Below are 144179 nucleotides of genomic sequence, written 5' to 3'. Positions count from 1 at the left end.
TACTGAGCACAGAGAATAAAAACACAGGCAATAACTGAGAACCAAGGGAAGAACAAAGTGAGTATACAGAGGACTCAGAGAAGCTAACTAGTTACAGATGAAGCTGGTTAAATTAATGGAAGGAAAATAAGGGTTTGTGGATACACAAGGGGAGGAGAATGTACACATAAAACACATTTTTGGCCTGATGACAGAAATAAAAGAGAAACAAAAACATGGGTTCATGTGATGAACACCACCACGTGGTGGAGGACACCGGCAAGGGTGTTACGGCCAAGAAGCTTGACCTGCTCATTCTACTTCATTTGAAAGTAAGTACTAATGCATGGTTTTTAAGACATTATGAGATAGCCTTTGATTATACCTCCTGGGGAAGTTTGTATTGCTACAGCAGCAAAATGTAGGAGCAAGCATTACAAAGAAAGCTGCAAAATATAAAATGACCTGTAAAAAAAACATATAAATTATCTTTGATAAAAGTAAATAGAAGAAAATTTACACATTTACAAGTGTTACTGCACAATTTAAGGTATAGCATAGAGAAAAGATATTGCACAGATATTGCATACGTATTACACAGGAAATGTTCTTTTGCAGCATTTATATAAATATTGATATTGTCAGTACAATTGTAAGTTCTGTACATGCCATAAGGTATAATGGCAAAATCACACATTAGAATGAGATGCGTTGAGGAGAGGTGTGGGTCTTTACTGTGTTATTTATAATGTAGAGTGTCTGATGCTCTGCTTGGGGTTTTGCTGGTTGTAGAGCCTAACAGCAGTAGGGAGGAAGGAGCTGCAATATCTCTCCTTTACACAACTCAGGTGGAGGAGCCTGTCACTGAAGGAACTGCCCAGTGCTGCAATGTCTCCTGTAGTGGGTGGGAGATGTTCTCCATTAAGGATGCCAGCTTGGCCAACATCCTCCTCTCCCCTAGTGCCTCCACTGAATCTAATGCACAGCATAGGACAGAACTCACCTTCCTGAAAAGTTTGTATGTAAGATTATTTATATAATCATATTATTTGCCATTTACAACTATTCTTAAAACTACCTTGGATCATTATTTTTGTAATGGAAAATATTTATTCAGTAGGTCTGATATGATATGTGTTGAAACGATAATATAAAATCTTTACATCTTCATACACATGTATATGATTGAACATATAGGAACTTTTGTAAACATATTAGTATTTACATCAATATTAATAATAATAGGTTTAAAAGCAGCCTTTCTCTCATAGAGTGTAGTAGGTCTTTTTTATCAATTATAATTTTATCAATTATATTTTAATTTTAACTTTACTTAAAGAAACCATTAACTCTCAAACTCCCTCCTTATGTGCACCCTACCTCAGTGTCACTGGCCTAACCACCATCACTTGTTTCAAAATCATGCCATAGTTTTAATTAACTTACATTTCTAAGCATTTGTAATTTCTTGATTGATTATAACATTATCAATCTCTGTTACTGTTCATTACAGATTACAAGTTTTCTTTCCCTTTTTATTTTCTGGGAGTCTATTATTACACAATTTTTCCTAAATGTTTGAACTTCTTATAAATTAACCCCTGCAACCTATATGCATCCTAACTGAAAACAATGAATAAGAGTGTTTTTTTTTCCATCTTAAGGCTTGATATTCTCTAATTCAAACCTTAGTGGTTATACAGTGGTTGGCTGTAGGATACTTTTCTGTTTCATAGTATAGTGGCAGGGCTGTTGTTTGCCAGGTTCAGTGAGAGCTTATCAGCCCAGGGGGATGGACCTGGTTAAGAGCTTTTTTAGGAGCTTTCTACTCCCACCAGGTTTCATTGTCATATACTTCGAGTCCTGCCAGGATGTACAAACTTTTGTGTTTTAAGAGCACTAAAAATGAGTCACTGCCTCTTCCCTTGCCAGCCTAGCTCCACCCATGTCAGAAGCTAGAGAGAAGACCCCCACTGTGATTTAGCAAAGAAGAAGAAAGCTTAGCAAAGATGGCCGGCAACCTTAGCAAGGTGTGACACAATCTCTGGCCGAACCACTGAGGTAGTTATTGGTAGTGAGAAAGACCCAGCATAGTGCTGTGGAAGAGCTGACAGCAGCGGGAAGGAGCCAGAGCAACCAGCACGGTAGCGCACTCCACCAGAGAACAGAGTAGCTACACAAACCACAAGGGCATGACAGTGACAGCAGTGAGAGAGTGCAGTCAGCCTCCCACAGGAAACTAAGCAGACAAACAGCCGAAAAGAGTCTGTTGCACAAGCCTCTGTGAAGCTGAGATGCTACTATAGCAGTGAAAGACAAGGTAGACATCGCTAATGACAATGGCTTGCTTTCCCAGGTACAATAATGAGAAGATGTTCAAGACACCATAAGAACTACTGGTACAGTTCAATGTCTGGCCAGATGAAAGCACTGCATTTCAGTTGGAAGGAAAAGTGTTAGTTCTTTGATTTACTTTGATGTATGCTATGAATCAAAGGGGCATCTCTCAGTGCTGAAGAAGGCACTACAGCTCCAATTCAGGTAGAAAAAAGCCAGTTAACTGCCACTGTTGATGGAAATGGATGTTAAGGCACAGTGTATTTTGATAATCAGCAGCCCACACCTTAGCTTAACATAAAGCATAGCAGGCAAGATTTTAATGAAAGGTAACATGCCTGTCTGCCTGTCTGTCTATCCACATTACTGTCTTCTCTGCATTGTGTTCATGAATGAAGAGGTCGGACACACTGGTTTCAGTTCACTCATATATTGTACCCTGCCTCTGAATGTAGAAAATTAAAACAAGGCAAAATCAATGAAAATGCTCCTCAAACTGCTTTCCCAGTTAGCTCCTCCTCAACTCCTCCCCAAGTATGTGTGATGGTGTGTGTGTGTGTGTGCGTGTGTGTGTGTCTGTGTGTGTGTGTGTGTTTGTGAGACGCCCCTCCCTTGTTAGCCCATTATGTCTCACACCTATCTTTTGTTGTCGTCCTTGTTAGTACATGTATTTAAGGTCCTGTTTTGTGTTTGTCTTTCGTCAGTGTTGGACTCTATGTATGTTGTGTCTTCAGCTGCCACTGTGTGCATAAACTGTTTATCACTTGTGTTTTTGTCTCGTTATTACTCAGTGTAGCTCTTTGTGTTTTTGGTTTCATTTTTGTTGTCTTCATTAAGCGTCTGTGTTTATACAATGACTCTCCTCCTCATCCTGTCTCTGCCTCCCAATGTTACAGAAACACAGACCTGCTGAGGGATGCCATGAGTCCCGTCAAAAAACGAAGAAGGGAAAGAGACGACGAAGCTGCTCAAACTCAGCCTGTGTAGAGGAACCCTTCATTCTGGTCGGTATGCTCCATGCTGTCGCAGAGGTAGAAATTTTGGGGGGCCTGGTGGTCCAGGGTTGGACTCTGCAGGGTCCTACCTGCTCTTCCTGGATTACTGGAACGGATATGAGGACTATGGCTATGGAGAGGACTATTATCATCAGGTGTGTGAGTGTGTAAAAAAAAAATGTGTTTCCAACAGAGAGGCTCCTTTGTCAGCGCCCCAGTCATTAAGGGACACTTCCTCACCTGGTGTACATGACCCCAGAGTCCATATCCTTGCCTGTCAGCTCCAACTGGGAGAGGTAGAAGCACCACCAACACCTGATCACCTCATCTGGTGTGTATATGAGCTCATCTGCCATCACTACCCAAGCTGGTGGCAAACACCTGAGGTGGCGGGCCTCACCTCATTCAGCAACAGAAGGACTGGCTGGTCTTCCTTCCAGCATAACCAGACTCCTTCCTATTCCTCAATGTGGACCTCTCCTGCATGTACCTATATCTGTCACTGTCCTTTTGTCTCCTTTCAGATCCACTGAGCGCTCTGGCCTTAGCATTTGATATTAGGCTAGGGGCTACTGTCTGGGCACCCCCCCCCCCCCCTTTATGGCATTTAGCTGATGCTTTTATCCAGAGCAACTTACAATTATGACTGAGTACAGCTTGAGGGCCTTGCTCAGGGGCCCAACAGTGGCAACTTGGTGGGGGTGGGGCTTGAACCAGCAATTCTGATTACTAGTCAAATATGTTAACCTCTGAGGTACCACTGCCCATCATATATACACATGATGGAATGAAGAAAAAAAACATTAACATAACCATTGCTTTGCCCTTAAAACTATTTTCACAACTCATCAATGACATGTGGGTAGATTATTATACTATTTTCACAATGGTGAATTGTGATGATGTACCCCTCCATCAATCCTCAAAATACATTTAACAAAACAGCTGGAATGAAGCGCTATGTAAAATGTACCTTTTCCAGTTGGCTTGGCTGCAGACTTGGAAAGGTTTGTACTACAGGATAATGATGCAATAAACTATGGATACATAGTAAGGATAAAATACACCTATAGTTATGGCCATGAAAACAACTGAGAAACAGTATAAAATAATATGAAATGAAGGATTTCCCATGAAATATATATATATATATATATATATATATATATATATATATATATATATATATATATATATATATATATAGGTATATAGGTTTTTTAGAAAAGCTATGGTAGAGCAAGCTAGCAGTATGAAAGACTTTATTAAGACTTATATATATATATATATATATATATATATATATATATATATATATATATATATATATATAATCTTAATAAAGTCTTTATAGTCTTTATATATAAATATAAATTTATATATAAATATATAATTTATAAATATATAATTTATAAATATATTATTTATAAATAAATATATATAAAGACTTTAAAGTCTTTATATATATATATATATAGATAGATAGATATGTAGTGGCAGAGCTTATATATATATATATATATATATATATATATATATATATATATATATAGTCTTTCATACTGCTAGCTTGCTCTACCATAGCTTTTCTAAAAAACCTATGTGAAAGGACAACAATCTGCCACCTACTATAAGCAATATAACACAAAACAAATAGAAATGTTTGCATGAATCTAAACAAGGATGATGCAAAATGGTAATAAGAAAAAAGGTGATGGAGTGCAGCCAAGGGGGGGATGATATGTTGTGTACTGCTTTTATAAGATGCGATAAACCAGTTCCCAAGACTATGCCCTTGGTACTTGTAAAGGAACCACACATGAGCTTGCAACCCTGAAGAAATTCTAGAGAACCTTATGCTGCAAGCTTTTCTGTGAGGTCATCCACCAGTCAAGCTGCAACAGCAAGTTAGCAAAGTGGCTGCCACCACATTGAACCAGGCAATTATAACCAGCACAACCAGATATGCTAACAGCTTTTTCCCCAAGAACTGTACTACAGCTCATCAACCACAGTGGACACTTTGCACTTTAAAACTTTAAACCTTGAACTTAAACTAACCAAGCAACTTCCCTTACAGTATTACAGAAACTTCTCTTAACTAGCTTAACAACTGTACATATGTAACATGTTGTTCATTTTATTCTGTAATATGTTTTATGTAATAGTTTCAATAGACATCAATAGACAAAAACTATAATATACAAAATATCTGACCTGCATATGTATAGATATCCATATGCATAGGTATTGATATTCATACATCTCTTAGCTCCCTTTCATGGCTCTTTCCTATTCCTATTATTTGTTCTTTACTCTGGTTATTGTAGTTTTATTTTATTTTTCCCTTAAGTAAATATTTGTTGACAGTCTGTATGCTTGTCAGGTTTGCTTAGTATGTTATATACATGTGTGCACTCACGAAAACTAATCCTTTCTATGGGTAATATACTTGGTGAAATAAAGTGATTCTGTTTCTGATAAACGAAGCAGAGCAGGCAAGACAAAGATAGAGCACCTACAAACAGTGTTTGTGTACTGACAAAAATAGGCACAAAAAGCATGCTGCTTTTACAGACCCAGGATGCCTGGGAAAATTGCACAGGTGCCACCTTGTTTATTATATCAAAGGGGCTCATTGTAAAGGACACCTAACCACTAGATCCACTGTCTCTGTCATCAGAGTGGGGATGAGCTCCTGCATTCAGTTATAAATGAAGCTGTCAAGATGTAGGACTGGTGGCATTTAAACTTTACCATGGGGTCTCTCCATCTCAAGTATGAGTTCTGGATAGCTAGCAAAGAAGCCTCCTGTTTTGTGGCAACCTTCTCTTGGGGAGATTGATAGTTTCCTTTTTTAGGAAAATGAAGGAAGCTATAGGATGAATAGAACAAAGGTTATGTGAAGAAATGCAAGCAGGAAACCTTTAATAGGCTACATGAATTAGATTGAGGTAATGCATGTCCTGGAAATAATGCGAAAGTTTGGCCACAAAAGACATTTGAGTTTACAATGGGTGAGGAGCTTGTGGGTGAGACTCCTCAACCATTGTAAATTTAACTTCTCCCTCAGATAAACATTTATCCCTTTATTACATTTACCTAACACTTTTATCAAAAGTGACTGAGTGCAACTTGGGGTTAAGGGTGTTGCTCAGGAGCTCAACAGTGGCAACTTGGTAGGGGTGGGGCTTGCACCCACAACCTTCCGATTACAAATCAAGTACCTTAACCACTGAGCTACCACTGCCCCTTCACATACCAATACTCCTTTCCTGTGGACAGACTTTTAGCCACGCTTGCACAGTTTCACTTTCCTGAAAACAAATTTTCAGTATCCAATATCTCAGTCCCTTTTGCATATTAAAGGTTTGTTCTGTCTTGTATCTTCTTGCACAGCTTTTGTCCTGTGAAAGCAATGAGCATGATATGTGAAGGCATATGCAGTGGCAGATAACCTCTGACCCGAATGATAGCTGACCCCAATTCTGGTGGTGAAACCAACCCTGCAGTATAGTCAAACAGATAGTAAGAGCTCAACTGCCCACAACCACCACTGAAAAAGCTCAGAAAAAGTGCAGGCAGTGGGTGTACTAATATTGATGGAGGAAGACTGATCATGTAGTAGGGAAATGCAGGGCAGTCACCACAGTGGAGCCCAGCGGCCTGTACATTTTAGAATAGCCAAGATATGGAAGCACCAATGACAGTGCTTCCCCCTGGGCTGTGTACGGCCAGAATGTTCACTGTTGCGATGCCAACACCATAAGGAAAGGACTTTCCTGTAAGTTCAAGGACTGTAACAGACTGTAGGGCTGTGCAGTGGTGTGGGTTTACCTGGTGGGCTGAATCTTGGGTGGGTGAGTGATGTAGTGGCAGAGCTATTTTACACCAGTAAATTGGTCTAGAGGGGCAGGCCTGATTTAGGTCTGTACAGGGAGCTTCCCACTCCTGGCAATCAGTAGTTTATTATTCACCTCCTTACAGTCCTGCCAGCCTGTGCTACCTTTTGCTTTTCTTTCAATAAAGATAAAAAACAAAAAAGAAGACCAAAATTGAATGGTTTTTTTTCCTTATATCTTTAACCTTGTTAATTTTAATGCATAATAAAATAACTTGTCCAATTACTGTTTCTTAAAGTGAAGCAAAATGGTATGAAAAAACTACCAAAAACCCACAAGGCTGCACCATTTTGCATCCTAAAATGAAACATTTTCCCAAAACAACATTTCCCTAACCCCTCAGAAACAATACATCTGAGCTCCTACAGAACAACTGGCAACAGCCACCACAGTCTAGTCCAAGGTAATGTTCACAGTAGACTTAGTGGTTGTTTGCACAGATAGCCAGGATAAGGTTCAGTATTATCTTTGGAAGGACACCACAAACTGTCTAAACATTTTCTGAAATATAGTACATACTGGGAGTAATGAGCTCACGCACTCCTCTTCTGAGAGCTCTTTGACACCCCCAAACCCAGAGTCCTCGTTTTAGAGGAGGAGCTTTATTGTTGGTGACATACTGGTGGTAACGTCACATGATGCTGACAGCTGCTGCAGGCAGCCTTCCTCCTCACTGGCTGTTCACACAGGAGTTCTTGTCAGGCTTGCACATCAGACTCCACTTTCCGCCATTTGTGTTTGCAAGACAGTTGAAGGGTATACACCAGGGACAGTAAACTGCAAAATGTTACCTTAGATGTTTAAGGCAGTGTTTAATAAAACAATGTAATAACTATGTATTAGCATAGCTTTCTGTGATTGGAAGTTTGAGATCTTAAAAATGTGTTCCTCCACTTGATGTTTAGTACAATAAATGATATGTCAGTAGGCAACCACACAAGGAAAATAATTTAAACTCCTGTTTATCTAAAATGCAACTGCTGTTCATTACATTCTATAGTATTCCAAGGCAGAAGTGATATGACAAGGTCTTCCAAAAAATATCTATCACCAGATATAGTGCAGCCCATGAATAATTGCATTGACGTTTTTTATTTGTCCATTTTTTGACTCTATATTCGACACACTGGATATAAAATAAAATCTAGAACATTCCATGAAAAACTATACATATATAATTTATATTATTTATTTATTTATTTTTACTAAGATTGTATATATGCATCTGTTGATTTTGTGCTGGTGACTATTTTAACATCAGAGGACTGATAGTGTTTAATTTGTTTCAGTAACCTGTTCATCTGCCATAAAATGAAATATTAAAACATACCATAGCCTTAACAGAGCTTATACACAAAGCCATCCGAGCTGTTATGAGACCCTGCAGATGCAGTAGGTGATACTTTGCATAACAGCAAGTGAAAGAGTTCAAGCTACATATTCTGCCATAGCACAAATGCCATTTTAACTTAGTCCCAGTGTCTGATTAAACACTGCAATTCTAAGAACTGCTGTTACCAAAAGCAACCTCAACGGTAAATGTTTCCCTCTATATTAGCTGTTTTCATGCTAATCTTTCATAAGAACATTCCAGTTCATTAAAGTGTCATGGAAATTCTACAACCTTCTGTACTCCATTTATTCTATACATTTAAAAACTAAATGAGGATTTCAATATAAGGATTTTTTATTTAACCAACACTTTTCAGCTGTGTACTTATGGCATTAATTTATGCCCCAGGTTTCTTACAGCTGAAGTATAGAGTATATTACTGTATGATAATGTACCTTTCATTTCCATAGTAGCAACTGACAGTTTGATGTGAAACATCTGTGCAAAAAAAATCAGCAGTTGAAAAGATTGGTAATAGGTCACTGACATATTGTGACTAATTTGTAATAATTTTCCTGGCTGAAATATTTGTGAGGGATCCTTGACCTTCCTGGAGTTCAGTATGGTGCGTCAAAAATGAAGTTTAATCATTTTTGACTGGATAACTCAGAAATTGGTTTGCTCAGCCCATTGTAACTATAAACCTCTTCAAAACTATTATTTGCCATGGTCAAAATATTTGCTGTCATGCAGTTTTCGGAATGAACCTTGGTTTTCAGTAGCCTGTGACAGAATTCAGATCTTCATGCATATTAGTTGAGTTTCTGTATGAATAATGGGTCTAGGTTGTGTGCAGATGACATTAATTAGGCTGCTTTGGTTTTTCAAACATTTCCAGGTGCATTACAGCAGTTAGTACAACAGTAAAGCAGTTATGTAGTTATGAATTTATGTCACCAACATTATGATGTGAAGACAAGCCCTGTACCTCAGACATTACTTCACTTGTAATTTATTTACTGACACTTTGCTGACATTTAGCCTCTGATCACACTGGACTATGTGAATGCTTTGCAACTTAAGAAACCCTAATATACAATAATTGGCTTTTTGAGGTATATTTAAAAAATATAATAAAACAACTGTCATAGAGTGCTACATAAAATTAGTTACAAACTTTTTTTAAATGACATAAGTTAGCAGACATAAGTCATATACATACGTGGCCCTGCAATGTTTCTATTTTTATTTTTATTATTTTATTGCTACTGGTGTTTCTGTGAGCTAACAAAACACATTTCAATGTACAATTACAATGTCAGTAAAGTCTTATCTATTGTATCTTATAAATAGCCTTCTGAAGCATCTGATAGCATTCTGATACTGAATGTTGCATTGCCACAAATGACAAACTACACACAGGTACAATCCAACGAGCTTTCTTCATGGCGTAACACCTCCCATCTTCTCAATGCTAGCTAATCGTAATGCAATACTTTTGACAGCAGGGTGTGGTGCGATGCTATTTCTAGTTAATTGGCATTTAGGCTTATAAAGGGATTTGAATTGCATTTGGCACTGGTACTGATTCAGTGTTAGGTCTGATTAAATATCCCAGCCTCCTGTCAGTCACAGACGGGTTGGCACCAGTTGTCTACACAATATGTGTCTCCTGAGCTCCACTCCTTGCCACCATCTGCCATTTCCATTATTGCTAGCATGATTATTCAGGCAGAATACTGTAATCATTAAGGCTTTTTATTCATCTTCTTCATCTTCTTGCCTTTCTTCTTGTTTTATATGGATTCCTATGACATCCCATGCAACTCCATTTGAAATCTCACAGTTTGCCTGTAGAAAACCACTGTGACCAAAAAAAAAGAAAAAATTATGGTTAATACCTTTTATATGGGAATGTAAACATATTGTACCATTTAGAGTAGCATACAAACTAAGAATAAATCAGTACAATTTACCATATAATTTTCTACATAACCTGCATTAATCAGTGCACTCAAAATTACTGTCCGTTGTATAGCCTACAAAATGCTAAAACTCATGGAAGTGCTCATTATTTCCACAATCTATGGAATTTATAAAATATCTAATTAAATAAGATTTTACATACAAAAGTCCCTTTAATTATGTAAAGTGACAAATTCTGTTTACTTTGAATATAAATTCTCTATAATCGTGTTAAGCAAAACAAATGTATTGTATGTGTTACCATTTTTACTTTAACCTCTACTAACTTAGAATTCATACTTTTCTAAAGTTTTTCACATTTCCTTACTGTTCCTTACTACTTATTAACAAGCAGTCCCTGCTTGTTTTGGGTCTCATTATCATTCAGCATTTAAAATGCCCAGTCTGTTGAATTTTAAAAGGCTGTCTGATTTAGCTGGTAATCATCTTAAACGTTCTAAGCTACAAAAAGCTTCTTGCCAGGTCTAGCTGTTTGTGTTTTGGGTCAGTGTCCTGTGGCAATGTGAAGAGACATCCAGATTTGAGTTTTGAGACATTTGGTTGTGCATGAGGAAACTAAATTATAAATTATCTCTGTATTTGTGTGATCCAACTATTCACACATGATGTGATGATATTCACACATATCATCACATTTTACAGATAAAACGGTATGCTGTGGATCATGGATTCTTTTTCTATTTTGCATTATCCTGGACTCTCTTGCAGAACTTGGACAACTGGGACCAAGCTGTTATGTTCTTGAAACTTACTAGTAGTGTGCATTTGTGGTGTACCATCTTAGGTTCTGCAGGTGCAGTTTGTCACATAGTGATCTTTTCACATATCTGTTTATACTCTGCGAGTACTCCACTCTGGAGATCAGATGAGCTGTCACTCAAGGGCTGTTATCCAGGTCTGAATGAGTTTTTTGGTAACACATTTTAAAATGTTACTTTATCATGCCAACTATAGTTCAGACTAATTAAGTGAGTAACTAGGGGCATGCATAATCTTGCTTTTCTGTGTTCATTACTCAAGCGCAAAAGCAAAGTCTATAAATAAAAGTAAATTAACACTTTTGGTCACACCTGTCTAACAAGACACTGCTTCAGAGCTAACTGTTTATTTTTGGTGATGTAACATGAGGTGAATATGTACAAAATGTTCTGAAAGCTCTAAGTAGTTAATCTAATATGAGTGGTAATACCTTTTAATGCAATAGTTGAAACTTTACTGCCAGTACACTGTTGTGTACAAAACCAAAATATAGTTGGAGTCTACCACTTTCCTTGCTGTAAGGTTTTTCAATTATTATGCATTTCCTTTTTCTTATCTTTAGATATAGTTCTTTAAATATATAGTAAATCATGACATGATGTTAGTTTGAAGCAGTGTTATGGAAATGAGCATTACACTGACACTAGTTTGAATTAGCTTGTAGTATTGACTTTTAATATGAGAGTATTGCATTTTAAGTTGCAGTGGATTTCACAAATATTTAGATCCTGAGAACAATATTTTGAGAATAATATTTTTAAGTATGCTAAACTGGATGAATAATTTATTTGACCTGTTAAAGTAGCATGGGCTTGTATTGAAAAATTACTTTAAAAACATACAATAGCTCTTAGAATATTTATTTACAAAAATAATGTCTAAAATTTCACATTAACATAAGAATGAGGGGACCATATTTATCTTGTTACCATAGCAGCATATGTGACTTTTGTTCAAAAATACTTTTCAGCACAATTTTGTTTAATGGATACCTGGAATGAAAAGGGTAAAATGAATACTGTAAGACATGCTTTAATGCATGTAATAGTAAAAGCTAGTTTTGAAGGTTAAACAAGGCTATTCTGTATGCTTCTTATGATTTCTTTTCAAGACTGTGCACCTACACCATTTCTCCCTGACCCAACACAGTAAATCATCTCTATCTGTAACTAAATGGCAAAATTCACTCCCCACACAGTTGTAAAGTATGAAAGCAATCAGAGCCTGAAATGTATGTCAATCATGTCAACATTTTCCATCTGGTGGAAAATAACCAGCACTTGCTAAACTGTGTCCTATAAAAATGATGGTCAGTATGGCTGAGGATAATGACATTGGATTGTGAAACAAATTGTGGATATCAAAGATATAAAATCTTGATCTCTTTAAGATCTCTTCCTTTTTTTGAAAACAATGCATTGCAATCAACTACTGAGTTTGTAAAATGCATGACATAAAGAAATTTAAAAAACTGAATTTATTAATTATGAACAGTTATGAATGGTAATCCTTTTAGCTACGCATGTAGTTAGCTGATGAGCCTGACTGATTATCTCAATGCTTTGTTGAGTGTGCAGTACATTAAGCCCTTTCTATCACATAAAAATGATACATGGAAGTATGAAATTATAGAAAAATAATTATGCAGGGAATTCAATATTGAAATAGAATACACAGAGAGAGAGAGAGAGAGAGAGAGAGAGAGAGAGAGAGAGAGAGAGAGAGGAGATATTCAAATTTGCAGTGAAGTACACAGTTTGCAGAAAAACAGGACATTTCATACAGGAGGTCCTTCATATATACTTGAAGTCTTAAGTCATTTTGACAGACTGCTTTGTTTGTTAGATGATCAAAATAACAAATCCAACCACATATGAAAAGGACTTTGAGGTGACTAAATCATAATTCCAAAGGCAACAAGAAGATGAGTCCTATTGAATGTCAATCACTGGCATTTAACTTTTTTTTTAATGTTAGTCACTAGCATATTTCAACAGTACAAGGGGACTACCGGCTGGTCCTTCGATATGGCAGGGCCCTTGCAGTTGTTTTTTTTTTACCTTATTAATCCAGGTTTCCTGTTATCAATAAACTGAAGAGATAATGAGAAATGAATAAAGGATATGTATACTGTATGCATTTGCTGAAAGTCTGGTAACAAATATTTACCAAACAAGCTCTAAGCGTTTCTTTGTAGAGTTTACCCCAGCCCAAGTAGGGCAAACCTCCTCTCCAGCATCAGTCTGGCAAAAGTCCATAGTCAATCAACTGTAAGACTGGATATTATTTCTACAAATTGATCAGTGCACACAACAGAGTAAATAGGCACCAGTTCTGATTCACTGAAAATAATGGAGAATTGAAAGAAGCCTAAACAATTTTGAAAAGGAAAGGTTTTGTTTTGGGAGGTAAAATAAAATATAGAAAAATCGGGATGACATTGTGCAAAAATTAACTGTATGCAGCACATTCACTTAATAGACCATGTAAAGCTCTGCTATAATATTGCAGGATCTCTCCAGTTAGAAAGGATAAGAGTTTACTGGGGAAAACAGTCTAGTACTCAGCCTCTTCCCTAGAAGAAAAGACAGCACTAGCAATACTAGTTTCAAGCAGCATCACTTGTCATAAGATTGGGAATTGATGTCTGTGGAGAAGACTTTATGTCTGTATCCCATCAGCCTGTGTCCACAGTCTGCATCCCCTCAGCCTGTCTCTTCACCCTAATATTGACCTGATGAATCTGTAGGGCCTTCTAAGGCAGGACCCAGCTGAAAAGCTCCACCTGAGCCTGAGAGAGCGAAACTTTTTGGGTGCAGCTGGGATTTTAATAGAAAAAGAGAAGTTCCTCCACAATTTCAAAAAGTTAGAATTTAAAAGAGAGATGATAGAAATGCCAGTGATGCATCATAATAACAAATGAACATTAAATTAAAGCTAATTGCCAAATGTGTGATGCTGGCAGCATAGAGGGAGCCAGAGGCGAGAGTAAGGCAACAGAGTCTTTATTCTCCATCGTAAAGTGTGCAGCACACACTTGTTCTTCAGTATAAGTGAAGAAACTTACCCAACTCCTGGTTGGGTCTCTTTGCCTGGGGGTGATATCAGTACATTAGGCTTACCTTGATGATTTAGCTTTCCCTGTAGTTCTCTACATGCGATGTGAACTGAACCCCCCTTTCAGACATGATGTCCGCAGGAAGCCCGAACTGTCTGAAGACATGGAGAAACAGCAGATCGGCTGTCTCCAGAGCATTGGTGCTTTCAGGGGAATAAACTGGACCATTTTCAAAAATTGTTCCACTGCAACAAGGATGACAGTGTTTTCCTCAGCGACAGGAAGGTCAGTCACAAATTTGACGGCCATGTGAGACCAGGGACATTGTGGAGTGTGTAAGGGGAGCAGCTTACCCGTGAGCAGAGTACATGACATTTTGCTGTTGGCACAGTCTGCACAGGAGGCAATGTATCTGATTATGTCCTTGTGCCTTGCCAGCCACCAATAGCATGCACTCAATAGTTGGGCAGTGTTTGTTGAACCGGGATGTCCTTTGCACAATTACTGGGACATAGAGCTGATGCGGTGGGCATGAGAATTAGCCGCCTCAGCCTGACTGGAGTTCAAATGTTTTGCTGTCTGGATGTCTCCAAGTTTTTGTGGTCGGTGATCACCGTGAAGGGGTGCCACACTCTGTCTAGCCATTGCTGCCACTCCTCAAAAGTGAGCTTCATGGCGAGTAGCTCCTGAACATTGACTCTGTAACTGCTTTCCAAAAGGCTCAGCTTATGGAAGAAATAGGTTACCGGTCTTACCTTGCCCTTCTTACCTATGCATTGATATAGCACAGTGCCATATCCCACATCCGAAGCATCTACCTCAATGATGAAGGGCTTAGTGGGCTCTGGCTGCTGTAGTATGGGAGCATTGGAAAACCTTTTCAGCCTTGGAATTCTATTTTTGCCACTTCACTTGTTCAAGAAGCAGGTCAGTGAAAGGCCTGGCCAGGGTAATAAAGGACCGAATGAACCATCCGTAGAAGTTGGGGAACCCCAGGAATTGTTGGCGTTCACAGCGCGTCTAGGGTCTCTGCCATCTGGTCACCACCTCCACCTTACATGGTTGCATGCGTACAGAGCCCTCCCAAATGTTGTACCCCAGGAAACTCACCTCTCTGTTGGGGAACTCACTTCTCCAACTTATAGTAGAGCTGGTTAAGCAGGAGGATGCAGAGGACTGTGCACATGTGTGTCATGCACAAGTTGGTCAAAGGAGGGTGAGTAAATCAGGATGTTGTCAATGTAAGTGACGATGGACATACCCTAAAACTCCCTTAAGTACTTGTTGATGTATGCTTGGGAAATGGAGGGGTCCATGGCTAGACTATAAGTCAGAGCCAAGTATTCATAATGTCCAGAGGACTTACTGAAGGGTGTTTTTCATTCGTCACCCTTTTTTATCTGTATCAGATTAAAGGCACTGTCTAGGTCTTGCATGGTGAGGTACCAAGCTCTTCTCAGCTGTTCTGAAAGCATCTGGGGCCAATGGGAGCGCATATCGGTATTTCACCAAGAGCTCATTCAGACCTCTATAATCCACACATGGCCTCAGTCCACCGTCTTTACAAAAAAGACACTAGTTGAGGAGGGTGAGGTGGCAGGTTGGATGTAACCCTGGGCCAAAGCCTCCATGATGTATGGTTCCATAGCCTGCTCCTCCTCTTGGGAGTGTGGGATTTGGCACTGAGGCAGAATAGCTCCCTCCTTCAGGTTGATAGAACAGTCCCATTCACGATGAGGATGGAGATGAGTGGCCTTGATGGGACTGAATACCTCTGCTAGGTCTCGATACTCCACCAGGATTGTACAGAAGTGGGCATGTCCCTCCTGCTGGATGACCAGCCTACCGTGACAATATTGTTTAGGGGGCCAATATGAAAGCCCTTCTATATCACTGCCAATAATCTTACCCACTGAACAAGGGTGATAAAATATAATAAAATATTCATGTCATGACCTGTCATTTACTGTGTACACATGTTTGATTACTTCTTACTGTTGTTAGGTACACTGCCTGGCCAAAAAAAAGGGTCACCACCTGGATTTAACTAAGCAAAAAGGTAAGAGCCTACTATTAGATAATTACTACCTGGGTGATTATGTTTCAACTGGCAACAATTTATTTAACCCTATTTAACCCTAACTGATGCATTGAGTAGCTTCTCATTGGTTAAACAACCATGTTGAAAGACACATCTTGTGGTCATGGAAAAGATGTTAATCTATTTCAGAAGGGTCAAATTATTGGAATGCATCAAGCAGAGAAAACATCCAAGGAGATTGCTGAAACTACTAAAATCAGGTTAAGAAATGCCCAACACATTATTAAAAAGTGGAAGGACAGTGGGGAAACATCATCTTCAAGGAAGGAATGTGGTTTGAAAAAAATCTTGAATGATCGTGATTGGCAATCACTTAAACGTGTGGTGAAATCAAATCGTAGAAAAACAACAGTAGAACTCAGGGATATGTTTAATAGTAAAAGTAAGAGCATTTCCACATGCACAATGTGAAGGGAACTCAAGGGATTGGGACTAAACAGCTGTGTAGCTTTAAGAAAACCACTTGTCAGTGAGGCTAACCAGCAAAAACGGCTTTAGTTTGCTAGGGAACATAAAGATTGGACTCTGAAGCAATGGAAGAAGGTCATATGGTCTCATGAGTCTAGATTTACCCTGTTCCACAGTGATAGGTGCATCAGGGTAAGAAGAGAGGTGGCTGAAGTTATGCCTAGAGCCTACCGTACAAGCCTGTGGGGGCAGTGCTATGATCTGGGGTTGCTGCAGTTGGTAAGGTCTAGGTTCAGCAACATTATGTGCCCAAAGAATGAAGTCAGCTGACTACCTGAATATACTGAACGACCATGTTATTCCATCAATGGATTTTTTCTTCCCTGTTGGCATGGACATATTCCAAGATGACAATGCCCGGATTTATTGGGCTCAAATTGTGAAAGAGGGGTTCAAGGAGCATGAGACATCATTTTCACACATGGATTGGCCACCACAGAGTCCAGACCTAAACCCCATTGAGAATCTTTGGGATGCGCTGGGGAAGACTTTGTACAGTGGTCTAAATCTCCCATAATCAATACAAGATCTTGGGGAAAAATTAATGCAACTCTGGACAGAAATAAATGTTGTGACATTGCAGAAGCTTGTGGAAATGATGCCATATGAATGCATGCTGTAATCAAAGCTAAAGGCAGTCCAATGAAATATTAGAGTGTGTGACCTTTTTTTTGGCCAGGCAGTGTATTTTGTTCATGGGGATCTGTTGTCAAGTCTGACATCATACCTCTGGATATTAGTTTGTTTTTATTGCTTTATTTGGTTCATAAAATTAATACTACTTCATGATACTATTTTTACAGAGTTTATTAATGAAAATTTGGGGGACATCTGCAATAAAATAACACAGAAATAAATATATGCTTAAGGAACAAACCAATCATTGCAAAAAATCCTTTTTATTTCCCCACTCCAGCCTCAATTGCAATTTCCTCTGTCCATCTCCATATCTTCTTGGCTTTCGACATTACGGAATGTCTGTCAGATTGTATAGTATTGTTGGACAGAATTACAGCTGTTATTGTACAACCTTTTTCCACTGGTGTTCTGAACCCTTCTGATGACTTGTGAAGGCACCTAAATCTCAATTCTATGTGCCTATTGTTTTTTCCATCATGCTACCTGACCTCTAGTGTGCACTCTTATAGTAATTTTCAGCTGCGATCTGTGGGTAAGTAGCAAAAAATTGTCATATACCTATCACCCAGAAGCCAACCTCCTCAGAGTCCTCATTCTTGCCCTCTGGCAGAGTGTAGAGTTTGCCCAGATGGAGGCATGATAAGAACTCTGAGGCCATTTGGCCACAATGTCATATAGAGTCCCTAGTGATGACAAATTAACTGCATTTTAAATGCTAAGTACCCTTTATAAGTGAATCTGGGGCTAAGAGTATGGAACACAATTAGTGGTCCACCTATTCCAACTACAACATTCATACCATATAATTCAAGTAGTCCTATACAAGAGGCCAGGGAGCTTGAGGGTCTTGTATAGTATCTTAGCTCTTCCCAGGACTGCACTCTTCTGGACAGAGATCTCAGATGTTGTTCCTGGGAACTGCTGGAGCCATTCTCCCAGACTGGGGCTCTGTTTAGTATGGGAACCACTGTTGCTTTCACCTTCCACATCAGTTCTAGCTCTTCTCTCAGCCCTTGGGATTTCTTGAGCTTTTTGTGTTCTTTGTTCATGATGTTGCTATTGCTTGGGATTGCTAAATCTACTTGTCACGATTAGTCCCTCCCAGCTTCTGTGTTCTGTGTTTTCCCTGTCTTGTGTAGTTCCATGCCATAGTTTCATTTTTTCTCTGCCCCTCATTTGATTTTCTACACCTGTCCCTCGTTTAGTTCAGGTATTTTAAACCCTGTCTTGAGTCCTGTGTCTTTTGCTGTTCGTTGCATTTGTGGTTGTTTACTTCATTCCTTGTTTATTTGAATGGTTGCGTTTCTGTGTTTGGTGGATGTATGAAAGCCCGTCTGCATTTCAAAGCCTTTGTTTATTTTAGCCTGTTTTGTTATTCTAGCCTTCCCGCCAAGATGTCTCCCTTGTATTGGGTGCGTACCGGACATTGCCGTGCTGTGATTGTATGTGTGCACGGTGGCTTGGGGTTCAATGTCATGGAATTGGACGTGTCGGGAGCAGCGCCCCTTGGGAGGGGGTTATGTCATGGAATGCTTCCCCCCCCCCACAAGTCACATGGTATAGCCTTCTGCATACTGGGGAATTTATGTTTGTTGCCACACCCTCCATGATGGCACACACCTGCATGGGGTTAACGTTGAATGTATGTCTGTTTATTTAAACCCCTGTCAGTGTGGGCTTCATGGTTGGTCATTGTTAGTGTCAGTGTAGAATGTTAGTGTAACCCAGCGTTTGTGTCATTTTATGTTGTCATTGTTACTGTTTATAATTTTTGTGTATTTCTGCCCATTAATGTTATTATGTGTGAGTGCCACAAGTGTCTTTTGTGTTTTGTCATCAAATGTTTCACATCATCAAGGGAGTCTCTGCGTCCTGCTCAACACCCTGTGGCACTTGGGCCATTACAACAGGGAGAACATGGAAACTCCACCCATATAGGGACTCAAAATCATACAGTTAGCAGATACATTCGAAGAATCCATTAGATTTAATGAAGAAATAAATCATATTTAAATTCAAGATTAAATACACACAGAATTCTGTCCCCAAGATGCTTTTTAAATGGCGGGGTTTACTTCACCAACTAAATTCTGATATCTTTCAATTCATGGCTCGTACTAAAAACAATATGTTGGTTTTGCTTAGGGAAATGAATGAAAATAATATTACTACTAGACCGATTGCTCCTCCTGCCTGTTTAAACTGCAAGAAAGTTGTTACTATTCCCAGCGATTTAGAATTAACTTCTCTGGAACAATCTGTCTTATCAAAAGGTCTACAATTTGTACTTACAAGGCCAATCACTAATGAATCCATTACAGACCATCCGTTATCCATGAAGTCCATTACAGACAGTAAAAAAATCTTTCTACCATTTAAGACTACATGCTTATTTTAATTAAAATGGCCAGAATAATCTATACACACATCATGATATCAGTGGAAACCTTGACTTATTTAAATATAATGCAGACAAGTCTTACTGGATACCTCCTGCAGGGGAATTTAAAGCACTAGAGTTTTATATTAATACCTGTGAATGAGAAATTAGTAACGTAATTTTTTAAAAAACTGTTAAAGACTTAATATACCAAAAGAAGCATGCTCTGTACTTAAACGTGTAAACAAAAAGGAGTGACATTGTTATTTAGCCAGCTGATAAGGGTGGAGCTGTTGTTGTTTGGAGACCTTTACAAGATGGAAGTAGTCAAGCAGCTTTCTGATACTAGTTTTTATAGGCAGAGCAGCTCTGACATCACTCCATAGTTACAATGTACCATCTAATCCACTATTAATCATGCCATTTCAGCAGGACACCTCCCTTATTCTGCACAAAATCATATTGTACCCATGTTTATTTTCTCCCTAAAATTTATAAGGACAATAATCTTGGATGTCCTATTGTATCTGCTTGTTCCTGCCAATTCAGAAATAATATCCCAGTTTTTGGATGACATTTTTCAACCAATTGTTCAGTCCTTTCAACCAATTGTTTGAACACCTGAAAAAACAAATGCTACATGCCAACTCCTTGCTTTTTTCAGTGGATATTAAAAGTTTGTATACAGTCATCCCTAATGAAAATGGTTTGAGAGCTTTAAAACATTTTCTTAATGCAAGACCTGAGAAAAGTCCTCCTACAGATATTCTCTTAAGACTGTTAGAACAACTGTTAACTCTGATCTGCTTCACCTTTGACTCCAAGTACAACTTACAAATAAGAGGTTGTTTGTATGGGTACTAAAATGGGACCATCCTAGGCAAACCTCTGTTGGATTTGTTGAGAAACATTTTTTGAGCAATATACAGGACCTGTACTCTTAGAATTTCTGAGATACATTGATGACATTTTTTGGTATTGCTACATGCACATTAGAAGACCTCCAACTGTTCATTTCTTCATTTTCAAGTTCCACCCAACTCTTGAATATACATGTAGTATAGCACATCCTGTCATGAAGATAACCTTTTTAGATGTTTCAGTAAACTTAGCTAATTCTTTAAATACCACCAACTATTATAAACCTACAGACTCATTCCTATTTGCAGTTCACACACCAAGGCCTGTAAAAACTCCATCCTTTACTCACAGCTACCTAGACTTAAACACATTTGCAGTGAGTATGAAGACATCCACCAGAAAAGCATGGAAATGTGTACATATTTTCAAAACTGTGGGTCGTAGATGATGGCTTTGCTCATGATTTACCTGTTCAGAGAGTGGATGCACTGACCTATAAACAATCTGCTGTTAAAGCTATAAGATTTCCCTTGGTGCTGATTTACAAGTTAATAAATAAATAAAACATTGGCTGATATTTTACTTAAACACTTCAGAATCCACCAGGACAATGTCCCTTTTTAAGGATCCTCCACTAATCTCCTACAGACAAGATAAAAACTTCAATGCTTATCAAAAGTGAGGTAAATGATCATTCAAATAATGGCTGTGGTACTGTAGCCTGCAACTGCTCAAAAGGTGTTACATGTAAATATATTAAAACAGCCACTAAAATAATAGGCACAAAAGGATCAATTATCAATCATTCCTCCTCATGAATCACTGAGGGAGTCGTCTACTGTATTACGTGTAAGAGATGTAATCAGCTTTACACTAGAGAACACCAAGAGAAGGCTTGCTAATCGGTTTGTTGAACACCTTCTGACCATCAGAATTAAGCATTTGATGTTTCCAGTGCCAAGGCATTTTAATACTAATGGACAATACATTAATGACATATTTGTTTGCATTGCCAGTTGTTGCTATGACAGCAAAGAAATGAGGAAACTCAAAGAAAAATAACTCAGCTACACTCTTGGAACTTTAGAACCCCATGGAATTAATGTTTTGATCTACTTTTTCTTATATAAACTGGCTGCTTGTAACGTTGAGCGTTAAGGAGGCGGACACGTGCGGAGAGGAGCAAGATTTATTATGGGCAAATCCAAAATCAGAGTCGTTTAGGCAGTCCAGGGTCATAGAGCTGACACAGAAAGCACGGGGAAACATGATTAAACAAAACAAACACACGAAGGCACACGGGAAAGCAGGCTATAACTAAGGCAAGGGAAAACTTAGGGCTAGGAAACACAAAGGCTAGGATAAACATAAAGGCACGGAGTACAAAGAAACAACCATAACACCGTCAAACAGTCAAACATTCATTCAAACACATTCAAACAATAATTCAAACAATGTGAGGACAAAACGAAACTATGGAACAGAATTAAACTGAAAATAGGGAAAACATGGAACACAGAAGATGGAAGGGACTGATTGTGACACTCCTCCTACTACTAATTCAGAAGCACTTTGCTTGCACATCTGATGAAGGACCTCTGTCCGAAACATTTTGTTTCTCTGGAAACTCTGTGTACTTTATAACAATTTTTAATATCTCTCTCTGATTCCACTAAAGCACAACAGGCGGGAACACATGTCTTGGTTTGATCGGGAGAACCATTGTTTCTGGCAGCTCCTTAATGATTTTTTAGAAAGAACGAAAAGGAGAGAGAAAGAGAGGTTGTTTTTTTTTTCTTATTTAAAATCTTAATGTATTATCAAGTGAATTATCTCTGTATTTCTGTTTCAGCTCAGCATACAGTAAGTTGTGTCTCAAAAGTATATTATAAATCACTGAGCTGGATATGGCAGAAACGTAACCAATGGGTGTGCAAACGACTGTGCATCTGGTATATTTTTACATCACTTTTGGAATTGAGACAGTGGACCTACCTATACAGACAAAATGCAAAAAAGGGAAAGTCACAAAAAACTGCTGTAATAAATGTGCATAGGCTGCTATTTTTGTTCACAGGCACAAACAACTTTGTGTTAGTTAGATACATTGCTAACTAGCTAGTTCATGACGATGTTATGATGCAAGGTCGCTAGTTAAAACAAAACAATACAAATGATATTCTGCATGTACAAGGCTGCAAAGACATGTGTTGGTATTCTCTTTGGGCTTGTAGATATACGGTTCAGTTAGTATTATGTTATTTCCACTATGTGCTATACTTGCAGTTAACAACTGGGATGTTGTATTTGACACAGAGCCTGTTCTGTTGAATATGGAATACTCTGGGGTGCATGCCTGTACAGCAAGATGGAAAAAAAAGAAAATTGTTTTAGAGCCATTTTTTGAGGAAAAAAAATGACAGAAATTTAAAAAGCAGTATTTTAATAGTTAGTCCCTCAGTGTCCTAATTATGTATTTTGTTGCAATGTATTCCATTCATTACTCATCCACTCATACTTTCGATTTAATTAAATGTTATTGCACTTTATAGCACTTTTACCTTATGACTACCATATAAATTAAATTTAAACATATACTCTGGTATATGATACTCTGGTATTGACCACTAATAAATGAAAGTCAAAGGTATTACTGCTAAATGCATTTACTAGGTGAAAATTACTCACTTGTTCCAATTCCAATTGGTTATATCTCCAAGAGAACCTTTTACCATGCAATATGTACTTTGGAAAAACTTTTATAGTATGAAAAGTCCTGATTCCACTGAAATGTTTGTACTAATGTATACAACACAAAATGGATTTGTCAGTGGAACATGAGAGAGAGGGACAGCAGAGAGAGGGGGTGGGGGGAAGACCCACAGCCAGCTGTAATTTACCATAACCTAGTTAAAGCAAAAGTAAGCAATTTATAATAAACTTTGGCTAAGTTTTTTTGTTTTGTTTTGTTTTGGGTTTTTTTTGCATCCTGAGCACTATCACTAGAATAGTGAATTCTGAATAGTGACTGTACTCTGAAGAAGGAAAATGTCTCAGTCACCATCCTGGGCTTTATAAACTAAAAACGTCCACACATTTATGCTGTATTAACCAATTGGGGAACCTCTATCTATATAAGGAAGCAGACCTCCCTGCCTGTCAGTTATTTTGTGTATACAATGCACAGAAGACTTTATTAAATGCTCAGTGTGCATGTATATGGATAGACGGTTTGGATGAAGCTGTGAAATTAAGCACAGGGAGGTGAACTCCTTGAAAGTTTGGCATAAGTTAACAAGAACTGTGTAATTGATAACAACAGTTTTAACAGCTCGGGATAAAACCTGACATGGCATTGTAGACAAACATCAGATTTCTATTTTTGTGGAAAAAAAAACTAGAATAATGGGTCAGCTAACCCATTAAAACAAGTAATCTTACATGTTCAATTAACTGAAAAAATGTTCCGGTAAACAGTCACTATGATTATTCTATGATGTAGTTAACAATGCATTTTTGTGAAACTCATGCCAGGCTGATATTGTTTAACAGTACACTGAGGGGCATTCAGCACACATTGGAGTACTACAAAGTAGAATGCTGCACACTGATTATTTTGAATATTCCTTCTCTTTCAGTTACTCACATAAATTGGACTGAACCGGTGCTAACCATCAAAGTGCATTCCCTTGAGCTTATATGTCCCAGCAGAGAGGTATAATTATATTGAAGACACCTGAGAAATGAAACCAAAAATCCTGACTACTGTTCTCTCATCACCCAAGAGCTAGCTGTGAAGCATGAAGATCACAACCTCTACACCTGTGTGTTTGATTATGAGTTATGCACAACTTTTATATCCTCTGTGCAGCTATCTATCTATCTATCTTAGATAGATAGGAAGCAAGTTAACCAATGAGGTATTGTTATGCAACAATGAGCTACTAATTAAACAAAAACAAATTTCTAGCCAAAGATATCTCAAACCCAAATTAGACCTATTTACTCACAGGCTCACAGTCCACAATGACAAAATTGGTAAACTATTAGATTATCCTGCAGTCCTTGATTTATTACATTGTTAAACCTTAAATATAAGATTAAGAAGACTAAATATAGCCAGCAATATATGTCCACATAACTTTACAGTATAATAATACTCTCTCGGGGGAATTAACTGCAGGCACCATAGCAATGCACCCCCAACTGTGCATCCTCACCAATTCTATAACCGGGAAATAAGATGCAACCATTTGTTAAAGCTCAAAATTCAAAATGAATTGTAAATTGCATTTTAAATTGAAGAATGAGATTGAAAACTAAGAGGTAGACTCATTGCTACTCACAGTCAGTGCATATGCACTAACCATATTTTGCCTACAGTGAATATGAAATGGCTTGGATTACATTTTTGCTTGTTAAACAGGCAAGGATCTGGGCTGTCAGGTGCTCTCTGTTTAGTGTTTCAAATACTTGAGCACTAATGCTGTGTTCCATTAGTTTGTTGATAAAACCCTTTGCAACAAATTGGTTCATCCATTAGATTTGCAGGAGGTGGCTCACCTACTTGTAAACAGATGACAATACAACTGTATATAAACATATTAATGCACATTGCAGTACTATTTCCTGTGATCGCATAGCACTGCTTGGGCAGTAAGCAGCAATGAGTTTCCTGGGTGGAAGAAGCTAAACATGATGATGGCCACAATATCTTTTTTCTAATACCATATATTTTGAGGCCATGACCATAAACCCTCTCTTTGCGCATCTCGTCAAGGAATGAGGTTTGCTGCCCCATGTTTTTGAGCAGTGTACATGGGGGTGGTAAACTTCCCAGGTCTGCAGGCTCTGCTCTCAGGCTCTGCTCATCAGGTCAATACACGTATCTTCTCTGATACATCCTCAAAGTGTTGCTTAAATACACTTACTGAGGCAGACCAAAGACCATCTGCTTGGAGTATATCAAGCTGCCTTATTGTGTGAATTGCTTGTCCCTCACATGCTTTCCCATGCCCCTGTCACAGTACTTGGTCAGTCATATTACCTGTATGACCCATCACCATCACCTCTGGCACTCAAGGGGGACAGTGTGTTCATCCCTACCTCAGGCACACACAGTGTGAAAGGAACAGTGCCAAAATTCAATTTCTAAACAATGCCATTTAACCAGGGAAAGCATGCATGGAGCTGATGTCTGCATTTCTGGAAAAATAGAATAAAATAAAATCTCAGTGACAAGGAAGATTCAGGGGCCTTCAAGCTGTTGAGGGCATGGTCATTGACACTGACAGTTTGGTGAGTAAAGTGATAATCCAACAGATTTAGGTCAGGGTTTATAGCAGAATTAACTCATCCAGTCCTCTGGCATCTCACACTGAAATGCTTGTATAAAATTAATCTGGGAACTACAAGCCAATCAGCAAAATTACATGCTATATTTTCACCATCACCCTTTGTCTTTGCTGGGGTCATGGCTACAGTGGTAGAATGTGATATAGCACAAAAGACTTCAAGCAATGGTCTAATGAGTAATTTTTCACCCTTTATCCTACACCTTAGAGAGCTATGTAATGCCTGTTGCCAGCTATAAAACATGGTAACATGACAGTGACTCTATATTGGTATGGGGTGCCACAATGTGAAAGCCTCTAAGTCACATGACAGGGTCATAGGATAATTTATAGGATAACTAAATGTCCAAGGAAATTGTACATTTCCATGCACACTAATACTCTGATCTTACATTATTTGAGGTTAAAACTGCAACTTTGTAAAAACACTTGTAAATATCTTACCATTTTAACTGACTTTTGCCTCTGTGAGCCAAAAACAATGAACACACCCAAATTTCTGCATACTGCAAATAAATTGGATACTTTCCATGACTAGACACAGTTAATTACTTATAACAAGGATTGAAGCTTTTCTGAAAGAGAATTCTGGTGCTAGATGTTAAAATGGTCTTCATTCATCCTCTAAACCACTTAATCCAAGTCAGGGCATATCCAAGCAGCACAGGATCAACCTAATGTGCATGCCTTTAGGAGGAAACCAGAATACCCAGAGGAATGCCACAAAACCACAGGGAAAATATACAAACTCCAGACTGCCAGTGTCCAGACTTGGAATCAAACACAGGTAGCATAGCTGAGAGGCAGAACTGCCAGCCACTGTGCTACCCTAATGGACAGAACATTAAAGTTGTTTTGTTTTGTTTGTCTTTGTAATATTGTTAGACCATATTATACTGTATTACATGTATAAAAAGAAAATAAATTAATGAATTAAAACAGACTGGACTTCTTATTCAAATAAAGTCTAGGAGTTGGCAGAGTTCAGTAAGCAGATGGCAAAATTTATAAATATAATAATGCACTATAATGTTTCTGTTTAGGTTAATCAGTCTCCTGTGTGCTGATCTCACAAATTGCTCACACATATCTCAGATAAGAAAGCAATGCTTTTCAAGATCAGTGTTCACAAGATTGAGGTTGGACAAATCCTCATTGAAAAATATCCCACTGCTACCAAGAGCAGTGGGGATTCTATGAAAGGCACTGTGTGAATCTCTGGGGCTGATGGAACAACCAAGGCCTGTCATTCTGGATATGGGTGGATTCTCACTCTTCTCTAAATCTGAGCTTTTCTCAGATAAAACAAAGTAACATGTGAGGCAGTTGTGACATTTTCAGAGACTGCTACAGTGTAGACAGAAAAAGAAAAATCTGCCAAAAAAACTGATAACCATTCATCATCCCATTCAGCCATCTTCTTCCACTGAGAGCTTAGCAGTGACTCTGACTTCATCCTTTAAAAACACATCCAAAAATAATATTATGTATTCATTTTGAAACTCTGAATGGTTTTTATGTTTTGATTTGCAGTGTCCATGCATTATAACTGCACAACAAAACTAAGCACTATATTACACTTTATTTGAAGACTCCATTACCCATATTTAGACTGTTAGATTCCTTAGCGGTTTGGACCTGTTCCTATAGAATTTGTAAGCTGTGTGCTCATATACTCTTGCATATATTCATGATATGCTCTGGGCATAGAGTTGCAGTACCCTCCAGAAACATATGTTCACCCATCATAAAGGCAAATAAAAAGGTTTAATAAACAATTACTTTGTTGTTTATCAACTTTGTTGTTGTTTATTATACATAAGAGGAGTCTAAACTGTATTATAAAACTAATAATCTTATTGCACACTTGCATTAAGCACTTTGCTAAGGCTATGCTCTCCCTTAGCTCAATAACAGCACTGTCTATTTTTACAATACAGGATGCAGTGAGAAAACCCATAGAGCTAAAGGTATCTCAGACCATCCCTCTGTAAAAAATCTTTCCAGAGTCCTTGGTCTGCATTTGTGAGCTCTCCTGTTCAAGTCTTCGCATCAGTTTTCAATATCAGGGGACTGGAATGACCACTACAAAAGCTTGAATCTGTGGTTAGTGAGCCAATTTTTCTTTAATGTGTTGATTTGGAGATATGTTTATTGTCCTGTTAGTAGAACCACAGTTTCAAAGGCAGTCAGATTTTAAAAAATCCTGATTGCTGTGGTTCATGATTCTGTATATCCTCACAAGATTCAGTTTCTTTCACCCTAGAAAGAAGGATTACAGTTTCATAACCATACTTCACAGTAGGAATCAGGTTGTCCTTCACTCTTTTTTTTTTTGAGAATTTTGAGCACATATGTAGTTTCAAGTATAAAAAGGTTTTTTATGTGATGTTTTGTTGTGTTGTGTTTTATGCAGTGCTTTATGTGGTTATGTTGTGTTTTTATGTGAGAATGAAAATGGAGTTGGAGTTGTATGCAATTTGAATTCTGATAAGGAACTGGCTTTGTGAAGATGCAATGCCTAATCGATTAGTATTCCTGATGTCTGTGTAATAAAACTGATAGAAAATAATTCATGTTTTTTCTCAATACTCTTAGTTTTTATTTGGGGTGCGAGGTGTGTTGTATTCCAAGGCCCTCCTAGGACAGTATATTCCACAAACAAATATTTTCCCCATTCTGATAAAATGGCTGATTCCCTTTTACTTTCAAAATACCTTTCCCATAAAAAGAGACTGATACTGGTTAAATGAAGCAAGTTACTTGAGCATAAAAGTTGTCAGTTACTTTTTACTTTTTGTGTTCATCCTCTATAAGGTACCTGTATGACATGCAGGAGCTGTACCATTCAACCATGATCTCATACAAACCTGCATGGCCCAACTCATATGAATGGTTAAAGCTATGAGTTGTGTTGGGCTTCACATCCATATCTTTTATATGACCTCTTTTGTATGGAATCTAGCTACATTTTTCTCTCTTGCTGTAATTTGTAAGAATTTTTAGTAAAATCAGCTGAAATCTTTTTGAATTCTTATAATAGGACCTCCTTAATCCATCACACATTATGATAAACTAAGAGACAAAATACTGTAGAGGATTAATGCTATTATCTTAGAACCCAGCCACTTTTGCAGATGAGGGGGACATTAGCACAGCAGGAAAGCATTAAGAATGAAACATATACATTCAGTAGTTCAATAGTATTGGCTATCATAGGAATACTTTCAAACAAGTACTGCATTTGGTTAATAGTATTGCTTAGCACAAGAACACCCTGAAATAAATACTGCATTGAGTGGTTCAGTAGTATTGGCTACCTCAGGAATACTCTCAAACATTTACTGAATTCAATAGTTGAATAGCATTTGTTGCCACAGGAACACTCTCAGTTAAGTAGAAGATTTTTGCAACAAAGAAATTAGCATGATTTTAAGTCAAAATACAGTTCTGCCACATCTGTCACAAAATCTAAGTTCATAAAAAAGATGTGTTCAGTTATGATAACTCTTCTCTCATCAGTATCTCTCAAAAAAGGACATACTCAGTTAAGATGACAACTCTTCTCTCATCTCTATCTCTCATAAAGGTTATCTGCTAAAATCATTGCATTTTGGGGCTTTTACAGAATTAGCTACTGATAATTCCTTGCCAAGTCTAGAAAGTGCTGATTTAATGTGTCCATCTGGCAAATAGAAGTATGTGCAAGAGTGTGTGTGCTTACAACTTCGTGATACAGCTATCCTGACACAGCAGGAAACACAGCTGCAGCAATCAATGGAATGTGAAGATGCAATTGCTTGAAATAATGAAGTAATTAAAAATGAAATGTCACTCATAAAAACAGCAATCTTTTATGCAATCCATCATTTATTGTGGCAAAACAGAATTTTCTTGTGATTAGGACCTTGAAATGTTTACTGTCATTCTTCTGAATGGTGGGGCACTCTTTAGGTGCTTTATAAATTCACATTTCCTCTTAGGTTTTCAAGAAGAAATGATGTGCAATGTAATGAATTTTAATCACCCTGCAGAAAAGGAATGTCATATGTGATAAGCTTTCAAAATAAGATTTTACTTTTTCTCTCTTCTCACAAGTCGCACTTGTAGATTGGTTAACCAACTATGGCAAGTGCAAAATACTTTAACAAATCAACAAAACACATCAGCCAAATAAAAGCATGACAGCAAATCAGAAAACAATACAGCAAATGTTAAAACACAACAGCAAAAGCAGAAACATGCCAACATTATCTCAAAACAGAAATGCAAGGTCCTTATTGAACATCACATGCTGGTTTCTCATTGGATAGGGTGTTTGACCATCACAAGGAACTGTATGAGAGCACGGGCTTGCTGAAAGTATATTTTCCTGAGGCACAGCTCCATTGTTTTTTCCCTGCTTGTGAAACTTAGTAAAACAGAAGTGAAATATTTTTATTCCACTTTTTAGGGGCCCCAGAAGGTTAAAGCTAAAATGGTAATGTCACGATTGGCCACTGCCTAGTGTCCTATTGTCTTGGTTACCCTGTCTCATGTCTTTGCTTTGCTTTATGCCTTGTTGTGGTTCCGTTCCTTAGTTTAGTTTTCTCTGTCCCTAGTTTAGTTTTCTCTGTCCCTCATGAGTTGTACCTGTGTCTAGATAAATCTTCTGAGTACATGTATTTAAACCCTGGCTTGTTGCCTGTGCGTTATTGTGTTATGTCCTAGTGTCTGTTTTAGTCCATGTGTCTGTTTGCGCTATATAACTGTTTGTTTAAACCTGTTTTCTGGCTACCTGCAATTTTGTACATAGTCTGTTTTCTGTTGTGTTCCTTATTGTAGCCTTTCTTTCCCTCTCCCATTTTTGTGTGCTTTTTGTCTCTTTGCTATGTATTCCCATGCTTTATGTATTGGCTTTATGACTCTGCACTGTTCAAACGATTATATAATTCTGGATTTGTCCATAATAAATCTCACTCCTCTCCACAAATGCATCTACCTCCAAACTGCTCAATGTTACAGAATGACTAGCCTACTAAAGACGCAGTGAGACTCTGGTATGTGATTGTTCCGCTGGGAGGAAAATCCGGCTGTTTCTACACAGTCTGAGTCTACCACGTCTCAGCACCACCAAGCCAGAGAAAGCACCCGGACCCACCGCTGAATGCCACAGCCACGCCCCCGGACCCACGGCTGAATGCCGCAGCCGTGGCCCTGGACCCACCTCTCAATGCTGCAGCAGTGGCCCTGGACTCCTCGGATTCTTCGCCAGTCACCTCCATGCCCTCGGACCTGCCTCCTGACTCGCAGGCTTCATGTTCCCTGCCCATCCTACCCCCATCTGTGTCTCCTGCTGACTCCATCCCTTGGTTCCCACCCATCCCGCACTGGCCTGTGTCTCCTGTTCCCCATATGCCTCCTGTGTCTCCGTTGTTGCCTGCTTCTGCTGCTCCTTTGTTTTTACCTTCCTCTGTGCCTGGTTTTGTTTTTGTCCCTGTTGTGGCATCTGTCCCCATACCTGTACATGTTTCTGTGCCTGTTTATGTTTCTGTATCTCCCTTTGTTTCTGTCCCTATGCCCATCTGTGTGTCTGTTTCAGTGCCCATGTCTGTTTTTGTTCCTGTCCCGTTGTCTCTAGGCTGGTCTATGTTGCATTTTTGTTTTCCTCATCCATTTGTGCCTCTGGCCATGCCTCGTCATTTGTCATCTTTTGCTGCCTCTCCTCATCCTTCTTCCTGGTCCTTGTGTCTTCCTCAGTCTTTATGTTAAGGGTTCTGTTCCAGATCCTGCATCCATGTCTGTTCTTGGTTCTTGTGTTGTTATATGGTCCTGTTGCCCTGGTTTCTGCGTTTGTTCCCTTGTCTGCTCCTGTTGTGTCTCGGGCCCTTGCTCTTCAGCTCCTGTGCCTGCTCCTTGTTGTGTCCCATGTTCTGCTCCTGTTTCTGGTCTGTTTGTTCCTGTGTCTCTTTCGGTTCCTGTCCCTTCTCCTCGGCTTGCCTGTTCTGTTTTTGTCGGTGTCTCATGCTAGTCCTGTTCTTGGTCTGTTCCATTTGTTTGTTTTTTGTGTGCTTCACTGCAGCGAGCTTTTGGGGGGTGGGGGTGCTGTCACGGTTGGCCCCTCCTAGTGTCCTTATCTCCATGTTTTCCCTGTGTTATATCATTGGTTCATTTTCTCCATTCTTACGCTGAGAAGAGTGAGATTTATTAAAGGCAAATCTATAATCAGAGTCATAGTCAGGGTCCAGGGTAAATTTACCAACATGCAGGGATCCAGGAAACATGATGAGACAAACAGAAGGTAAAACACAGTAACAGGAAAATAACTAAACAGGCTAAATAGAAATGTACAACACAGAACACAACTAGAACAATACCACAGGCAAAGTAAACTCGACAGAGCTAAGTCTATTCAACTATAAACAGAGAACACAGAGACATGGATTAACAAAGACCAGCAAACTAACAGGGAAAAACATAGAGTTTAAATACACAAGGTAATGATGACTAACAATGCACAGGTGATACAAATGAGAAGATGAAATCCAAAACTTGGCTGGAAAAAGAATGGAGAAAATGAACCAGTGACATGAGACAGGGAAAAGATGCAGACAGGGACACTAGTAGGAGCCAACCGTGACACATGTACACATCCTAAATGCATCAATGGTCAGATTGCTTCTCAGACTGTTTGTGTAACTGCTTCACAGACATATATGGCCAGAATGTACGTTAAGTTTTGTTCTATATGATCTTTTGTATGATACCTTAACAAGACTTAAAAATGCCCAATGCTGATAGTGGCTGGGTTTCCCAAAAGCATTGTAAACCAAGACCATTTTTAAATGATAGAGTATGAGTATTAGACTGAACACTCTTTCATTTAAGATTAACTTAATACTACAATGATTTTTGGAAACAGGGCCCTGAGGCCCATATTTTGTTCATATACAGCATGCATGTGATAACATAATTTGACATATATCAGTCTCCTTACTTTTACACTCTAGCACTAGGCATGGAAGTTTAATAAAATAGAAATTAAAAACTAAATCTGACAGAATTAGATGTGAATTAGTCAGATTTTGTTTGAAAATCTGTATTAGACTACATTCCCATATGTGGATTGTACATTTGCCTTGTTTAAATGGCATTTTTGCATCTAAAACAGATTGATCTTAAGTACATAGCTACATCGGAACTGCTGAAAAGTGTTTAATGAAGTAGTGAATTTTTATGGCAATTTACTTTTATTTATGAAAATCATTTATTCTATGACCATGAATTTTTTTTTCTTTATACATTTATTTCCTTATTTTATTTAAAGAAACAGCTGAATAGAGAGGAATAATATAGGAAAAGAAAAATAGAGAGCCCATATAGACTGTGAAGGAAATTGTTTTTAGTCCTGTAAGTCCAGCCCAGCATCAGATGCTGTTAGGTCCCTTTGTCTCATGCCTCTCAGACTGATATTCCCAGGAGCCAATCAGCAATTAGTATGTGATGTTCAATAAGGACCTACTCTTTCCATTTTGAGTTTGTTAGTGTGTTTCTGCTTTTGCCATTGTGTTTTCACATTTGTCATGTTTTCTGATTTGCTGTCGTATTTTTGGTATTGCTGTCATGTTTTTATTTTTTCTGTGGTGTTTTCTGATTGCAGTCATCATTTCACTTCCAGGCCACCATATAAAACACTGGAATCAAGGAATTAAGAATGTCAAATGAAATGATCAATGTGAACACAGCAATCAAGTCCAACATAAGATCTAGATGGGATACAGAGTAAGATTTGGATTAACACTGCAGCTCTCACATTCAGTTTTAGCACCCTGAAAACTGATATAACCCTATTTTTACTCTTTTTATCACAGTCTTACATCCAGCAAATTCAAACTGCAGCAGAATGATTCAGCTTGTCAATGACAAGATCTGAATAAAAATGTCACTGTCCTCAGCAGTGATATAATCGGAACTTTTCACCTCCTGTGTTCCATGTGGAGTGCATGTGGAACTCGCATACATATTTCTCAAAATGTGCTCAAAATACTACAAAATAGTTTGACAGTACATTTGGAAAGCATAATTTTTTAAAGTAGAACCGCAAAATCTCATTCTAGTGATAAATAAAAGGATACTAAGATAACCCATACCATGAGTGCCTTTTTGTAGCAGGAACAGTGAAAGCTGTGATGGAGCTGAGAGCTTCAGAAGCTTTGGCATGATTAATAAGTTACCCCCTACTGTCAGTACTCCTCAACAACACTCTTCCCCCTGAAAAGCACATTCATGCATGTTCTTGCTCAGTCTTGTGGCAAGAAAAAAGAAACAAAGAATAATGAAAAACAACCACCAACTCTGTGGTAGCCTATTATTTGGAATCATTATAAAATATAAGCACATATACTGTGGTGATTTGGTCCCACTGCTATAAAACCCACAGATTGCCAAATCTAATTTTAGATTGAAGAACTGTTCATATTTTCTTGGCTATATTTAATTATTGTTAGCTATTTGCAAAAATCATTTAAAACAAAAGAATCCACAAACCTCCTAAAAGGCTTCCTTCTTGCTTCATAATTTGATACACAAATTCGGCTGGCCTTTTGAAGAAAGAAATCTTTCTTATCAGTATAACTTTGTTCCCAAGAGTCAATACAAAAGCTTGTCAAGGTTTAATAATAATGTTTATTAGATCTTATATATATATAATTAATTTTTTTCCTTGAAGCCTATTTGTAATAGTTGTCACGGTACGGCCCCTCCTCCCAAACGTCTCCCTGTGTGTGTGTGTGTGTGTGTGTGTGTGTGTGTTTGTTCATCCATATGGCCACGCCCTCCCTGTGTTTTACACCTGCTGCTCGTTGTGTATATAAGTCTTGTGTTTAAGTGTGAATGTTGTCGATGTTTGACCCTGATAGCCTGCGAGCTACGTAGTTGTTGTGTATTAATAAGCATATGTTCTGTGTTCCACAACTCGTCGCCACATCCTGCTCTGCCTCCTCAGCGTAACAGAAACATCGACAGCCGAAGGATGCCGAGAAAGAGGAGTAAAAAAAAAGAAGGGGAAGAAGGCGCATAACCATTCCTCCCCATGGAAGAGTGCTCCTGGAAAATTTTGGGGGGGGCCCTGGGTGTAGTTCAGAGGCAGACTCTGCGGAGTCCTACAGATCTCTGACAGACTATGATACAAGGAAAACCAGTATCCAGCTCTGGACTCCGCGGGGTCCTAATACCCCTACTGGGACTACAGGAAGCGCTAAGGGGAGTATGAATGGAGTGAGCACTATACTGACATCAGCCTCTGATCGGAGTATACTAACATCAGCTTCCGATCGGACTCACAGGGTGATCAAGTGGAGAATCCGGCGATAGAAGTGGAGGAGGTCCTCCATAGGGATTCTTCCTTGGTGATGGACACCGCGTCGGCAGATTCCGAGAGCAAAGGGCCTCCAGCACCCAAGGTACCTCCCAAGGCTCTGCCCAGGAGGCCCCGCTCAGTAACAAGCAGGTTGCCTAGTGGGGCTTGCAGGGAGGCGTCGTCATCCGATGAGGACACTCCCTCTGTGAAGGCTCACAGCCCCAGAGCTCAAGCACCTACGCCTAAGCCTCGTAAAGGCAAGAAGGCAGCGTCACCAGTGCCCGCCCCCGAAATGGACAATCCAGCTGGTGCGCCTCCAGATAAGCATGCACGGAAGCCAGAGCAGCCACTGCCACACAAGGCAGCAAAAGAGGATCCCGTTCAGTCAGGGCATACTCCAACCCAGCCAATGATAGGAGGACTGGCTGGGGCTCCTACTACCTTCCCCAGACTATTTAATAATTCTTTATGTAGTCCTGTTCATGTACCTGTCCCGATCACCATACCTATCCCTGTCTGAATTACTTTGCAAGTTGCTTTGTCCCCCTTTGTGTCAGTGCCTGTGCTGTCAGTGTGTCCCTCCCTGTGTCTGTTGTTGTCCTGGTCCCTGTCTTCCTCCCCTCTATCCTGTTCGCCCTGGCCCGTGTTGGGTCACTCGGTCCTCCGGCCTCGCCATTTGGCATTGGTTTCGGGTCCGTAGCCGAATAGGCTGGCATGCTGGGAGTCTCGCCGTTGAGGAGGGGCTCTGTCACGGTACGGCCCCTCCTCACAAACATCTCCCTGTGTGTATGTGTGTGTTCGTCCGTATGACCATGCCCTCCCTGTGTTTCATACCTGCTCCTCATTGTGTATCATTATTGTGCGTGTATATGTCTCATTTCTAAGTGTGAATGTTGTCAATGTTTTACCCTGATAGCTTGTGAGCTACGTAGTCACTGTTGTGTATTAATAAACATATGTTCTGTGTTCTGCAACTCATCCTCGCATCCTGCTCTGCCTCCTCAGCGTAACAGTACAACTCTCATTATAATTGTTATTTATAAATAAAATTAATAACACGCATTCTGCAGTAATAAAATAATTGCCTGCTTTCTATTTATTTGCTTTAGTCAAGACGCCTCTAGAACACTGACAGAGATGTTTTAATGAAGGTGTGTGAACCCCTGTTGGGGTGTAATGCATTGTCATTAGGGTTATTTGCCCCAGGCTGACAGTCACCCTTCTCCAGCCATCACAATCAAGCTCCGCCTGACTCTAAAATCCGCTCATTAAAACACATTAGTTTTGACAATCCCAACTGTGATCAACATTCAGTAAACACTCAGCATTAAGATAAGCTGTAATTAAATAAATAAATAAATAAATAGATAAATAAATAGAGATATTGTGGTGCATTTAGGGTAAGTTTTGTCTTCAATCTTGTTGTAAATTAGCACAACTAGTAGCTCAATTCTGAATAATAAAGAATCAGAGGATGAATCCACCAACTGTGAAAAATGTTAGGTTTGTAGTGGGTCTGTTAGTCATGTGTTTATATAGCTCTCTCAGGTTTTGGGGTGTTTGTGAACTGTTGCAAAAATACAGGCTTCGGTGAGTTGTGAGGAGAGAGGAAACATCTTCATGCTTATGGACGTAAACTGTATATCAACCTCACGTCATTTTTAAAGCAGTCTAATGTGGTTGATTACATGCTCTGGAATAAAATCAAAATATTACTATCTTAGTAAACAGGCCTTAGTAATGTTAACTCCTTACTGCTGTTTACATGGCATGTGGTTTTTAACAATGTGTATCATATGATAGTAGGAAAGTAAGTGTAGTGTAAATAATAATGAATAAATAAATAGAATTCAATTAAATTTCATTGAAGAATGTAATGAAAAATGAATAGACAGTAGAAGCAAATCATAATAAACAAGAGTACTAATCCCTTTAATCTGTAATCTTTTAAAATGTAAACAAACATTTTAAATCGTTGAAGAAATATATTTATTTATTTAGAGACTTTTGCACACTTCTCAGCCTGTTTGGCTGCAGGGCTAAGAAGATTGACCCTGGACAGCCCAGCAGCGACCTTCACTAAAAGGACCTGATCTTGTGGTTGATGGCACTTGTCAGTGTAGTCCTCTCTGTCACAAAAAAAAAAAAAAAAAGTGCGAGTTTTTTTTTCTTCAGAGGATTATAAATTGACTAAAATGGTATCTGTCATTTTTCTAATCTTTGCGGTACTGCCAGTGCCCTGGTTGCAGTGCAAGCAAGAGTACAGAGTAGTGAGCAAAAAGCTTTCTGCTTTTTCACAATGCAATTCCATTTCCAGAGGTTGGGCTGTCTTTCTCAGAAAGTCTCAGAATCTATGCAATGAGGGAAAAAAATTATCTAACTCTATCTTTAAGACAAAAACACTGGTGAAAATATGGTAATGTTACAAACAATGATAACAAAACATCATCAACAACAATAACAATAATGCTTGACAAAAATAAGTAAAAATACAACCACACTAATCAATGATAACATGTTTTTATTGTTATTTTAATGTCACTTCCCTCGTGACTATAATTTGCTACTTGTTACAAAAACATTAAGTTTAATGTAGTTCATCCATATATCCATATGATTTTGTATTGTTTATAGCCTTTCAATTACAGTAGCACCTAAAATTATTTTTTAAATAACATCTTATTGTCTGCTAAAATAATGAATGAGATACAAGAGTAACACTTCGTCAAAATATGTAGCCTTAAAATATGTTTTTGACTGATCAAAACAGCAAATGTGTACATACAATCAAAAAGAACCACTCATGTAGATCAAGAAACCTCAGCCAGAAAATGTCTGTTTATGTTTTATTGTATTATGATCATTATAGCAAGAGAACTATTATAATAATGTTTGAATCTTTCAATGCATACCTGTAACAGTATAAATGCACTTTAAAACCAGAAAAAGTTCATTCAGCTGATTGCCTAAAACCATTTAAGTTTATTAATTTAAATATTTGAGCATAAATAATTAGTTGCATAAATTTAATTAATTGTGCAAGATTTCAAATGATTAAATAATTAGCCTACTTCTAACAACTCATTACAATGTGACAATTATCACTAGTGGAAATTAAATTCATTGCGCAAAACGTGAAATTATTAAGTAATAAGCCTACTTGTAACAACTCATTAAAATGTAGTAGTTATCACTAACGACAATTAAATAAGGTTAATTTACAAGCACAAATCCATGGAAACAAAATGAATAGAACCTAAATATACAGAGCTACTTGGCAATAAAAATGCTAAATATATATACATATGTAAGTGCACATGAGGCAAGCTAATTACAGGAACAGATACACGTACAGGAACAATGGATATATTGGAGGAGATAACCCTGCCCCAATATGCAAATATATCATGCCAATAGTAAATAGAGCTGCTGCATGGCTACATCCTGGCTGTTTAAAACAAATGTTAATTTTCAATTTCAGTAATGAGTTATCTTAACTTCCCACACAGCTATAGCTACATGTCTACATTTCTGATGGTGAGCAAAATTGTCATACAAAACCTAACTGGCAAACTGTAAGGGTTTGTTTTTTTTTCCACACAGAACTTAATACATAGTGATAATTCTTATATGATGATCCATCATTTTACCCCATTATATAAAATAAATCTATTTAATTGTACTGTAAGGGACAAAAAACAAACAAACAAAACAAAAAAAAAAACACTTCCAGGGAGCACTACAGTCCTACACAATTGACAACCACCAATTAAGAAGCTAATCAGTTCTCCATAGACCTGGCCCAGTAGCTCTAGGCCCACCCCAAAAAAATTCCAGGGGGGGTTCCCTTCCTTGTCTGTAGCAGGCTACGTCCTACTCCTCCTCTTCCGGTGTGGCTGCAAGCTCTGGATTAGGTCCTTTCCCCATCAGCCAGGGATCTAGGCAGGAGCTTGGGATGTCAGCAATAGGAAGCCCTCTGGAGTAGCCATGGCTAGGGGCATATCCTCTGGCATCAGAGCAGCATGCTTCCTCTTGGTGTGTGCCTGCTCTGTGCCATCCTGATTGCTCAACCTTGAGTGCATCCTTGTGAGCAGTCCTTTGGTCGTGAGAGTGGGCGTCCTGTGGTGGTCGGTCATTTTGTGATGGTCTGTGTGCCACAGGGCAAGGAGCAGGATGTGCAGACACCTCTCGATGAAGACAGACATTTATTAAACATGAGACAGAAATAATAACCAATAGCACTCACACATAACAAGCTAGTACAGCATGACATAAACAATACATAAACATGAGCATTAAACATACAACTTACACAGGCAACTGTGAGCATAAACAATAGCACTAGTACACAAATAATGACTAACAACATGCCACAAAACACAGGGGTTTATATACATACATAAATGATACAAATAACAAGGTGCAGGTATTACTACTGACAGTGTTAACAAGAGGGGTGTGATTACAAACAAGGGGCAGTCCTGACAAAAACAGTCAACAATGACGACTCCACAGGCATGAGGCGGGCTGTACCACTTGATAAGTGGGAAGGGGAGCGTACTGTTCCAAACAGCAGTGTTAATACAAATGTTAAATACATACAAAGTAATAAAATGGTAAATAGTAATTAAAAATACTCATCAAAAATAAATGCATTGATAAAAGTAATGAAAGTAAGTAAAACAACAATGATAAAAAATTAAGTTGGTAAAAATAAAAAGTAATTAAGGTCTGTAGGTATAGTTTGTCTAAAATTTCATAATTCCACACTGTATGACAGGATCAAGGATCATGAGAAAATTTGCCAGATAATTAGCCAATTCTATAACACCATCTCATTAACATAGTCATTATCTTGCTTGTTAGCATTGAAGTTAACCATGATTAAGAACTAGCCCATCATTCCTGGTGGATTCTCTGCAACATCAGTCTACTGTTTGATTTAGTATGCTGGCATGGAATTCATGGGCATGTCCTACTCAAATGACCCAGTTTGCAATCAAGTCACTGGATGATGAATACAGCAGTCCAGTTTAACTGTGACAACCCAGAAACTGTAAATTACCATGACTATTTGTTTATTTAATTCCCTCTTCTCCTTCCAAGAGCTGTATATTATTTATGAGACATATTGTTTTTACTGATACCCATTCTGCTGATAACTAATGAGCTTGCCAGATTTTTAGGGTAATATATAGAAAGGTTAATATAAAAAATGGCAATGGATTATGGAAACATGATCTGATTTACAATACATTGTATCCTATAAATGGTTATTTATATGATAAATTGAGATGAAGTGAGATACAAACAGAGGAAGCTCATCTTTGAATATAACACACAACAAGCATTTTGTTTAGAAATGAATGCTCAGTGCACAACATTATTACTACACTATAACCATACATACAATTACCATCTACTGCAGAAATATACATTGATATATGGCATTGATATGTGCTTCATATCTTTGTAAAATGCCAAAAGGGCAGGGTATATGGCTATCCAATAATGACTTTATGTAACCTAAAATTAATACTTTTTTTCATAGTACTTTAATTCATTGTATGCTTTATTTACAATAGATAGAAGAACTTCCAATAAGCTCTGGATTCTGACTACAGCAGTTTATTGCATATATAGATTTCGATTCAGCTAAAGCTCATATGAATCACTTTGTACTTTACACAGACACATTAATTTACCACATACAATGCCCTATCTTCCTGTAGAAAATAACAATTTATATTCCCAACAGTATCTATTTGCTTATGCAGAATCTGAAGTCCTCCAGGGTAATTTATGACTTGGCAATGTATTTTCCCACCTGACTTCCATATGAGCATCTAAAACAACATGGCCTGATATTACCGTTGTTCTCCCAAACACAAGACCTCTCTGATCACCATTATGGCATTTTTCATTTTAGTCAGTTATCACCTGTGCCCTTTGGCTGTACATATCCTCACAGATCAATTTTCCAGTGTCGCTAGCCCTAACTGGGCCACTGTACAAAGATGCTCTGACTCCATATTGTACCATGAGGACTCATCTTTACCAACCTTCATGGTGGATAATGCAAGGACGGTCTTGAACATGATTATTATTGTCTGCCATGTCTCTGCCTGTACTTCACACGACAGTTAGGTTCATTTGTCTGTATAATGGCTTGGTTGCCCTAGGCCTTGTCTAATACGTTAAATTGTCTCTCCTCCATGCACAGGCCTGTCAAAGCTCTGTTGTAAAATATAATTGGATTTTGTACTGGAAACAGACATTCTTTCTGCACGTCAGTCTGGAAAAGAAGCTTAATTTTCCATTGTTTTTGCATTCCTCAATTTCAGCACTTTTTGGAGATTGTCAGCTACTTGGAAGTTTGGAGCAGAGTCTAAGCAATTCAGTGGAAGGCAGAATGACAGATCAATAGATCATAAATCAGATGGATAGATGGCTACTTTTCCCTCAAAAGCAAGAAGATGAAAGTGTAGGAAATGTTGACTTTAAAGTTGAAGATAGTGGTCATGTAATTAATTGGAACTGAAGGAAATTTATAGCAACCACTCAGAGGGTAAAGTAGGACACAAATCACTCTATCCATATTGCCAACATACCACAGGCTATAGGGGCTCCACAGACACTTGCTATATAGCACACGGGGATTTGCTATAACTATATGTCTCTGTGGATTAATTTTCTTAACATGCCTGTTAAATTATATTTTTGGGTGGAATGTAGTCAATTTAACATTGGGATTACAGATGATGATCTTTCCAATCACAGTGGATTGTCATGGTTTAGGTTAAATAAATAAATAGATAGATAAATAAATAAATAAAGCCTCTAAATACATTTAGTAGCAAAGACAGTTTACAGTCAGTTTGTTAGTTGCTTTATCTCAATGGACACTGGCTGCTGAATATTCATGCAATCCTTATGCATATTCATGTATTCTAATTCGCCAGCAATCTATAGTATATCAAAATATGAGTGTAAATATATCTCAACATAAGACAGTTCAGTCCTGAATATGAGGGGTTGTGTTTACATTCCACATATTACCAGCACTATATTATTGGTTTAGTCAGGTAACTGCTAGTTACCTGTTACACACATAATTTGTGATATATACATGTGAAATATTTCCAAAGTATCAATAAATGATCACTCAGTGGTAGTGTAGGTCTCTTGGTAAAATCTATTGGCCATGCTGACATTATAATGTAAATTAAATGAAAGATTGTTTCAACATTTCCAACATGTTCAAACATGTATTATTTTCAGTTTTGAAACATGTGAATTTAAAATGTCCTACGGGCACATGACACTTCAAAGCCTATAATCCCATGTGTAGTCTGACATTTCTCCTGACAAAAGCCACTTGAATATACCTCTCTCAAAGGACAACTATGGATCAATTTTACCTCATTAGTGGGTCAAATTCAAAGTAGCAAAAGGAGAAATTAACTCATAGTGTGAGACATTGTGATCTAAGACAGGAGATGTGTGTGTTCATGTGTTGTGTGTGTGTGTGTGTGTGTGTCTGTGTGTCTGTGTGATGGGGGGGGGGGGGGGTGCATCAGTGAGAGAGTGTTCAGTCCATGCTTTAATAAAGCCCAGTCACTCCAAATGTCTTCTAGCTGAATTATTATAAGAAATAACAGACACAGAGGTGTTCTGGGATGGGGCAATAAAAGCAATAATAGACAGGGGGAAGGAATGAACAAAATATCCTTAGCTGGTGAGTCTTTTAATGGAGTTAACTCTAGTTATATCTTCCCGCACTATATGCACTTCTATGCACTTCTGTGCACACGATAAAATCTCCTGCTAAATTGTTTACTTCCCTTGCAGCTAAATCATCTTAAAATTGGCTTGATATTACAGTTTTCTCCCTGAGTGCATGTACACTGGTCCTCAGTGATTATAGAGCAAAACGTTACAAAGCCAAGACTCAATGTGGCTGCTTGAGTAATTACACTCTCTCCCCCACAGGAGAGTGAATAATGTCCAGGTGTAATGCTGTATATAAAATGGCCTGATGAAATCAATATTCTTTGTATGGGTACATAGCAAGGGAATAGACGTATTGAACCAAATAGCTAAGAGACCACTATGCAGTGTTTCTGAGAAACATTGTTTATGACGGCATCTGAAGTAGTCTAAATTTGTGGTGTGTTCAATATTGGTGTTATTTTAAAGAGGTAAAGTAAAAATCATTCTGAACTTATGGATACTTGTTTGCTTGCTTGTTTGCTTTCTTGCTTGTTTGTGCAGCTTCATATAAAATCATATTTAACCAGAGTAAGCCTGTCACTAAAAACCTCATGAAATGAAGTGTCAAACATACACATTTGGTATATTTCTTGGCATATACAAAATAATAAAAGCTTCATTACATTTACATTTCATTAATCCAATTTCCATGGATAACAGTATCACATTTAGTCAAAGGAAAAAAACACCCCTTGATCTGTAAAAGGGCTCCAAAGATGTGATGATTTATAAAGATGTGTGATATGTTGTATTTCTCTAATGTGAGGTACATATCAACCTAAAATGGGAGACATAAAATAGAACTGTAGTTGGTTGGAGTAGTTTGGCTTGGTTTTCTATGTTCTTTTTTGTTATGGTAATGAAATGTACCATCCATAATTGTTTTTTAAATGATTTATTTATTTATTTTGAGGGGGGGGGGGTAGTTGTGAATAAAAGTATAAGATGCACTCTCCACCTGCTTCCTAATCACGTATTTTCAATTGTACTGTTCTATATTGCAATCTGTACTTTATGTAGTTACGGTCTACATACCTTTACATTATGTCATGATTATTTCCCCTTTGTAGTGGGTGAAAATAAACAAAAGTGCAGAACAAAATCTATCTGCATACAGAAAATGGCATATTCATGAAAGATTCACCCCCCTGAGGTGTACACGTTCTAATGGATATGCCAAGACATAGATGAAATCATAGTGACTCATCATTCATCAGTAAGGAGCAGTGTGCAAAAATTAATCTTACTCATCTCATAATTATTTAATCAGCATACCTTGTTTTATCATCCATCTTTAATGTAGTTCCGGTGTTCCTTTTAATGCTGTGGTTGATGTGAAATTCTCAGAGCTAAATTGGCACATCAGGACTGATTGGCTCAAGTGAATGAAATGAAAATCTTACCTTTAGGCTAATTATGGATCAGCACCCATCTCAGCAAAATGGAGCGTAAATGCAGGAAAGTAAACAACAGAGTCTGGTTTCTGAGAAGGGCTATTGGCAAGTTTACAGGCTGCCTTCCTCATTAAGGCATAATTAGGTAACAGGCTCGGTGATAGCTTTGGAACTTTCTGCATTGTTTTCTATGGTGAGTGTCTTGTTCCTCATATAGCATTGTCTTAAACAGATGTAAGTCATCACTGGGTTTTCAAGACTAGTGACTAATTCACTGACCATTAAATTCCTTAGTCTGATTTTTATTTACCTGCAAATAAAATTTGTAATATTTGTCAGATAATCAGTCTATTTATATCAAATTTTCAAATTGCTGTTAGTATTATCCATGTGTACTATTGTCATTTAGTCGAGCATGTCTACTGCCTTTTGCAATGACTTTATTTATTTATAGACATTTAAGCATCAAATTGGTGAACCGTAAATAGGCACAAGGCTTTCCTTGTGCCGTGACTCTCACCTGGCACATAATATTAAATTGAAAGAAATGTATTTGTTCAATAATTCATGTGATTTAGACAAATCTTTTGAATTGTACTAGTAATACTGTGATTTGTGGACATAACCAAAGAAAGTTGTGGAAAATAAATAAATAAATACATTTTAGTGATACTCCGAAAACTGCTGACAAATTCTTCTTTATAACAGTCCTATTTCACATTTCAGCAAGAATTGAGGTCATAACACCAGGGTATCAACAGTAGTTTATTACATCTCCCACCATGAAAAACAAGCTATCATTGCAAATTCGGCCCAATATAATACTGCCAGGTATTAACACAATAACAGTGATATCCAATATTGCTCTTCTAGCTGCCACAGCTTCCCAACATAGATACAGGCATGTTGAAATCCCTTGCCGAAAGCCAAGCCTTCTGAAAAAGTGTATAGTAACTTATATATTTTTGCTACATACTGGTTGAATATTCCAGGTGTTTGGCACATGTTCCTGTGAATGTCAAGAAGAATTACATGTGGAAGGTATAATGATGTGAGGATGGCATAATGATGTGAGGATTGAAGTGGTTTATACAGTATGTGAAGTATTTTTTAACTGGCTTTGGAGTAGAACCATTTCAGCATATTCCAAAACAGGCTCTTTTTTTCACAAAATTACATTCTGTCTCATTCCATTACATTGGAGTGGGCTCAAGAGCAGGATTATGACAGTTTGTAGTCTTGAGTGGAGCTATAATTATTAGTGATATGGAGTGCTTTCACATTGTCATTCTGCTCTTGAATGTACCATTAATCTAAGGAACATATTGCTGCTCTACATAACAGGTTGTGTGGATAAGCATATTCTTAATGAGATGGCACGTTATTGCAGCCAGCCAGCCGGACATGTTTGTGAACAGGCATGCAGGAGCATTCTCTTCTGATGTGTAGGGGAGCTTAATAATGCTTGTGAATCAAGAGGCTCCATATGAAGTCAAAAACTATGCAAACCATTTGCTCTGTGACAGCACTGTATGGCCAGTAAACAGCATGTGCATCATGGGGAATGAATGCTGTGCTCTGTCTTACCTGCTGACAACACTGTTATCCTATTTAGACACAAATACTACATTAGAAATTAATATGTATAACAAATCATTTCATTCAAAAAAGTATATTTCCTTGTCACATGTTCCTTTCAAATACAATTGGCCTGTACTGGCTGGAATGCCAAAAGCAGATAAGGAAATGCCAAGCATAGCAAATGATGTGAAAATGACTGTCCAACATAGCTCATAATGAAGAGAACACATGCTTAACCTCTCCCAGTGCATTCCTCCCAGAAACCCCCATCAAGGATGCATCCTGCTCTAGACAGATAACTGTAGCCAAGAGCCTGGTTCCCTTCCTCGACTTTTAAAATAAACCAACAGTGCAAAGGCATGGGAAGAGAGAGTGAAAGAGGGAGAGAAAAAGAGGAAGAGAGAGAATGTTCTTTTTATAGGATGATTAGTTTAGTCAGTGGGTCTGAAAGCCTGTGCATAATGTTCTCATCATTTTAACACGACATGTCTCAGTAAATAACAGCAGCAGCCCTGGTGGCTGCTCACCCAGAGAGCTCCCTCTTTGCCCTCCACATTACTACACAATACCAGGACGTGCTTAAAAGTCCACAGCATCAGCATAAGTATAAGTTGTATGCAAGCGTGTGTGTGTGTGTGTGTGTGTGTGTGTGTGTGTGTGTGTGTGTGTGTGTGTGGGTTGGTGGGTGTGTGAGAAGGGGGGTGTTTAGGTGTGTGAGTGTATGTCAGTGTAAGTGTAAGCTTGGAAAAGCAAATGGTTCTGTAAACATTTCTATAACCATCTACAGACAAATATCAAGCATTGCATCTATTTACTGCATACTGTCAAACATGAATATCTTTAAATTCAATATAGTAAAATGCTAAATGTGCTTAAATGGTACCATGCTGATATATAAAATTGCTTTTCAGAAAATGCATTTCAGCATATAAAAAACAAAATTCATGTTTTTTTGTTTTTTGGGTTTTTTTTTTTTTGTTTGTTTGTATATTTCCCACACTAAGATGGATAAGAATTTGTTGACTCCTCCTGGTGACAGAGAATAAATGGAATTCTGTAGCTTTGGTACATTGTATTAAAGCAGCAGTCTCTTTACATTAAACAGAAATATTCAAAGGCAAGCAGAATCTAAAGAGAAATCTCAATGAATGTCTTCCATATAAACGTCTTAACATATCCTTGGGCAGAGTATCATATCTGCCATTTAACATCACCAAACAGAAATGACAACATCCTATCACACTCTTCTAGAGAGAAACTAAGTAATATTTGTGAGCTTTGTGTGTGTCTATTATGCAAAGAACTTAGTAGTTTCATGTAAAGGTATAATAAGGTATAATACCTTTCCAGTTTTATATGATATTTTAACATACTACATGACAATTTACTGAATGCAAATGTTTGGATCTGTGATTGTGATGAGAAATGGGGCCCTTGGGAGAATACACTCTCCCACTTTTCTCTATGCCTTCTTTTTCTGTTCAGGAACAGCAGACCCTAGTGATGTCAGGGGAGAGCCTAAGAACCCTCAGTGTTTCCAAGTCCCCTAAATATTTCACTCCTTGGTCAGAGCTGAACACTGACTTCTCTGTTTGCCTTCTTTGTGCTCTCCTTTTGCACCTGTTCCAGCTCTGAGTCCCGAACTGTTGCCCTGCTCCCTCTCTCCACAGAGGCTTCCCCTTTTCAGAAAATCGCCTGTCAGCCTAACACTATGCTAATTCCTGCCTCAATGGTTTAGGTGAATAAAACACATTGCTTCTTATCCTGACAATGACTTTGTTTTCTGCAGCTAACTCCACAGATTCTCCCATCAGCTTATTGTAAGTTCTTGTGATCTTTAAATATATGTGCACACACAAACACAAGTGCACAAACACACACACACACACACACACACACACACACACACACACACACACAAAGATAGCATGCACATATATGAGAAAGGTTCAGAGCACTACCTCCAGCTCAGCACATTTCTGAAATTTATCCAACTAAAGATGATACTGATGATACAAAACCATGACAAGTTGTGAACCATAAAAACAAAGACAGAAGTCTTATAAGTCAAAGAAGATTTAATCACTTGCTACCTCTCTTGTGCCTTATTCACTTTGTATTTCATTCTCTAACACGCTGAAAGAGACAGAGAGAGAGAACCACTGAAGTGTGTCAATATATTCTAAAATTGAATTAAACTGTAATTAGAGAAATCATTACCTGACACTTGAGCAGTGGGATTTGGTTAATTTACTGCATCATCATGCAGTGAATGGAATATGTCCTATAAGATTTCTCCTCTTGCCAAAGGTGACAGTCATATTAGACAAAGGCTCATTTCTACCAACAGCCTTAACTTTTACCCTGCTATTTTCTTAAGCAATATTTCAAGTCAAACCGAGTGATTACCTTTGCCATGTTGATATGATATGCTTCAGCAAATTGTGCCTTATCTATCAAAAACACAACAGCAAAAAAAGTAACTTTAATCATTTGCAACTTTTCAAAAACGTTGTCTGATGCTAGTGCTTATAAATTTGCAACCACAAGAACACACTACAACTTTAGGCCAGTGCCCTAGTCAACTGCTTCCGAACCAGGCTGTTTCACTGGATCACTGACTTAACCTCATGGGTCCCCCAGCCATTCAAATTTCAGGCATTAAACCAGGCATAATATATAAAGGTTTCTATTGTAGTTCACAAAATACTGGAACATTTACAATATAATGCAGAGCGTGTCAGTAATTTCTTTTTCAGCTGGATTGGTTTCAGTATTTTAATAACGTATACCATATAACTCAACAGAAAACATTGTTGTGAAGATCCTGAGGCCTAATTTTCTGACTGCAATACTAGTGCAACATTATATAGAATGGTATTATTATATAACATTTACCTTTCAATGGGTTTATGATTAGTTTAAACTATGTTTAGTAATGGTTATTAATTAGATTATAATTACTTAAGTAGGTTGAACAAATATAAAGGGCCACATTTTTGTATATTATATATATATTTCCTTATGCACCCCTGTTTCTTTCCTCAGTTTGGACAGAGCACTCACAAAACCATTTCACAGTTATACTGTGTATGACTATGTACGTGACAAATAAACCAAACTTGAAACTTGAAACAGTGACCTATTGCTTGCCAGATAGTGAGCCCACATTCATCTATACTGTAAAACAGATCTTGTTAACTCACCTTGCTTTATCTTCTCCATCTGTCAGCATTATACCTCTCTGCTTCATCAGAAATCTGTTTCATATGAAATTACTAGATTCAAATTTTACAGGTCAACAGGTCGCAAAATTAGCAAATCCTTATCTTACATAAACAGGATACATGAACAAGTATATAACAATATGTCCTTAATGAAATTTAAGCAACACCCAGGATTATTTTCCTTACAGCTTTGTCAAAGAAAGGAGAGAAAACTGCAAAAGAAATCTGTGGACCAGAAGGATTGTTCGGAGCTTTCAAATGCAAGTCTGTCATACTTAAGTTGGATGAAATGATGGCCGAGACATGGTGAAACTGAATTTCCTGGGTTTTTTTTTTTTCTGATATAGTGCGTTCAACCTATTCAAGGTGGCTCCAGACAATTCCACAGTAAAGCGGTGCTATGTCCCGAGGTCACTGCAGAAGTCTGGGTTGGAATCATTGAGAGTGCTGAATGCAGCACACAATGCCCTGGCGAGAAAAACATGCTTGCCCTCTTTGCTCAGTAACTGGCTATTTCACATTTAGAATAAAGTAGAATAGAATCTTTACTGCCATGTCACCAAGGACGATGGAAATTGTTGTTGATACAGCTTTGCTCCAAACATGTGGCAATAACATACACAGTAGAACAACAGTACAGGTCCTGTACACACACTACCCAGTACAGAATAAACACAGAACATCAACAGAAAATACAACACAGATCACATCTGAAATACAACTCAAAGAGTGAATTGAATAAAAACAAAATAGTTGCACTGTAAAAAATAAAATGTATTCAATACAGTAATACAGCATTTTACTAAACATTGGAGAAGTTATTTTCTCTGTAATTTTTAGCATATGAACAACCTGGTCACACACACAATTACTAGGATTACATTTTTTTTTTTTCGGTAGTTGATCTATCCCTTATATTTTACCACCTTGAAAGAATTTTGGCCCACTCTGATATTGAATTGTTTTAGATCTATGACAAATCTTTAAATTAAGCATCAGCTCCTCATATTGAGTTTTGAAGAGTGCCTTATTATACTTTGGGCTTTGAAAAGACAGTGGTAAATGTAATGCGAATTTATCTTTGCATCTTGCTGAACTCACAGGTAGATCATTTTCTGTGAAATTACTTTAAAATTGGGATCAATCATAAGTTAGTCATATCTTCATGCCATAAACACCTGCCAGTCATAATACTTCAACCACTTGTCAGGACTAGGCAGAACAAGACAATCCAATTGCAGTGTAAAAATTAAATGGGATAAGGCAAAAACAAGAGATGATGTTTTTGGCACAGTGACATTGCAGGATAAGTAAAAAAAAAATCAGTTCAAAACACTATCCAAAAAGCATAGAGGCAATTAAAACGTATTAGAACTGGAGCATACACAAACTAGATAAAGGTATGCTCAGTATGTAGACTCAGGGCAAAACAATACTTACGAAGGGAGAGAGCAAAACAGTTAGTATATGTAGGGAAGTAATCAGTCAATTCACAGATTGAGAGTGTTAGTAATCTGGTGAAGCCATCTAAGGAGGCGTGGTCCGTTGATTTGTGGTGATTGTCTGGCTGTCTCAGGGTGGGAGTGGTTTGCAGACATGATACAACTATGATTTACTACTGCAGATAATCAATTAAGGCTATTAGAAACTTGTTTGGAAGGGTTATTTTGTACCTCTAGATGTTCTTGCAGTTGTGGATCTTAATTAATTCATTTTGTTGTCTTAAATTAGACCAGACTGTATATAATATTGTAACATCTTAGCAAATAGCATATTGCAACACCAAACCCTTGCTCTTACTATTGCCTAGGGCTTTGCCTAGTTTTTTCATTCACACCTGGCAATTCTATTTTTAAGTTCATTGTACACCAAACCAATGACAAAAGCTTTTTTCTCTTCTGCTTCATTTTACTTACTATATCATCCTACAAGTTCAAGGGGAAAAAGTGCAAAATTACTATTTTTTCAAAGCATGATACAAAGGCAGACCACAAAAGCAAGCATAGTTCAAAGTCAGTAGCATTTTTTCATTTTTTTGTAACGTTTAGCATACAAGCACCGTGGTCACAACTACACAATGACATGCAAGACCACTAAAGACTACAGTTCAATGTGCTGGTGTAACACTACCAACCGACCAACACAACCAACCAACACCTCCACCTAGCTCATATGTGAACACACACATGCACAAATTATTGCTGTTATTGTATCTTAACATTAGATGTTGTTGTTGTTGTAGAATTATCATTAATATTGTTGCATAATATTGCTAAATGAAGTGTGACAACACATAAAGAGACCAAGGACCATTCCTCCATACAAAGTATCTCTAGATTCCTCAGAAACTTCAATGGACCTTCCTCTTTAGCTTTTACTCCACATATTCCACTGACCTTTGGGTTAGGGAACTGGAATGGTTACCCCAAAAGCTTAATTTGGAAGTCAGTGAACCATGTTTTGAAGGAGTTTTTGGAAGTATGCTTTGGATTACAGGCTTGATGAAAGATGACACAGTCTAACCCACCTAGCAGAGTCTATGATGCGAAGTATCCTGCCAATATTCTCAGGGCCTCTGTAAGAACAATCCTCCAAGATCAAAGATTTTCCACCATACTTTACAGCTGGTATATCCTCTGATTCCAAGGTATTTTTCTGCATGACCTTTGGCTTGACTCATTTTTTGCTGAACCCCTCCTTTTGTTTTTCACTAAAAAGCTCTTTACCTCATCGGATCATAGTATGTGGTTCTCATCTAAGTTTCAGTGACTTTACTGTCCTAAATCAAAGTGCATTTCACAACAGAGGCTTGCAAGCTGTCCAATTATTTAATTGGCATGGAGGTGGCAACTAAATGTAATTTGGAGCCATAAGAGGCAACAGCATGCAATCTACTCCAGCAATTTCTAACCATGATCTTTAAAGAAAGTTTTGCCTCTTGACCCATTCTACTTAAACATGGCAAAATACATTTGTGTCCTTTTTCCTGGCAGCTTTAACACAGCTTCAGCTGCTTGAAACTCTTTAATCATTAATAGTGGAGATGGGTATTTTTAGGCGCTAAGCTATTTTGTAGCCTTTACCTGATTGATGATGTCCATAAGCTTTAATATGCCCCCTCCCAACAAATGCATGTTTTTATTGAAGATTTTTAAACTAAATATTGCATAGGTATTAATTTTAACTTTGAGGATGATTTTCAGTCAACTAGTTTCACCAAACAACAATGAAACTACACATGCTCACAGTATGATCTTTATATGTTCATCTTCACACTGTAATAAAATGGAAAGAGTAGGAATACGTGTCTTTATTTTTACTTCACATATTGTAAATTTGCTTTGCAGACTGGCTTTTTTACAGCATGGTACTGAGAACCAAAATTAATTATGTTTTATCGACAACATCATTAGACTACTCCATTAGTTCATATGTCAGTAAAATAATGGACAGGACAACTAGCAAACACTAAAGTCCTACAAGCTAATAACAATACAGAAAGCCTAATTTATGGTGGTACATTGCCAAAAAAAAAAACAATAATACCTTTTTTTTTCCAAAGCTGAGATTTAGGGAGTCAAAGTCACTGAATATTACTCATACTTAATTAAGAAAACAAGCAAAACATCTTTTGGTGGAGGTGTGTTCATTTTTATTACTGCAAATACTCAAATAATCTCCCAAGGGTATGATTTCTCATTTTCACAACATGAAAAATTTTGGGAAGTATATTTTTAGCCAGAGAAAGAAGAGAGACAAAAGAGAGAGAGAGCAAAAAAACAAGTATCCAAGTATGCATGCAAGCTGGTATCATCTGAATTAATATAGATGAGAAGAGAGGTAAATGAAGAAGAAAGACACACATGCAAATAAACTAACAAACCTTTCAAGGTTCTGGTTAATTAAAATATCATCTTTGCTCTCCCATATTGTTCTTCACAAAGACATCACTTGTGGGGCATTATGAAGCTGCCTGCATCTTAAGTGAATATTTACCTCTCAGAAGGATATGATTTCTGTGCATGGATGTTTCTGATTAATGAGATTACAGACAGACAGACAGACAGACAGACAGACAGACAGATAGATCTCAGTCCCTTTTTAATATCTGTAACCTCTCTGTGTACTTGTCTTTTACACAACCTAAAAATCTTCCCTGGGCTCTTGCACACTCTTTACCACCACTATATACAATTTCCCCTACATCTGAGGCTGTGATCTGACTTCAGATACATCATTATTTAAAACTGTTCACATGTAACTCCCCCACCCCACACTACCCCCCACCCATTACTGTTCAGTTCACATGGTTGATTACAAAAGTATTTTGTGAATGAATGACTTTTCTGCCCATCCATGTTCCCAAAACAATTCATGATGTTGTGTTTTCATTCTGGATACAAAATATAAATACACAAATGAGTCTGCAACATGCTGCTTCTAAAGAGAAGTGCACAATTTGTCAGTAATTCAGGAATCAGCAAAAGTAGCTGAAGCATTTAGCTATTTAATTTTATGATCCTTTATTTATTTATAACCAATAAACCTATCTGGAGATGACTATATCAAACAAACACTTTTAAAGCACAACTTATTATTCTTAGCTGACTTTAAGCTTCACACTAGCCTATTTGACAGCACACTAACCGGAGCCAACACCACATCTGAACTGAGCCTTAACTTAGGGCAAGCATCAATTTCCCAGAGTAATGTTGGTAATGCTAGTGTTAAAAGATTCACAGTGGTGTTGATGACGGTGGTGATGACACATATGAAGGAATATTTCATTTGAATATATTGGAGTTATAAGATTAAGTTGAATTTCGTTAAAGATTTTACATAGCTTAAGCAAGTTGTTTTTATAGATAACAAATTCTCACTTGCTTTGTAAGTAATACAGGCAAGTAGTCTATATCTTGTCAGTCCACGAAATCCCTCCCTAGCTTTTTCTCAAGCAACCAATGAGGAGTGGGGTACGATCGGCTCAGAAATAAATTGGACGTTTTTACGGAGCAAAGGAGCATCGTTTTGAGCATCCGACACACTCGCAATTCTATGGAGTATTTTACGGAACATCCCAAAGACGACATGGACATAGTGTGAAATCATAGCATATTGTACCGATAGGAACTGCTCCTGCAACTAAACGGTTACGCGATGTTTTTCTTATTAACTTCGAATTCGTCCTCACAAGAAACATTTCTACCGGGAAAGAAAGTATGAGAGGAGGAGGGAGAAATGTCAGAGTTTATTTTTTGGTGACAAAAGAATCTCGCGCATTCTTCTTAATTCTTTTTACCGTCGGGCTGTACTTCAAAGGACATTTGGACTAGCGTACTCAAGAGTGGATGCGATGACTTAGACGACAAGCGCCGTGTGTACTGGTTTGAGCGATGCGCGTTATTTGCTCCAGCTTTTTGCAGTTCTCTAAACATTAAGGTGAAATGAGCGGAAGGTCACCCGCAAATGCACATTCACGTACACAAATTCTTTAACTGTAGTGTGTCGAGCTTTTGAATAGAATGGCTAAAAAACAAAAATTAATACAGATGTAAGACAGCATTTCATTCTGAGCTTACAGAACTTGTTTGCTTGGTGTTGACGTTGTTAATTTTGCTGTTGTTATTGTTATTTATTTATTTATTTATTGAAGGCTACTTACGTTAAATAATTAGGAAAGTACACAAACTCTATACCCTTCACTTTTAAAGATGTGTAATTTCAACTTGTAGGCTGCATGGCATTTTGAAGTAGCCAAATTTTGATAGATGTTGCTGAGTCCTAAATTAGTTGAGCACATGAATAAAATGTCCTGACTATCAGAGCTTGTCTGTACAGTATAATACAGGCCAGAGTTGCATCCTGATCTCCAGCCTTTGTCTCTTTGCAGTTCCAGGAAGCGAAGAAAGTCCTGAGAGAATGTCGAGCCGTGGGTTGAAGCATGAGCTGCCGGTGGATTGCGTTTAGACTGGCATATCTGATGTGTCCATGGGAGTGTATTGTGCTAAGCCTTCACTGCTGGGTTCTAGCCTCTGCTGCAGGGTCCCGTGATGCTGTGGGTACATTTGGGTGGCTCCTTTCGGACAAAGGGCCTTTTCATCACTCTCAGGAATTTGCAGACTTTGTGGAGAGGTACCAACAGGGCTTCACCACCAAGTACAAAATTTACAGGTGAGTAATTGGGCTTTTGTTTGAGGCTTGAAAGAACAGTAGATCTGTTGGTGCAGATTGTCTTTTGAACATATATCTTTTATTTCACAAAATCTAGAGGTAACTATTACAAATGGCTACCAATAGCAAAATTACAACAAAATCTCAGAAATATGCCCTGAAAACAGCACATAGAGATCCAAAACAAAATCCAAACATGTATTTGCCTGCTGAGCCATCAAGCAAGAGTTCAGTGGGATTCACTAAAACTTTTAAAACAAGATGATTAGGAATGACTTACACCAGGTATGATGCTGACAGAACTTGAGCAGAGTTTGAGCATAGAGGTTTAGCTGAACAGCAGCACGAAAGGAGAGGACTGAAGCCAGCTGAAATGAGGCTGTTTGGCACTACTGGTGGCCCTCGCTGCCAGGCACAGATGGAGATGGCAACACAGGGGTTAGTCAGACACGCTCTCCTCTATATCTCGGCACATTTGCAAATTCTCCTCTGGCTCTTTTACTTTTTTTTTTTTTGTCAGCGGCACAAAATCCGCGTCAAGAGGAGTGCAATTGCAGATGCCGGATCTCCCCCTGCTGGTAGGCTAGGATGCTGGAGCGAGTCTGTGTGTGTGTGTGTGTGTGTATGTGTGTGTGTGTGTGCATGTTTGTGTGGCAGGCAGGACCCCAGCTTTCAGAAGGACTGTATGGGTTTATATCATCTAGAAGTCTGAACTGAAAAAGAAGTTCTGCATCCCAGTCTCTAAATGTAGGCAGAAAATGCAAATAGAGAGAGCAGTACTTTGAAATTATGATACATCTTAAATTGAGATTTTTTAAGACACAATTACTTTAATTGTACAGAGCAATGTCTACCTTGTCTCACCTTGTTTCAATGTTGCTTGAAAAATGCTTCTGTAACATACAGTATGTCAGATATCATTGAATGTATATGGTCCTGCTGTGCGCTGCTCTGATGTAAGCCTCTATAGAGCAGTGTAGAGTTCTGCTCTGTCTGTGTAGCTCATGCAGACTCCTCCATTATCCTTAAAACCACTCTGTGATTTTTTAAAGCTGTAAAAGCTCATCAACCTTGTGGTATATTAGATTTAAGATTTTTTAACTTTCCCATTCCATCATGATGAACATTTTTAATTATTATTGCTGTTTACAAACAGAAATAAAAACAAATCATGTAAAAGCATTTGGCACCTGTTCAAATAAGACTACAGCTTAATTTTGTGAATAAAAATAAAGGTACATTTCATGTGTTTCATTTCATGCATGCAAACCTGTCCTTATTTTTTACACACTGTTTTCTGAAGTGTCTACTTTAGCTTGCACTCAGGTCTCATGTGAAGCATTAGCAAGACTTTGAATGGGAGAGTTAATACTGATTTTCATTGTATCTAGAACAGCTCTGGCTAAGCCGACAAGTGCTGTCACCTTGCGCAGAGAAAACTTATCTGTTAGCATCTGAGAAACAGAGAGGATTGCATGTAAGCAAGGATTTGCTTCTGCAAACTTTCTCACAGCAACCCATCTGCCAGTATATAACCCTCCCCATATAACCCAACCCTCTGTCACACAGCCTGAGGCTGTAAGTGAAGAAAAGCAAAAATATTTTAGTTTTCTTTACATTATTCAACCTGTGTACAGATTCCTGAATTTGCAGGACATCAAGTTCGTCTGCTCTCCTGTGAGGAGCCTTAGAATAATGATGGCTCAAAACAGTAATATAAAAGTGGAAAAAATAAAGTGTGAAGAGAATCCACATACTTTATCTTATAGCCCCACAATGTTTGCTTTGAAGCTACCTCTTAATCCAGTGAAAGGATGCCTTTGTATATAGGCAATGAGTAATAAAAGCTGAGTAAGAAAAGGAGGAGGAAAACTTCGGGAGAAATGTTGAGCTTATCAGTCATTTCTGAGAAACTTCTTTGCTTCTTAGTTAACGTGTGTGTGTGTGTGTGTGTGTGTGTGTGTGTGTGTATGTTCATATATATATATATATATTACACTTGTAAAATATTTGATTTAATAAGTTATCAGACAAATAACAGAAGCTGCAGAGTGAATGAAAAGACTTTTCACATTCATTGAGACTCCACAAATGCGGGAGGGCTCAAATGAAAGCAAGTATGCTCAAGAAAAAAAATACAGTTATGTTTTCTCATACAAGCCTTTACATGGTAACCACCAATCTGAGGGTCAGGGTTAGCATGTACCACTTTTTCCCTATATGGAATCAAAGCTTAAATCAAATAGCCCATGCTTTAATGCTGTTTCCTAGTCCAATTTGTGAAGACCTCCATAATATCTCTAGCATCTAATACATAATATCTAGCGTACAACACATCTGGAAAAAAATAAATTAGAAACACTGAGTATCTTGTTCAGGATTTCAATCCTCTGGTTATCCATACGTTCGCTTGCTATTTTCTTTTTTTTTTCTACTTTGTAATTTTTTTAATTAAATATAGCAATAAGACAATTTTCTCTACTTGGATCATGAAAAGCCTACTGCAGAAAAGTATGTAGAACATATTTAGATTATATGATACTTTAAGCCCTATTCACTTATATGTCAATGGGTCCATGATAGTTAACGCTGCCCTTTGCTGTGCTCAATACAGAGATAACATAAAAAAGCTATTACACAAGGCCAGACAGAGAAGGAGTATAGGGAAATGAGGGTAGTGAAGTTAGGCCTTGGTTAATTGTCTCATTATTTATGTTTCAAGACATGCAATTCCCTAGAGACAAGCATTCATAGCACACTCAAGGACAAAACACCTACTGGGTCTTTAGCCATTGCTGTTAGATTGCTCTTCTAGTTCACTATGAAGGCCATGATTCTGCTTTGACAGATAAGTTTGTTCTGCTTGAGGTCACTTATGGTAAATGTCAGTGTGGATTCACTGGTTGAAAGACATAGATGTACATATACACAGATACACATCATTGCTTTACTGTTTGAAATGGGTATACTGCAAAGTGATCCAGTTCTTTTAAATCCACTTTCATGGGTCAGTGAGTGAATCTGAGAAAGAGTAATTGCATTACAGAGGATGAATATTTACATCATCCATGCGCTTGGCTGAGAATGCAGCAATGGCAGCTTTGTTGACAGGAGACAAATGGTTGTCTCACTATTTTCCAGGCGTCAGTGACCAACAGCATCAGATCTTACAAGGTATACATTCAGACTACATTTGACTAATCAATCCACATTAAAACCCTGACTAGGCATTTCTGAGCTAGATGATGGAGATTTCTATTAATAATTAAGGGTTCAGTGAGTTGACATTTCCAACAAAACCTGACAGAACATTAAGCATAATGAATATTATTGAATGGAACACACTTTGGTAACAACAATTAATGCTAATGGTGGTCTGTGAACAATTGTCTGTGATGGCAATAGCATCTTTTTATAATGAAAATGTGTTCAGTCTTTATTCGTTACACAAAATAATTAATTTGGATTTATTACTTTGCTCTAACTGCAGTTATTTGTCTCATCACACACATGATTAGAACAGTGTTTCTTTGTCTTCAAGCAAGCTGATGGCCAAATTCTCTTCATAAGCAACACCTTACACAGGCATTTAGCACAAATCCAGAATAGGAAAATATTGTCATCATCTATTGGATGGCTCACTTGAGTTCACAGTTGACAGTGCTGAATAGCTTTTGAGCAGGAAAATGTGTTGTTATGCAAGTCATTTCTTTAAGGGACCATCCACAGAGATGTGAAAAGGGATTTACTCCCTTTTACCTCTGCATACAATACAGCCAGCCAGTCTGGCTCATTCCGCATAATTCCACAAAAAATTGTGATGCTTTAAATCAGCTTGGGATCCGGGTTCTCCTTTCAGGTACAAGCCCTTCATTAATCACTTAGACATCATGCCTATTGTATATCTTCACCTGTGTCATGTGGTACAGCATAAATTAGCAATTTCTTTCATCTTTAGCCTCAGCAAGCCTTGCTCATAGATAACACTTTATTGAGCTTGAAGGAAATGTGCCCCTGAGCTAGGCCATTAACACTCTGCTGAAAATGTTGCTGAAACTGTGTTCAGTCAGAATTGCAAGTTGCTTTGGATAAAAGTATTCAACAAAATGTAAATGTAAAAATGGCACCCATAACAGAACTGTGTATAATATATATTTTGCCATTGAACGGAGTTCAACTTTGGGGTGGTTTTATTTGATTTAGCTTTAAATACTTTGAATGGTTTCATTGTATAAATTAAGGTGACTCCCATCCTTTAACCAGTGCTTTAATCTGTTGCTGAACAGGATTTTGAATTAAATGTAACTACTGAAATACTACCTCATAACTGCATCAGTTTGTGGCCTGATGATTTTAGCATCAAAACATTCACAGGTAAAAGCTGTAATACACACATTTTTAGCCAGTTTATTTCCCTCTCTCCAGTAGGGCTTTACTATGAGCAAACAAGGTTTGGCCTTTTTTCCACACAAATGTTCTGCATGGACGTGCCTCTTTCATTAATTTATGTGATGTAGACATTTGGAGGACAGGTTGCAGATTTGGCAGCCAGTCAGCTCAATCACTTTACCCTGGAAATTACTGGTCTCAGAACAATGTCAACAAATCTCAAAATCCTTTTCCTCAAAAACTATTGGAATTCTTCCCAGTGGAGTTTCAAATCCATTGGTTGACAACTGGTCCATTTTGGTAGAGCATTGCTTTCTCCATAGGGCAATGCTGTGTTTTCATGTACACTCAACATAACTTTAAGGAGCTAGATTAAGCTGGTCTGCATCCCTGTGGGAACAGTTCACTGCTAGGTGCAGTAAGGCAAGCTTCCAGTAAGTGCCTCCAGAGCTTCACCTGACAGTGTCTGGGAGGTATGGACCACTTTTGCAAAATCAACCCCTGTTGTGGCATAATAGTGTCATCTGCTTTGATGTGTGTTCACAGGGTAATTCTAGGTCTCAGGAGTACAGAAGTGGGGAATCATAAACTGATCAGATTCAGACCCTTTGTTAGAGTGAGACTGTCATTTGCTCATTATTCAAACACTTAGCATGGAAAATGAAATATTTTCTACTGCATGTGAGAAATGAACAGACTACAGCCCTTGCTAAACTGCTTAAGAACAGTTATTAATGTGGGTTATTTGCCACAGCTTTCTCTGATTTATACTTCAAATTTAGTGTGAATATTCAGATCACTGTAATCAAGTGTGTTATTGTAATATTTTGATTAATAGGGTTCATGCTGTCTCATAATTAAAATAATATGATTAATGACATAGTGATATCCTTTTATCAACCATCTCATGGAATTCATTACTGAAATTGTTGTGCATTCCAAATAAAGGACCTAATTAAGAGACCTATTTTCCTAATAATCATAAATGATCATAAAAAAGGATCATTTTGTTTGTTGGTAGGCCTACTAAGTTTGTAACACATGAATAGCTATTTTATGTAGTTCTTGATTTGCTCTTCACGAGATGCATTTTACCAATTTTTAAAAAGCATGCAAGTAAAAAAATAAAAAAACTTTCAAAATGTTATTCAAGTTTTGCTTTGCCTTATCAATGACCTAACTGCACATTAGGGAAACTAAATGCATGCTGTTGCCTATAACTGGGGTTTTGTTAAAATCATTTTAGAGTTTGCATGCAAAACACTGCCAAAATAGGCAGCAGAGATGGTTTCCAAAGACTGTCAAGATTTCTGGCAAGTTTTGCACCTGGTTAAACATGAACTCCACTTTAGAAAGTTAGACATTTTCCCTGAACATAGCTTTCTGAGACTTCTGAAGATCCAGCTTCCAGCTTACCTTTTTATTTATTATTATTATTATTATGTGTGTGTGTGTGTGTGTGTGTGTGTGTGTGTGTGTGTGTGTGTGTGTGTGTGTGTGTGTGTGTGTGTGTGTGTGTGATTACTGTGGGCAAGTGACAGTTGAAGCAAATTCAGCAAGTATCCTGTTCAGCAAGTATACAAATTCAGCTGTTTATCCTGTTTTTAGCTTGATAATCATGTTTTAATAACAGATGAGGCTGAATTAATGGACTGAAATGCACTGATCTTTATACTTTTTGACACAGAGATGCCTATTTGTGCATACCAGATACATGATGGAATGTGTGATGCCTTGTTCATAACCAACACATTCTTTAGTCCAACACTAAAGAATTCAATTGTATAGTCAAATATGTAATCAATAGGAGTTAAATGATATGGTCTATCATTTAAAAGTATTCAAAAAAATTAATATAATTGCACATGTATTTACAAATTTTACATACTAATTAATTTATTTATTTAGAATTTCTCTTTAATATCTATTTTTCAAAATCAATTAAAGTATATTTGAAGCAGTCAGGGCTAGTCTGGAATATTGTTTTAAACAATAATGATGAGGGTAGCACTAGATTGAGCCAGCTTTATTTATTGGTGAAGGAAGCATCTGTTGCTAAGTCCTGTAAGAACCGATTGAGCCATGCACACTGTCTGACTGATCCCTTTAAGAACCAAGGATTCAAAAACAACCCGTTTTGCTAAATTAACATCATAATGTTGCAATATCAGATTTATTTATTTGTTTGTTCATTTAGTTAGTTAGTTGGTCTGCTTTAGTTAAAGAATAGCACAAGGATTTTTAAGTACAATTAAACACAAAAATTTAAAAAAATGGTTTTGAAAAATTGTCAAGTATAAGTCAACTAATTGTTGTTATAGTTTGACTGACTGTCTAGTGTTTCATCTGGCAGTGGTAGCTCAGTGGCTAAAGTACTTGGCTAGTAATCTGAAGGTTGCCAGTTCAAGCACCACCAAGTTGTTACTGCTGAGCAAGGCCCTTAACCCTCAAGTTATAAGACACCTTGGATGGCATCAGCTAAATGAATGCCTAATAATAAGTCTCTTGCTATGTGGTACAGTACTGTATTCCCATATAGCTAGCTAAGATACAACGTGTTTAAAGGTTTTTGTTAATGGAAAAAAAGTTTTTGAAAATTGCTTGTAACACCTTGTGGTAACCAAAAAATGTCCCAAGTCCAATACATATTGTCCTATATTCATTTTCTCCCAAATATCACTAGAGCATTTTAAGTTATGAGGTCATTAAAGAGTTAAAAAGCAAGAGTTTGGTACTTCAAGGACTTTGCTACAAGTAAAATAATGCTACTAGATACTGATTTGATGTCATAGGATAGCACACTCCTGTTACTATAGTTTTCTTCCCTCGTAGTGGCCTTTTATGACACCTTCCAGTTGTCAGTTAGCTCTTGTTACTGTACTTTGTAGGTAATATAGGAAACGATGCCACTAATTCTTCATCTGATACGCAAATTAGCTTTTTGACATGATTTTAATGTTTAGTAAATTCAGTTTAGCAATATTCCTATTTTAACTACCAGTCATCTTGCAGTTCAGAGCACCCAATGACATTTGAGAGAAATAAGTATGCTGGGTGCATTGAATTGTAAATGTTTTAATGAAGGGGAAAGGTATGGGAAGAATTCTGTCATCTAATTTCAAGATAAATAACAACATTTCAGAAGGACACCACACTACAGAGATAAAGAATATGAAACTTATTTAATAGCAGAGCAATACCTGTACAATACATAAAGTCATCAGCAAGCTTGTCTGAAAACTAATCAACAGTGCATGTATCTATATACCATAAATGACATGCTGTAAACCTTGACCACAATGGCAAGGAACATTCAGAAGTCTGTTTAATTTATATCTCAAGAGCACATGCATGTGATATACCACACTTATCTCTTCTCATGTTTTTGATCATTCTTTTTACATAAAACTTCATAAAACTTATATCAATTTATACCAAGATTATACCAACACTTACATTGTTTTGATTAATTTATTTTAACATAATTTATTTGCAGAAAAAAATTATTATGAGATGTTCTACCACATAATATGCCTTTTGCCATAGCTGACATTTTAAACATTAATTCATGGGCTCAATCATTGTAACTAAATTATTTTAAACTCTTTAATACCTGGCCATTTTACAATATGAGGACCCTTCTTCTGTTTATGCATTTCTAGACACTGGCCTCCCTCTTTCTCACAGATATCCCTGGCCTTCAGAGTTAGTTTTCCCCTCTCAAATGAGTCAACTACAGGATTGAGTTGTGAGGGCCTGCAAAAGCCTACTTTTATATGTCAATTCTGATTTCCAGTGCAGGTATTGCAGGTTGATCATGGATTGTTTGTGGTGTACAAAAGATACAGTGACTGAAAGAACAAATACAAAGAATCCTCTAGATATTAATCCACTCCTTTCAGTTCGTCATTCACAGGGTGCAATCAAGGTGATTTTTGAGAGCACCATTCATTTTTCCTAAAAAGAAATATCCTTTACACCCAGAGTTCCTAATATAAGGCTTGACAATTGCTAGATGGCACTTGACTTCAGTGGTCTATTATATTTACGTGTCTCATTTACCTTGACTAGACAGCATATTTAAACTGTGTCATTACTGTTTGATGTCATGTTAGTTTTCTATAATGTTGGTTAATATATGCCTTGTGGACACTACACTACTTTCAAAATCGCTGTTCATGCTACATGACATTTATGGCCCACAACCTGTTTAGGGGATGTAATGGTGCATATGCTACATAAATGATTGACACACACTACACAATCTTTCACCTCAGATGCATTGCAGTCATCTTAGTTGTTACCTGTGAAATGGGTTACACACAGAATCTGGTCATTTTAAGGGAGTGATGGAGAGAATATATTGGGAGGATTATGCTTAATAAAGTCTACTCATCCTTTCATTTGCCTTAGTACTTCTCCCATGGTACATTGTAGTTTGTCTTCTTTGCTTATTTTATAGCACATGAAATGGAACTCATTTTCTAATAAGTCTAATATTCCACCATTGCTTAGCATTTATTATCTTACCATGACAATCAGAAGTTATAATACAATTTAAAACAGTTATAATTCAATACACATATCATGCCATATGTAACAGTTTCTAATTATGTTTTAACAAATATTTTATCAAAGTCTTTCCTCTTTTGTTCATGCTGTCACATCCATGTTCAGATAATTCCACAAGCAAGTCTGAAAGACTGGGGAAATATAGCCATCGATATGACAGACTGAATAGTTTGGGCATAGGGCGACCTAATGTTTTGGTCGATTTTGTTACAATGTCTTGAACGGCTTTTTGCTCAGGTATCAGAATAAAATCCTCAGAGCCAGAGCCTAGGTTCCTCTTTTTGCAGAGGTATGCCTGGCCTCAAATACCAGTAGAGCCAATTTGACAGGAGTTTAGGAGCATAGACTGGGCATTGGGCATTCTGTAGCAAAGAGCCTTCTCAACAATGTGGGACTACCGCAGAAGAGACATGTTATATCCTGTGTTCCTCAAGTGTGTTGTACATATGAGTGTTTTGTGATGTTCCAGATCCCACTGTCCAGTTTTCTCCTCCACTCTTAGGATCCTGCTCCACTCCAATTCTTAGGGACTGCTGACCAATGTTTAAAAGGCTCCATCCCGAGCCATACAAGGGAGGCTTACCTTGCTGAGCTCCCTTTGTATGTGTTCTATTATTGTTGTGATTGGTAAGGCTTGTGTGACTTTGAGAGACCTTTTGTCTGTTTAAACCATGTTTGACTTGTTTCGGGATTCCACCATGAGCTTGTCTTTTCTTCTTTAACTTGGTTGCCAATGTAGATTTGTATATAGTATATGGTATGTCTATATTTGTACATGGTGTGATTATTGTGTGTGTATTCTGTTGGTAGGGAGAGACAGACATTTTATTTTGGGCTGTGGTTTGTGGTTTTCTAAGGGAGACACAATACTACACTATCTTTTTGTATTGTATAGATAAGTTACTGTGCTTTGACTTTAAATGGGGGTTTTGTTTTTTGCTCTTGGTCTCTCCTAAAGTTAACACCTCTTTTGTATATGGTACATGTATTTAATACACTGACATTATCTAAATTAGGTTGTATTCAGCCCTCTCGTTCCTTCCATCTTCCTACTGCTAAATATTCACCAGAACAAGCATAAGCTTCATCTAGGCAGAAATTGTGTACTCTGTGCTCAGTTTCTAACTCTCTTGGTTTACAACAGATTTCAGGGAAACTGTCAGGCGTTCCATGAGCTGCTCAGGCTGATCGTACAGCTCTGTTTAAGAAATTCAGTACTCTGTTTTCAGACATTCCCACTCACACTTCTGTTCTCCAGCATGACATCGATGTTGGTTCACATCCTCCCATTAGGCAGCACCCTTACCACATTAATCCACACAAACACTTCTTCCTCTTTTGTAAAGAAAACCAGCTAGAAAAAGGCCTTGCAGTTCCCAGCAGCAGTCTGTTGTGCTCCCCGTGTCTTTTTGTGCCAAAGCCCAATGGCTCTTTCTGGTTCTGTGCAGGTTATTGAAAGTTATATGCTTCATTGATTTGTTTCCTTTATCTACAATGGTGGATTGTGTTGACTGAACAGGTGTGAAAAAAGTCATTAGTAAACTAAACTTTTCGAAGGGATACTGGCAAGTCTAATTCATGCTTTATACAGCCGAGATCTCTGCCTTTGCTACTCTCTGTCAGTTTTTTTACAGTACACTGTGATGGCAATCAGATTGCGGAATGCCCTATCCACATTCAGTGCCTTATGAATATTGTACTCAGATATCTAAACTTTAGCAAACAACTAACTGTAAACTTTACATTGACAATGAGGTGCTCTATTTGGATCTACATGCAGTTGTTGGAGACAGTGTGTACTAGATTATAGGATTCTTTCTGGTCTTTATCCTCAAAAAATGTGACAGCAGTAAGAGTGAAATTCCTTATCTCAGTAGCCTGAATTGTTATAGTATGCCCTCTCGATGCTAAAGTACAAGCAATTAATTCATTCTACACTCCACAACCAAAATGGTAATTTAACAGCATCGTGGGTTATTACACTGATTTCTGCAAATATTTCTCAGATGTTGTGTTACCTCTCACTAACCTTATTAATGACCATGTCAGTGTGCATTCAAGTGAAAGCTTTAAGTAGTTCTGCTGTTCTAGCCACACCCGGGTTTACTGATCAATTTAAACTTGAAATGGATGCCAGGATAAATGGATAAATGGACCTCAAGGTCTCAAAGCTTAATAAACAGCACCATTGCATAATAACTGCAACCGGAACCAGTAACAGTGAAAATTGTTTTGTTTTGAATTTTTTTTGAAAATCTGTTTCATATGCAAATTACCATGTGCACCATATGTACTATTCAAGATTGGCTTGCGGAATAACTGCAAACACAGCAGACTGTGGAAGATGTTCTCTCAGGACCCCCCTTGGTTATTTTGCCAGTGGCTGTTTTTTCCCCCAATGTACAATTCAGAGCATTCCTCCCAGCAATTGTCAGCGTATACTACATTGCTCTACTTATACTGGAGGACCCTGGGGTGGATCAGTTTCTGGTGCAGTGTGTTTGGTGGTTTGAAATTGACTGGGACACCATGTTTAAAAAATAAACATCTCTACTGTTCGGACAGTTTACATGTCAGTTAGGATAACCATAACCATTTGCTCAGGGCCTTAATGTGTCCCTGGCCACTGTGTCAGTGGGGATACTGTCTGGTCTATGATTTCAGATGATTATAGAACCCGAATTTGTACTCCAGTGGATGATGAGAGACAAACTTTAAGTACTGATCAGTAATGTATAGAGTAAAGTTCTGCCAGTAACATTGTCCTGTTCAAACAGCTTCGGACAATTTTGTGAATAGTATATATTATATTAATGATGAATGTAATTTGCATATAAAACTGATTTCATTGTTATGTATACAATGTTCATTGTTATGTAAATGGTTCTTATGCAAGGGTGCTGTTTATTAAGTTTGGAAAACTTTTGTATGGTGAGACTGACAAAGTCAGTTGGAGGGGTGATTAAATGTTTCTTTTATTATTAAACTGGGAGTTCACAGGAACTGATTAAACTTTATGAGATTTCTTTACCTGGATTATTGAGCATACTTTGATATGCATTTCCTGTTCAATTTAGCTGGTATTTGTATATAACATGTAATGTGTTTAATTTTGTGTATAGTCTGATTACTCTGCATGCCTGCTGATGGTAAGGAGTGACTGCCATTTTTTGTGGTTTTCTAAGGGAGTTTGTGTAATATTTTCTCATTAGTTTTTTGGTACATTAGTTAAGCCATGGTCACACCACACTTTCACAATATTGTGGTGCGGCTAATATTGCACCTAGCAATATTGAGGTCAGTATGAGGAAATATTGGAGTACTACTAGCTGGTGATACACTGGTTCATCATCCAGAAAAACTAAATAAATAAATTATAAATTATAAATTATATATATACAAAATCTTGGACACTCCTGAAGTGTGCACCAGTTTTGCATATATTATATGTATTTCTTACACTAGAATTTTCAGTTGCCTCTTTTACCTAGACAAGAGCAGTTGTTTATATGGACAACTTTTACACATCTGCTGAGTTGTTTATGAGTCTGCACAAGGAAAATACAAGAGTTTCTGGGGAGCTCGATGGAGGCCATACTGCTGGCATTGTAGGGCATTTATATTCTGAAACTCTTTGTCAGTTAATGGGCTAAAGTAATTCAAAATTAACAGAATGTAATAAGATTTAATATATTTATATAGTATTCATTTGGAGTAGGTTACAAATATATTTTTAATCAGTAATCTATAATAGAATATAGTTTTAAAAATAACCCTCCCAACCCTGCTGACGCCTTTGGCATTAATCTAACACCCTTAATATGACCTCTGCTGTAGTTATAATGTGCAGTTGTTTTTCTTTGTTGCCTGCATTCTTACTGGACACTTCTTGATTTATTTTCCCCTCTGTCATAGCAAGTGAGCTAGTAAAGTCAAGTCCTTTGGTGGGATAATGACTAGTGTCACACTGATAGCAATAATATCAATTCATCCAGAATGGTCATAGACTATTTTTCTATTCAATCTCTAATTATTTCTATTCAAACTCTTAAACACATTATTACACAAGGGGTACCATCTATACACAAAATATAACATTTGATGTTATGGTGTTATGGCAATAATTATACAAACGTCCTATCAAACCATTAACTTATGCCTCATATATTTATATTTTTTACACTTCATTTTCAAAAGATATAAAGCATTGTTCTGTGGAGTAAGATAATTTTTTTTCTTTGGCAAGCATTCTACAAATTAAGCATTTATAATTTACTGCAAGACTTGATTGACTAATTGGAAAAGATAATTGGAAAAGAAGTGGGTGACTGGGTTTTGCAAAATGAGTCTGGATATTCTTAAATTTCCTCTTAGCATAAGACAATTTCCCAAATAGTTGATTTTCTCAGTGCTTCTGCAAATGTTAGGGTGCATTAGAGACTCAGTGACTTCCTGTCTCAGTGGCATCCTGAATGATAGTGTTAGTTTTCCCTTGTCCTTTGATGGTTCCACTGAAGTGTGTTCATGCTGTTGACTCTGTGTAGCCACAGGTCTCAGTGGGGAAATGTGGCAGGTAGTTCTTCAGTAAGAGTTCTCCTGCTGTGTGGCTGCACTAGGAGCTCAGTGGTGGATTAGCCTCCAGCTCCATCCATAACTGTCCATCATCTCCCTATGCTCTGACATAATGTCGATCATGGTTTAATGCTCTCTCTCTCCCTCTGTCTGTCTATTTTTGACACAGCAGTAATCATTGCTTTTCATTATGCAGGTGTGCCATGTGCTACATGAAATAAGCCATAATGAGCCGATTAACCAGGAGGAAAAACAGTAAAAAAAAAACCCAATGATTTCACTAGTGTTTCAAAGCTCATGTCATTGAGGTTATGGAGGTTAAGTGGCAGAACATTTACTGCACCACATGAGGCTACAGTGAACTTATGGTATTGCACTTCTCCCTTAGTACTTATTCCTATTACTGTATTTAATTATTATGTTAGTCTTATTTTAATGAAAGCTTAATTTAACCAATATTACAGTACATAAGCAGTACAGTTTTTCCTTCGATCAAGTCGAGTTTGATTGTCAATAGCTCCATCAGCAACATTCAGTCTACTGCACCAAACAGTTGTTACTGTAAAAAGTAAGCAAATATAGAAAATCCTTAGTTTGCAGTTGTCAAGAAGAATTTTAGTAAATGTCATCTTGCATGCTTTTTGCACTTCTTTCAGAGACAAGACTAATTCCAAGTCTCTGATTGCACCTAGTTATCCAAAACTCAACTTATGGAACCAAATGTCACATAAAATGGCACTAGATTACACTGGGGTGGGGGGTGGGGCGGCAACTAGTTTTGCAGGTTGGATCAATTCCCAGAAACTGAGTAGAAACATCATGGTAAAAAGGAGGAGAGATGCTCAAAAGAGATTCAAATAGCAGGAACAGAGGACATGCAGTCATCGCATTTTCTCCTCAGCAGGTCTTATCTGAATATGCATCTCCTCTTTGAACACAAGCTGTGTGAGGATTATTTTGCCCCTCATTTTGTGATTTTCTCCCCCTTTGTTGCAGAAAGAGGACCAATTTCAGAAAGACTAGCCTATTCCTAGCTTCTGAAGCTAGGCCCTAAAGAGAATTCTCCCTTAGCAATCAGTTTCACCAATGTCCTCACTCCTCACTGGAGGTCATTTCCTAATGGGGTGGGTGGGTGGGTGTGTGTGTGTGTGTGTGTGTGTGTGTGTGTGTGTGTGTGTGTGTGTGTGTGTGTGTTTCAGAGAGTTCGGACGCTGGAAGGTGAACAGCTTGGCTCTGGAAAGACAGGACAATGGCATTCCTTTGCCCCTCGACCCAGAGTTCATGCAGACCATCAGGCAACTGGGTCGTCGTCCTGCCATTAGCACCATCACTGAGAACATCATCAAGAAATATGGAACACACTTCCTGCTCTCAGCTACATTGGGAGGTAGTAGAATATTTGCTTATGTGTTGATATATTATTTGTTTCCCTTTAAAAATTATTTTGTTTTATAAGGCAGGTAGCCTCTAACTGACATGTTTACTTGTCTATTCTAGTATTCATTTTCAATTTTTGTAACATATTTACTAACATTTATTTAGGGACAGTATATGTAAAAATGTGTAGTGCCTGCATTAACTGGTGCATACTCATTGTATTGATTTTAGTACTTTTAATGAATAGTCAGTTACAGTTGGTAAATTTAATTGGGGTACTGCCCTGATTAACATGGGAAAATTAATTAATTTTAATAAATGTATTAATGATTCAGTCTCAACTCATGAAAGTTGTCAATTCAATAAGTGATTATTTCTAGTCTATCAAAAAGTCTAATATCACTCTGGGCTCACAGATGTAATAACCAAGGTATGTTTCTAGACTAAGCAGAGAGAAGCTCAGTGGTTAAGGTACTCAACTAGTGATTAGAAAGTTGCTAGTTCAAGCCCTGCTGCTGCCAAGTTGCCACTGTTGGATCCCTGAGCAAGGCCCTTTACCCTCAATTGCTCAAATTGTAAGTTGCTTTGGATAAAAGTGTCAGCTAAATGCCATAATAAGAAAAACAAGCACTGACTAAGATTCTATTAAAGACCAGGAGTGTATATTTCAGTAGAATCATTATAATAAGCCTAACAATGTAAACATGCTAAATTTAACACAATTTGTGGTTGATACTGGTAGTTACCTAAGCTAATAATAAAAAATTGAGAAACAAAGTAAAAAGAGTGGTTTACGCAACCTGTGGGAGTAATCAAACAGGTACTGTACTTATCGATCAAGACCAACAAAGGAAACTTAATCAACAAATTCGTAATAAAAGTATGCCTACAGTCTTATAGGAGGACCAGGAGAGAAAGCCGTTGCGAACAGTGAAGTGGGGAACTGACAGTTTTGTGTTTTATGTCTAATATTACTGTAACCCATGGTTTTAGAACAACTGTTATGAATTCTTAAATACTGGTAACCTTCATCTCTTGGTTTTAATTTATTAAATATTTTCCTCTGTAGAGACATCATTATCAAGACTTGCAAATTGACAGTATAAGCTGCTTGTTGTTTTATTTGATATTCTCAGAGCAAGTGAAAGGCAAAGTCAGCAAATTGTATTTTATTCCTTTAGAATCTTTATAATTCCACAATAATTGCCAGCCTACCTTCTGTCCAGCCTTCTCTCCTCCTCCTCACTGTTCATCATCATCTTCTGCCCTGTTGCAGGTGAGGAGGCATTAACAATATTTGTTGACAAGAGGAGGCTGAGCCGGACAGCAGACATGAGTGACTCGAACAGTACGGCTGTGACTCTGGAAGCACTCCACCAGCTGGCTGCTTCATACTTCATAGACCGTGAGAGCACATTGCGCAAGCTCCACCATCTCCAGATTGCCTCCACTGCCATCAAGGTAACCTGTGGCCTAGATGTATATAGACCTGAGGAATTGACCCCAGAACCTAGTAGTTATATTTAGGATTAAGCTAGAGTTAACATAGTCTGTCTCTGTTGTTTCGGGGGGATGCAGCTGCATTTTTTTGGAGAGCAGATGGAGAATGGGAGTGGTTATAATATGACTGTTGTTTTTTTTGTTTTGTTTTTTTGTTTTTTGTTTTTTTTTGCTACAGCACTTTTAGTTTTGTGGATGGCACCTTTGTAGAGCTGTGTAGTGTTTGGCCACAGGGGTTTCACACTACATGGTGTAAGTGTTCCAAATGTAATTATTTTGCGCACATGTGACACTGATCTGAATTTACTCTAAGCAGTGTGAACACAATTCTTTTCAAATCAGATTTAGGCCACTTTCACGCATAGTTTGACACTGGATGCATATCTGATTCATGGCCAGGAGATCCCAGTGAGAATTGTCAGATCAGAAGTGTGTGTGTGGCATGTGGAAAGACAGTGACAGTCTTTGCTGTGAAAAGTTATACCATAATTTCACTTACTTTTATTCATGAACTCACATATATAATGGGCATTTTGTTGTTTTTCTTGTTGTAGTTCAGGCATGTGTTTGGGTAATGCATATTATATTATTTTCTATGTAAATGTACACATGGGGCTTCTTTCAGAGCAGAGTTCTGCTCACACTGATAACAGAAATAGTTCACATCCAAACAGGAATGTGAAAAGCCAATATAAACAGATCTGAACTGGAATTTAATAAATCTAAGTACAAAAGGAAGAACATACAAAAATACATTAACATTTTTTGCAATTGGCAGATACTTTTATCCAGAGGTGTATTATTAGTTACACCTTGTTACTACTGCAGCCTTGCTAGTTGGACCTTTAGAACTGCCTTAATTCTTCATGGCATAGATTCAAGGTGCTGGAAACATTCCTTAGAGACATTTGTCCAATAGTGTCAGATAGTTCCTGCAAATTTGCCAGGCCATTTCAGTAGAGTGAACTCATTGTCATGTTCAAGAAACCAGTTTGAGATTATTTGAGCTGTGTGACATAGAAGTAGCCATCTGAAAATGGGGATGGACATGGCTAGCAACAATACATAAGTAGGCTGTGGTAATAATAAAATGCTTAGTTGGTATTAAACGGTCAAAAATGTGCCAAGAAAATATCCGTAACACAACACCACCACCAGCATGAACCATTGATACAAGGCAGGGTGGGTCCATGCTTTCATGTTGTTTACTACAAATTCTGACCTTACCATTCTTATATTGATGCAGAAATTGAGACTCATCAGACCAGGCAACATTTTTCCAATCTTCTATTGTCCAATTTTGGTGAGCTCGTGTGAACTGTAGCCTCAGTTGCCTGTTCTTGGCTGACAGGAGTGGCAACCGATGTTGTCTTCTGTTGCTGTAGCCCATTTGCTTCAAGGTTCGATGTGTTGTGTGCTCTTCTGAATACCTCAGTTGTAACGAGTGGTTATTTGAGTTACCATTGCTTTTCTGTAAGCTCAAACCAGTCAAACCATTCTCGTCTTACCAGACTGGCATCAACAAGACATTTTCACCCAGAGAACTGCTGCTCACTGGATATTTTATTTTTCACACCATTCTCTGTAAACCCTAGAGATGGTTATGCATGAAAATGACTGTAGATCATCTTTCTCTGAAATACTCAGACCAGCCTGTCTAGCACCAACAATGATGCCACATTCAAAATTACTTAAATCACCCTTTCCCCCCCATTCCCTGTTCTGATGCTCAGCTTGGACTTCAGCAGATCATATTGACCATGTCTACATGCATAAATGCACTGAGTTGCTGCCAAGTTATTTGTCTGTGTTAATAAGCAATTGTACAGGTGTACCTAATAAAGTGGCTGATGAGTGTATATCACACATATATCACATTCCTTGGGAACTGAATCCACAACATGTCAGCACCTTTCTCTACCTGTGCTACCAGCTGAGCTACAAGGATACTTTTAATCAGTGGTGTGGAGTCAGGCCCTTCTATCCCTTCAAAGGGACACAAAAAAGTGTACAGAAAAAATAATACAAACATTATATATATATATATATATATATATATATATATATATATATAAAACCAAGAATATGTAAAGTATCCTATATGAACAGGTTGATTATTATTATTTTACTCTATTTCTGTTATATATATATATATATATATATATATATATACTTAGTTGACAATAAATTCACTTACTTGACACTTCACCATGCATTATCAGTTAATAAGGGAGCAACAAAAGGACGCAACAGGAGCTAATCAATAAATAATAATAATATAAAATAAATATAAATATAAGATAATAATAATACATTTTACTTTGGCTGTAGAAATTCACAAATTTACAAGGAACCCTTCATTTTAATGGTTCCTGCAACCAGCTACCTAGGTAACATACCACACTACTGCTATTTAACTATATAACAAAAGAAGTTGTCACATACACCTTCAAATTCCAGTCAATCTGTGCATCCATTATGTGACAATAAATTACATGATTTTAAATCATTCCAGCTTTTTATGTCAAGCTTGGCATATGATATTCAGCTGTAAACTTGCAATATGTTTTTGCACAGCCAACATTTTTGTAATTTATCTTAATATGCATAATCCTTATTGGAATTGTGGTTAGGACAGTAATTTTACAAATTCACCTTAACCTAAAATGGACAAAGATCAAATAGAAAGATGCTTTAATATTATGATTGGATGTGTCTTTATTTAATTTCATGTCACCATGATGTAAATACATTGTTACAGTGAGCGAATGGAGGCAGGACACAAACATGCAGTGGAGAGTTTTATTGGGGACAAATCCAGAATCATAGTTAAAAGGACGGTCCAGGGTTGAAAATCCAGGGGAGTCAGACAAAGAAACAAAACCAGAATGCGTAACAAAAAAGAACACAACAAGGTTAACTAGGAAAATGAGGGATACAAACACAAAATAGTCATATGCAGAAACTGTGACATAAAACATGGAACAATGACCAGTAACAGTGATAAATGACTAGTATTCAAAGGCTATAAATACATGAAGGAATTACAAGACAATGAGGAACATCTGAAGAAAAATAAGGGTGAGGAATGAAAAAAAAATATGACAAGGAGGTGGAGACAGAAACTGAAACAAAAACAGAACAATTGAATGGGCATTGCCATGGGAACCGTGATGCAAAAGAAGGAACAATCATGACAGAAGCCACCCCCTTAACACATGGCTCACAAACTGGGATAGGGGCAAAATAGGTGCCAAGGTCATGGTGAGGAGCAGGCACAGAAACCAGGGTAAGGCAAGGAGCAGGCACAGGAGTGAGACCTGGTAGCAGAACAAGAGGAGAAAAGACAGGACATGAGTGTGGGGACTGGACAAGACACTGAACTAGGTACTGGAGTCACAGCAAACTGAAAGTTCAATGAGGTAGTCAAAGGAACAAGTGTGAAGGCCAACGTGATGGCCAAAGCAGTGCTGCAGGGATCAGCCACAGGAGCACCACAGGGTGGCCACTGAAGACACAGAAGGCTGGAAGGCTGATGGAACTCCCACTGGAGACAAGGGAGATGTGAGATTCGGACTGGAGAACTGTGGGGTGTGGCCACTGGCAGGTCTGGAGGTGCAGCGAGCACGGGCATGGTGCAGAAGAGAGAGCATTCACCAGGGAAGAGGTTGCAGTGACAGCACTCTCTGGAGCAGGGGGGACAAGGTTGGACAGCGTTTTGTATGCCAGGGACAGAAGGCTGGGTGGCATCTTCCATCACAGACATGCCAAAAAAAAAAAAAAAACAGACAAAGAAATATAGCTCCACCGCACGACCCCCAGAATGCCTGAAGCGAGGCAGCTGGGGAGAGGAAGAAGGCACAGAGCTGGAGTTTGCCCTAGCCCATCCAGTAAGAGCTCCAAATTTAAACTGTTTACTAATGTTCTGTGCCATGTGGCGCTCCTCAAAGCAGCACTGACATTGACATGTAGACTCTGGGCACTTACCTGGGCTTCCGTCATTTGAAGTCCAGTGGGGTAATATCTGAGAGGGATTTTCTTGAACTATGATGAGACGACCTTGTTCCCACAGTGCCAGGGGATTTGCTCTCACTAGCTTGGCAGTTTTGGGACTGAGCTAACTCGGACTGCTTCAGTGAAGCAGGCAAAGTTTTGTCCCATTGGAACAACCACATATCAGTATGTCGTTCTCTCACTGTGTCCTTTGTAGGCTGGTCATTATGTAACAATGATCAAAAGGAAGAGTAGATCACACAGAGTAGGCTGCTATTGAGGGCAGCTGCTATTGAGGGAAATCCAGAATCATAGTTATGAGGGTGGTTCATCTCCATGACATCCATCATGATGATGGAAAATTTTTAACCCCTATAAGTCACTGAAACTGTCATTCACTGTTAGGTCACTGTTAAGTCACTGTTATTTTTGCTTAAATGAATAACACTACTGTGTACATAATATATTCAATTTATCCAGAGTCTTCATCTATAGCCTTGGCAAACAAAATATACTTGGTTAAGATCGGTGCTCAAAACATTTCTCTAAATAATGTGTGAATGTGTGTGACTGGTAAGCAGTCTATCTGTATTCAGTTAAAACAGTAGTTTGGGTAACATCATTGAGTACATATAAGGAGGTGGTTCAGTAGCTACAGAAGTGCTTTTCACATCTTTGTACATAATGCTGTACATTTGCAGTAATGGGAAACAAGGCATGTTGTCTTTCTGGCAGGACTGCCTTTGCTAAAGTGCCTGTGAGATGTCTGGATTGAGATGAATACACAGAAATCTTCATGTTCATCATTTTCCTGTCACTTCAAGTGACTGATTGGAAATATTCCCAACCTCAGCAGCTTTAATTCAACACTTGGATAAAAACCAGTGAAAAGAAATGGTGACTATTCATGGTAAAGATTATGATGCAATCTAATGGATGGTCTAGGAGCGATGCTAACTTCTGACAAAGAGAAAAGGGGACATGAATAAATAATTGTGAAACTGCTGGTAGAATAATGCATCAGGGTGAGAAATTCTATTTCATTTCAGTGTTTCCCTGAGAGCTCTGCATATTTGTCAGCTATTTTGAATATGAGCTATTAGCCTCTAATGAGCAAGAGACTGATGAGTAACATTTTATGCACTGCTGGAAATAAATGGATTTTAAACCTCGACAATGAGCCAAGGCAGTGAAAAGGAAATTCAAAAAGCACCAGTTGAGATCAATTGTGGCTTTTATTTTTAATTTAAATGTGGGAGTAGTGTTTACTTAGACATTATAGACAGGTGAATGCTTTAAAATGAGTGAGTGGCCAGAGGGGCAGAATATTGTAATATATGATGTTTCTTCTTTCATCATTCCTTTAGGTATCATATGCGCATACTATCATGATAAGTACAATAGGAAAACCAAATTAACATACATCAGTAAAGAAATTATAACTGCAAAAACAAACTTGAAATTCATGCTTGTGATAAAAATAAAACTAGGTTGTTGATTTACTGAATTATTAGCATTTTTTTTTGCTTACTGTACACTTGCTATACACATGACCAGGAGATATTAAAGTGTTGGAGGGCAGATGGCAGGAATGACCTGACACTTTTATCCAAAGCAACTTACAATTCTGACTGAACACAACTTGAGCAATTGAGGGTTATGGGCCTTGCTCAGGGGCCCAACAGTGGCAACTTGGTGGTGCTTGAACTGACCACCTTCCAATTACTAGTTAAGCATTTTAACCACTGAGCTACCACTATCTTATTTCATTTTAATGATTTACTCAGTAACTGAGTGGAAGTACTCCAGCTACCTTGCAAGTTAACCTATTCAAGCAGGTTCTCTAATGAAAGTCCTGCTGGTTAAGGTAGCATCCTAAATTTCAAACAGAAACAAATATGCAAATGCACTGCTCAAAAGAGAACACTTGATTATCACAGTATAACACAAGTCAGATAAACCTCTGGATTATCAATCTATCCAGTTAGGAAACAAGCCATTGTGAATCAATTTCACATGGTTTGGTACAAATGAAAGTGACAACATGTGCATTGGAGAAGCAACTGAAAGATAGCCCTCAAAAGAGGAATGCAGGGGGTTTTGCAGGTGGTTGCCACACTTACTCACTTGTTATCTTTCCTGATTCATTCTTCTCTACTGTAATGTAGTTTTGTTTTGTTTTCCTAGTATCCTTGTCACTACAGGTAGCATGAAGTGATACCTGCAGCACATTCAGGTTGCACAGGTAGTCCAATTCCTCCATGGTATATCCATACACATCTATATGCAAGAAGGTTTGCTGTGTCTCCCAGCACAGTCTCAAGAGCATGAAGAAGGTACCATGATATGGGCTATTACACAAGGAGAGCTGCACAGGGTATCAACTCAGCAGCAGGACTGGTATCTACTTCTTTGTGTGAGGAGAAACAGGAGGACCACTGCTAGAGACCTAATAAATGACATCCAGCAGGCTACAGGTCTATATGTTTCTGAGCAAACTGTCAGAAACAGACTACATGAGGGTAACATGAGGGCCCGATATCCTCTAGTGGGACCTGTGCTCACAGCCCAGCACTGTGCAACACTGTGGACTTACATTCTCCAGAGAACACCAGAACTGGCAGGTCTGCCACTGGCTCCTTGTTCTCTTCACAGATGAGAGTAGGTTCACACTGAGCACGTGACAGATGTGAAACATCTATGGTGAACCAGTATGATAGTCTGGGATGGCATATCCTTGGAAGGTTGTACAAATCTCTGCATGATAGCCAACGGTACCCTGACTACTGTTAGGTACCAGGATAAAATCTGCAGAGCCATTGTCAGACATTACGCTGGTAGACTGGGATCTGTGTTCCTCCTGGTTCAGGGCAGTTCCTGGCCTCATGTGGCCAGAGTGTGTTAGGCAGTTCTTGGATGACAAAGGCATTGATGATATTGACTGAGCCTTATGTTCCCCAGACCTAAATCCAGTTGAGAATCTCTGGGACATTATATATCAGTGCATCCAGTGTTAAATAGCACCACAGACTGTCCTGGAGCTCACTGATACCCTGATCCAGTTCTGGTAAGAGATCACCCAGGATACTGTCCACTGTGTCATCAGGAGCATGCTGAGCCATTGTTGGGAGTGCATACAGGCATGTGGGGGCATACATACTACTGAATCACATTATGAGTTGCCACCATGAAATTCACGCAAATTTGGCTAGCTTCTGATTTCAGTTTTTCACTTTGCTTTCCAGAGTGATTTTGAATCCAGCCCTCAATGGTTTGATGATTTTGGTTTTCACTGACCATTGTTGCATCATTTTGTTCTCAATAACAATTTACACAATTTATATCAGTAAAGATTTTCCACTTAAATCATTCATTGAGATTCGATATGCGATTTAAGTGTTCCCTTATGTGACTTAAGTGTACATGTACAGCATAGTGAAAATGTGTCTTTGAAATTTGATCTTTCTGTCAGATACCTTGTTGATGTATAAAGGGAACACCAGACTTCCTAATCCTGTTGTCAGCATATGTTTAGATGTAGAACAACAGTACTTGAAAATGTGTACTGTAACAAACTTTAATATAGATTGTTATGACACCAGAAACATTAATTTAGTCGGAGTAACACAAAAGTGACTAAAGAGTAATGCATATGCACTATATTCCTTCAAAATAAGCTAACAGTGGGTTAGTAGTTGATTCTGAGAATCTGGAATATGCAAGAGAATTCTTCCACAGAGATTGGAGCCAAAGAGATTTGAGTTGTAGAAATAAACAGGATTTAAAGCTTACAAAATTAACATTAAAAAAAAAAATACAAGTACTACTCCTATATGTCATTCAATTAACTTTCTTGATTAAATAAAAAAAGTGAGCCAAAACCGAACTGATTTTTTCCCAGCCATATATTCATCTAGTCTTCCTTTTTGAATGTCTTCCCTGACACGTTTGCAAGAAAACCTTATTTGCTGTAGTATCGGCAGTGTAGTACAACTTAAGTTATTAGCATAGAAGGAAGTTTGGCAGTTCTTTTTATGAGCTCCCAGGTCATCAGTCAAGCATCTCAAGTTAAACTTGTGAAGAATAAAACATCTGCCAACATTCCTTCCCCTTTTTCACTGTATTAAACCAATATAAAAGCCTTTGAATCCATCCAAAATTCTAAAGAAATGGAGCAGAATTCAGAAAATCAAAAATAAATTTCTAACTAAGGCTAGCAGATGAGGTTCCTTGTAAAGAGCATATCACTGTTTCATTTAAGGGGCTCAGCTGAAGCTGAAATTATTAACCACTACTTCCTGCTATGTGAGATTTCCTGCTGCTTTCAATAAGGTTCCAATTTCTATGGAGCAAAATATAATTCCATTTTGATGCCTGTTTCCTTCTCTCCAGCCATAAGCTTATCCATAGCACATGCATGCACAAGAGGGGTAAGGCAACCGGAAAATGTCTTTTTAATAAAAGCAGCTGGTGAGATTCTCAAAGACTGTTGCAATATGCATAAACACATGTGTGATGCAAATGCATATTACTAGATCTCAGTGATTAAATGTGTTCTGTTCTCTGAACTGCAATGGAAAAGAGAAATTTTGAAACAAGTAATCATCCATATTAAGCATTAATGACATTAATGCCAGTGGCTGCTAGCTTTATAATAAGCTTATCTAAGTCTCAGAGAGAATGTCATTATTGAAAAATGTGACAACAAATCCAGTTAAACCTGACAAGTGTTTAGATTCACTTTGCTTACAGGTTTAGAGGTATTTTTATTACAAGGGTAGGTTAATGTAGCAAATATTGATTTAGGTATACAGTGTTTAAGACTCATTGTGTGTAAACTGTGTATGTGTTTCCAAGTTCCCAGCATCTTACAAAAACGCTTTCTCTCTTCTAACCCCTTGATTAGATGAGTACCTTTGTCATGAATACTAATAGAAAAATATGTAAAACCTTGGACATGGATTTTTAGTGCTTCTCTGTTAAATAAAAAAGAAGAAAATATTATAACAATTCTTAAGAACTAGTAAAGAAGTCTTTTTGTCTGAGTTTGAGCTGCAATGCACAACTGTTAAATACAACCTATTAAAAATGTATATCACATTTTGTGCTGTCAAAATCCCCAACTTGGTTGTTTCTATTTTATTGGGGAAGTACCTCTGTCAATATCATTTCTCCCAGCCCGCTCCTGTAGTAGTGCTACTTCAGTAAGGCATTAGTCTTTAAGCCCCCTTCAAATTGAGACAACTTGTGCTATTGAAAATGTAAAGCAAAGCCAGCCCTATAACATACCACTGAAAAACTCTGAAAAAGGTAAAAAGTGGTTACTTGCAAATCAGTAATCCCAATTTTGATTAAAGAAACACAATGTTACAACATTAGGTGTATTAAAAACATCTGCATGTGTTAAAAACATTTTATGCCAGGAAATTACAGGAAAGATCCCAAATCTGAATTTGTGGGCACCAAATCCTGATCAGAACTAGAGGGCTAGTAGTGGTATAGAGAATTAATTTTATGTCACCATGTTGATTTTTTGGTATTTTGGTTTCCCCCAGCCTTAAATAGACACAATCATGTCATTGGTCAGGTTTTTATCAACTTTGATAGTGAAGGTTTTGATTTTTTTTTTTTCTCCTCAAAGCTGTGGTATGAGGCAGGACACCATGCTATTAAAATATAGCCAAAGGTAACAGTTCTTCTTTAATCTCTGCTTGCTGACAGATAGACTAACCACTCTGCAGACAGGGACTCTAGTCTAACTTTGGCTTCCAGACCACCAGGCTGCTCAAACGTAACATTTTGGGCCCCAGAGATATGAAATCTCAGAATGAGATGCTTTCCCCATGCTGACCTTCATTTCCTGCAGCATACAACCCTCTGTATGAGGTAGCAGATGGACACATATCTTATCCTAGCAGTATCCAAGCGGTTTTTGCTGCAAGAAGCATGATTTCCAGTCTCTTCCATAAAGAACCAGGATGACATGGCCATGTGATGAATAAACAAGTACCAAAACAAATTACATGCATTTCTGTTTGGTGTTCTGATTGCTCGACTATATTTTCACTCATTTTTAGTGATCTAAAAAACAGAAAATATAGTACTGTGATACAGTGCTGAGCTAATTCTGTGCTTTTCCTGATATGTGATGAATCAAACATATGCTCTGCAAAGTTTCATCCGCTAAGATGTATTAAACTACAAAATACTTTGTTAAACAGCTTCCCCCAGAGCGGGGCTTCTATCTTTCTATGTGTGCAAAGACATGCACAAAGGCTTTATTCAGAGTTTATCCAAGCCATGGAGAGAATTCTTAAATACTCTTTTTAATATGCATTCCATATTTCATAGGCGCATTATATTCATCCTAGCAGACGGAGGGTCTGATTCAAGTTATTAGCATGCATAAATTTAGGCCCACTCAGGAACTGTGCCTTTAAACAAATACTTTTATGATAATTTCCACATACCATAATTACTCAGCAAACACCAAAATAATTAATTTAATTCTAATTTACATTAGAAGATAAGTTAGTATCACTATATTGTTCCTTACCTATCCCTATTTAATGAAACCCCTGTACTGAGATTTTCCAAAGCTCATGTCACATCTGGCTCTACAATCTGGAGGTATCCAGACATGGAAGAGATGTGAGAATAAAGATGCTTTTTTTGACATCATATGGATGCTTTGGCTGGTACATGGCTTCTGAGTCTTATTCACAGAGAGGATCTATGAAAATTCATAGAGAAGATCTTTTTAATATCCATCAAGAAATTAAGGTGTTTTAGTGGGACTAAACAGGAGGTAAACATGACAGGCCTGAACAGAAGGCAAAACGGAATCACACAGTTGGAGGAAGCATAGCTATAATATCCTACACTATGTACATAAATACACACTCAAAGCTATTCAAAGAATAGGACACACACTGGGTTTTAAATGCATAAGGTGATAGGGTGGCTGACAAGGAACAACTGAGGGTGATGATAAGTTGTAATGAGCAGAGCAGAGCTAACAACAGGAGCTATGGTAACCTGGGTGGAGACACACACATGGGGTAGTTTGAGTAGGGATTGCAAAAGCAGGACTGACAGGAGAACACATGCTGCAGATAAACAAAAGGTATAAGCTAAACAAAGGTCAGAGAGAAGGACAACTTATAGCATGATCAAAAACGGAGTCCTCACTCACTCCTTCCTCAGTGGAGTGGTGTCATGAGGGGGGTGAAACAGTCACAACGCAGTAGTACACAGAAAAATCTCCAGGGTTTAATTAACTCATACTGTGTCCATTTGGGTCCAGCTGGACTTGAATGAGCACTATAAAAATTAATTCAATACTGCCGATGTTAACACGGGGGATTTTGCTGCACAGGACTGAATGTTACTAAACACATTCCCCACATAAACCTTTATTCTGTTTATTGTATATAGAATATTTACTATTATTATTATTATTATTATTATTATTATTATTATTACTACGGTTGTTATTCTTTTTTCATTACTTCTATTGCTGTTATTTGACAAAACTGTTTTAATTTTACTACATAAAAATGTAATAATGATACGTTATAAATTATTAAGTGTCTACCTCATAAAATGCAGTGGAGACTTTTAGCAGTGACAGTTTCAGAGTGACTGAGAGCAACATGATGTACATCCTTTAATACAGCATATAAACACGCTGCTTCTCAGGAAGTGGTCTACAGACCAATTACTGATCTCATTAAAGCCAACAGTCAGACATCCAGATGTAATCAGCACAGATTAATCACTGTGGATAATGGGGTTATTAATATATACAAAAATTAACACTAGATTATTATAATGTGTTCACAATCATTTGTGATGAATGTCAAATATTTAATGAAATTATATAAGACATGTGAGGGAAGCAGAGGGTAGTCGGTAGTGCCTACGGAGCCAGTGACTATGAGATTAAGGCATCCCCTCAAATAGGAGCTAAAATCTGCTAATTTAATTTCTAAGATTCCAAAGTTATTCAAGCATCTTGATAAAAAACAGGTTGTGCCCTCGAATTGTACCATGCTTAATTGTCAATTTAATATAGAATTTACCAAGCAAAGTCTACCAATATGATTTATTCCCAACACTAAAAACCTACTTTAAGATATGTAATTCTCCACTCTATTGGGCCATCATTGAAGATGGACTTATTGCTATGCATAGAAAATGCCTTATATTTCATTCAGTCATTTTTTTCCTTTAAATTGGATGTCTTTCTCTGTTAAAAATTAATTGGATGATCCATGTAGAGGCTCTGTGGTTTTTAATTGTGTGGATGCATCAATAAGAGGAGTGGAAATGTTTTTAAGACTTGTTTTTAAGTTATACTTTTATTCCAATTCCTCCAATTTTCTGCACCCTCCCCACCTTTATATGAATTTTTCAACCAATTAAATGTATATTAAACAATTAATTAAATAATTTCTCTGTAATGGGTATTTCCTTCTTGTATAAGGTTCAACAACTTTCCAGGTTTTTTTGTGATTCATCTAGTTTACTAGCATGAACCTGTTCTTGACTCTTTTATCCACATTACAATTATTGTTTCCACCTTAAAACAGACTGCATCCTTTTCAGTAAGGAAAGCTACCCTGTTTGCCTTACTATAATTACAATTTACTTTATGAAACACATTTTGGAAGTATTATCAAATCCCTCCACAGCTCAGGAAAAAATTCTAAGGAACAAAATCCAAGATGTATCTAGCAGCAGACACTCATTTTGACTTCCTTCATGTCACGAGTAGGCCATGCAGTGGCTTTATATCAAACACTGTCAAAGATGATTGAGCTGTGAGTGCTTCATCATAGTGCTGTGTTGGACAGGTGTACCAACATCTGGTGTCAAGCTGGGTTTGATAGTGTGTCTTTGCAATCATGATAGTGACATTTAGTTCTGCTTCATGCTTTTACTATGATGGCTAGTCAAAAACACATAAATGTACATTGTACCATTTAACCCCATTCCCTCCAAGGAACTACTGGACCCAGCTCTCAATACTCTTGTAATTACATATTTTTCATGTTCGTTTCAATGTTGCTATTAAATAGTTAACTGTATTTATTGAATAATATGTTTTAGAGTTCAAAAGTAGTCCCAACTGACATGCTTTTTACAGAGACTCGCTGTAGAAAACTCAGACTTTTTTTGTATACTTGTTAAAATTACTTACTTATTGTACAGGAGAATTTGACTTTTAAGATTTACAGTGTAAAACTTGTTTTTGTCTTTAGATCGCAGCTATCTTTAGACGGCAGCAATCTGTTATTTAATCACCTATGCACTCTATTTCTTTCTTTTTTTCTTCTTTTAGGTGACTGAAACAAGGACAGGTCCTCTAGGATGCAGTAACTATGACAACCTCGATTCTGTCAGTTCAGTTCTGGTTCAAAGTCCTGAAAACAAGATTCATTTACAAGGTAAAACCTTCATAATTGAAGCATATTATAGTTCTTTTTTTATAAGACCGATGACCTTCTACTCTTTTCCATTTTGGATATAATACAATACGCTGTGTCATTTGAAGAAAAAAAAAAAAAACTTTGAATGGTTTTCTGTGTCATACAGCTCTCAACTGCACTGCACAAACTTTGCACTCAGCAAGAGACAAAAGGTTTCTTTCTGAGACTTCACTATCGAAGTATACCATAAGATTGTTTTTGTTTATTTGCTCTGTTTAATCACTTTACATCTCTGTGTTAAATGCAGGACATGGTTCACTCACTAATGAAGATCATTATGACTTTCCCTCAGGTCTTCAGGCCATTCTGCCGGGGTACCTGAGAAGCCGATTTGTACAGGCAGCTCTCAGCTATATCAGCTGCCGCTCTGAGGGTGATTTTAAGTGTAATGACAATGACTGCTGGTGTCAGTGCAGTGTGGAGTACCCCCAGTGCAACTGCCCTAGTGAAAACCTGGAAGCCATGCAGGACAGCCTAAGACTCATTAGAGATTCCTGGACTCAAGCCAATCTGGAGTTTGAGGAGTCAGGTAGGCTATCCGAGCTATTTATCAGGAATGCGATATTTAGTAGAAGATTAACAAGTGTTTGCTAAGTAGTGACTGTTTCTTAGAGTCTTCTAGCTGGCTAATAATTTCATCATGAGAAAGCATCATGAGTTTGATACACTTGATACACAGTCTGTTAAAGATTGTTAAAGTATGTACATTTTTTGCAACCCTTCATACTTAACATTGTTCTTTATTTATGTCATTATTTAACACTCCAGTTACCCAAGTAGTTAATAAGAAAATGAAAATAATTTGCATTAATTATCAATGTAGGCCCACTATAACTTTGATGACAGTCAAGTGCTTTGTTTGTCATAACTGTGCACCATTGAAATGTTCAATGATCAATAGAAAATATTCTGAAATATATATAATTGCCTGATTTTTTTCATTAACACAGTTAATATACTGTAGCTTAGCATATGTGTTTACAGCCTATACTTAGGATGTAGCTAAACACGGAGGTTACAACCATTTCTGAACTTGATATGTCTAATTGTTGTCAATATTTAAATGAAATCATATTTTTGAATTAACGTTGTAATTATATTATATTATTTGTGACCATACTTGTTACAGATAAAATATGAGTTTTGGATGAAATTAACAAATATGAAGAACTATAAAATTGCTCAACAAAAGTTAAGCAGTTACAAAGGCTTACAGGAAACATTTATAAATCTACAGAATATTTTTCACCTCAAGACTTAAATGTTACACATGTGATAGGACTAATTCCTCTGGATAACTACTAGTTTTTAATTGAGAAATATTAGCATGTCTAGATAGTTTATTGTCACTATTTTTAGAGAACTACCAGACTTCATATAATATAGTAAGAAACTCATTAATCTAGAGTAAATCTACCCCTGTTCTTTAATGTACCAAAACAATAAGTGGCATGTCCCTTTGATATTATAAATCCAAAGCAGCTTTAAGAAAGGCAAATTAAGGCAGATTTATTTCTATAGCATTTTAATACACTGTGGTAATTCAAAGTGCTTTATGTGAGTTTATTACATAGATAAGTCACAAAAAAAAAATATTTTAATAAAAAAGATAAAATTTAAAAAATATTTAAATGAAACAAATTTAAACCAGATCTATTTAAACTAACAGCTACAACACATATTTAAGAGTGTTAAGAGTTCAAATTAAACATGCTATGTGTTGAGATAAAAGATTTATAGAATAAATTAAGAATTAAAAGAAATCAAATAAGTGCATTGTAGTGCTGAAAAGAAAAAGTGCAGTGCTATGGGAGCTATGAGAACAGTAATAGCATGGGTGAGTTTCTCTAAGTCTGGTTCATTCAGGAAATCTCTGATCTTGGTCATGTTCTCAGTGTGATAAAATGCTGATTTAGTAACTGATTTGATAAGACTGCAGGTCTGTGTCTCTCATTGCTGTTCCCAAATATAATAATCTTAGTTTTTTATATATATAGTCAATTGCATAAAGTTTTAGCCCATCCAATTAGTGGTGTGCACAAGACACTTAAAAGGAAGTCGAGGGAACCATATTTGTTAGAGAAGAGAATCAATAAGTGTTGTCTTCTCTTGTCTGGTAAGATCTGGTAGAATTTGACCAAGAATAAGCATGTATAAGTTAAATAAGAGTGGCCCAAGAATCAATGCATCTCTGGTGCAATAGAAAATAATGTTTCTGAAAAAGAAATTCCTTCCTTGCAGGGATAAACTGAACCATTTTAGGACAGTTCCTGATAGACCAACTCACCTCTCAAGTCTATGTATAAGACTTTATGGTGAGTGGTATCAAAGACAGCACTGAGATTGAGCAATAGTAGGACTGATATCTAGTGTAGCTTTACTGACTGAGCTTGATGTACCATAATCTAACAATAGAGAGGTTTGGTATCAGTTCTTTAATGAGCCTGAATCACTTTCTCTGGCATCCATTGTTTTTTGTTTTGTTTTTTAACTTGCTAAATAAACCCTTTTTTATTGGCTCTGAATTACATCTCCCCCTCAGTTTAGTGTAACATTTACTAGTGAACAATTCAGTTTTGCAGCAAGGCTATCGCAAGAAATGTCAAGGTAGGCAGATTTGAATGTTATGGTGTCATGTTTAATGTTGCTGCAAGCCTGAATCTGGGACTAGCTAGAAAAATTTGTATATGTCGAAATCAATATATGTGTATTGATTTAGCCTTATTTCACATATTTGTGCCTTTTTGTATGTAACTTCAAAATTAAAATATAATTGTGAGAATATTTTCTGAATTAAAATTATAATGTCAAGATCTATTTTGCAAGTTTTCATATTGAAAATATAAGTAGAGATTTTATTTTATAAGTTCTCTAGTCTTGCAGCATAATTACCTCCATAAGAATCCACTTCATGTTGATAGGTAGACTGCCAGAGTGTTAAATCTCTAAATGTGTGTTTTTGCTTAGTGTCCAATTCTAAAGCAGTGTGACAAAATGGTACACCAGTACCAAGTTAATTTTATCATGACATTCAGATCTGGGAATATCCCTGTCACACTGTGGGGTGAATTTAAATAGGAATTGTCACCTTGTTGTATTGGTTGTCTGACAAAGAAATGGTGGGAAGTGCTTGCAGGGAACTCCTGTCATTCTGATTCTGGTAAAGCAGCATTTTAGACTTGGCATGCTTTGTTGTCCCTGGGCTGGGCATTGTGCCAGAACTGGGCAGGTTTATTCAGAACACATCACAGCCCCATACTGGAGCTCCACCTCTTACAGCGACAGCAGACTGGGAAAACTTATGTCTAAAAGCCAAGAGAGAAACAGCACAGAACCAGTAGAAGCAGATGATTTACCAGTCACTCTATTTTCTATTCTGATTATAGGCTGCATTATTTTGGTGGCTATAATCAAAACTGAAATGGCTGCATTATATTTATTCCTTTTAGCTTTTATATGTTACATATTATTGAGTGTACCAGAAAGTGGAAATTATAATATATTCAATTACCTGATGCCATACATACAAAAAGCCAATTTGTTGCCAGTGGGATATTATCAAATGTTTATGAGGATCTGTTTTGTTAATTATAGATGCTGAAATAATTTCTCTATAGATATTACATAGCATCGATCCACGTATTCACTGTGATACAATTATTGATTTTCTTTTCTTACTGCAGATGAGAATAAACTTCCATTAACTGGAAATGTATTTGTGTGGGACAGCAAATACTGCTTTACTTGTCCTATTAATCGAGAGTGTTTTTGATTGACTGCACTATATATGCCACTTTAAAACTGTCTCCTTCTATGAGATGACTGAATGTTCAATCAGTTCAATGAAAGTACCTTGCTGTTCTTGCTTATTAGTACTCTGTCCCATGGGAGTGCTTTCAACTTCCATCAAAGGAATGGAAAGGTGGTTTCACATGCTCCCCTCGCCACCAGTTTCAGTGTTGCCTTATTTAAAAAAATTTTAAAAATAATTTAAAAAAGACTCTGGTTTCTAATGTGGGAGAGTTCAGTTCATTCATTCTCTACACTTGTCTGGTTTCTAGAGGAGTTCCAGAATTTTGTGAGGAGATTACCAACTTTCTACACTCTGAACACAACTGCTGTCCAGTACTTTTGGAAAATGGACCCGGGTATTCACCAGCGCTTTCAAATGCTGGAGGCCAGCACTCGACAGCTGTTCAGTAAAGCACAGAGAACAGTCAGCAAACTTTTCACCCTCAGTAAGCGGTGCCGAATTCAGCCCAAAATATCTGTGCCCAGAGAGAGGTAAGAAACAACTTCCAGAGATTTTTGTGTATACCTGAACAGTCCTTATTAACAAGATTTTGTATTGTTGTGATTATTTTTTAGTGTTGGGGCACTCAGGTAAGTGATTCAAGGCACACATCTCTAATATACAATATATAAATTACATTTACAAGTGCTTGCCAAATAGTGACTATTCCTTTGATTGTGGTTGCTGGATGATGAACTGCGAGGAGTTTCCTGAAAGCATCATAGTACTAAGTGCACTAAGTAAACTCAATCTTAAGATTATTTGGTTAAAATACAAGCATTTCTCAAAAACATCCATACCCAACATAGCTCCTCATTTTACTAAAAAAAAAAGAAAAAAAAGAAAAAAGAATGTATTGTTATGCATGAGCTTTCTCAACATTTTATGACAGTAAATAGGTTACTTTCAAGCACCCTCTGAATTTACATGAGGTGGTTCTCCTGTGTAAAAGAATACATTGGAGACCAGTGAAAATTTGAAGTGAGCTCGAGCTGTACGCTTGCTACACAATTGATATTCAAAAGATCTTTGTTCTTCATTTTTGCACACTTTCAAAGTTGTTGTGTTATAAGGTTTGACAGTCCAGCCCAATAACCCATTAATTGAGTGGTATCTTTACACACCCTGCTCAGTACTTATCCAAGGTCAGTTCATATCCAAGGTTGTGGCAAGAATAATTACATTAAGGTTACTTTCTTGGCTAAAACCCCAGTCTCACTCAAACCACACAAGCCGTCTTATCACTGCAAGTATAACTAGATAAGTAGGTTTTATCTTCCCATCCAAAGGCTGATGTATAAGAATTTTAAGAGGTGAGAAATGGGATACCTTTGAAATCATAATACATAATGCTTGACATAGTAATACATAATGAAATGCCTTAAGTAGTAATTTTGGGGAAAGTACAAGAGTTAGTTCTTAGAATCCCTATATAAGATACATATCTGCTTTAAATACACCTGAGGCCACAGATGGTTAAAGTCATTTGGTAATAATCTGACTAAGATTAAAGTCATTTCATAATTATGAGGGTCAGCCTTAAGACAGTGGCTCATTAAAAATGTTGGATTCAGTTTTTGAAAGAAGTGTGATATTAGCTGAATTTTGTCTATGGTCTTCTTTTAATAATCAGCTGTATGAGGCACAATCTAATAGAAGTTGTTGCATATGCATTAATACCATATTCTTATTCAAAGCCTTAAATATTTTGGATGTATTTTAATGATGTTACCAGTTTCACTTAAGAAAATAATTTAAATGCGTAGACTGGCTCTAAAACACTGTACACAGTTGTAGCAATCTTTTTTGCCATGCTCAAACCAGGAAATTAAATATATTTTCCCTGTCAGTGCATATACATAGTGTAGAAGAAGAAAACGAACACAGAGTAGAGCTGCAAAAAAATGGCAAAGTTGCTAATAACTGTATAAATAACGTAAATTATGCTGGTAGGTGAGAAGCTGTAGTAAATCATTTAGTATTGTTTGTTATTGTTGTTTATTTATTTATTTATTTACCTGCCTGAAAATATGGTTACTCTATTGATATTATCTCAGTGAAAAAAATAAAATTTTGTTACTGTACTGACTTCCAGCAAACATTTTTACTTTACTGACTGTACATGAATATGTATCCAAGACCAGCAAGAAGAACTGATGCAACACAAACTATGTCTACAACATGGGCTGTATTTCAATCTAATGTTAACAAGTTTATGCAAGTTTTTTTTTTTTGTATTTATGTTTTATTGAATATGCTATCACAAAACAAATTGCCACATGTTTTAGAAACAGTCTGCTAAATGTCTAAAATATAAATGGATTTGGGTTAGAATATTTTGATGACTAGCGTTATTAGAGCTTCAGTCATTTTGAAAGGGTAATGCTAGCATATAGTGTTTAGCTTTTTCCATCAAATGAGCTACATTTAGAACTTTGCTGCTGATCTATGCATCCTCTTAGACACCTGTGTGGGGATAAAGTTTACTGCAAATTCTTCACAATTGACAATAGGATATATCCTTTTCAGGTGGTCAAGCATGTAGATCATACATCCATAGAAAGCTAGGTTATTCTTCTGTATCTTGCATGAAACATCTTTTATAAAAATTTCCTAGACCTTGCTTCTTTTCTAGTGTTCAGATTAAGTCTTAAATATGTACCTGTCAAGAGTTTTTTAGTATCAATGTCAGTAATGTTGAAACATTATGTCAGTTCTATCTTAGATCTGTCAAAACAGGATAAGGAAATGACTGTTTCATTAGATTTCATCTGCTGCCATCTGTGTCTGTTTCATCATTCACTTTTGATTTATCAAAATGTTCACACTTCTTTTGGCTATTTTATGAATGTCTTTATAACCCTAAACTAAATTCTAAGTTTGTTCCAATCTCTACCATTCACAATATTAAAGACATGCAAAACACATCTCCCCTCCTACTGTTATAACTGTTATAAAGTGTCCAGTTTTTCAAAACAACCTTTCAGTACTACACGATAATGCATGTAGAGATGGGAAAATTTATCTTTTAATTTCTGGATTATTTCTACAGTATATTTACATTAATTCCTTGCAAAAGCTAATTTCCATATTAAATATAAATAGTCACATAGCCAGCAAATATGGGCAATTATGAGAAAGCAATTCCAAATGGTGCTGTGTAGAAAGAAAAACAATATTTCTGATAAGGCTATTATTGTTCTTTTATAATACAGTATTTCCATTTTGCACATTCTTAGAATATGGTAATTCCCAAGAAATCAATTTTACTACAAGTAAGTCTGTTTTGTCTTTCACGTGGATTTCTAGCCCATTCTTGGAAAAAAAACAAAAAAAAATGCTGACAGGCAGGAGAGATTTCCTCCACTGCCACCCACCTGCACCTTTCAGCAACATAGCCATGAATATTTACACATTCTGTTGGCATCACTTATGTTTAAAGCCAAGAGAAACTGTTTTTCTCTCAGTGAGCAGAAGTTCCATGTCAAAGAACAGATATCTTCAAGGCCTGCATGGTAGCTGGCACAAGGCCAATGTGAAAATAGATTTTTGCTCTAGAAGAGGGGGGAAAACTATTTTACATAGCTAGTTATGTTTAATGGGTATTTATCTGTGAGACCTTACAAATTTTCTTGAACGTGTTAACAAAGTATAAAATATTCTCACACACTAAAAATATTTATCATTATTTGTGATCTTCATGCTGGACTAATATTATTTTTCCTTGTGCATGAAAAAAAGTGGCGTAGTAGTGTTGGAAGTAGTTCTGTTAAATACTAGCCCCCAAAACTGTGTCTAGTATGCATTGTGTCTAGTAATACATTCATTACAACTACAGAACAGGTCAGAACTACATAGACTGTGTGCACACTGACTATTTCTGACTTTCCTGTTTAATGTTCTGCAGAAAGGCATTACATTCAACTTAGGACGTTGTGTCTGCATGCCAAAATGTACAAGTGAAAAGAAAACAAAATAGATCAGCTGGTATTTACAGTTCACATATTACATAGCATGTTGATTTATTCTAGTTGGTGTATTTGCCAATTAATTCATTTTAATATGTATGAATATGTTAATTGAGAAAGGTGACATACATAAAATGATGGCACTGTGATGAATACCACTTTTCAGCATGCATACATCTCAAACATTCTTAAATTTTCCCTGCAGATCTTTCAGCTACTGGCTGAACTACATCCTTTCCATTATGTACTGCAGTGAGAACAACCAGATAGGCACATATATGGAAGAAACACGAGCCTGCTCCTGTCCGTATGATCCACCATCCTGCCAGGGCATCATTCCATGTATGGTAGGCGATGGGCCCCTTTGTGCCTCCTGCTCCTATGAGAACCGCTCCCGGTGTGCCAGCTGCAACCCGGGGTACATCCTGAGCCAGGGGACCTGTAGGAACATCATCCCAGACTCTACTGACAACTACATTGGTTTTGAGACAGATCTCCAAGACCTGGAGATGCGTTATCTCCTCCAGAAGCGAGATGGGAGAATTAGCATTCATGCCATTTTTGTCAGCAATGATGTAAGGCTCAACAACTGGTTTGATCCCTCGTGGAGGAAGAGGATGCTCCTGACGCTGAAAAGCAACAAGTTTAAGTCCAGTCACGTCCACATGCTCCTGGGACTCTCCCTCCAAATCTGCCTTACTAAGAACAGCACCCTGGAACCTGTGCTGTCTGTCTACATCAATCCTTTTGGAGGCAGTCATTCTGAGAGCTGGATCATGCCTATAGACCAGAAAGATTACCCTGACTGGGAGAGAACCAAATTAGATGTTCCACTTGACTGTTATAACTGGACACTGACCCTGGGAAACAAGTGGAAGACATTTTTTGAGACTGTACACATATACCTGAGGAGTCGTGTGAAAACAGTCTCAGCCCAAGGGAATGGCACTGTCTATTTTGAGCCTTTGGAGTACATGGACTCCTCGCAGAATCTGGGCTATATGAAAATCAACAGCATGCAGGTGTTTGGTTACAGTATGCACTTTGATCCAGACTCCATCCAGGACTTGATCCTTCAGCTGGACTATCCATACACACATGGCTCACAGGATTCAGCCCTGCTGCAGCTGCTGGAGATCCGAGACCGGGTGAACCGACTCTCCCCTCCAGGCCAGCAGCCTCTGGACCTGTTCTCTTGTCTGTTGCGCCATCGCCTAAAGCTCTCCAGTACTGATGTAGTGCGAATTCAGTCTGCTCTGCAGGCTTTCAGTGTCAAGCAACCCAACTCAATGGAGTATGAAACCACCAAACTATGTAGCTAATCGGGCACTTAATGCTGTCAGTTTAGTTGTTTTTTTTCTCACTTTAATATAAATACAATCACACTTTGGAAAATCTCTGAACTGTTTCTTGGGTCATTATTATTATTATTATTTTTTTTTTCCACTTTTGAACACTTTTGTTCCACTTTTTAATGTGCTGGACCATGTAAAAACAAAGACCCAAGCCTTGCCTTTTCATTCTTAAACTACAGTCATGATTTGTAGTATTTCTGTAGCAATTTAATTTTTGAAGGTGCCACACAGATCCTTACAAATAGAACAGTGAAATGTAAACATGTATAAAATAGCTTTCACTTCCTTTTAGCATGGCTTTTCTTTTCCATCTCATCACTCACTGTGGCCTGTATGCATAACGGAGGCAGTAAATACATTTTAAGCTCAGCCTTGTCAGTGTAATCAGGCTGTCCTACTCATACCAGTCCAGACTTGCTCAACTGCACTGTTCTGTCCATCACTCATATAACACACACATATGCCAGTATCTGAGTCCACAACAGATGGTTTTGTTGGTAGAAGTATTTTTCAGGTATTTGTACAACTATAGGATGAATGTTGTTGACATACAAGTGACATACCAGTCCTAATGTTCTGTTATGTGTTTTATTTTTATAAACAATTATTTGTGACAGGTTACAGAGATAATATCCATAAAATGTATAGAACTTGTTATTACACTAAATAAAATGCGTTTTTATGTACTGTGCCTGAGTACTTAATATTTTACCAAATTTAAGCGCAGTAGCAATTAAGGCTCAGTCAAAGGTTCCATATGATTTTCATTAGCATCAGAGTTGATGTTTCTTTACACTGATACATACTATTGTGGGATGTTTTCTCAGGATGTTATTATTTAAGTGAATTAAATATGTAATGCAGAGGGAAACCATTTTGACTTTCAGTTTGGGTAGTCCACATGATTTTCAGGATTGTATGATTACTAGTTTACTTTAGAGTGTCTCTGAAGTAGAATTATGCTGGAAGACAAATTAATATATTCAAGGCGAGGCTGACACTGAAGAACAGCCTGCCCATGTGATTGCCCCATGTCAGACATGTGCTGACCATAACCTCAACTGTTCTCTTTGAACCTCCTTGACAACAAGGAGTCAGCAATAGTCAGTGAAAATAAAGAAAGTTTTTTGTTGTTATTGCTTTCATTTTAATAGGTGTTAAATTAGGTGAAATTGGAAAAAATGTTTTTTTTTTTAGCCTTAAGCTCATCCCCTATAGCCACATATTCTAAGAAAGGGTCTTTGCAAATGCAGGGTCTAGGGAAATTATGTTTTGAATAAACAACGTCCCAATAGCAGTGATTTGATTTGAGATTATCTGGATAAAATAAAAAAACGCATAAGAAACAAATGCAAAAGCAGGCAGGCTCATGATAACAAACTATTGGTTTTAAGACTGGGAAAGAAAAAGATGAAGGCAGTAGCTGGTGTACAAGTATTTCTCTTTTTGAATTGGTAGTAATGTATAAAAGGTGTGGAGAGGTGTGCTTAGATATAATTAACTTTGTCTTTTCTAAAGCAAGGGACAAAGATAGGAAGGCTTGCTACATAGCCTGATGTACCAAAAGCCACTTTACAATAGCAGTGCAGAAGAATTTCTCTTCAGCACACTCTGTCTCCTACATTTATATTGATGGATGGCAGCTGAGAGATGAAAGACAGGCAAAGAATCAAAACCCATTAGTACAGAAGTTCATATCGCTACATGCAGGATCACTTTGACTGGGGGAAGTCGCACGTCTTACAGTTTTGCCTATCACACGTTTGTGTGTGGGAGGCAGAGCACACAACTGTTTTGCCTGCATAGAATTGTTTTAGACCATTTCTGGATGTCACCCTTAAATTGAAACACAGTATGTATGCAGTATCAAATTTAAAACATAAAAAAATATGCAATTAATTTTTCACTGAAATCTCTTCTTAAGACATCCTTCATCTTTGCTGAGACTGTTGATACTACTGTAGCTCACCAGGTAGCATATGGTGCTCTTGACACCAAGATCATGGGTTCACTTACCAGAGAGCTCATATATATGGTATACTGATACATGCAAGTTGCTCTGGATAAGGATTCCTTCCAAATGCAGTAAATGTAATGAAAATGATACAAACTACAAATGGATTTCAGAGGTACATGCAACATATTGTATTTCCAAGTTAAAAAGAGATGACAAGCATAATACTTTCAAAATAAATTTATAATATAGAAGTAAAGACTAATTATATGCCTTGTACCTCATGCAGAATCCAAACTATGTCCTCGTTTTAGAATAACACGTATCACTTCCCTTTGTCAGTTTTCCATTAGGTATACAGTACTTTACAGACCCTTTCTAGAATATGCCTATAGGCTCATGTAAGTCTCAAATACTCAGCATTAATGCTTAAAAACAACTTCCATTTATGTACCACAAGTTCCAGTTATGTGACAACCTGCAGCTAATGCAGTACTGAGAGATCAGAGATCACACTGATTTATCTTATACTCACACCCTTGCCTTTTATGCTCTGAAATTCCCCCAGATTCCTTAAATCTGTAAATTGTTTTATACACCATAGATGATGAAATATTCAGATCCCTTCCCAGCGTTCTTTGAGGAACATTGTTTTTAAACATTTAAATAATTTTCTCACACATTTGATGGCAAAGTGGTGATGCTCAGCCCATTTTGGCTTTTAAAGGGTTAGGCCTTTCTTGAATGCTGCTTTTGTACCAAATCATGATTACAATAACCTGTTGACATCACCTGTTGACATCACGTTGTGCAAGCCTGAATTGCAGTAATGGATGTATATTTACAAATGAAATAAAGATGTCCAGATGAAACATAATGTATCATGTGTTCATACTCTCTGCAATGAAATGCATGGATGCATAAGCCTTTTGTATCTTCCAACTAACAAAAACATCAGAATAATCATATTTTTACCATCCACATTGTCTTATTTGCTGTTAAGAAATGCATTGAAGCAGATTACTGTGGACTTCTGGGGACCTAAGAACAACCTAAAGGTCATAAAAAAATGAATTGGCCAAGATGGACATGATCTAGCCCCGAACTGTAGGCTCACATGGCCTATTTGGCCAGTGATGTATTACCCACAATGAAATGCCCCTTTGATTAGATATCCATTTGGTTTAATTTTTTAGCCCATGATGTCTAGCTCCACCTTCCCACTATCTGCATTCAGTACTCTTTGAAGCAGATAGGCTATAAAAAGCACACTGACTATAAAAATGTGGAAGTTAATTAATATACATGGACGACAGCAATAATTAAAAAATACTTAACGTCAATAGCCCTAACAGTCATGTGGCATAATAAACTAATTAATTAAACAAAATCACATGACATAAAACATTTACATAATGCTCACAATGCATTGATTTAATTTGGCTTAATAAGATAGAAGGTATAGAAGGCTTTAAAAGATAGAAAGGTATCAATTAATATGCCCTTATAATGGAGCCAGTGGCCCCAGTCTGCCCCCCAAGTTCAAATCATCTAGAATCACTACTGAGTCAAAGTAATTTGTTTTTTGATTTGGGATAGTACTCCAACAGGGCTGCAGCAGAATGTGAGGTCATCTGATCATGATAAAACTGTCCAGATGGGTCTTAAAGCAAGAAAATGATCTAAAACACAAAGCTCACAGATAATCCTCTGTCTGTCTGTCTGTGTGTGTGTGTGTGTGTGTGTGTGTGTGTGTGTGTGTGAAAAAAAAAAAAAAAGATAATGAATGTTTAAAGTTTAAGAAAGTTACAGACTGGCCAAGTCCAGACTCTGCAGCTCTAAAGAAGCAACAAGCAGGCAAAATGTAAAAAATCAACTTATGTGGAATAAAGGGACATTAAAATGTGATGTGTGTAATTGGTTTCAGTCATTGCTGCCAAAGATCAATTACAAATCAATTATTCTTTCCACCCAGGTAATAGACACTGCATAATATTCTGCATATTTATAATTATATCCTATTGTCATAGCACTTGTTCATTGAAAATGCTAAACTTCAGTAAGTGTTTGAGAAAAGAAAAGAAAAGATTAAAGGAAAAAGAAAAGCATGATGGAGCCAAAACAGGTCAATATATGAAATAGGTACTGACATTTGTTTTATTTTTTACAGTTCCTCATATCAGAATATTTTCACACTTCACTCAAGGAACACGATAAAAGGAACATGATGTCCATGTTGTGTCTCCTTTCCTGAGCACCAATAACTATAATGCTACAAAAATATGTTTGTGTTGAAACTGAAATAGCAGGTTTTGTTTTATTTTTTTGAAATGTGACATTGTCTTTCTTGTTTAAAGGGCCATAACATGGAAATTTGAACTTCCCTTTCTTTATTGAAGTAAATAATGTATGTAATATGTAAATATTGTTAATGTTTCAAAACACACCGTTCACTTTCCCAGTCTATGAAGTCCATACATAGACTCTAACATATAAAAAAACAGCCCATTTTGAAGTCACTGTTTCTCATTTGCATACCGCCAACTGTTCAGCCTACAGCAGTTTAGCCCCACCCACTTACACTGCAGTTCTCATGCATGTTTCAGCTCTGAGGGCTTTTTGAATGAGGTATAATGCAGGGCAGCCAATCAGAACAGACTCATTTATTTAATATCTGTCTTAAAGGCACAGTAACAGAAACAGCCTGTTTAAGGGATAAAGAGGGATTGGAAAATAGTTGTGTAAAAATGAATTATGACTGTTTTTGGAAGTTATACAAACATTGTAAGTGGACATCAAGGAAAAATATAAAAGAAGAGAAAAATATAGGATATAAGCTCTTTAACTTTACTCTAAGCACAAGGTGCCCTGGAAGTGCTGGCAGGCTTTTTCTTACTAGAATAATTCCCTCCTAAATATAAATTAGAGTGCAGCCATTTTATGGGAGTCAGAGTAGGGTGCACAAAGCAGGTAATTGACATTTGTGTGAGCTGAATATTTGCGGTCCAAATGTTTAGGTGCATGAATTATATTTATGCACATTACATTTTGCTGCCAGAGGGGGTAACTGAAACTAATTTAGTGGCAATAAAACCAAATTAACAGAGTACAGGCATCCAAGAACACAAAGAATGAAAGAATGCCATCAGAACGTTATAACACCCAGTGTTTGTAGTGGTGAAAAGGCCTAATAAAAACAATGATTTTTTTTTGCACCAAAGGTCGCAATGTTTCTCTTAGAGGAGTAATTAAAATTTAAATCAACACTCATCATTTGTATTTGAAAGATATGGATCTAACCAGCACTGACACTGTTTTGCATATATGCACCTTAATGAAGTAGAACCAGAGCCCTCTGATTTGGCTTTTTTCAAAGACATAAGTGCTGGAGCAGTTCTGTATTTAAATCATTGACAAAATCAAGTACATTTACACTGGTTTATGGAAGTGTAATGCATCTTGCATTTTACAGGTTTATCATACAATTAGTCTATATAAAATGGCAGAGAATAATATTAATCTGAATATTGACCCAGGTTTGTATAAAGCTGCTTTGTGACAATGTTGTTAAAGCTCTATACAGGTGAAATGGAATAATGTGACATTTCAATGTAAAAATGGTTTCCTTGTTCTATGAAAGTAAAGAGCTAATCACTAGCTATTTCCAGCCTTCTTGTATCTTGAATTCTTTATAACTTAAGTTTTATTCTCTTAATAATAGCAGGGAATGCTTTTTGTGCAGCCTCATCCCAAAAGTATATGGCAGCGAAAGCTGACTTTGGAAATCTCAATGCTCATTTGAAAAATGGCCAGCCATTAACCAAGGTTACCAACCTAATTTTTTGGATTTAGGGGTCCAATTTTGCATAATTCCTCCAGTGTCTTGGCACACCCCATGGATCTGAAACTGTTACTGAGGCAATTAAAAGGGTCTTTTTTCCTTCCTGCCAGACTGGCCCCCTACCATGCAACTAACACTTCTCTGTGCAAGAAGCAATTAAGCAGTCTAGCAAACATTAACATATAAGAGCTCAGTGCCCTTTCAATTTCTGAATTGTATGAGAAGCACTTTGAAAGTAAGATAAGATGTATTACTACCAAATTTGCTATACTGCATGACAAAACAGACATAATGGAAATATATGTTTAAAATTAAAGTATTTATCACTGGGTACCAACTACAAATTGTATGTCCATATGTGTTCTGACAGATTTATGTTATTATTATACATGTTATTATATTATACATGCTAAACCCCTTCAGACCCATGATCACATCACAATTTTAAAGGTAATTTCCTCAATGATGACTTAATCCAGAGTGTCCTATGGACCCACTGCCCTGCACACTTTCATGTTTTACCTGCCAAAAGTGTGGCCCAAGATTATGTTTAAACATATCACTTTTGACTAAAACACCTCCTCCAAGTTAGCATACAATATTTCATAGCAAATGTTCCATTGCATTTCCCCTGTAGACCTCATTATTTATGACTAGCCACAGACATTAATAGCAAATGCTACTCAAAGAAACCTCTGCTTTAGGGGCCTATTAAGGACCGATTAATTGCTTTAGTTCATTAAACCATGTGTTTTTATGCATCATGTGCAGTGACACGGCACTAAAATTTGGAGCTGGTGTATTAATCATACTACACCATGCTTGCATCAACCCCTGGGCTTCTGTTTTCAGCAAATAAGACCAAATCTATTTGAATGGTGAGGTTTGTGTCTTACGGGATACATTTCACTGGTCAAACATTTGTCTTTTAAGGTCTCCCCATATCTCTTGCAGAGCTGATATTCCAATGGCTTCAGTTAAGCATAGACATGGAGGGTTTAACGCTGTGTGACACATGTGGCAGCTGGGCAAACTCCACAGACAAAAACACTATGCGAAAAGCAGTGATTGGTCAAGCATTTGTGCTGGGCAAAAGGAAACTGCAGTAAGAAACAGGGCTTGTAAAACTGCAAAGCTGCTTCCGTCTTTGGGCAACCCATGCAAATGCTGTGAAAAGGACGTTGAGACCTTTAGAGTCATACATTATATAGTACTGTAAAGCTATGTCAAAAAATCTCTCAATTAAAGATTTCAAGATTTCATTTTAGCAAGAGACACAAGTAGGTGCACAGATATTTGTGTACATTTTGTAATTGATCATTCCAACTGCAGGGTAGTTGTGACATAGCCACCACAATCCTTGAGCCTTTTTCACTCACCAAGTAAACTATATCCATTAAACATTCTGAGTCAGTATACTTATTATACTGATAATATAGGTTTCATATATGTATCCTGAGCACTCTAAAGTAGTACCGAGGACTTCAAATGATTCTCTGCTGTAATGCACAGCAACTAGGAATATGTTGATATATAGTATATTCCATTTCTGTTCATGACCATCAGCATGCTGAAATAGGATGGCCTCACCACAAAAATCTACAGCAACCTCACTCAGTTTCGAGGCCACTGGCTTCATTAGCCTGAAGCAGGCTCTTCCTCGGGTTCTATATCCATCCAGAAGTTAATGTGTTCTGTGGACAGTATAACAACAAAAATATTGTAATACTAAAAATAAAAAGGAAAAACTGTCATCTTTCAAAATATGAACTCTCTATTTTACCTTGCAGTGAATGCCATTTCAGCAGCTTCATTTCTCTTATCTTTAGATATAATTGTGATAATCACAGTGGGTTTTTTTTTTGTTTGTTTTTTTTACACAAGAGCAGCCAGGGGACCCTTTCCAGTGCAATACACAGAAATACTTGGTGAGAATTGCCTTTTTCCTTCCAGAGGAATGTTTCAGACAAATTCAATAGGCCAGAAAAATAATTGTTTGTTTTGTATGTCACCAAATTTCTGTACAGTAAACAAAATGAAAGGGAATGGTGTGGGAGGCAAGGCACGAGTGTGCCGAGTTCCTGGCATTCACTGCTCTCCCGGCTTTTGTCCCCGTCTAATTCTGATCATTGCAGTGAGTCACGCTATATGATGATTGGCACACTGAGCTGGAAAAGGGACTGCTCCCATCTCCAAACAAAATGAATCTGCACTGCTTGTCACCGAGCTCCCCAGCAGTTAGTGAAAACAGGCATGCTCTCCCAGGTATTTTCTCATTTATAATTGCTTTTCATTCATGGCACTTTTGGACTTTTACCCTGCCTCCCCCTTCTTTCCTCTCCTTCCCCCTCCCTCCCCTCTCTCTCTCTCTCGGTCCCTCATATATGCGTGCATTTTGACTGGCGGGCAGTTCCTCATTATTTGTATACCACAACCTGCCAGCACTAATGAGAGAAGGGACTGGTGCTGGTGTGACAGACCTGGTAGATTAATGCCAATGCAGCACTGGGTGAAGTTTGCGGAATACAGCAGCCTCGAAGTTCATTACGCCCACTGTACGACATTTTTAACACTGAAATGTTCAATTTAATAATGAAGCATAATAGTAAATACTCAAGAAAGATCAGCATGTCACCTAAGAGAGCATTCTGCCGAAAGGGACAGCAAATAAGGCATGTTTGTTCTTTGAAAGAAAAGAACGCATTCTACATTTTAAGTGGTGTCTCTCCTTCCTCTGATCATTATTAATAATTAAATGAGCATTTTTAGTTCTGAACCAAAAGACTAAAAAATAGCAGATTATCAGTTAAATGGGCAAGCAAAAAAAAAATGTTTTGGCTGAGATGATGATAATTCTTTTTTTCTTTCCTTTCCAATATACGTTTATTGATTTTGTGATGCTAACACACGGGCTGCTTATGAGGGCCTATTTAAAAAACATTGATCACATCCTGCTCTTTACAACAAGAAGGAGCAAGGCACCAAGCATAACGTCAGACAGCATAGAGAAATAATATTTCAGCATTATGGACTCCGTCTTCATTCAGCTAGAAAGAGAAAGAAAGAAAAAGAGAGAGAAAGAGAGAAAGGTTAAAGAAAATAAGGAAAAACAAAGAGGGAAAACAGTTAACAAGTCCCTTAACATTGCAAAAACACATGGGTATGCACACACATGCGTGCATGCACACACAAACACACACACACACACACACACACACACACACACACACACACACACACACACACACATACAAATTTGTTCAATGCAAAATTGATAGTGTTAACAGCAATAGCCTTCATCTTCTCCACACCAGTGGTGTGAATTTTATGAGCTGACAACAAGTAGTCATTCCTCAAAAGAGCCCATGTCTGAGCGTGAAGACAAATTATGCTTTGATATGAAAATGAACATTTCCTTAAATACCTGCTGTGTTAATGAGACACTGGTGCTGCATATGGGTTTTGCTTCTCTTTCTATTAGTGTCCAGGGCCCGAGTGACCAACCAGAGTAGGACCAGGCTCCCTGAGTGATGAACTAAAGCTTGGGGCTGACAGGCCTGCAAGCCTCTGAAGGGGACACGTTTTGCTAATGTGGAGCTCTGTTTAACAAGACTAGTGGAGTGATGGGTGGTGAAGAGGGAGGTGGGGGCTGTCTACTACACACGATAGATTCCCAGGTGAGAGAAAGGAGGGTTAAATAAAAAATGAAAGCTGACAGCAGTCAAGCAAGCCCCTAATGAGCCGGTCCCATCCGCTGCCTGAAAGCTGGACTGAGGCAAGGCACTAAAAGATCCAGGTGTTAGTTTCAGGCTTGAACATCGCAGTCATATTCAGTCTCTTTCTGCCAAGTTAGAAGGAACTCATTGCTTGACTTGCCATGATTATGGTGTCTGTTCAGAGCTCACTGACAGGGAGGCTGATGTCCATTTGTAACGGAAATAACTGAATGATGTTTGGCCTCCTGTGGATAGCGTAATGTTTGAAAACAGATTAATTAGCATTTGGATATCTTCACAGATGAAAGCTCTGATGTGCTAACTGCCACACACATTACACACAAGAGATTGACTGAGATTGACTAATTTCCAGACTAGTTTTCTAAAAACAGTGCCCTAAAATATGACCTTAATCAAATGCAAATGTTTTAGATTTTGCACTGATATGGTTCAATTAATTTTTAAACTTTTAAAATAAAGTAGCTACTGAAAATACACCTCCAGAGTAGGATGGGGGCTACTGTCCCTCAAAATGTCAAAATCTAAAGAAGAACTAAAATATGGTGTTGCAGAATATATAGATATGGATATATACCTACTCTGATTCTAACCTAGCAGTGACAGAGACAATTGTCAGCTAACTCCGCACAATGAGAAGTGCAGGACAGCCTATTTCTTTATATGCTTAACTCAGCTTTTTTTACCGGCTTATTAAAATCGCTCCAGACTGTCAGTGCATAAAGCCTGGAGTGCCTGTTCCACCACTCCTCCATGACATGTTCAGGAACTTGTATGATACAGTGTTTGTAAGTGAGAACCGCAGAAATGTGAGAATACTACAGAAATAAGTGAGGATCCATGTGCTCTTGAGACATTCTGGATGCTCATTATCTAGTGCTAAATTCAGAGAGGCAACTCACAGGATATCCCCATACTCAGCACTCTTCTCTGTGTGAGCATATCTCTCTGTCAGAGAGGTAGGGAGCGCTTGCCCCACTGAAAACTGCAATTTCTGCTTGTTTTATAGATAGGAAAATGCATGATTTAGCATCATTAAGAGTAGAAAAAATCCAGCTATATTTTAACACATGATTAAAAAGAAACCAGTGCTGAGTTCTAATTAATAAGCTTATATATATATATATATATATATATATATATATATATATATATATATATATATATATATATATATATATATATATATATATATATATAGTGAGCTCTTAGAAAGTAAAACCTAAAAGAAAGAAAATGAAAAAGCAAAACTTTTGCCATACGTATAACATCCTAAAACCATATGTAATACCAGAATCTTTACAATAATCATCTGATTTTTTTTAGGTATGGTAATATTCCTTACATTCTGCAATTCCACCTGTACTTCACCAGTTCATGATTTCAGTTTCCTTTTTGCATAACAAGTGCACAATACATATTTTAAAATACACTTATTAGTGGTTGAAAAAGAAATGAAAGAGTCAACATTCTTCAATAGGGCTCTGTTAATACAAATATTTCACATTTACTATACAAGATACTATTTAAAATTCAAAAAGATAAAAATCTCTCAAAAGCAATGGTATGGCAATCTACAATATTCAATCTTGTGTAATCTTACCAACCACTAACTGTTTAATCTGTGATAAGAGAAAAAGGATGATGTGGAAGATTGAACATCATGCCATATCAGAGAAGTGTTGCGTGAGAGTACCCAAAACCATCCAAAAGAAGAAAGTTTTCAGAATACTCTTTTAGGATATCTCAGAGGAATTTGCTTTGGTTTTCAAAAAAATAAGAATAAACAAGTTATACTTCACCAGTGGGAATCAAATTATTGCAAACCCACACATTCTTTCCTCAGAACGTTTCATGTGCCACCCTTTGAAGTCACCTCAGAATTGTTAAATCACAATTAATTACCATAACAAAAATGTTAACAGGGAAAAGCAAACAAATCACCATGCAGATAAGGACAGCCATCAGGGGGGAAAAAGTCTAGGTGTTGGATAGAAAAAGAAAGAAAAGTTTATTTATCCACATTTTTCTATTCCATTCCATATATATATATGAATACTAAATATGTATTTTCATGAATTAGTGTATATCAGCATTGTGAACATCAACATTCAGAAAAGCCTTTTTTTGCAATTTGGTTTTCAAACAAGTCTTTTCTCTTGCATGTCTTACTGTGTATCATCGACTGTATCCACTTATCATCCCTGACACACACATGAACCAATGCAACCAATTATTTTCCTTCCCTTAGAGAACGTTCCTGCAGTACAGACTGCAATCCAGAAACACTCTGCTAGGCTAGTCTTTGAAGAGAGAGAGTTTTTCCTATGAAAGTGATTTAAATTAGCAGCATCCCCAATTTAAAATGAGGGGTGGCTACTGGAGGCTAAAAAGTCCCACTCCTCTCCCACTTATTTCTCATGTGCTGTACTGTGTTCGCCAACATTAAATACATTGCCTACTACAGAAGAATTCTAAGAGATACTTATTCTTTATTTCCTTCAGCCTGTCCATTTGTCAGCTACTGTTCTAAGTACCCAAAGGGGAATAAGGGCTGTTAATGTGAAGGAAAGAGAAGTTCAAAGATTACTGATATTCTAAACCATGGCAACGAAAAGTTAATATAATTTTTCCTGAAGAGTATTATGAGGATTTGCTTGTCTGTGATGGCTCACACAATATAAAATCATCACCAGACATTAACTAAGATGAGTGAAGGAGGTTTCTCCTGAAAGGTGAGGTTGCTTGATATCTAGAGTTGTTCTCACGTATACTCAGGGAACAAATATTTAGACTAGTCCTCAGAAAGAGATGAGGCCTTTGAAAAACTATCATTAGGTGATTTACTTAAGTGCAACATCAGTATCACCTTGGGAGGTTGGGGCAGATCTAAATACATCCCTTCTAACCTTATCTCTCTTTGTTTGCCTTGCTGTACTTAGATAAGCTCAACATCATTTCTTTTACACAGAGCATGCATGTATGAAACTTTATAATATAGCATATACAGTCATGGCCAAAAGTTTCGAGACTGACACAAATTTTGGTTTGCAAAAAGTTTACTGCCTCAGTTTTTTAGATGCTTTTGTCAGATGTTTATATGGCATTGTGAAGTACAACTATAATCATTTCACATTCATTTTCAGTTTTTTAACTTTTTATTGCCAAACACATCCAGTTTAAGCAAAGACTCAATATGTACAGTATTGACCCTTCTTTTTTAAGACTTCTGCAATTCACCTTGGCATGCTGGATATCAGCTTCTGGACAAAATCTTGACTGATGGCAACCCATTCTTGCATAATCAGTATTTAGAGTTGATCAGTTTCTATGTTTTTGCTTGTCCATCCTCTTTTTGAGGATTGACCACAGGTTGTCAATGGGATTGAGATCAGGGGAGTTTTCCTGGCCATGGACCCAAAATATCAATGTTCTGTTCACCAAGCCACTTGGTTATCACTTCTACCTTATGACATGATGCTCCGTTATGGTACAAAAACCATTTTTCATCACCAAATTGCTCCTGGATCGTTGGGAGAAGTTGCTCTTAGAGGATGTTTTGATACCATTCCTTATTCATGGCAGTGTTCTTACGCAAAATTCTGAGCAAACCCACTCTCTTGGATGAGAAGCAACCCCACACATGAATGGTCTCAGGATGCCTCACTCTTGGCATGACACAGGACTCAAGGTAACAGTCATCTTTCTTCTCCGGAAAATCACTTGTCTAAATGTCCCAAACAGTCTGAAGGGGGCTTCATCAGAGAAAATAACTTTACAGCAGTCCTCTGCAGTCCAATCCCTATACTTCCTGCAGAATGTCAGTCTGTCCTTCATGATTTTCTTGGAGAGAAGTGGCTTCTTTGCTGCCCTTCTTGACACCAAGCCATCCTCTAAAAGTCTTCGCCTCACTGTGCATGCAGAAAACCAAAATTTGTGTTAGTCTCAAAACTTTTGGCCATGACTTTGTAGTATAATATCTTATTTTTTTCAATTTAATTTAGATTTTGTGAAGATATATATTTTTCATATTTCTGCGATGTGATATAAACGTTATGGCATTGTTAATGCAATATATGTGCCATAAACGTGCTCTTCCATTCACAGAATCTAGCATGAATAGAATCATAATTCAGACTGGATTGTAAAATGAATTTTGTGTTATAAAAGCATACATTGTGTAATCTCATTCTACTTTAATTGTGACTAGAAACCTAGGTTGCAAGCAGAACAATTATCATATAAGATAAACAATCATAAAATATTTTTGTGATTTCACAAATCCTGTGGTAAGAAGTCTAGTCATAATAAATATGAAATTTATGAGTTTTAAAGGAGTGCTTCAGGGACTGAGTATATGGTGAGGTGTTTATGAACATGCTGGGCCACATTTATCAATGTTAGCATCAACTGCCCCTGGTAAATTAAATGTAAAAGGATGTAAAAGGTAAAAACTGGTCCAAAAGCAGCTGTCTTACTCTGAGGTAGGTTATAAATGTCAAGGAAATTAAACTCATTTCATATTTATGATTTATAAACATAAATATAAAGATTCGAGATTAGACTTTTTATTACAGTGATTGCTGGTGTTCATTTTGGGCCTATAGAGAGACTGCAAGAGTTCACATAACTCTGCTACCACAAACATGTACTCAGCATTAGTTCAATAACAATTTTGTAGCTTGAATCTAAACATGCACAAGCCAGTGTGATGCTTTATTAAGGTATTGTATAAACAGATGAAATGGAACAATGAGAAATTTGTCGGTAAATGAAATATTGGACACCACCAGTGTTCTGGTGAAAATCATGTAGAATTTCTTATTCTCGATGAGGATTTACATGTGAGTAAAATGGAAATGAGAAATGAATGGTGAGAACATAGAAAGTGCAGTAACAAAAGCCTGTGCTCCTGCATAGTTATCCTTATTCACTTTCATGTTTCTTTGTGAATGTCAGTAGGCCTGCATGCGGTCTGCAGTATGGAACAGACTGGCATCACGCTTGAACTGGTATGCATACTGAAAACAGCCCTAGCCTCTCATTTCAAAGACTGGATTTAGTTATGTATTAAAGCAACTGAAATGTATTTGTCTGCAACTGTATGCTCTAGTTCAAACTGCAGATCTTACTGCGAGTTTCTTAGAAGCCAATGGCTTGATTCTAAGCTCGAAAGGACATTTGCAGTCATTTTTGACCAAAGAGTACCCACAGCATGAGCAGATGAGCCAGGACAGTCTGTGGCAGAATCACACATATGTGCACCCCAGTGACCGACACCCAGCATATCAGAAGAAATAGCACAGATGATTACAAAAGATTGCCGTCTGCCTTGGCTGTTGACTATTTCCATTTTTCATTGACAGAATGTGCTTTTCTCATGGCAAGACACTACCACTGTTTGAGAACATAAGATTTTTTAAATGTCATTTCTTCTTTAAAACAATTAAAGGATTACAAATCAATTCATATAATTAGGCTCTATAACATTTTTATTGCAGATTTTTTAATAAATTTCGCCAATCACTTCTGGTGTTTAGAATACATTGATTTAGCTTTTTGTAACATGTAACTCAGTTATTTGAAGAACAAGATGAGAGCATAACACACAAATGTTACATATATTTGTCAATTATATATGAAAAATGTTTATTAATTTACTTTAGCCTACATACTCCATTAGGACATCATCATGAAGAAATTTTTTTTAAATTCAGTCATAATGATTTATTGAGCAATATACTCATGCTCAGACAATTAAGTGCTGATTTGACATAAGCAAGCCTTATAGCCTTTGTATTCAGTCTTTGGATCTGCAATTAAACAAGGGAAATAGTAAGAATGAAGGGAATTCCTATGGTTCAGTACATTTACTTTACATTTTCTTGTATGGACTCTTTCAAGTAGTCACACAACATATGATCTATTTACTATACCCCAGTGAAACTGTATATAGAAATTCTTTATTTATGTGGACAAGAAGTATTGTTAGTCCATATATTTAACAGATATCTTCTCTAGTTTTCAATCCCTGTGGATATAAATGGTAAAGATGTGTGTTGAATTTCCTGATCCTCTAATACCAGTTTTCAGTGTTCATGAGATTTAGCAATATTGCAGCAACATTTAGCAATGCCTATGAATGCAGAGCATAGCTTTATATAATGAGCATAGCTTTATATTTTGTTTTGTTCAAGGATAGGTTCACCAGTTTGAACCCATACCTTATTAAATTGTTGTTTCCAGTCATTTAAATTCACACACTGAGCAACCTTTCCAATAGCTTAAGTTCGGTGAAACATACTGCTTCTCTCTCCAGTTGTATGATTGTTTAAGCTTTAAATATATTAAATATCCATAACAAATTATTTTTGAAAACATTTAAAATATGCAATGCTTTACTTTACATGTTCTAATACACACACACACACACACACACACACACACACATATACATATATATATATATATATATATATATATATATATATATATATATATATATATATATATATATATAAAGGCCTACTATAATTTAAATGCATTTTAAGTAAATATGAAATACACAAAGCAGGTGACTATGTTGAAAATTTCACAGTTCCAAAACCAAGATTTATCAGAGCGATTAAAGGCTTGAAAGAACATGTCACTAAAATATATTGAGGTTAAAAAATAGATAATGCATCTTTGAAAAATGATATGCCTTTATTTTATTTATTTAGTATCAGACTATATTATGTATGCATTGCAAAACAACTGAGATTAGAGGATCAAGCGATTTAGAAAAACTCTTTACCTTATAGTTAATAATTATTTTCCCATTTCAGCCAGGCCAAGAAAAAATAAAAGCTAAAGGGAAACTCTAGATATGTTACAAATAATGCAATACACAAAATATCAGGACTGATTAAAATGACAAAACATTACTGAACACATTGCTAAGCACACCAGCACAGAACAATACATTGTGTAGAATATGTGGGAAAAAAACAGATACCCTAGTAAGTTAAAAGTGTAGCCCCTATTTCCAGCCAACAATGCTGTCTAAAAAAGTAGACCTATGAAGCTATGGAGTCAGCTCTTCAAAACTAGCATGTTACAGGTAAAGGTTTTAAGAAATCAAATAACAACAGGGATGTGACAAATGTCTTTCCTCACATATGGAGCATGCAGCCATTCGGTATTTGACTCTCGTCAGTGCCCCAGTGTAAATGCACCAACTCCAGATATCTGCGCAGCCTGTGACAGCTAGAACCTGTCAAGACTACCAGTACTTTTGAAGCAGAAAAGAATGACAGTTAAGGCACAAGAATATGAAGATTCTGGATATGCAGAGCTTGGGAGGAGAGTTTGTGTTTCAATTCAAAGTTGCCATTATCTTTCCAAGAAGATTTCAATTCTAGAAGATGCTCCATTGCTGTGTGAGGGTTTTGCTGTGCAACACCGCACTCCCAACAGTCATCACAAAAATACATTCACCACTGGTACAAAAAGACTTGAGAGGGAAACTAAATGACTAAACAGTTTCTTGGTGTGCACAAAGCACTTCAATATAAATTAGCATGATAATGTTATTCATAGTAGTTATTCTAAAACATAAACCTGTTAACTGTTTACATATTACTTTGTTAAGTTAATTTATTTCTAAAAATACACTAAATCTTTTGCATCTACCATGGTACTCTGCATTCTTAGAAAAATTTAAAGTGACTTACCACTCAAGATTATAGATTAGACATCTTGATGTGTCTGAAATATTAATCATTACTTCAGCTACTGTTCCATGTAACATATACCTCTGACACTTCCTGAGACTTAAAGGTTTGAAGACCAGTATATGATAGTGAAATGCTGACAAGACAAATATTTCTATCGGTTTCTCAAACTGTCTCCCTTTAAAACCCAACTACAGGTTTTAAATTTGAATTATTTGGTTTAATAATTCAAGGCAATTTCAGCAACCTGCCTTTGAAAATGTACATTTTTCCTAATAAAATATTAAAATATAAGAATGTGCATTTTCCTTAAAAATGTAGGAATTTTTAAAACTGAAAGTAAGAATTGGAATAGTATTCATGTCAGGGAACTATGAAGAAATGTTTCCTTTATAATGCCCTGTACAGCACCTCTCTGAGGTTCCTACTTTCTGCACTTCTGATTATGAACCTTATGAAAGTGATTGATATATATTGTAGCATGATTATAGTATTAACTAAGGGTTCAGAGTCTTCCTCTGGTCTAAAGTACCCAAATAGCTTCCACCTGCCACCTTACACACGTCCTAAGCCCTGACAAGTGCTTTTCTTGTGCAGTGTGAGGAACATTGAATGTTTTTTAAAGGTTACATAAGCAGACATCTACTGAGAGCTTTAGGAGACAGAATCCCATGTGCTGCTGTTTTTCAAAGCCATTCCCTATTAAAGTTTCTCCACACTTTTCATTTTAAGAGTTTGTGAAAGGAATCCCTGAGCACACCAGCAGCTTTCATTGCAAGTATGCTGTTTTGATACACAGAATTCTGATCATCAGATGTAATCCATAATAATAACGCTAGTGAAATATTAATGATAATTTTCATCTATATATATACAGAGAGAGCGAGAGAGAGAGAGCAGTTGGTTATATAAGCATCTGTCATAACAGGAAGTAAATGAAGAGTTAATAATATATAACATTATGTTATAATAAGTATGGTCAGCTGGGTATTGCTGTAGGAAGATGCAGCAATGCTAAAATTGCAGGATGTGAAAGTTACAAGGAAGTGATGAGGATATAATTTAATTTTAAAAAAGTAAAATACATTTTCAGCAAAGTGCCACCATACATATCCATGCATTCTCCTATCCTTTTGAGAGATGTAATGTTGTATGAGATCAGAGCCATCAAGCTGAGATGACAGACATACGCAGCATATGACAGCTTGTCTGATCTCATAGATTTTTTTTTGTGTTATGTTGGGCATATTGAGAATTCCTCAGTTTGGGTAAAGCTGAAGAAATACATTTAATGCCAGTAGTGGTGAAGATGCTCTTCTAGAAATGAACACCCAACATGCAAACAGTTTTGTTTCTACACAAACAAATCCATTGTGCACATAGGTACATATCTAATTTGAGTTAAATAAGATGTGCAATAGATACTGATGAGTTTAAGGTTTTTTCTTTTGTTATTTGTTATATAGTTGTTCAGTCTGGATAATTAGCAGCTGTAGGTGCTTTTCCCAGAAAAGGTCATGCCTAAGAGGAGAGCCTTCATGCTGGTGCAAGGTGTACAGCTTTGACTCCCGCACTTGCCAGTGTGTGAGATTACAGTGGGAAGTTGACACAGGTTACTAGTCTACTGGGACCATGCATGTGAAATAAAAGAACACTATAGAGCTACAGCAGCCAGGCAGCACAAGGCACCTAGTGGCTTTCAGTGGTGCCTTATGCTGCTGAAAGAAAAACTATTAAAAGATCAAAAAGCTGAAAAACAAGATTTTCCAAAAAGCAAAGCAAAACAAAATAAAAAGAAGTAAAAACAATGACACAATGTGTGGTAAATGTATATTTAATTGTACAGAGTTAAGTTTATTATTGTACTTGAGATATTTTTGATGTTATGTTAACTAAATACATTTTCAAGAGAAAAGTTAAAAAGCCCTTCTATCAGAGATGACCTAATGCATCAATTTGTTCCATATAAAAAACCCAGCAAGTTATTCACCAAGTCTTCTAAAACAGTAGTAGGCTGTGATATATATTCATTTCAGAGAGAGATCCCGCCATCAGCCATTATAATATGACTGACAATATGTATGTTATGGATAAGGACTCCATTTACAATGAGATTACACTTAAATTACAATTACAATCTATAGAGCCACATGAGCATTTTATGACTTATTTTATATGTGTCAAAATGTAAAACTCTGACACTGCTGAGACATAATAAAAAGGGGAAAAAGAAAAAGAGCTAGGCAAAAGCAAGCAAGGCTTTTAAAAATGCTTTTAACAAGTAGTTGTGAAGACAAAGGGATCAAAGGTAAACAATGATCAACAGACCGCTGTTGTTTAAGATACAATCTGAAGTGCAGTTTTAGGTGGTACTACATTTAGTGGGTACACGGGTAATGGTTTTGCTTTGCTTTGGGTTTGGTGCATGGTGACAGCACAAGCAGAAAATGTCATGTTTCTCATATGATGTTTCCTACCTATTCATCATTCAGTTCTGAAATGTATGCATATAGAACTAAATGATGAATGAATAGAGATAATTACAGACGTCACTTTTACATTTGCCAATTTCAGCAAAATCAGACAAACAGTGTTGGTTTATCCATGAGATTTGATCAGGGAGGGGATCATATGGTGAAGCTGTACAATCTAAAATTCTGCATTCAAAGCTGTATTTGGAAACTGGGGCATCTTGTTTACTGAGCCCTTTATATTTCCTCTTCTTATGTGCAAAATAGTGGATAAGCCAAAGTAATTTGTGCCTGTATAGCAATCCTAGAAGAGTGATGTTTGGCTCTAATGCGTGTAAAACTTTTCCCTCCAAGAAAGCAAGATCCTTGGAGAATTACGATATAAATCTTGTCTGTTTCTAAGAATACTACTCTCCCACAGCAAATGTTTCCTTTAGCTGAATATATTTCCATCCATCAGTAGTTTGTCTTTGAGCTCATATTGTGGATTTATTGCATATTGAGTTCCTTGTTCAGGCTTGATGCAGCATGTATTTCACATTAAGTTGAAAGAATTTAAGTTCTGACACATCACATGACCTTTTCTACAAAATGGAATAGCAGCTATCTAACGGCCATACAGAATGTGAATTACGAGGTATATAACTTGTTTCAGGATAATTCTAAAAAATGGAAATCAACCTATCACAAACTTTTGTTTAAACTATTTTTAATTAAAATGTAGTAGAAGTCCAGTTTTCATGTGTCTTTAACCCCCCCCCCCCCCCCTTTGATTTGAATGTAGCTCAAGTTGCATAAATTCCAGGCCTACTTTCAAAGAATTATCTGATCCAGAATATAGAACTCATGCATACTAATTTGTCCTACATGAAAGGAGCTGTTGACTGTATGTCAGATCTTCTAGCATCAGAGATCATAACTGACTGTCTCTACCTTTCAGTGAGTTGCATTTGTGTACTTCAATATCATTCTGAGGTCTGGAGCCTTGGATCTTTATCTTTTTATGGCAAATAATAGATAAATGATTGTGACATTTTGACAAAAGAGATGTAAAACAGACCTAAAATTTAACAAATGTTTTTTACAAAAACAGAATATCATGAATGAACTAAAATAAATAGATAACATGCTGACAAGAATAGTACTTTTGTCAAGAAGTAGGCTTAGCAGATGGTCACCAAACTCAAATGTGAAGTGCTGGAAGGAGGCACCTGTGGGACTTAAGTATGTAAGAGAAAATGTGAAACAGGTGAAGGAAATGACTAATAATCTGGTGATTATGATTGCATAAGTGAACGTGGTTGACCATTTGTGGATGGTTGGCTGATTGGTGACAGATTTTCATACTATCTTTACCAAAATATTGTGATACCTATCAATATTTTTATTAGTAAGCTAGCTTCAATTAAGCACAGTCCTGCATGTGTATCCTAACTGCTAATCTCTCACTGGATACAGGTTAGGTCTCTGCGATCTACTTGTTCCAATTTGTACTGCATAACTTGCATCTAATTCCTTCTAATGCTTGGATTGATTAGAAAATCATACACATACAACTTTAAATAGGCTGCACATCCCAATTTGAAGAACATACTGCAATTGTTTTCTGTGTTGCTAAAGGTAAATCTTAGAGAGTGAAATCAGAATGATGTGAGCTGGAACTGAGTGTGATATAATTGATTTTATTAAGCATCACACTTGCTGCATGGGTTTGCATATCTATTTTTATATAAGCTTGTTTGGCCCTGATTGCAGCAATTTGCCCATTTTGTTTGCAGCACACACACAGACAGTGTCTCTCTTTATTGCTTTGTCTTCCTCATACACACACACACACACACACAAACACACACACACACACACACACACACACACACAAAATGTCCTTTTCTCTCAGAGAGGTCCCATTCCATCATTGTGCCCTTACACCAATCTGTCACAACCATGTCAATCTTTTCTTCAAGCAAATAATCCAACATTGCTTGAGTCTTGTAGTGAGATCCACACAGGGATCTCCATTCTCACCTCTTGCACACAAAAGCCCACATGTGACCAGAGTGCAAGCTAATTCAGAAGCACTATCATGCTGAAAAGAGACCAAAAAAGATCTTGGTCTATTTCCACAGAACATATTTTGTTCCAGATTTGTGCATCATGTGTATCAAAGAAACCTTGGAATAGGTGGAGTATAAAATCCTTTTTTTTTACTGTTAATAGAGGACTTTAGTCAGCATAATATAAGGATAGGCAAGTAATAAACATCTCTGCATAATAATATTTAATCAAAACCTTTGAGCTTTCATTGGGAAGTGTTTATCCACCCAGCATCTGTTACTCACAGACTTTATGGTTCATGGCATATGCCAATGGTGCATTGTCCTCCTACTTAACACACTTAACCGTGGGCCTCCCAGCGTTGTGACTCTTTCATTGGAATTAGAGGAACTTTATGTCCACAAAACAAATGAGGACTGTAGATGGTGGCTCCCATGAAAGATGACACTTCCAACGGCATATTTCTTTGAGACGTTATGGGGGGATGATAAATGGTCCTCAAGAGCGACTCCCGAGTCCATGCCGGCCCAGCCTTGGAGATTTTCACCTGATACACATTTGGGCCAGCAGGGCTCCAGGGCCGTCCATGCAGAATGAAAATGTTCACCTTTCCGTCACCTCTGTGTGTCACCTCTGAGCTTGCTGCAGTTTTACACACATGACGCATCTCCATTAGCACAGGCAGCACAGCACCGAAAGCAGAAGTTATTGCCACAAAAAAAAAGTTTATTATTTCTGACAACGTTTGACTATTTTTGATATTTTTTGTGTGCAGAGACAGAAAAGCAGTAAGCAGGAAAAAAGGACAGCTCAACAAAACAAGTTTATCTGATCAATAGTTGACATTTGCAACATTTTCTTAGTAGAGTATATAAATTACTAATTTATTATTCAATGATTACTTATAGCACCATGTAGTAAACAGAACCATTGCTCTGAATGGAATTAATATATGCTATTTAACAGCTATGTTTTAATAGATATGTTGTGTTAAACAAGCTGCATCCATATTTTTCACCACTGAATTATTCCCATTTGTAATTCTGTGTATTATACTGAACCTAACAGCAAAACGTACACAAAATATTTTGATACCTTATTCAGATAGATAACCAAACTGTTAAAAATAGTAATCGTATCTCCTGCTTACTCTTCAAAACACTAAGGTCTTAAATGTAAAAACATTTAAAATGTTTAAACAGGACATTTAAAATGTAAAAACATTTGATTATCATCTACATAATTTACAACAATGAATAGCAATTACACCTCTCTATGACCTTTTTAAAGGTCCTGCACAAGCAGAATCCAATGCTCCTCAGGGCGTGCAAACACTGATAGTAAAGATCATTTCCACAGGGACATGACTTCGGTTACATGACAGAGCAAGGGTCAACTCAGAAAGGTCACTACAGAATGAATTCAATGTTCTCCACAAATACTTGATAACATGGCAATATATGTTGACGATCAGTAGACTTGATAGGCCATCTCTAACAAAGCAAACTCTCAGCTGAGCTCATGTAACATGCTTGCCCTGTAGGTTTGGCCATGTACAGATAACCTTCAGTTATTGAACAGGGTGTAGTTGTCTGCATGACCAACTATTCATCTTTGCACTTAAAGGTTTTCATATATAACACTAAACAAGTAGGTTATCTGAGCAGTCAGGATTATTTGCAAAATTTAGTACACTTAGATATTTTAAATAGCAAACAAATTTCTGAAGTGAATATGAAAATGTTTTAATATTTAATCACTCCATCCAGTCAGAGGCATTTTTTTCTCCTATTGTAAATGATACTAACATTTTCATTCATGTTTAAAACTTGGTATTAGTTTTCTAAATGTGTACAAGGGACTTGTCTTCTGTGCAGATGTTCTTAAGTCCATGAGTTTCATTTGTGGTACCTAAATAGGATTACTTAAATAGCCCTTTCTCTCCTGTGTTAGAAGCAAAGACCACAGATTTGATTCCAGGTGGTAGAGAAGCATTTCCACGGTAAAACAGGTTTCTATTCTACTCATGCTACCACATATTAGTCATGTTACCACATGCTGAGGCAATGATGGATCAGTTATGCATGCCTTTTATGTCAAGCGGATCCACTCTTTTGGATCCAAACTTTTGTGTTTGAGAGAACTTCATTATGCTTTTCTTTCTCAAGATCTACACATAAATCAGAAGCAAGAGAAGGTTGGAGCACAAACAGTTTGTGTGTGGAGGGCTTTTGTTGTTAATTGTGCTGTTCTTATAAGAAAGGTAAAAATAATAATAAAAGAGAAATAAATAAGCAAGTTAAAATATGTCCCTGAGACAATCAGGATAGCAAAAACCTGCTACTGTGCAGACAATTTGATCAGGCAACCCCGGCCACGGTACCCATTACCTGCTGGAAATGGGCCACTCCTTAGAGGCCCAAGGCTCATTGAGCAGCAGGGTGCAAAGCAGTAATTATATTTTAGACTCACCACCAAATCGCTCCTCATTAGTCTGTGCTGGACCAGTGCCGCAAACTCTCGATATGTCACTGTCCACTTTGAATGGATTGAATCCTCCTCCCACTCACAAGGCACAAAGCTGTCCAAGTGAGCAACGCCAGCTAGCTGTACCTAACTGTGCTGTGCCAATTTGTCCAACATTGAGACAGATGCCTGTGGTCGCTTCAAAAATAGTAACTGGTCAGATGGGATTTACCTTAATTCATCTCCTCAACTTGAAAAGAGCTTATATATTTATCCTAGCAAAAGAATGCCACCATTACCATTTCTTATTACAATTTTAGGTGACCCATCTACAGTCAGGTCCTGCCTTTATCTAGAGGCAAAGAGAGAAACACTCAACATAAATGAGGTTAGGAGTAGGTTACAGTGAGTGGGGTGAATGCAGTGTCATGGTGCCTTGGACGGCTTTAAATCTCAATGCCTCTGTGGATTAGAGAAGACATACCTGCAATCATCAGGACGGATGATCTCAACCAGAGGGGCTCACCTAAGCAAGGACTATACACCTAGTGAATTAGAAAATACCACAAGCAAAATCAGGAGTTCTTTGTTCTTTCCATGCCAGCAAAGAAGACAGAGTGTCACACTTCTGTATGATAATTATTTATATGCTACAATTACACTCTCAATATCATGTCTAAGAAAAATGACAGTGAACATCCAGAGCAAAGGCTTACATATATTTATCAATATGACCCATGACCCATGACCTTGGTGTTATTAGAACCTTGCTCTCTGGACTCTAGCAGCTAACATAATAATGTTTGGATTTTGTGATTATCAATTATGTATTATTTATTGGTGATTTCAGCCATTGTTATATCGGTCTGTCTACATATTTGTCTCTCCACCTGAGTATCAAAGACTGGACTAAATCAGTCAGAATTGTCAGAATGTCTATGTATCAATATTTCTATCTATACAAATAAAAAATATATAACTCCCTGTCTAGCAAAGAAGACCAATAACAGATTGGGCAGGTCATTCTTTCCAGTATCTCCTGTCCAGGTTTCCCAGTCACTACTCATATGTGCATAGAAGTCTCCCAGCAAAATGATGGGGTCAGTGCTTCTTTCCAGAATTCCAACTCAATTTTTTCCAAGAAGGTCGAATACTCAGCACTGCTGTTGGGTGCATATATGCACACAAAAGTCAGTTTTCCTATCTACAACCCTCTCATCTACTAGGAAATACTCTGTGGTCTCCAGTCAGGGACCTGTGAGTATCCCCACACCTTGCCTGACACTTCACGTACCAAGCAACTCCTGAATAGAAGAATGACTGCCCCCTATTGAGGAGTTTGCTTCCAGATCCACACTGTGCATAGAACTGAGACCAATTACATTTAGCTGGCATCTCTCAACCACATGCACCAGCTCCAGATTCTTCTCCTTAGTGAGGTTATATACCACATACCAAGAGCCAGTTTCAGTTGGCAAGGTCTGTAACACCTAGGGTTTCTCCATTCTTGCCTTTTGCCCAACAACCAATACAATATTCAAACACAAGGTTTCTCATAAGTGTACTTGGTACCAGAGCATCTTGGTCAATTATTGACTTTGTGCTTGTGCCATCTGATCTGAGGTCATATGTTTTGAACACTCAGGTGAAGAGAGGTGCAGAGCTGTCAATTGATCACTATCTGGTAGTGAGCTGGATCAGATGGCAGGGACCTGATAAGCCCAAATGTGTAATGATGGAATACTATGAAAGATTGGCAGAGGACTCTGACCAGTATGATTTCAATTCACACTCACAGTATGAGAGAGCTTCTCATATGTTCTGGAGGAGGTGGGGAACATGGAGTTAGAGTGGACCCTGTTCAAGATCTCCATTGTGAAAGCATTTGCACATAGGTGAGGATAAAAGCTTGTCGGTGCCTATTGTGGTGACAATTCAAGCACACAATGGTGGACACCAGTGCTGAGAGACACTGTCAAGCAGAATAAGTATTCATATTCATATATATTGTTTACAATTATGTTCCTCTTTTGAGCTGCACCATGATCCTTGAGGAACATTATTTTTGTTTCATTGTATACCTGTATATAGCTTGAATGATGGTAAAAAGCCTTCTGACTCTTGAGGAATTCTTTCTGGGCTTGGCTGGCTTGGGGAACTCAAGGCTGGTTTGGGGAACTCAATTGGATTCAGTTGAAGAGCACAAGCAAGCATAAAACTTTGCAGCTTTGACAGTTGTGGAAGCAAAATCCAAGGAGGAATTTGGAGAGGGCATAGAGAACAACTTTCAGGCAGCCTCAAAGAGGTCCTGGAAAGCACTGCAACAACTCAGGAGGGGGAGGGACACTTTCCAAGCTGTGCTCAGCAAGTGAAAGCCTATGTCAAAGTACTGGAACGGAGACTTTGCCTGATTGTTAAGCCTTAGATTCAGTGGGAACAATGTAGATTCTGTCAAGGCCGGGGGTTGGTGGACCAGCTCTTTACTCTCTCTCAGATAGTTGAGAGGGCATGCAAATTTTCCACTCCAGTTTTATGGATTTTGATATAAGTGAACAGTAAGGTAGAAGGAAAAATGGGCAAGTATAAGGATCTGAGTGACATTGACAATGTCCAAACTGTGATAGCTGGATGACTGGGTTAGAGCTCTGCCAAAATGGCAAGTCTTGTTCCTGGTATGCAATGGTTGGTACCTACCAAAAGTGGTCCACGGAATGACAACAGATGAACCAGTGACAGACTCAAGGGTGTACAGGGCTCATTAATGCATGTGGGGAGTGAATGCTTGCCAATATAATCCTATCCCACAGAAGAGATTTGTAACACAAATTGCTGAAAAGGATAATGCTGGCTATGAGAGAAAAGTGTCAGAACACAGTGAATCACAACTGCATAAGGGGCTGCGTAGCTGCAGACTGGTCAGATTGCCAATGCTGACCCCTGTGCACCACCGAAGGAGCCTACAATGGGCATGTCAGCATCAGAACTAAAACACGGATCAATGGAAGAATGCCTAGTGACATTTTTGTTTACATTTAGCTGTGTAGTGTAAAGAATATGGTGTCGCTTACTTGCAGAAGAGTACCACATTTCTAAACATTGTTGCAGGCCAAGTACAGCCCATATTCCGTAACAGGAATGGTGGTGGCCATCAGCAGGACAGTGCATCCTTCCACAGTGCAAAAAGGAATGGTTTGAGAAACATGGGAAAGAGTTCAAGGTGTTGATTTGGCATCCAAATTCACCAAATCTCAGTCTCAGCATTTGTGTAATATGCTGGTAGGTAGGTATTTTAATGTTTTTGAATGGATGATTGTACTACATATTCTTACATACTCACAGTAAATGTTGAGATATGGTGAATTTCATCATTTTGTTTTTGACTCTCAGTCCAGAATTGTTTGGGCTGAGAAGGCAGTCATCAAACAACAATGCTGAGAATAGCAACAGTTTGATGAAACTCCTGAAGATGTTGACTCCTCCAAGCAGAAGCTTGTTTGCACATTTATTGTCAAAATGGCAATGGTTCTGATATTAAAGCAACATCAAGTGACATTAAACATTTATATATCTGTCAGGTTTTATAGAGATCATGTCAAGGGCACAGAGTCAGAGGTGGGGGTTTTTTCATAATAAAACGAGTGACATCACTGGTTTCTTCTGTTTTCTTGGCAATACATGTAAAAATATATTAAAAATGTTTGGGTATCACTAGGGTGATGAGGACTCCAATAAATGATTTTAGCCCCTCTCATCAATACAAAGCAACACTGACTCTTCACTTGCATCAGAGAATACACAAGTTTAAAGTCCTTCTCCCTGTCCCCTCATTTCCTCCCTTCATTTCCCCCCTCTGCATTGTTCTCTCTCTCTCTCTCTCTCTCTCTCTCTCTCTCTCTCTCTCTCTCTCTCTCTCTCTCTCTCTCTCTCTCACTTCTCAGTCTGAAGGATGAGCTGCTTTCTTGCCCCAAACTGCAATTAGTGAAAGCATGTGTCTGGGCAGCTGTAGAGAGCTACGAGAGTCCCAGCTGTGCTGCTTGGGACAGCAGGTGTCTGCCTGGCCTGCTGGAATTATTCAGATTTTTGGCACAGCAGGAGCAGTCCTGCCCATCCTCTCACAGGAGCATCGTTTCTCAGAGGTTCGGATAATATTGCACACTTTCCACCCATCATTCACAAGAACACTGTAGCGTAAATGTTTTGCAGCTAAACGAGGTAATCCTTGTACATCCCAGATGAACATTTGAAATAGAACTAATCTACCACCAGCTCATAATCAGATGAAGATCTTCCTAATGATAAATCCAAGTTTAATGTTCTGACCTGAGATAGCAAACAAACAATTAGACAAAGAAACTGCCCTCCAAATAATGGTTGTCTTATCATCTACTATTTATCTAATTCATTTATTTCGTTTATCCTAGGAGAGCTGAAAAATTGAGTTTTTCTACATATATACTAATTTTCCATATTTATCAAATGATGATGCATGGTAACATTATTACAGCTCATTATTACATTATTACACACTGTAAGTAAATTGCAACAGAAGCCTTCCATTCTAAAATATTTTGCATGAAAAAAAAAACCTTTTATATGGAAACTGGAACTATTCTCTCAAGAAATGTTATGAACACAAGATGTTTGTCATCCATTGTAAGCTAAATGGCTAAACAGCAATTTTGGGTGCAGTATTCTCCTATAAGAAATCACACATTCACACTCTGACTCTGATTCTGTGAGATTCTGGAAGGCTAAACAAGCTCAATGCAAACTGATTACTTTAAAGTCTGAATGGTGTGTACACATAAGATAGGTGTGTGTGCGTGTGTGTGTGTTTGATTTCATATAATTGCAGATCAAACCTAGTCTTTTATTGTTATTCACCACTGTTGCTATATCTAACTCAAAGGCCCATAGGAAGGCTTGCTTACAGTTCCATTTTAGGCTAAAAAATGATCAGACTCCAGTACTAGTACATTCAAAAGCCTGTAGGTCCCTAAAATTGAGAGGATGTTCCTAGTGATTATGATTTGTCTAAAACACAGAAAATGGAAGCAAACATAAATGATATGAAAGTAATTTAAAAACAAACCTTGTTTTAAAATACTAGCTATTCAAGGCCATTATTTTTCAGAATTTTTTTAGAAATTTGCAATGAATTAAATCAAACTTACAGTTTTGTTGTAACTTTTGAATATCTTTTTGTACAGACACTGTGGACATTGTGCACCTATTTCAGTAGTTTGCCTTACAATATCAGACTGATACATGCTTGGTGGCTATGCCCCTGTAAAGGTATGCAAAATGCAGACTTGTGTGTGCGTGTGTGTGTGTTTGTGGGGGGGTCAACTCTATATACCACTGCAAGATAGATATAACATGATCATTTTGTCTCGTGCCCACTGTTACTAAACTTATGGATTTTAAAATTAAGTAACTTAATTATGTTACTTAATTATGTTACTCTGTAAGATAAGCTAACCAGTTTGAACAAGCAAGCTAGCTACCTAGCTCTCTCTCTAGTCCTCCTTCATTCTCATATAATGTCTAAACCAAACACAAGGACATGCTAAGAGACTAATTTAATGACTGTAGGCATGATGTTCAAACATACTTGTGAATGCTGAATATAGGCTATTCTCTAACAGTAAAGTATCTGAAATATATCTATTTTCTTTATAAGTGATAATAACCACTGATGCTGAATGTTCTTATCAGTTCCCTCATGAGCAATCTAGCAAACCGAAGATTTCATCTTCATTCATATTGGGTCAGGAAATATTAACGATGGGAATGTGCTGTCCAAATGTGAAATAGAAAATATTTTCAGTAAACAAGTTGTGTATGGTACACAGTTTTTGACATTTCTATTATATTTTGGCATTTGTATTATATTACTTTTCACTATTAATGTATTTGAATGAAACACAGAAACAGTTTTTGGGTCCCATTTTGTTGCTGTGGTTTTGAAGTATCGCATAAGAGTGCGTGAGTGGGCTATAGTGAATGAAAAGGTGTAACAGTACGATGATACATAAGTCAGAAGAATTGTACATTTTAACATTGTGCATTCATCAGGCATAAAAAGTCAAATGTCAGACATAAAACATGGAAAATAATATATGGAATCAATTTTTGTTTAACCAAAGAAATCTTCAGAATATTATTTGTTCTAAAATGTATGAATCTCAGGAAGCATGTATTGGAATATCTTAATGCCAGAAAAATAGAGAGCATCTGTACTACTGGGGATCATTGCAAGAATGTAAATCTGTTTCTTCCACTGTGCTGAAAAATGAACAAGAATTTCATTTGTCATGCAGTGTTAGCATGTCTAGGTGACTAAAAGGTGCCTCGTGCTGTTTTGACAGCTGACAAGCCAGAGTTCAAGAAAGGGGCCGATTCTGAGTACAACCATTGTAAATGTGACCTGTGAAGCCATGCCCTTTCTGCTAGCCCAGCCAGTCAAGGAAGAGACATGATTTATTCAGTTCTAGTGGAAAAAAATATGCTTACATCACTGTCACTGTTTCACTGAAACACACTGCCTGCAGATCCACTGAAGTGCTGACAGACATGCAGATCCTCAGTTTGGGTTCACCAGTGGCACAGCCAGGCTGTGAAGCTACGAATCTGTCCATTACATCTGCTGGTTTCAACATAGTGGAGGATGATGAGGAGAGGCATGCATGCTGATTGGCAACTATCCTTTGCTTACACTAGATTTTGTATGGTATTGTCTCAATACTGAATGATCAGTGGAAAACACTACTGGCACTGTCTGCTTGAAAATTTAATACAGCATGTAGTATAATGTTAAAGGCAAGATTAAGCATTGGTGTCTTTTCAGCACATAATAGCTATACCTTCCCACAAAGCAGCTATACCCCATCCCAACAAATAGCAGCAATACCCTCCCATGCATTCAAACTGTACTGTTTCAGTTTTCCAAGAGGCATGTCAATGATTTTACCATGATAAAATCTCTTCTTCCATGCAGCCTTTGCTTCACTCTCCTTTTGGCTCTGGGCAGAAAATGACAGCTTTTTTTTCTAAGGGTAAGAGAGTCTCTATCAGAGAGTGCAGAGTCAGGTGGACTGCAGTCTCTGCTCAACTGGCATAAGCCATTACAGTACCTACTTCTGCTTCTTAAATGTGCATCAAGCCTTTAGGAATTGATATCTGTTGTGATGAGCAACACAGCAACCATCTTATTCTCTAAGGATACTTTATGTTCTGTGCTGGGCTCAGAATATAAAGTATCTTTACAGAACAAGACGGTTCTCTAGAGATCCTTCAAAATGGCCATTTACAGAAAAGCCTATGGCATTTCATTAGCTAAAGGTATAAACATCACTGATGGCATTTTCAAATAAAAGGACACACTTACCTCTGAAACAGTGGCAAAAGGAAAGGTGCCTGTATTATAAAATTTTATTTGTTGATTTGACAAGTTATCCACTCAGAACATATTCGAAAGGACAGATCTGTGAAAAGGGCCTTGGGTGTTTGGAATCTGCATTATATTCTTATATCTAACCTCTGCTGTGATCCTATTGCACTGATAACCTTGTTGAAAGGCATTGCAGGTCCGTCAGGTCCTCTGAGTGCTAGGCAGGGAGACTTCTCTAAGCATTTGTGTAATGTGCTGGTAGATATGTATTTTAATGTTCTTTAATGGATGATTGTACTGTATATTCTTACATACTAACAGTAAATGTTGAAATATGGTGAATTTCATCATTTTCTTTCTGACTCTCAGTCCAGAATTGTTTGTGCTCACACAACAATGCTGAGAATAGTAACAGTTTGATGAAACTCCTGAAGATGTTGATGATGAGAAAACATGACTCCTCCAAGCAGAAGCTTGTTTGCACATTTATTGCCAAAATAACAATGGTTTTGATATCAAAACAACATCAAGTGACATCAAACATTTATATTTATATCTGTCAGGTTTTATGGAGGTCACATCAAGGGCACAGAGTCAAAGTTTTGTTTTTTTTTATAATAAAACGAGTGACATCACTGGTTTCTTGTTTTCTTGGCAATAAATGTAAAAATATATTAAAAATGTTTGGGTATCACTAGGGTGATGAGGACTCCTATAAATGATTTTAGCCCCTCTCATCAATACAAAGCAACACTGACTCTTTACTTGCATCAGAGAATACACAAGTTTAAAGTCCTTCTCCCTGTCCCCTCATTTCCCCCCTCTGCATTTATTCCTTTTTCTTTCTTTCTTTCTTTCTTTCTTTCTTTCTTTCTTTCTTTCTCTCTCTCTCTCTCTCTCTCTCTCTCTCTCTCTCTCTCACTTCTCTAAGCATGGAAGTCCTTACACCTGTTTCCACCACTGTAATGAAGAATTACATTTTACGAATACAGGGAATTGTATTTTCCAAATAAAAGGAAGGGTTATGTAGTCCAGAGTCATTATCTGATTAATGTAAGCTATTAAATTTGCAAAAAGGTCATTGTAGGGGTTTGAAATATACATATTCATTGCTGAATGGAATCTACATACTAGACCTGATTAGGTCATACTGATCAGCCTGGAAAATGTGTGAGCAGCCAGAATGGGTTTCAAAGACCATCTGAAAGCTTTTGGCATCTCCTGTGACAAATTCACACCAGGGGCTAGAAGCGGTTAGTGCATCAGAAAATGATTTGCAATTCAGGAAGGTCAGAATGTACTTTTTCAAATATTTTCTTGTCATACAACAGTTTTGTATGACAGTAAATACTTTTTTGATGAACATTCTATACCAGAACATGCTGTCTATTAAACACTTTTGAGACTATTGGTAAAATACTCTCTGAAGCAAGAAAGGGACAAACCTGCTGGTTGTAAATGCAACTTCTGATGGTAACAATACCTTTTACTTAAAGCTCAAGAAAGATGTTGATTATCATTAGCCAGTAATTTATAAACAGCAAAGAAAACCTTGGTCTTAAAAAAGTGTATGCTGTCAACCAGATTTCTGAAATCACCAACCTATTGTGGAAAAAGGGTGCTTATAATTGAGCTTTTCAGAGCCTGGCCATGGCACCATCAAGGATAAAAATCATTTGTGTAACCTTGAGGAACTTAAGAAATTACTGGTAGTACAGACATTCATTACATAACGATGTTCCAATTAGCTAAAATTATTTATGCTTCAGATCATCAACACATGTACTAGTCAAAGTCCCTAGTAAAACATGACCAGCCCTGCTTCAGCCTTCAAAAAAGAACTCCTGATTTACATTTTGTGTGCCATTATTCCAACAGAACATATACTTTAACCAGGGTTTTTAAATAGAGGTGCTATGTACTCCCCATTATCGCTCTCATTCTTTCATTATCCACAGGCTCCTCTGTGAGCCTCTGTGTGCCTTCCAACTCTTCTCAGAAACTCATGCAGGGGTTATTCTTGATGTTCCATCCTCTGAGGCGAGTTTTATGACCATGTACTTTCTAAGTGGTGAAGCCGTCTCCTTTTCTGTCCCTATGGTCGACGCGCTATGCTAATTTCCCCAAACTAAAATGCAATGGGCTATGTCAGTGAGGTAAATCATGCAGCAATTTTTATCTCGCTGTCATCACAATGTGGCAGATGTATAACGACCCATTAGAATGATAAATTTGAAACAATATCTCAATGCCATCATGTGGAGAACAGAAACACTGAAACCATGTGGAAATGTAATAATACAGAGGCTACATTAACAAAAAGTGGAAATGAAATAGGATCATAATATTAAAGAGCCACATCCATACTATAACTGGAATTTGCTGTTGCGATAACCTCTATGTGTATTCTATTTCCAGCATTATGTGAATCACTCACATTATGTGAATTGCTGAGCACCAATAAGATATAAAATATAAATATAACAAATGCATATGTATTGAGAAATCTGGTATATAAATATTAAAATATAAGCACAGGTTTGGATACAGATTTGGATACACTGGCAGTCAATGACCTTTGGCCTGAGACCTTAAAGAGGATTATATTTTTCAACAAGTAAAACCCTCCCAAAACCCTGATTAGCATGGCAGCTTTCCCTTCTCACCAGACACAGCTGCAGGCACCAAGGTTAACAGAGATACTTACAACACTGCACACAAAAGCTGAAGGGGAAGTGAGATATCACAGAAACATCCTCCAACATGAAACTGTTTCTTTGATTTGTTGATCTAGATTTTCTCTAGATTATAATGTTAACAGGAAATGTTCAACATAATAATGAATATCATATCCTCCTCATGAATTAAATAATAATCAGTTTTGGATAGGCACCTGAGGAAACACTTTCTACCACATACGTTTTCTGTAGTAAGTAAGATAGTATATTTTAAACAGTGTGCTTAGCATGCATTACACTAGTTAGAAAACACCTAGTTGATTCCATACAAATGAATCACCAAAACCTGCCTGAATTGACTGCATTCAGCCAATTTTAGGAGTAGGAGTAGTTTTTGGGCATTCAGCCAAAAACTACCCCTACATAATTTTTAACTGCTCAGTTGTCATAGCGAACCAATAAATGCATGCAGCACATGAAATCCCCCAAGGTATTGGGATTTTAGTTTGTTTGGGTTTTTTTTTGTTTGTTTGTTTCATAATTTAGCACTGGCACAATGTTTTATAACTGTAATTGAATTTGCAGTGATTTTCTATACATAAACCTTGATGGAGCTTAGATACTGATGTCTTATGACTTTTCCATAGCATGTCACTGTTTAAAGTGTTTTAAATCCTACTAGATGTATCTTTATTGAACTGAAATAAGCATTCAAGGTCTTTTTTAGTTTTACCCCAAGTTAGAATAGGTTGCTAAAACATTTAATGTTTTACTTTGTCATATATATTTATAAACAGCTTACTTTCTTTAACCAATCCATCAATCAAACAATCAAATAAACAAACTATATTGTAAGAATCAAGGATAAGAAATAAAATGGCTACAAAACATATCAAAATGCTCACCAAAGCTCTGTGAACCCTGCTGTGCAACATAGCTTCAAGTTGGGATTCAGTAGCAGGGAAAGCACTTGCTGCATTATGCAAACAATATCCAAACAGTTGAAAGCAATAATAAATCATAGAAGAGTGCATAGAACAGTCTTTAGCAAGTGAACTGGGAGCACATCCCTAACAAATCCAGGCCCTGGGTTGATAAAAGTATACAGTGGGATTCTTGTCAATTAACTTACTTACATCATATCCATGTTTCTAAAATCTTTTTAAGGCCATGCACTTTAAGGGCATTGGATTGTCTTTAGTACACTTCATACAATTCTATGATTCAAGTTCTAGTTCACATGGAAGTTAAGAAAAATGCAATAAATACTTCCTACAGAATACTGATACCCTAATCAATTCATAATGTTTCCTCAAGGGAGTGCAAATAAAATAAATGCATAAGTTATAGGTTGTGCTTCTTTTATCTTCTGGATTCTGAGATTAAAAAAAAAAAAAGACTAGATCAGGCCCCTCCCAGCAAAGAAAATATAGTGTAAATCAGTTATTACTTATTTGTGGTATTACTGATTTTAAGAGGTTCACTTCAATTATGTAACAGAGGAAAGTATTCTATTTATAGCTTTAAGCCTCAAAAGAAAGGTGCATTAAGAAAAAATGCTTTTCTGAGTTAATTTATTCTAAAACACTATGTGATTATTATGTTGATATTCCTCAACAGAGAATTTACAGTAGCTATGCAATTCGGTGTCATAACAATATGTTTATTGTTATGGTTCCATAAATCTCCAATTGTAGTCAAACATGTTATACTCAGCTGCTAAAATATTTGCCACGTTAAACATAACTGCATCAATAAGTGTACCACCTCATTAATCTGATCATAGATCATAAATATTAGGATCTACCACCCTCTTTTCTCCCTCAGCAGAACTCAATCATAAAGCACAATATTTTTATACAGTTTTCCACAAGTGTAATTGAACTATATAAATTACCATTTAATAATTTCAATCTCCTAAATTGACTTAATTAGCCAGCACTTTACTCACGACACACTTGCAGCAGATAGATGCCCATGTCAGACAGTATAAGTAACCAGCAATTAGGAGCTCATTTGCATTTTATTTCGAGCAAGCCCCCACTCCCTGAGCCTCTTACTTAAGGAACATTTCATCTTCAGTGCTCTGGCTTTATAATTTGCAGGTGGTCAAGTATACATATATTCTTGCTACTGACAGAAACAAAACTCTCTTGAAGAAGTTAGCAAGTCCTTAACTCTGGCACTACAGCCCTCACAGCATGGCAAATAGGTGACAAAATAGCCGAGCTTCGGCTCACCCACGGGAGCATTACACAATCTCAATGTATGTGTCCAACAGGTTTGCCCCACTCAGCGAGGCACCTGCTGAGAAGCCTGTTGAATGAGCTCTGGTTATAGGAGGCTATTTTGTGACACATGAAATTAGCTAGGCCTTCAGGGACACCAGCAGCAGTAGTTAGCTGTATACTGGGGGCCAGGGTGCCGGACATTGCAGATAATCTAAAGGTCTTGGGCAAACATAGGTTCTCTAAGATAGTTATTCACATAAGAGCTAATGATATACACCTTCACCAGTTAGAGATTACTAAAAATAATATTGAAAAGGTGTGTCAATTAGCGAAGGCAATGTCCAATGCTGTAGTATGCTGTGGTCCCTTCCCAATTCAGCGTGGTGATATAACGTTGTCACAGACTGCTCCCATTCCCACTGGTCATGTGGCTAGGCCTGCTGTGTGCAGTGGGAATTTGTAATTGTTCTTGTTTGTAATCATACCTCTGTTGTCTGCACACACCTGCATATGGTTTAGTGTGTAATGTTTGTGTGTGTATTTAAACCGATGTTGGTGAGTGCTGATTTGTCAGTCGTTAGGTATGTGGATTTGTATATATCTGTACGTTTGTCATTTTCCATGTTTATGTTAGTATTAGTGTATGCGATGTTTCATGTTTTTTGTGTTCACCGTTTATGTGAGTGCCATTGTATTCCGTGTATGTGAATAAATGTCGTTCCCAGTCAGGGGAGTCTGTACATCCTGCTCCTTGCCCTGCGGCACTCAGTCCATTACAAACGTACAACTGGTTATCTTTACTGAACTGCTGGATATCCAAGTGGTGCTCACAAAACAATGTGGGGTTTTATAGATAGTTGGAACACATTCAAGGGCAAGCCTGGCCTTTTAGGGTGGGATGGTATCCATCCTACCAGGGAGGGCGCTTACAACAGACCTAGTTAATGTATGACAACCCAGAGCAGAGGCCAGGCAGTAGACAAAGAGGCTAAACCAATCGTCTGCTGGTTGCTACTTGACGTCACTGGCGGTTCATCATATTGACACTGTCTCTGTTCCCCGAGCTAAGCAGAAATACAAAAAACAAAGAAAAACATGTCTTAATAACCTAATTAGTATTAAAGTAACTGATTCACAGAATACTGCTTGCACCTTTCATTTAAAGCTGGGTTTAAGAATTGTTAGATGCCTAACATCTGATAAGTGAAATCCTAACAGATCATAGATTTAATGTACTTTGTCTAACAGAAACCTGGATCAAGTCAAATGAGTACATAGCTTTAAATGAAGCATGTCCTTCTGGCTATAGCTATATAAACTGCCCTCATCTAACTGGCAATGGAGGTGGCATTGCAGTTATTTATACTGTTACATTAGCCATAAACAAGAAAGCTGGTTATGATTTTGAGTCCTTTGAAATTATTTTTACTAGCATAAATGATGTAGCCAGCAATAAAAAGCCCACCCAGCCTCTTCCACTAATTGGCATCTATAGGCTACCAGGACCCTATTCAGAATTTATTAAAGAATATGCAGATTTCCTCTCTAATCTAGTCACTCTAGTAGAATGAGCCATTATTGTTTTTGATTTCAATATTCACTTTGATAGTGCCCAAAACCCACTGAGATCTGCCTAGTTCTATATTAGAATCAACTGGTTTCACCCAGTATATAACAGAACCCACACACTCTGGTGGACATACGTTTGACTTAGTACTGACATTCGGTGTAGACTTAGAGAGCATAGTTATACTACCCCAGTTGGATGCCATCTCAGACCATTCCCTAATTTCATTTAAACTACATACGTGCCACAATATAATAACCTCGCCTTGTTATCATACCAGGCGCACAATTATGTCAGCCACTGGACCTTGTGAATGTCCCAGACTTATCATTTGCGACTAGGACACCCTCAAACCCCACAGAACTTGATCAAATAACTGAAATCTTAGAATCAGTACTCTGCTGCACACTCAGTGATGTTGCTCCACTTAACAATAAAAAAAATTAGGGATATAAAATGAGTACCTTGGTATAATGATCACATTTGCAATTTAAAACAACACACACACAAAAAAAAAAAGAACATAAATGGCACCACACTAAGCTTATATTCTTCCAGCTTGCATAGAAGCAGATCCTTCTCAAGTATAGAAAGCTACTTAGAGATCAGATCAACCAAGCCAAAAAGAATTCTAGAATCCTTTACACCTATCCAAGAGCCAGAACTTACATCTCTGATCTCATGCTCAAAATCCTCCACTTGCTTACTAGATTCACTGTCCACCCACTTTCTTAAGGAAATCCTACCTGAAGTAATTGAACCTTTACTAAATTTAATAAACTCCTCCTTGAACATTAGCTACATTCCTAAATCATTCAAATTAGCAGTAATCAGACCACTTATTAAAAAATCTAACCTTGACCCACGTGAGCTGTCAAATTTATTTCCATGATCCTAGAAAAAGCTGTAGCTCAGCAACTGAGATCATACCTGTATTACATTAAATATATCAAGTCTTTCAGTCAGGGTTTTGACCTAATCACAGTACGGCACTAATTAAAGTAATTAATGACCTGTTGTTGGCTTTTGAGCAGGGTTATGTCTCTTTACTTATATTGCTTGATCTGAGCGCAGCATTTGAAACTAGACATCACAACATTTTACTAGATAGACTTGAAAATGCTGTTGGGATTAGAGGAATAGCCCTTTCCTGGTTTAAATCTTATCTAGCTGGTCTCTACCAGTTTGTTAGCATAAATGGAGAATTCTCAGCATACAAGGTTGGCTATGGTGTCCCACAAGGTTCTGTTCTAGGGCCTTTGGTTTTTTCTTTATATATGCTGCCTCTAGGTGACATTATACATAAATACTGTGCTAGTTTCCACTGCTACACTGATGGTGCTCAGCTATATGTCTCAGCCAAACCAGAGGACATATATCATCTTAGTATTACTGACAAATCCATAAAGGATGTCAGACAATGGATGTTGAGGAACTTTCTCTCACTTAATCCTGACAAAACAGAGTTTCTTCTATTAGGCCTAGAGACAGCTAGGTCTTCGCTGTCTAATTACTCAGTGAACCTCAATAGTCTCCCAATCACATCTTCTCTAAAAGTTAAAGATCTTGAAGTTATTAAGGATCCCAGTCTCTCATTCGACGCTCATGTAAATACTATTTCTAGGACTGCCTTTCTCCACCTTAGGAACATTTCAAAGATTAGGAACATGCTCTCCTCACATGATGCAGAAAAGCTAGTCCATGCATTTATCACTTCAAGATTGGACTACTGTAATGCCTTATTATCGGGCAGTACCATTATATGCCTAAACAAGCCCCAGCTAGTTCTTAAGACAGAGTGCTTAGTAGAACTAGAAAATTCGATAACATTTTAGTTACTTTATATTGGCTCCCAGTAAGATTTTCATACAAGTATTGATTCTGAAATACTTGTAATTACCTATAAAAGCACTGAATGGTCTTGCCTCACAGTACCTCATAGAACTCCTAGTGCATTACAATCTGGGGGCCCATGGGCATTGAGAGTTATGGTAAACTGGGATGTTATGATGCTGTCACTTCTCCTCTCTTTTTTCACTCAAGTTTGTTGACTGAGAGCAGCTGAGTGCTGATGGTACAGGGTGCCCTCATGTCTATGTTTCCTTCTGGCTCTATCTTTTTAGCTGTACTGCCATAGCTATATCTGCACATTATAGTTCCCTCATTTACACACCCTCGTACCTGGACATACCTAATAATATATTATTTCTTTCTGCAGAGATACACCTACCCCTGATGTCATGATGTTACTGGGCCTCAACCCATCTCAGCTGCCATGGCTACCCCCAACACCCCCTTATATCCTCTGCTGTAATCCACCACACCTCCACCCCAGCCAACAATTTCTCCATTGCCCTTTATGGATGATCTCTGCGGGATTGGGTTTCAGACACCATCGGGACAAGTCTAGGACCTCTAGAAAACCGGACTAGACATTAATTGCTTATTTTTTAATTAATTTTTCAATTTTTCTCTTAAAATTGTGACTATTGTACTGACCATTGTCAGCCAGAGGAACATGGGCCCTCCTTTGAGTCTTGGTTCCTCTCAAGGTTTCGTCCTCATGCTCTAGAGAATTTTCCCTTGCCACCATCGCCCTTAGCTTGCTAACTGGGGGCTTGGACTTGAACATTTGTAAAGCTGCTTTGTGACAACATGTGTTGTAAAAAGCGCCACATAAATAAATTTTATTTGATTTGATTGATTTTAAGACATTTTTTTAAATTAAAAACTAAAGATATTTTACTAACAGTCATTTTTGCATGATGACACTGGTCATGTCAACTGTCTTGAGCATTCAGCATGATGCTATTAATTAATATATTTCATAAATGACATAATTAAATCCTTCTTTCATTTTCCTTATATTTGATTAGAGCATATCCACTGATGAACAACGGAAAGCAAATTAACCCTTAAAAATATCACCAGCAATTCGTCAAGTGTGCCCGCCAGCCATTCCTAAACATGTTCTACATTACATTAACTAAAACATGTAATATGTCTTTAAAAGAGAGAAGAACATAATTCACAGACTGTACTGAATTGGGAACACATGAGAGACTGGTGTGAAGTATATATTTAGCAGCCAATATTAAACACATCAGATCTTACACAATGCTTTAACAACTAGCCCTACACCTTTATAATCCAGCACATGATCGTGATTCAGGGATGTGCATTTCAGTGCCCTTTTGAGGAGTTTCTCATGGGATCAACTCTGAGGCTGTTATCTGTCTTTTAGCTCACTGCTTGCCAAAGATTCATCAGTTTACAAGCATGTGGGTTAATGCATGTATCCTGCCTTTGCTCCTGTGGGTGCTATCATTATCCCCAAGACACCCCAGAGAGTCAGAGCCTTGACTCGAGCCAAAGGCCTGGACTGAGGTGTTTACACACACTGCTGAAATTCATAGAAAAACATTATATGTCCATCACTATATGTCCATCAATACATCCATATATCACTAAATATAATTTAATTTAATATATTACTGTTACTAGCTGTAGTTTAATTCAACATATCACTGTTATTAGCTGATGTGTGTATTATAAAATGTGTGTGTTCTTGAATTACATTCATATGACAGCATTACATTTATGCAATGTACACAACTCGATGACAGAAAATGCAATATTTGCTAGCAATCTCATTATCTGATATATTTACCCTGCTTTTAACACAGTTGAAAAATTACTATTATTACAAATGTCTATTATTTGGATATGGACAATTCAATGGTAAACAAGTCACTGGTCTACAATATATGTTTATTAAGTTCTTGCATACTGAATCCAAATATATTTTCAGAATTTCTCTTTCACCCATATTTTTTTGTTCCAATATGCTATTAGGTATAGTAAGGAAAAGTGGTACCAAAGAAAGTGAATCCCCTCTATTTTATCAGACTACAGCTGGATATTGAAAAGCCAAATATAGGGAAAACATATACATTGTACATTTTAGAAGTATGTTTGAACACATTTTAAGTGTAATATTTATTAGCTTTATTTATGAGTAAGTATTTATGAATAAGTTACACCCCTGTCCCAGATTACGCCTCCCAACTCCCAACCTCTGTCACTCCTCCTAGTCACACTAATCTCGTTCATTCGCCTCCCCTGATTATTAAACTCTTTTACCTGTTGCTCATTTTCCCTTCCTATTTATACCTGTGTGTTTGCACTTTTCTTTTGTAAAGTATTGCATACTTTACAATGCATACTGAGTGGACTTTCTGTCTATTGTTGTGGTTACAGTTTACTTGTTCCCTAGTTATCACTTTTTGCCTTATCCCTTTCTGTTTTGGTTGTTTGATTGGTCTTACACCCTGTTTTGTTTATCCTGGACTGTTTACTTGACTATGACTTTGTCTCTTTCCCATGTATTGTATATGCACGCTCTGGCTCCTGACTCTAGCCCATTTCTTTGACTCCAGGAATATCATTTTTATAATAAAACCCTCTCTAATTTAACATCCACATGTGTCTGACTCCAGTCAATAGGGTTATAAAACCATTACATCCTCTGACAGTCTGATCGCCTCCAGCAGATTTTCAGATACATATTAGGTCAAATTGGGTCAGCATTGACTGAGATGAAGAAGGTACCTTACTTAAGTGATACCAACAATGTAGGATCCTGTTAAGGATCCATAAGGTACAATTGCACTTAAATGTATAAATATCACTAACCATTCTTATTACAGATTTGTTAAATATAGTGCTGTTCATCTTTAGGATGAAAATAAACATAAATACCCATTTTGTATATCTTATTTAGTGGCTTTAACTGTCATGAGAAAATTTGTCAAATATCTGCAGCCTTGAGTTTTGCCTTTTGGCCCCAGGCAGGCTTCTTCATAACCCTCAATCCATTATCTTATCCTTACTAAGTATTGCCTTTATTGCTTTTTTTTACATGACTGTTCAGTAAATAAGGTCAGCGCCATTATGATGCATCTCAGCTTAAATAGGTTTGTAATGAATTGTGTGCAACTTCTATTACATGCAAAACGTGCTTTGTTTCAAATAAAATGAATTTTTCTTAATTTTTCATATTTTACTTTTAATTTTTTATGTGATAATATATTCAGTACATATAACATATATAGAATTTGTGTGAGAACTTTGCAGCCAAAGGTGAGATTGGCAGAAAATTGTTAATCTCTATAATAAATCACATATGAATATTGCATGAAGTGTGCAACTTTAACAGGCCAAAATGCCTAGGACTGTAATGCTCACACCCAATCACTATAAATAAGCTAGCATTCAGTGAAAGCTACAACAACAAACTCACAAAGTTTATGCTTTGAATTGTATTGTGTGGAATGTTTATAACTTGAATGAAATTAATTAATAATTTCTGGCCAACCTCCTCGTTAATGACTGCACTGTTCCCTAGTACCCAACTGCCATACAAGCAATTACTGACTGTGACCTTGTTTTGTGCTTTCAGTACATCCTGATTATTTATAGCCACAGAAGTGGCTTGTAGATGACAAGCACCCACAGACATGCGAGAAGACCTGTCTTTTCATAAGGGCAGCGACACACAGAGGTAAAAAGGCATGGCAGTTGGTTGGGATCAAAGGCAGTCAGGTGATTGCCAGAGTTTCCACAGGGCAGTGGCTGACTGAGTCTACCATACAGCGCAACAGGGTGGTGTGTGCCCTGGATGGGACCCTGATAAAATAGGCAATCAATATTCTCAGACTCCTGAGATGCTCTGTGACAGGTAGTGTGCATTTGTGTACATTTGTGTGCACACATCTGCTCTCATGCGCATGTCATGTTCGAGCAGACCTGCATGGATGTGATCGTGTTCAAAGAGGGATAGGACGTTTGGTTTGTGTTGACGTCCTAATCAGGAGTTATACAGCAGCCTACGCCAGTCTTGCCCTTGTTTTAGCCTTTCCTCTAATATATTATCCACTGTGTGGTACTATGGAGCAGTATGTGAGGTCCACCAGGATGGTCAGTTGGGTCAAATGCTCGAGGCTGGGAATGCACCACACGGACAGCACTCTGTGGACCCTGGTCCCTGGCATACACATGGGCATCATGTGGACAGCTTGCTCCTATTTTCTTTTAAAGAAGAGCAGTGTTTAGTATGCAGAGAGTGAGGTTCATTACAGTTAAGAGACTCTGTGCTCAGCCAGATTGTCAGACAAGCATGGAGTGCCACCTCTCGGTTGTGTGTTTTCAAAAAGTAGCACCTAAAAGAAATCTTATAAAAATTGTTAGAGAGTGTGTATGTCCTTATAAGCAGACAGTCTAAACACATAGCACATAACACCAGACTAAGCAAAGTCCTCCCAAAACATGAATGTCTCTTGTGCCATCAGGGAAGGTATCACATATTGGACACATTGTTATTTATCTTTCTAAAGACCCATTTTCATTACAGTTTCGAATGTCCCCAAAACAGAAGCTAATGACTTGAATGAGAACACACTGGCACTGTGAAATCACATCACATTTTCCAAAGACAACCCTGACTAGATACTAAGTTAGATCTCCCCAGTACACTGTCTATTTTATTCCCATTACTAAAGCACTGTGAATGAAAGGTAAAGACTCTTTAGGGGTCTTAAACATAGAACAACAAAAACCTGGCACCTGGCTTTGTATGCAAAACCATGAGGTATGCAGATGCTGCTTTGAACACAGATATGCATTTAGCTCTGCAGCATTTGGATGGGGCAGGCTTCATGGCAGGATTCTGTTGTCTCTGTATTTAATACAGTAATCCCACATCTTCTACAAACCAAGCTGTCCCAGCTGTCTCTGTCTGAATCCATCTGTCAGTGGATCACTGATTTCCTGATGGAGAGGAACCAATGTGTAAGACTGGGAAAGAACACCTCTCTAACCCACCTATGACTGCACATCCAAGGTCCTCTCTGTATAGCTCAACACTTGTCACAACACAACTCATCAACACAACTCACACTTATCAGACAGATAAGCAATGGAATGAAACTGCATACATGTGGAACTGCTGGTGTCAACAATGATGAAATTTCAACAATCTGAAACTAAAAATTTAGACAAGTTCGTCAGCAGAACCCACTCACCTCTACTTAATGTAATAAACTATGGCTCAGTGGTCACCATAATAGACACTTTCAGACATCTTGGAAAAACATCCCTCTATAATCTCAAATGGGGCATCGCCACTAATAACCCCATCTTAAAGATGATTCAACATTAAAGGCACTTCTGGTGGGTATTTAAAAGTTAAACCTACAATAGACATGAATTGTACAATTCTATTGAGCCATTAGAGAATAGGACTTCAAAATATCTATATATGGATGATTATTTAATTGTTTTTAGTGTTTTCTTGTCAAATACTTGGTTTTAGAGTTACAAACAGCACAAAAATTACAATGTTAAAAAGGTTTACATAAGTTGTTAGTCTTCTAAAAATACTTTGAACATAACACTTGTGTAAAAGAGTTCATAAGGTCAGCCTCCAAGACTGTACATTCATTTGCACTTTAAAATGAACAGCATGGTGAAACTTGATGAGTCTACTGAGATGCATTTTACTGTTCTATATGTGTTGTAGCCTAACAAACATACAATCAAACCAGCATGATAAAGTAGGAGGGACTCTTACTTAACTAGCTAGTGAGCCAGGCGGGTTTCCAATATTTTAGTTACTGAGCATGAGTGTTTTTACCAAAACTTTTTCTTATTCCTTTAGAAAGCTTTCATAAATCTTTCCCACTACATCATCTAGCTTCTCTCCTTAAGGATGCTGTCCAGCAAGGTCAAAATAGTAACACAGAGGAACAATTTTTTCTCTGAAGTTGTGCTAACTAACAATGACTATACTTCAGCCTCAGAAGAACAATATTAGCCATACTGCTTACTTAGACTGACAAAATGTTTTAACACTAGACCTGTATTTTTTTTCAAATTTGTACCACATTCCTGGTACTTGGATGGACATGCTTACACTGTTCCTGTATTTTAAACTATTTACATATTGTAATATAATGTCATTATTTCTTATTTGATGTAAATGTGACACCTATGATGTGTGATCACATCTGTTTATATGTTTGTTTTATTTTATGTGTATGTATATACATATTGTCTCCCATTTATTTTGATTCACCATTTGAACCTGCTGTCAGCACATTTTACATTGAAGATCTTTAATGGGATGCGAGTATGCGTACTGTTTTCTGGTAGGCTAGTAGGAGGTAAGGTGATGAAGGCTGTGCCACAAGCATATTTAGTCTTCTTGAAATTTCTCCCTCAGACCAGAGGCCATTATGTAAACAAGCTACATCTCATCTCTCAGGACATATTCATATATTTCACGTATGACTGCCATAGTGAGAAAAGATTTATTTGTAAAAAGACAAATTCAGGGTTGTGAGATGGCAAGCATCGAGCTATTGTTTGTTTGTTTTTTTAGCTATAATAGTAATAATCAAGTTATTTTAAATAATAAGTTATTTTAAAATGTCAATGAATATTCAAATGCGTTTTAAGGCAACATCTAATCAAACATTTAATAGAGCCAGTTAGCCTACTTAGCATGTTTTGCTTTTTTTTCTAATGAGTCTTCTGGGTACACAACATATAAATGGTAAATAATCAGGCATTACCCTTATGATCATCAGTAATTAGCTTTGTATATAAATGAATCTGTTGTATTTTGATAATTAATTCCTGTAGATTGGAAAAATTAGTGAGATTTTACATCAGTTTTTGGACAAAAGTGACTTAAAGCTATAGCCTGCTGTCATCGTCATCTGATTGATACATCGTCATCTGATGGGTACATATTTGGTTTGTATGTATATATATATATATATATATATATATATATATATATATATATATATATATATATATATATATATATATATATATATATATATCAGGTATTTTTTCAGATATATTTTCATATTCAGCACAGCTTAACTTGAGTGGGCATTTATTTCATCCACTTGCATAAAGAGCACACACAGCAAGAACACAGGCTTTAGCAGGCTTCTCTCACTCAGCTGCATTTGATAAACACCGAGCACTCTTCATTACACAAAGGAGTTACAAAAGCTAATAAAACCAAACTAAACTCAAATAACAAAAGTTCCAGGACTTGTCTACAAACATTGTAATGTGTTGAAATATTCTGGGAACAACTAGCATCCATCTCTCTCTTCATAATTAGCATTCAGATTAACATTCTACTTTAACGTAACTCGTGCCCAACAATGAAAATAAAAAAAGTTCTTAAGCATATATTCTTAAGCATTAGTTTCACAAAGACACAACCAGTATATCATAAAATGTGTATGTGAATGGATGAACATGGTTTATGCAGAAAATGAAAACATAATATAGATATTTTAAGATACAATTGTGTAGCTGCAACATCTTTTACTCCGCTGACATGCCAGCTGCTAAAACTCCACCGACTTCTAATTTATAATAATCCTGCCATTCTGACTTCAATGGCTTGCTCCAACAAAAACTGACCCTGAAGCTCATAATCTAGTGTAATAAACACACACACACACACACACACACACACACACACACACACACACACACACACACACACACACATATTATATATATATGGGCTAAAACACTGATAGTGTTTTAAAAGAGCTAATAATGATACTCAGCTCATTTTTCTACAATGTCCATTTTGTCCATGTACAGCATGCATGTGACAAAGTAATTTGACATAAGTTTCCTTAAATTAGCCCACCACCTCCACTCAGATAAATGACTCTAGGGTCATAAATCTATTAAAGGGAGATTAAAAACATATCTGACAGAATTATACATATGAAGTAGCCAATGTTTGTGTGGAAATCTGTATTAGACTAGATTCATATGTGTAGAGTACACATCTTCCTTGATAAAGCTGCACTTTTGTATCTTCAGGAATGTATAGCTGGATAAATCACAACTACTGTCTAGTGAAGTTGTGGATTGTTATGGCAAATGATTTTCATTTTTTCTATGATGATTTTCGGAATGTCAAGAGTATCCCTTTTATTTTATAAAGTCTATAGCAATAATTAAATGCTAAAGTTCTCTCATTTAGGCATACTATCCCACATGGACAATTTAGTGACTTAATGCCTAGAAGATCCAAAGTTTTCTGAATATGTGTGGATAAATTACCAATATTGTGGCCAAAATGCCTTCAAAGAGTAACATACCACAATCCAATCATACCATTGCAGAAGCCATGTTGGCTGGAGGATGGAGGACTCATTAAAGAGCTTAAAGCTGGGATCCTCTCCAACTTACCCTGTAACCTGCTAAGCTCTTCTACTATGTGAACCCCCAAGTGAATGGAATCAAACCAAGCTATGCTGTGACCGCAATTAACAGATTCTAAAATATTGCTTTCTTCTATCCAGCACTGGTAAGCTGTTACAATACAACTTTGCAATATTTGAGAAGGTCAAAAATTAGCTGACAAACAGCACTGAAAATATGACATTGCCTTCATTATCTAAAAGGTACACTTTATACAAACAACACCTTATGTCAAACCATACTAGCTATAGTGCTGAGCTGCATGTTTGTAGTTCTGTCTGGTGGTACCAAGACTACATACTGGTGGCTACATAAATGTAACTGAATGTGTGCCAAAGATGTTGTTTTAATTTAAATGTAATTATAGCAAGTTTAATTTGAGACCCAAATATACCATGCATGTTAAAAGTACTAACCGTAGTCTGCATTTTAATATTTCTGCTGTTGACTGTTAGTGTTAACAAATGATAATTTGTTGTACTTCCTAGATATTTGAATTGATCAGCACAAAAAAACAAGACTTTTGTATTCTTAGCAAAAGAAGAAAAAAAAGCAACTGATATAAAGTTATACTTACTTCTTCCTTGTTTATATTGTACTTAGCATAGCATTGCCTCTTCATAAACTTTACAGATGCAGCATACAAACATTTTAGATACCAGGGATTAAGACTTAGCTTTGTGTGTTTAGGTTATTTAAGAATATGATATATAAATAATATATAAATAAGAAAATATAATATGTTATTGTTATACTTTAGAAATAATTGCATATAATAGATATGTATACATATCTATATAACACACACATACAGATTATATGCATCACTGCACCAGACATGCTTGAGATTCTAGGCCAGAAAATACAAGCAGGCTGCTCTTGCTGTCCCGCTCAGAAACCAAGGCAGAGACATCGCAGATGGAAGTCAGCAAATTGACAGAGCTCCAGAAGGGTATAAAGATCAGAGGAGGGCTCAGGTTCCAGAAGATATAACATGGGTGACCCATAAATGAGGCTCTAGAGTCTGCTAAACAAAGGTTATTAGTACTGGTATCCACACTGCAGAGAAAAGAAGCAGCATTAAAAAGAGTAAATGACCTTCGGCAATTAACCAA

The 144179-nt window shown here is 37.3% G+C and overlaps 1 protein-coding gene across 1 annotated transcript; it reads left to right on the top strand.

The window, feature by feature from the left end:
- The first annotated feature begins 54495 nt into the window (after positions 1-54495).
- Positions 54496-95334, top strand: brinp3a.1 (bone morphogenetic protein/retinoic acid inducible neural-specific 3a, tandem duplicate 1). The gene is made up of 8 exons (XM_026998878.3): positions 54496-54903; positions 55355-55635; positions 70368-70555; positions 71822-72006; positions 85385-85490; positions 85825-86061; positions 89594-89816; positions 93499-95334. Exons 2-8 carry the CDS (start codon positions 55406-55408, stop codon positions 94613-94615), a joined length of 2286 nt encoding a protein of 761 aa, XP_026854679.2. The 5' UTR covers positions 54496-54903; positions 55355-55405; the 3' UTR covers positions 94616-95334.
- Positions 95335-144179: the final 48845 nt, after the last annotated feature.

Source organism: Electrophorus electricus, chromosome 7 (genome assembly GCF_041902795.1).
Source record: "Electrophorus electricus isolate QZ-2024a chromosome 7, ASM4190279v1, whole genome shotgun sequence".
In the NCBI taxonomy this organism is placed as follows: domain Eukaryota; kingdom Metazoa; phylum Chordata; class Actinopteri; order Gymnotiformes; family Gymnotidae; genus Electrophorus; species Electrophorus electricus.
The sequence above is the reverse complement of the archived record's forward strand: the minus strand, read 5'-3'. Positions and strand labels throughout refer to the sequence as shown.

Excerpts from the sequence above, each read along its gene's own strand:
- brinp3a.1 (XM_026998878.3), top strand. The coding sequence starts at position 55,406 with ATGAGCTGCCGGTGGATTGCGTTTAGACTGGCATATCTGATGTGTCCA. Across the intron at positions 55,636-70,367 it reads ACCAAGTACAAAATTTACAG|AGAGTTCGGACGCTGGAAGG; the intron begins GTGAGTAATTGG and ends TGTGTGTTTCAG. Across the intron at positions 86,062-89,593 it reads TCTGGAGTTTGAGGAGTCAG|AGGAGTTCCAGAATTTTGTG; the intron begins GTAGGCTATCCG and ends TCTGGTTTCTAG.